The sequence below is a fragment of the Coenobita brevimanus genome, chromosome 58 (genome assembly GCF_032717465.1).
Source record: "Coenobita brevimanus isolate Jiangsu-jjx chromosome 58, ASM3271746v2, whole genome shotgun sequence".
NCBI lineage: Eukaryota > Metazoa > Arthropoda > Malacostraca > Decapoda > Coenobitidae > Coenobita > Coenobita brevimanus.
The window spans coordinates 26,797,340-26,941,518 of NC_137011.1; the positions used below are offsets into that span (position 1 = coordinate 26,797,340).

At 42.8% G+C, this 144,179-nt stretch overlaps 1 protein-coding gene across 1 annotated transcript; it reads right to left on the reverse strand.

The window, feature by feature from the left end:
• Positions 1 to 29,588: 29,588 nt before the first annotated feature.
• Positions 29,589 to 84,770, reverse strand: LOC145402565 (putative glutamate receptor). The gene is made up of 7 exons (XM_080274568.1): positions 84,616 to 84,770; positions 77,512 to 77,616; positions 68,240 to 68,368; positions 66,807 to 66,965; positions 66,425 to 66,515; positions 30,402 to 30,699; positions 29,589 to 29,824 (listed from the first exon to the last, which is right to left on the reverse strand). The coding sequence occupies exons 1-7, from the start codon at positions 84,768 to 84,770 to the stop codon at positions 29,589 to 29,591; spliced, it is 1,173 nt and encodes a 390-aa protein (XP_080130694.1).
• Between the last annotated feature and the right edge of the window lie 59,409 nt (positions 84,771 to 144,179).

The window sequence follows — 144,179 nt, forward strand, 5'->3', positions numbered from 1 at the left end:
TCTCAAACAACTGAAAATACTTTGTTAAATCAGATTCATTAAAAGGAGGGACAAGTTTAACATTTTTAGCCACATCAAAACCATCAGAGCTAGATGATCCAGTTCCACCTTGTTTCATGCGATACTCATGGTCTGCCTGAATCCTGGCAAATTCAACTTGTGCCTGTATCTGTGCCTCCTGAATCCGTGCCTGAGATTCCGCCTCCTTAGCCTGAGACTCAGCCTGCTTAGCATTTGCCTGAAATTCAGCTTCCTTCACACGAGACTCCTGCAGAGCTAGCTGTAACTTAGCTAATTCAATCTGCGTTTGCTCATTTGGAGGAGTTACATTGAACAAGCTTTCATTAATCATGGCAACAATCTGATCTTTAGACTGATGAGAGCGAACAACAAATCCCAATTGTTGAGCAACAATCTTAAGTTCATTCTTTGTTCTGTTTTCTATATCACACACTGTTTGCACATTTGACAAAAATCCCTGGCTTCATCAAGTGTAGAAATAGTAGCCATCATGAATATATCACAGTCACAAAATATCAAACAATATCCTTATGATAATATCCTGAATATCCTGATATGAGGTCGCCAAATTTATGTTACGGAATAGAGAAAGATAATGTACACTTTAAGTGAGAATACGAAGAGTCACTACTGTCCCGTAAAGTTCCAGGTTCAAAACAAAAGAGTTAGGTAAAATTACAAGTTAAAGTTTAATGCTTAAATTAACAACAAAACATTCAGGACTCATAAAGATAATGTAATGGCAAAAACAGGTTAAATATATGGTTAACTGCAATAGCCTCTATTAACACGAAATTAGCAAGAGTAAGTTTATCTAAGTTAGCCCTGATAAAATGAGATACCAGATAATACTCAGTGAATGCCAGATAAATTATTACAGATACAAACTATTATCAAAAATGACTGACATAAAGATCCATACATGAATTACAAAAACTTCACTAAGCTTACAAATTAAACTTATGCTATACAGTACAAGAAAAAATGCAACAACAGTTATACTCAAATTACACACAGCTGCTAGATGGTTGGAGATTTCTTGAGCACTCACAATAATAATATCTGTACAGGGGAGGACAGAGATGTGAACAAAATGAGGAGCAGATCTAAGTGGCCATGAAGCAGAGACTGAGCTCATTATATAGGGGCCAGGAGAGCCTGATACAACTTGTAATAAGGACGCGCAAATGAAGCCATGGGGACATAGAGTTGACATTCCCGCTCTGGACAACAGAGAGAACGACTTACTCTACTATAACGGTAGAAGGGGGGAACTGAGGCAGAACACGCTCGTGATCAAACATGCAGCATACTGTGCGTTAAAATTACACAAAGGATGATGAAATCATAGGCTATGTAACAATCGTCATATCTATCAGATGCAGAAAAACTTTCCTGTACCACCTAGTATTCTTCCTGAGGCAGTCGATCTCACCAATCATCATGTCGGACTTGTCCACCAGCCGCATGTTGATATTATAGTCCAGCACAGCATCAGGTTTCATCACAGGTTCGCCTGTCCTACGGTCGACCTTCCCACTGTCTCTCATCTCCCCCTTATGTACGGTGGTGAGCATGTGCACGACCCTCTTGTCATGCCACCGTATTGCCAGCATCTTCTCACACTTGCGTAGGTGCACGTCTCCTCGCTGCGAGGTTCCCACCTCTGGGAATTTGGGGAAGTGGGCATGATTACTTTTCACAGTGCCGCAGGAGCCAATGCCGTGCTCAGAAAGGTATTTGGCAAGTTTCGGTGCTGTATAGTAGTTGTCTGTATACAGCACATGATTCCCACCAAAATACTTTTCTAGGAGCACTTTCACTACACAGCCTGAGAAGCCAAGGGGGTGTGTTTTATCCAGATCAACAGTGCTGGCTGAATATATGACGAAGTCAAGGATGTACCCCGTCTTACAGTCGCACAGTACAAAGAACTTAATTCCAAAGCGATGGCGTTTGCTTGGAATGTATTGAACTAACTGAAGACGTCCTCTGAACAAAACCAAGGATTCGTCAATGACAACCTTCTGAAAGGGGTGGAAAAATGACATAAACTTATCCTTCATTCTGCTCAGAATCTCCCGGATCTTCCAGAGTGGGTCGGTTTGGGAAGGTACATCGTTGTCGGCAAAGTGCAGGTTTCCTATGATGTTCCGGAAGCGATCTCTGGCCATGTACTTATTGAAGGTGGGTGAGGGTAGTAAGGGGTCCATGGACCAGTATTCTTCCAACTCATGCTTCTTGGAGTGTGGCATGAGAAGCATGAGGGCAAAGAACACATACAGCTCCTGCACTCCCAGCATGGACCACTGTTGCATCTTGGCTGCACCTGTACCACTTGCAGCACGTTGTGATTCATACCTGTTGGTCTCATCACATATGTGCTGCATGACTTCGTCATCTAGGAAGGCCAAAAGGTAGTTGACACACTCAGCATTTTCGTCCATAGTGAAGGCAGGCTGAACTCCTGAGGAGCTCTCATCAAAAACTAGATTTTCTGGCACAAAATCTGACCATTCCGTCCACACAAAGGCATCCAGGATTCCCTGTCGTGGCGGTGTAGGGCGGGTGGTGGTGGTGGTGGTGGAGGTTGGCTGTGAGGGAGGTTTATCTCGGTCAAGGTCACTTGCACTGACCCTAGGTTGCCGTACAGCACTAGCAGCCCTTACCCTACTAGCTACACTACTTTTCACTCTCCTTGATTTACCTCTACCTCTACGGCCTGCCTTCACTGTTGATGCTGGTGGTGACTCCGATGACGAAGACTCCGGAGATAACTCAGCCGACGATGATGAAGAAATGAGTGAAGTGGGGCTTGGGGAACGGGGAGGTGAATGCACTCGTGACTCATGGGGGGCTGGGTCACGTGGGGGCATTATTCTGGGGCTAACACGCCGCCTTTTCACTCCCTTCCCAAATTCCTGTCCTTTCTGCACTCAAGGCTCCTTTCCCTTGGAGCTAGACACTGATTCACTTACTGTAGCACTCGTTGTTGCTGTTTCTGGCGCGATAACCTCACCCGGCTCATCACACGATTCACCCGAATCGTCATAGTCACTGTCCATCATAATCATGGACAATTCTGCCAGTTCACGTGCCACTGCAGTGTCACTAAGGCCTTTCCTGCTTGCCTCACTACTTTTCTTAGGAGTAGAGGTCACGAGGCCCTTTGCAATGGGTGCAGAAGCTGCAGGAATGGCGAGGCGCGAGTGCGACATCGTTTCTCTACAGCGGAGGACAAGGAACTAAATGCCGTGGCTTATCTGAGAAGGGAAGGGTTGACAATGTCACTTTAGGCTGACTGCTGCTAACTTACATGCTAATTCTTTATAGGTAGAAAATCTCGGCAATACATAAAGAAATAGGTAGTTCCAGGTGAATGTAAATGTCAATTAGGATTCTCCCTTCCTTTCTGATATATATTTTTATTACAGACATCGATTACAAGGCATAAATCAAAGGGGAAATTACCGTGGTAATGTAGCGAATGAATCCACGTGAGGTTTTGTCAGGTGATAATTAGCCAATTTCTGGTGTATAACTCTATCACTTACCTGTTTTTTTTTTTTTGGTATATATTATTTTGTATAAGTATAGGGCATAGGGCTTATTTGAATGGATGAAATCTGTGGAAAAATCCGGGGGAAATTTGCGTAGTGCAGTGCGGCGTGGGAGGTGAGAGGACAGGGTAATGGAGGGCAGGTAGGGAGGGGAGTCATGAAGGGGGTAAAATCGCTATATTGTCAACAATGGATGGGAGTAGAGATGAGATTTGGAGTGCTGACTAGTGTTGGACATTGGCAGTACTGATAGATGATACAAGCCACCACTTGAGAGCCCGGGATAATTCAAAATAACACAATCACAAAAGTGACGCCCCGCGGTATGATCCATTGTGGCCGAGCGTCACGAAAGTGACGCCCCGCAGTTAAGGGGTTAATGGGAAGACCACCTGGTGAAGAGCTGCCTACAGACACCACTGGCTATGTGAAGCACCTTCAGGAAAGGCTGGCTGAGGTATTATCAAGCACAAGGAGCCCTCAAGTTTTCTGGAGAGGTGATGAAGTGCAAGTATGATGCCAAGGCAAGTGAGGTGAGCTTCAAGGATGGTGACCCAGTTTGGTTATATAATCCTCAGGGTAAGAAGGGACAGTCACCGAAGCTGCAGAGCCCATGGGACGGGCCTAGCACTGTGTTGGACCACCTATCAGACTTAACGTATCGGCTTCAGGAAGGCAAGAGGTCTCGTCCGAAGGTGGTACACATGAATCATCTGTGGCAGTACCATGGGCCAGGACAGTTCAGCTGGTACAGTGTGTCTCTGAGGAATCGTGCTCTCCAGCAGCCAAGGACGTTGAGAAAGACCACAGAGCTGAAGTGCAAGAGGATGGTGACAGTTTCCCGAGGGAAGAAGTGAATCAGGAAGAGGACCAAGACCTTCCAGGAGGAGTGGACTGTGTGGAGGAGCAAGGACATTGTCAGAAGCGACAAAGAAGAAGACCTGATAAGTTGAAGGATTATTTTGTGTATAGTTAGATGTTTCACAAGGATTAAGGTTTGTGTTTGTATATATTGTGTAGTTTTGCTGGGACGACAAATGACTGGAGGGGGGGGGGCAGTGTTAAGAAGCGGGAATTGCCAGTTAGGTGCTTGAGAATCTTCTTGGCGTTTCCCATACCGTAAATTTCGGTATGAGTCAAGAGTTGCCAGCTTGCCTGCTGTTTGTGAGTGTAGCTGATTCATAAGTTATGCATTAATTTTTGTGCTCTTTTTCTTTATAATGTTTTATTTATGTGATTATTTGTTAAGTTGTGTAATTTAATTTTGGTAAATAATTTACAGTGTTATGTAATATAAGAAAACTTCTGTATGTTTTGGTTATCTCCAAGTTGGTAACTGTGTTCTCTCTCTGGAACACACCTGAACTGTGGAAAAATATAGATAATTCTAGAACAATGCAAGCTTATATAAGGATGGGGAAGAGACTAGTTCAGGGTCAGTTGGTTTTCAGTGCAGTTTGAGTGTATTGCAGTGTCAGTTTGTAGCCTATATTATTGGTACTTGTGAAAACAGTGAAGTGTTGTCAAGCATTAAGTGTAATAACAGTGAAGTGTTGTCAAGCATTAACCCCTAAATACCGAAGCACGTCACTGTACGTGTTGACCACTTTAGCCCACTCAGCTGAATCACATCAATATAGCGCACCTTGTAAAAAACTGCCTGCACATTGCTCCTTCCCGATTGTGACGTATGTCCCTTCAAGCCAATGAGAATTAACCTCTCTGGCCTTGGGTTGGGTGATCCGGCCACTCTGGAGGCAGGGGGGTCACCCCCCCTCTCGGCCTACTCATTGCCTGAATCTTTCGTCATCTGTCATGAAATAACCCTCTCTGAAGACCCTCCCACCGCTCTGTACGCCCCAGTAGGACGTTGTTAGTCGAAGTTTACCCTTCCCCCAACCAAAAGGCCCATTCCATCCCCCTCCAGCCCCCCTCTCCTTCCCCCTACCTTGTATACCCCTACCTACCCTACCCCCTCCCTCTCTTTCGGCCCCATACTATCCTCCTACCCCTAATAAACGATCGTGTGATAGCGAGCACGCAGCTTGGCTTGCTCTCCCCCCCCCACCCCTCTCCTCTCCAACTCCCCCACCCCGAACACATGTACATGTGCTTTATACTGTATGTATTGCCTTGCTGTTGTTGTTTTTCTGTGCCTTTTCGTACCTGAGCATAATAAATGCTTCTCTGTATACTATTCTATACATGTAAACACGTGCAATCACAGGCATCTGAGCCCCAGTCCCCCCACCACCATCCAGCCTCCTCCCCGTGCCACCACTCAGCCCCATCCCCGTGCCACCACTCAGCCCCATCCCCCCACCACCACTCAGCCCCATCCCCCCACCACCACCCCTCGACCTCGATACTCTATTACTCCCCATACGTGAATTATCTCCCCACACCTGCAAACACACCTGCTCGCATGGTTGACGTGCAAAATCACATAGATTTTTTTGTTTCAATTAGCCAAATTGGTTGTTACCATAAATGATCTCCCAAGGTTCAATGTACTCGTTGTGGGCCTTCTCCCCAATCGAATTTTATCTCCCCACACGAACATACACACCTGTTTTCATAGTACTTGGTCAAAACAAACTAAAGTGCTCTATTTTGATGAGACAAGATGGTTTTAGCCAACCTCCATACCTACAAACCTTTTCCCCACAGGGTACTTTATCTCCCCAAAAGCAAGTAATCTCCCCACACCCCAAAACACCTGTTCTCGGGCTTGGTGTGACATGAGATTGCAATGACCTATTTCAGTAATAAAAATAGTTATCAAAACTATGGGGGCTTTCGAAAATTTTTGGAGATAACTATTTTTTTTTTCAACTTTGACCCTCGATCGTGTGGTAACCATTAGGCCTAGGGGGGTGCCGATTGCGCTGTCAAGTGTATAAATTCTTCCTCTTTATCTGTCTATCTATTGCCAGACGCCTCAATCCCGTTTGGGGTGGCCACAAACAAATCGCCTCCAAGTCGCCCTGTCCCCTGCCATCTCACTGCCCTCCTCCCAACTCACACACCCCTCTCTTATATACCTCTCCACCCCTTCCCTCCATCTCATCCTCGGCCTCCCCCTCCCTCTTCCTCCCTCAACCTTACTCACATACACTCTCTTCGTCAGTCTTTCACCCTCCATCCTCTCCACATGGCCAAACCACCTCAGTGTGTTCCTCATAACGCTTCCTATCACATCCACATCGACACCACAACGCTTCTTTATATCCTCATTCGTCAACCTGTCTCTCCATGTGACTCCACAGGCTCCCCTTAAATAACGCATTTCCACTGCTCTCACTCTTGACTTGTGTCCTTCCAACAACGTCCAAGCTTCACTTCCGTACGTTAGAGTTGGTATCACAATACTGTCATGCAGTAACTTTTTCACTTCCATGCTCACTTCCCTGTTTCTTATCACTGCTTTCAATGAACCAGCAACCTTTCTTCCCTGCTGTACCCTTTCACGCACTTCACCCTCCAAACCTCCATCCTTACTCATCACACTATCCAAGTACTTAAACGTACTCACATTTTCCAATTCCTCACCATCCAACCTCGCTGTACATTCACTGACTTCACCTCTCTCAAAGACCATCACTTTACTCTTCCCTACATTCACCTTTAGATTCCGCCTCTTACACACTCTCCCAAACTCATCCACCAAGCCTTGCAGCTCCCCTTCATCTTCACTCAACAACACAGTATCATCTGCAAACAACAGTACAGGGAGTTTCCAAACACTATCCTCTCTCACCAGGGCCACTCGAACATCCACTACCCTACCTTGTACCTCTTTTATTACCCCATCCATGTACAGATTGAACAACCATGGAGACATGACACATCCCTGTTTCAACCCAACTTTCAAAGAGAAAAATTCACTTAGTTCACCATCCACATGCACTGCAGCCTTCGCACCATCGTACATACTCTTCACAGCATTCAACAACTTCCCATCTACTCCATATATTCTTAACAATTTCCACAATCCTTGTCTATCCACCCTGTCATATGCTTTCTCCAAATCCATGAAAGCCGCATACAACTTCTTTCTCTTCTCTAGAAACTTTTCCGCTAAAGATCTAAGAATGAATATCTGATCTACACAACCTCTTCCCTTCCTAAAGCCTCCCTGTTCTTCTCCAATCTCTTCTTTCTCTAACTCTGTCAATAAGTATCCTACCATAGACTTTTCCTATTATACTAAGAAGACAATTGCACCTATGATTACCGAACACTTCTTTTTCCCTTTTTCCTTTGTACAATGGAATAATTATACCTGACTTCCAATCCTCCGGGACTCTACCTTCCTCCCCAGCCAATTTGCACATCTTCCACATCCATTCTACTACTATCTCTCCCCAATGCTTCAGCATTTCACCACACACTCCATCAATTCCTGGGGCTTTCCCTGATTTAACTTTCTTCATTGCTTCCACAACTTCTATCCTACTGATTTCTTCCTGTCTTCTCACCTCCCTCCTTCTCCCAGCCATTCCCCAGCCACTTATACTCGCATTACTTCCATCCTCTATGTTCAACAATTCCTTAAAGTGTTCTCTCCATCTGCTCACTTTTTCTCCCTTCTCCACTAGTAATCTACCATTTTTATCTTTCACTCCCCTGCTAACTTCACTTCCACCCTGTCTTACTCTTTTCACTTCTTTCCAGAACATTTTCTTACAGTCCCTCCACTTTACACTCAAATTCCTTCCAATTTCCTCATCCACTCTCTTACTCTCTCTTACTAATCTTTTCACCTCTTTCTTTCTTTCTACATATAACTCTCTCTTCCGTCTCTCAACTTCTTCCACGCCCCTATTTCTCATCCATTCATTGTATGCTTTCTTCTTTTGTGCCACAGCCTGTCTCACCTCTTCAGTCCACCACGCTGTTCCTTCTCTTCCTTCCACACACGACATCACATGCTGCACATAATTCTTCTGTAAATACCTTACACACACCTTCCACGTCTCCCATCTGCTCTAATTCGTATTTGCCCAATCGTTCCTCCACTTCCCTCTTATACTCTGCCTTTTTCTCATCCTCTTGTAACCTTTCCACTCTCCTTGCAACTACTCCTTCCTCTCGTCTTTCCCTTCTTCTATTCCTCCATCTTACTTGAATTCTAATTCTGGCCACCACCAAGTATTGGTCAGAAAGTCCCCCAACCTCTATGAGCTCTTGCATCCATTACACATCTTCGCATCCTTTCATCCACACACACATAATCAATCATTGCCTTCCTTTCATTCAGTTCACCACCCACCTTTCTCATCACTCACCATGTATATTTGTGGATCATTTTATGCCTGAAGAGGGTATTGGCTATCACCAACCCCCTCCCAGCACAAATGTCCACTAACACACTCCCATTCTCATGTCTCAGCAGGCACACTCCACTCACCAACTATTCCATCCACCATCACATTCCCAACTTTACCATTCATATCACCAATCAAAAACACTCTCTCATTCCTTCCAAACTTTTCCATGCACACTTCTACGTTTGTCCAGAACTCTTCTCTCACTCTTCTAGCACGATCTTGTGTTGGCGCATACACACACACTCGCCCACATTTGTATTCCAACTTTCAACTTTACCCACACAATCCTTGACCCAACTGATCCATACTGTATTATGCTCTTCTTCCATCTTTTACTCACAACTATACATACTCATTCCTTTGCCCTCTCATTCTCACCTACTCCTCCACATATACCCCATCCATACTCCCATTCTCTCACACTTTCTCCTCTCCATTTTGTTCCAGTTATTCCACATACATCCACTTTCGCACCCTCAAGCACCTGGACAATCTCTCTCTCTTTCACCTCATCATTCGCTTCCCTTACGTTCCACGTTCCGATAACCATGTCCTTTGTCCGGTCCTTGGTCGTCATCGTTTGGTCAGTCCTTGTCCGAGGCTTATTGTGTGTGCTTTTAGTTAGTTGTTTTTTGGGGAGGGGCATTAACCCTTCGCCAACCCTTTTAGTCGCCTTTCACGACAAGCAGGGATACTGGGGCAGTATTCTTGAAAAAAAACCCGTACCCCCTTGCTGACAGTCGAAAAAACACCCCCAAATTGCGGCTCCAGTGGCAGATGAGCCAGATTGAACTGCAGTATTTAGGGGTTAAGTGTAATAACAGTGAAGTGTTGTCAAGCATTAAGTTTAATAACAGTGAAGTGTTGTCAAGCACTAAGTGCAATGGCAGTTAGTAAAGTTTGTATAGCTCCAGTGCTTGTGAGAACAGTGAAGTGAAGTTGGAAAGCATTAAGTGGAATTATTTGGAAAATAAAGACAGCGAACTTAAGATGCCAGTGTTTAATTACAACGCCTGAGCTGATCTTGTGCTGTACACCTAGAGACTGACCACAGGAAGAAAAACTCATTGGGCAATGTCTTTCCTATATTGGACTACTGCTGTCGGAGCCTGTGGCAATATGGGACGTGGATATATCAGTACAGTCGACCCTCCATTTCCCGGATTAAAAGTGGGGGGGAGACCAGTCCGGGAACCCCCAAAGTCCGGCCCCACAGATCATTCCCCGAACTTTTCCCATACTTTGCTTGAATTCTCTAATAATGTCCGGCAATTATTCCGATATTGTAGAGCATTCAGGAATGTAGGCTACCTATACCAACATAACTAACATACATAGTACATAAAATAATAACACTGACACTATAACGTAAATATAAATGTAGTACATACTGAAATAACATAAACATAAATACAGTATAAATGTAAAGTATAAATACATAAACGTTAAAGGTGAAACTATGTATGCCGTGATCATATAGAGGGACCTCAGAATAACTTGTTATTCAGAGTCGGAGTCACCAATGACCTCTGTGTGTGACTGGGTGACACCACTGATGCCACGTTGAGGTGACTCGGGTGCGGGATTGGGGTGAGCAACATGTGTGTGAGGCGACTGTGGTTTGCCAACTGGTGCAAAGAAGCTTGAGATCTATGAGTGCCGGACTTTTGTGAGAATCCTGGACTTGTACGGGCATACGTCAGGCATTTGATAATATTGCCTGGCCTCAGCCATGTCCGTGAAATCCGAAATCCGGGAATTCGGGGTAGGAGAGATGAAGGATCGAGTGTACTTTATATACCAAAAATCGTATTGGTGAAGCTTTCGTATCGTGGCTGCACAATAGGTAAACAGATAACTAGTTATCGTTATTATTATTAATATTAGTAGTTGTAGTAGTTGTAGTTGTAGTATATCAGTACTATTATTATCATGATTATTAATTTTACTATTACTATTACTACTACTACTACTACTACTACTATTATTATTATTATTATTATCATTATTATTATTATTATTACTGCTACTATTACTACTACTGCTACTATTACTATTTTTATTATTATTATTATTATTATTACTACTACTACTACTACTACCACTACTACTACTAAAACTACTACTACTACTACTACTAAAACTACTACTACTAAAACTACTACTACTACTACTACTACTAATACTAATACTAAAACTACTACTACTACTACTACTACTACTACTACTAAAACTACTACTACTTCTACTACTACTATTATTATTACTATTATTATTATTATTAGCATCATCATCATCATCATTATCATTATAATAATTGAAATGCAGCATAGTGCCCCCTGGAGCACCCAGCCACTCCCACCAAGAATACAACATAGTGCCCCCAGGAACTCCTGGACACCCCCACAAGGAACCCACGGAGGAGCAGCAGCCGCACGTCGGGATTCAGGGCGACAATGGCATAAGTCAGCCCGGGCCGCGCACCCCTATGACCCGGAGCCCGCCCGCCATCACCATAGCAGGAATCCTGCACTACCTTCCAGGTGAGCCTTCACCATCCAACTAATGGGTGGAGCTATCTGTCCAGCTCCTGCCAGCACCCCAAAGGAGACGGCCTGTAGCCACTCCCACCTTCCTAAGGAGACGACCTGTAGCCGCTCTGAAGGTGTCTTCCTCTTTGAGACAGCGTGTAGCAGCTCGCCCTTTGCTAAGGAATCAGCCAGTAGCCAACCTGAGGGTAATAAGGAGACGGCCTGTAGCCACTCCTGCCTTCACCAGAGGGCCTGTAGCCGCTCTGAAGGTGTTCTCCTTGAGATGGCCTGTAGCTGCTCTAACACCCTCCTGAAGGAGATGGCCAGTAGCCGCTCCCACCTTTGCCAGATGGCCTGTAGCCACTCCGAAGGCATTCCCCCAGAGATGCCCTGTAGCTGCTCACCCCTTGCTAAGGAGACGGCCTGTAGCCGCTCCGAAGGCATTCCCCCAGAGATGTCCTGTAGCTGCTCACCCCTTGCTAAGGAGACGGCCTGTAACTGCTCTGAGGGTAATGAGGAGATGGCCTGTAGCCGCTCCCATCTTCATCAAATGGCCTGTAGCCGCTCCGAAGGTGTTCCCCTTGAGACGGCCTGTAGCTGCTCTACATCCCTCCTGCAGGAGATGGCCTGTAGCCGCTCCCACCTTCATCACACGGCCTGTAGCCGCTCCAGACGTGTAGCTGGGACCGCTGGCAGACACACACCCTCCCAGGCCATGGCCAGTAGCTGGGCCTTGGTGACCAGTAGCCGTGCCCCTAAGAAGCCACGGCCAGTAGCCGGGCCCTACGGCAGGAGGTGGCCGAGAGCCACCCCATCATCCCAGTTTGATGTCTGTTCCCCGACCCCCAGCACAGAGGGCGTAGAGGAGTACTGGAGAGGCCCCATAGTCTCCCCGGGCCTCCGCTCCCTATGACTGGCTCTGGAGGAGACCCACCTGATGGACCCTGACACAGGCTGGTGCCGCAGCCCCCTCCTGCCGGCGCCACCCAGCCCTGGGGTTGATTGATTGATTGATTGCAAATAATTAAAATCTGGCGGCGCAACTGCCAGGGTCATATGCCACCAGATGACAAGGTAAAACACACAGCAAAATAAAAAGTGCATATTCAAATTAAAGTTAATATCTGTTAGTAAGAATAAAACACTGAAAATAATAAAAGAATAGTTTATAAAAAAATAAATTATTTATAAAAGTGGAAGGAGGCCCGCCTCCTGAAGAAAACTAAAAACATCACTAAAATCGCTAGAGGCTTCACCAAGCATCGAGGACAAACAGTAGGCACCATCTGCCCCCTTATGCCTATAGAGGAATCTCTGACGTAGGTCCCCCAGACTCTGACACTCGACCAGCAAGTGACGGACAGTAAGGGGAACAAGGCAGTCATCACAGTACGGTTGTGATTCACCATTCATCAGGAACCCATGTGTAAGCCACGAATGCCCAATGCGAAGCCTAGCAAGAGCCATCTCCAATCACCGAGACATAGAGGGAAGAATCCTTGGCATAGCCACTCTCTGAAAGATTTCTTTTAGTTTATTGAGAGAAACAACGTCCCACTGTCTCTGCCAACACATACGAATTGCATACTGCAAGTAAGGTGTTACATCAGAAGCAGGAAGTGGGTAGTCGGTTGGGGGCTGTTGAGAAGACGCAGCTTTAGCTAAAGTATTTGCCCTCTCATTGCCCACCACACCAACATGTGTGGTTACCCAACAGAAGTCTACACGGCGGCCAAGATGGCCAAGAAGAAAAAGCCACTCTAAAATTGATAAAACCAATGGATGGGATGCATTAACCCCTTAACTGTGGGGTATCACTTTTGTGATTCTGTGTTATTTTGAATTCGCCTGGGCTTTCAAGTGGCGGCTTGTATCATCTATCAGTACTGCCAATGTCCAACACTAGTCAGCACTCCTAATCTCATCTGTACTCCCATCCATTGTTGACAATTTAGCCATTCCTCCCCGTTCTTGACTCCCCTCCCTACCTCCCCTCCATTACCCTATCCTCTCGCCAGCCCGGCCGTGCTACACTAAGTATATCTTCCTCGGAATTTTTTACTGATTTCATCCATTGAAATAAGCCCTATGCCATATTCTTATACCAAATAATATATACAAGAAAGAAATAAGGTAAGTGACAGTGCCATACACCTAGAATTGGCTAATTATCACCTGACAACACCTCATGTGCACTCGTTCGTTAATTATCGCTGTTTATTTCCCCTTGAAATATGCTGTATAATCTATTTTCGTAATAAAAATATATATAAGAAAGGAAGGGAGAAGCCTAAGTGATATTTACATTCACCTGGAACTACCTAATTATTGCAGGCCACCACACTGTATTCTACGCTAAGTAAATCTTCCCTGGAATTTTCCACTGATTTCATCCATTGAAATAAGCCCTATGCCCTATTCTTATACCAAATAATATATACAAAAAAGAAATAAGTGACAGTGCCATACACCTGGAATTGGCTAATTATCACCTGACAACACCTCACGTGCACTCGTTCGCTAATTTTGCTGTTTATTTCCCCTTTAAATATGCCATATAATCTATTTTAGTAATAAATATACATATAAGAAGGGAAGGGAGAAGCCTAAGTGATATTTACATTCACCTGGAAGTAACTAATTTATTATGTATTGTCTAGATTTCCTGCCAATCATTTCACAGCTATATATTAGCAGGTCTCACAAGGCTAAAGTTGGTAGTATTGCACTCACCCTAGCCAGGCGGCAGGAGGCCACCACTATCAGTTCACTATCGTCTCTCAAGGTGAAGGTAGGTCTGATTTACTTCTGCTAACTTCTGCCACTTTTTAGCCCCATGCAAAGGGCCCTGCGACCTTTAGCGCCTACTAAACCTCGTACGGAAAGAGGTAAAGGGCTGACAATTGATAAAGAGTGACTATGATCTTTCTATTGAGTAAAACAGTGCAAGTGGAATTGTAAATAATGTGTAAACAGCAAGTGAAAGCAATGAATGTAAATATACGTGAACAGTGGAAATTAGTTTTATAAGTTACTTCAAGTGACAGTGCATAACACAGTGTAAATAAAATAGAAATGTAAATAAAATAGAGAACGTAAATAGAAATGTAAATGAGTAGTATTAGAAGAATACGAGTATATACACTAGGAGTAATGAAAGTGAAATTTCACTCTAGCATGTATGAATACAATGAGTTATGAGAGTGAAGGTGAAAGTGACATTCACTATCAATGCTAGTATACAGGACGAGAAAGTGAATGCTACGTATTTTACTGAAAGAAATTGAATGCCTGCAGTGACAATAAACTATTACTGAAGGAAACTTATGGATAAAGACTGTAGATATATATAAGTGTTATATAGTAATAGAAATATAAACTGTGATTGTTTTTATTAACATTGACAGAACACCAGCGGCAAACTAGCGCAAGTGGGAAGGTCATACTCCCTCGTAATTTTCATTGCTTTCACAGTCTTATTTTTTGGGGGAGTATGGATTCCAAACTATTTGAGAATCACAGAATAGTGTTTCTAGTGATAATATCAGGCTGTGGTAATCATATTACAGGTTGTCGGGAAGTGTAAAGTGGAGACTTTGTTACCCAACTTCAGAGGTCTCCACAAGTCCTACGGTACTCGACGAAGGCTCAACTAACACCCCAGGAGAAAGCGGAAGGTATGTGCCATAAGCATATATGATTTTAATATTCTAGGACTAATAACTGATTTTTGGCAAATATTTTTTAGAGAGTCTATCGGAGCGCGAATATGCCAGCGGGAGCTGCAAGAAAAAGCAAAACAAGCCCGCGGTTAAAAGGTTAAAAGACTCTAGTGCAGACAAAGCACTACGCAAGTCACTAAAAATCACAAAAAAGGATTGGAGGAGAGTAAAAATAATTTTAACAGCATTTAAAATTGCAGTTAGTTCTGCTGTATACACTGAAGTAATGCCAGGAAGGCTACCGCCCCTACTAAAGGAAGGGAAGACAACACCAAATCCTACTCCAGTATCAGTCTTAGACCCGTCAGTATAGACGGGGACAGAACCCCCATGAATGGAGGCATGTTCTAAAAAGAGGGAGAGGGACACCTGAGAGGGAAGTGAGCCCTTTTTTTTTTTCAACAACGGACCTACAGAATGTCACGCAAGGGAGCAGCGAAGAACCCACCCTTGGGATCCGATGTGGAGAAATTGTCAGTCTCAGAACAGAGACGGCTAACATAACAGGCTGGACCCTGTTACCAAATGGCTTTTGGAAATTAGGACGGGTGTCAAAAACAGAAGATCGGGAATCCTGGGAGACGATGGCACAAGAAATTGAGTCTGGAATACTATGAAGATGATACCAACACCTCATCATTAGCAGCTGGCATTGCAAATCCAAGGGGAGTACATCAGCATCCACCAATAAACTTGGGATTGGGGATGATCTGAATGCCCCGGTTGCCAGACGCACACTAGCATGATGCACAGAATTTAACAACCAGAGACGGGCATCTGTTGCAGAGGAGTAGACCTCACACCCAAATTCAAGTTTAAGAAGAATAAGAGACCTATGCAAGAGGAGGAGGGTCTGATGGTCAGCACCCCAAGAGGTATGACCTAATACCCTCAAAAGACTCAAAGCTTTAAGACAAGCCGCCTTAACAGAATGAATATGAGGAACCCAGGTTAGTCATCTGTCAAACAGAAGGCCCAGAAACTGCGTCTCTTCCACAGAGGATATTCTCCTACCATAGAGATACAAGTCAGGGTCTGAGTGAACCCCTCGAAGACGACAAAAATGCATAGCCATTGTCTTTGTTGAAGAAAAATGGAAACCGCGAGTTTCTGACCAGTCAGAAATTCGACTGAGAGCCAGCTGCAACTTCCTCTCTATCAGAGACAACCTAGATGCGATGAGGGAAACTGAGAGGTCATTTGACATATAGTGATCCTCGTACATTGTCAGGAAGTACAGTAATGACACTGTTAATGGCTACAGCAAACAGAGTAACACTAAGGATACTCCCCTGTGGTATTCCATCTTCTAGTGCTCGGGCAGTAGAATGCACTCCTCCCACTCGCACCCTTAACATTCGGTTAGATAAAAACTGTTGAATAAAAACAGGCAAGCATCCATGAAGACGAAACTCATGAAGAGAGAGTAAAATATCGTGATGTCAGGCAGTGTCATATGCCTTTTCCAAATCGAAGAAGACCATGACCTGGTGTCGGTTAGTGGAGAAAGCCTCACAGACGGAAGATTCCAAGGACAGCAGTGCATCAGAGGTAGATCGCATTTTTCGAAAACCATACTAGGCAGGGGATAGGAAGTCACCTCTGTCTAAAAACCACACAAGACTAACATTGACCATCTTTTCCAAAACTTTACATATACAAGACGTCAAAGAAATATGCCGATAATTCATCGCCTGTAGGTGGTCCTTACCTGGTTTGGGGATGGGAATAACTACAGCAACACCCCAACAAGCTGGGAACTCCCCAGATCACCCCAGATCTTATTAAACAGTGAAAGGAAAAACAACAGGGACTCATCAGACAGGTGACGTAAAAAGGCATAAGGAATATCATCATAACCAGGAGAGGAATCATGGCACTGTGACAGAGCCGCCTGGAGATCAGAAACTGAAAATGAAACATTGTAAGGCTCTCCTCCAGCAGAGGCAAAACTGAGACCATGAGACTCTAAGCACCAATGGTGGCAAGCCGAAGGCGTATCTGCATCCTTCTTTGACACACTGGCAAAATGATCAGCAAGCAACTCTGCAACAGCAAGTGGATCAGCCACAGTTCCACCTGCTGCAGATAAAACAGGAGGGGAAGGAACAGTATAATTTTCCTGAAATTTTCCTTACCCGGTTCCACACCTGGGTGATGGAAGTCCTCGAATTAATGGAGGAAACATAGCCCTTCCAGGATGAACGCCTGGCCTCCTTTAAAACCCGCCTCATTTGAGCTCATGCCCTCTGAAACGCCACCAAATACTGAGGATCCCCATGGTGACGACGAAGTCGAGAGAAGGCAACTCGTTTGGCTCTCACTGTGGAACTGCATTCAGAGTTCCACCAAGGAACCGGACATGTAGGAAGCTGACCCTTCGTTTTTGGAATAGATAACAGGGCTGCTGAGTGCAACACGGTATTGAAAAATGACACAGTTTCAGTAAGACAGCCAAACTCGTTGACAGAAAGGGAAATGGAACTTAATTTCCTGAAACTTGGCCAGTCAGCCTCATCCAGAAGCCAGTGAGGAGGACGTGGCTAAGGTCCACCAGCACTAGCAGTTAAAAGTAATGGAAAATGGTCGCTGCCATACAGGTCTGGCAACACGTCCCAGTTAAAATCTAAAACAGCATCAGCTGAGCATAAAGACAAATCAATGGCAGTAAAAGTTCCAGTCTTACAATGGAAATAAGTCATTTTATTGGCATTGAAAGTACCTAACTCCTCATTTTCCACTAAAGAGGCCAGCATTACACCCCAAGGGTTGGCCTCAATATTTCCCCATTGTGGATGGTGAGCATTCATATCTCCTAGTAACAGAAAGGGAGAAGGAAGGTCACGAATAAGGCGTTCCAGATCCGCACTTTCAACAGTAGCACTAGGAGGAAGATAAAGACTGCAAACTGTATACTGCCGACATAAAAATATCCGGACAGCGACAGCCTGCAGGGGAGTGGAGATGTCCAGATGATGGAATGGAATATCCTTGAGAAGGAAGATTGCAGCACCTCCATGATGGCCTAGGCCCGGCATGGGATCAGAATAAAAAGCATGGTAGCCAGAAGGACCGGAAGGAACAGTGTCACCTACCATGGTCTCCTGGATACACATGCACTGAGGAGTAAATTGAGAAACCAGATGACACAATTCCTCATAACTGGCACGTAAACCCCAACAATTCCACTGGATGACGGAACCCATAATGGAGGAATGATGATTAAGTGTGGGACTGTACACCTGACAAGCGAGCGGGCTTCAACTGATGCCTATGAAGGCCCTTGACAGGAGCCTGCTCAGTAACAGAAACATGCACCCTCTATAGAACATCTGTGGGTAGATGAGAGGCTGAGGAAGTAAGTTTTACAAAACTCCTTCTTGGAGTGGGCATACCAGTTTGTTTAGAAGGTAGCTTGGAGGCTGTTTTTGAAGGTGTAGGATGGCCAGTGCTCCTACCAGAAGCCCCAGAAGTGGAAGTAGAGTCCACAGGACTCGAATCATTTGAGGATGCCATCCTATCCTGCAGATCTGAAGCACCTATGAGCTGTCCAACAACATCCCCAGGTGGGGACTGGACCAGAGCTGAACCATCAGCTTCAGATGTCACCTGGTTAGATCCCTCAGCCTGTTGGGCAGAGAGAACAGGAGAGGTGTCGACAGAAGGGTCAACAACAGAGACCTTAGGTGGCCGGTCTTCATGTTCAGAGGACTCTGATGAACAACGGTGATGTTTGCCAGGTACAGATGGAGCCTCGGGCATACTGGCTATGACAGGAGAAGGAGTTTGGTCAACATGGTTGTCTGCCACCACCACAGAAGTGTGCAAGTCATCAGCCACCAAAGTTGGGGCAGAAACAGTCGTAGTAGGGGATGCGCGAGGTTCATCTTCACAAACAGTATGAACGATAGGGACAGCATCCCGCAAAGCACTAGATGATGCATTGGGCACTGGATTGGGTCGAGGCTGTCTCTGAGACATAGGACGGTGTACTGGTATCCCAGAAAGGACAGAAGCATAAGTAGCACCGGGCTGGAAGAAGCGAGTCTGGGCTCTCTTCTTAGCCTCGGGAAATGAAACCTTCTCAAGAGTTCGAACTTATAAAATCTCCTTTTCCAGGCAGTAGCAAGGACAGTTTTTTGAAGATACAGCATGATGCCCCCCACAGTGATAGCATTTAAGGGGTCCTGGACAGTCACTGGCATGACTTAGTCTGCCACAGGAGATACAGACACCAGGAAGGCCAGCCTGTGAGCGGCGGCAAAATTGGCTAGCATGTCCATACCCCTGGCAGTGAAAACAATGCTTTGGAGTTGGCACAAAGGCTTCACAGGAAGCAATAGCCATGCAAGTTTCACAGACCTAGGCAATGTTAATTTATTAAATGTCAAGAACAATGTTGGAATCAGTCAAGATCCCATCTATCTTTTTTTGAAGGTGCTCAACCTTCACCACACCAAACGACCGCAGCTCTTCCAACAGTCGCTCCTCTGAGTATCGGAGGATGTCACAAGAGAAAATGACTCCCTTACATTGGTTGAAGGTTCCATGAGGAACACAGGTAACATCAGAACCAGCAACAGAGGTCAAATTCATTAGCCAGGAGCTCTTCTCTGGGGTGGACACCTCAATGAGAATGCTACAATTCCCTTGAGATGAGATCTTAAGCTCTCTTCCACAAGCTGACACTATGGCACGGTGCAGCTCAAAGATGTCAACATCTAGAACTGACCCTCCTATGGATGATTTCTGGACCAGATACTTTGCATAAGAAGCCAGCACCAGTTCTTCTCCGTTCAACCCCAGAGCTGTACCTACCTGGCGTGACCGCCTCCCAGTCCCAGTTCAATGCTGGGGCAAAGGACGACATTCACCAGGGGCCTGGTAAGGCTCCATGGTGGCAACAAGGGAGTTGCCAGGGACAGAGCCAGATTCGTCAACAGAATTTGTTTTATTGGTGGCCATGTGCTTCAACAAAAACCTTCATTCTCCCACCCCTTCACCCACCATGGAACCCAACAAGGGGAGGTCTTATGCCAGGGACAACACCACTGGCGACCCCAGAGGTAGCAGGAGAGTGTTCGCGGATAACCACTGGGGGACCTTGGCAAGGGTGACTCCAGGATGATAGGAGCCACCAGGCCCCGAAGTTCCCACTTGACCCTAGCCAATGCATGACCAGCCGATTGACCTGGTCGGGCCCAACCAGGCCACCCGTCTAGCCAGAATAAGGGACCAAAGATGTGTATTGCTAGCTGCAGGGTGCACCGTGCATCATCGCTCAACCTCCAGGACTCCCGTCTCCCAGCATTACGGGACGCCACCCACGGCAACCACGTGGGGAGGCAACAGTCCTGCCCTAGATGGCAAATGGGCAGGGACTAGCATCACCAGCAGGCCTCCTCCACCAGTGATGTAGGGGGTGCTTGGTCCATGAGGCCAACAAATACCAAACGCTACAAAGGTAGGCAGGCCTCCCGAGTAGGTGGCATTGCCAGCCACGCTTCAAGCCCCGCCACCACGTCAAGGTGACCTCCCTCAGTGGGGCCCAGCCCTGGGGACCGCAGTCCTCGGGAACCCCAGACCCTCCCCAGAACACACGGGCAGGTACTCCCTACGCCTCGACGGAGGAAAACCTCCCCCTCTGTCAGAAGCCTGAACGACAGATTCAGGCAATTGTTTGGCCCTAGCCCTGAAGGCCGCACTCCAGTCCCGAGTCCCGAGAGTTCGGGCCCCTTCACCGCCAACAGCCCAGGACGAGGGCAGACGCCCCTGCGTGTGATCCCGTGTCCCCTGAGCACGGGGACTCCTGGTGGTGCCCAGCCCTGTCAGTAGCGGAGCTGCGTAGCCTCTCAGCCTCGCCCTTGGAGCCAGGAGAATTATAGTGACTGTACTGTGCAATAATAGTGATCCAATAGTTCCAAGGCGGAATAGTGAACTTACAGTGATAGACCAAAAGTCGGAAAATGAGATAGACGCAGTGACGGGCTATACGGTAATAAGACTAACACCAGGGCCGTGGAGTAAGTAACGATAATTGACCAAAAGTGACCCTAAGGCAGAAAATAACAAAGTGAACACTCTATCATCAAACCCTGCCTCATAGTACTATAATTACAATCTGACCCCAGTGCCTTACACCCCCCCTATTGCAAGAAATAGCCCTAGCCCCTCTGCGCGCATAAAGACAGTGGACTATACCAAATTAGAACATTCCGCCTCGAACATTGTGTTAATATATTTTCCCAATAGTATCCTGCGAGATACTCTTCACCCTACCTAGTTGTAAGAGTTTATGATCACCCAGAATATTGCGTCTGTAATATCTGCTGTTTCCCTTGTCTGACTGAGTAATACACGTGTAAGGTTATTGCCTGACTTTTTGTGTCCTGTCTCTCTCCTATTTGTCTAAGCCCCGGTCTCGAAAGAGGACCCCGGTACATGTTAGGTGCTTTAAGTGTGGGAAGCTGAACTTAAAACACCTAGCATTACATTGGTGGACAGTGGTGATTCTTGACCCGGGCATACGAGAGAGGTAGTCAGGAAATACCGGAAAAATGGCAACCAAACCGCACGTGCAATTGCCCAAGTTCGATCCTGAACAGTACGATGTTCACACATATCTGGTGATTATAAACCTCTACTAGATATTGGGTTTGAAAATGACCAACAAAAGATCGCAGTCACACTCCCACTGTTGGGCAAAGCGGCAGCCAATATAGCACCAAAAATCGTTCCGGAGCTCACCTGGCAGAATTTCACGAAACTCGTGATCCAGGCCATCACCCCATCTCTAGGGAAAGTGGTGGCACTATCTCAACTGGATAGTTTGACTTTCAACGGGAATCTAGATGATACCCAAATACAGGCAAGACCCCTGGTCACCGCTACCTACCCGGAGGCAGATGACGAAACCTGGGAACAACATACCTTTAACACTCTCCTGAGAGTGCTCCCCAGTGTTGTAAAGGAACACTTTACGATCCATGACCCGACTGGAGACACGGATCGAGATATCCAGCTTATACAGCGCCTCCTGACCTCCTGCCCTACACCCCAGCAGATCAGCGTGTTGAAAAAGTATCCCACCAAGATTCCGGTTCCCCCAGTCAAGCCACGTTCGCCCATGCCCCGTACCAGCCCCACCCCAGCCCCTAGCCCACCCAGGGCACACCCCACACACCGGCGCCCCACCCACAGGGAGAACCCCAATCTGATCCTAGTGAATCCCTGGGAATTCTCTGCATGCAGCTCAAGGTGCCTTCTGCACGATATCCAGGACCAGCTGAAGCTGCACATAGGAAAACTACCACCCCAGGCCAACGCAAAGTCTCCTCTCTGGAGGACGAAGTGACAGACAACGAACCTGCGTCTGTGGAGGAGCCTAATCCTAGGGAACAGGAGCTAGAGAAAAGAAGAAGGAGGCCCTAGACAGATGGATTTTTAGGCCCGCCCCCGCACCATGCCACGGTGGCAGGGGCCATTTCCCCCAAGTATCACCCACCAGTTTACCACAAGATGAAGCTGAACGGGGTGAAAGCCAGACTTCTGGTCGATACGGGAGTAGCCAGATCCTGCCTTTATAGCCACTATTTCTCCCACCACAGATCAACCTTTGGTCCACTCCGCCCCACAGCTACTAACCTTGTGGATGCGGAGGATGGCCTCCTGCCTATCCGTGGGGAGACACAGGCCTTAAGAGTCAACACCCATCAACTGGTGTCAACCCAGCACCAGTTCATAATTTTTGACTCCTCCTGCCGGAATTACGACAGGTACCTGGGGCTGGACCTGTTGCAGAAGTTGGGCGCCACTATAGATTGCTGCAACCAACAACTCTAGTTCTGTGCACCACCCGACCCACCCCTCCTGGCCGTTTGCACCTTCACACCACGGCCCCAGCCAAAACACTCTTTCCCTCCACCCCCCTCCCTCTTTTCCTGCCACCGTATCCGCCGCCATCACCATTCCCCCGCACAATGAAGCTTGGGTGCCCCTAAATTGGCCCTCTGACCTCTCCGTCCTATTCTCCCCACTCCTGCCACGGGGAACCCTCTCAGCCTGCCTTATGCCTCCGACTTTCCTCCATCCGCATCGTACGGCAGTCCGGATCGCCAACCTCGCCCCTTCACCCCTCACCCCCCCAAAAGGGCTCATAATAGGAGAGATGGAAGAAGCTGAGCCCTGCATCCCTTCCCCTTCCCACTTCCCCGCCCTTCTGCCCCCCATTCCTGACCATCTCTCTGCCCATCAGTCAGACACCCTACGCCGCCTTCTCCTGGATTTCCAGGATCTGTGCGCGGCAGGACCAGCAGACATCGGGCACACCACCTACCTGGCCCACGAAATTCACACAACAGGCCTGCCGATCCGACAGCCCTCCAGACGGAAGAATCCTAAGCAGCGGGAAGAGGGAGACCGCCAGGTGCAGGAGATGATAGAAGCTGGAGTCATCTCCCTCTCCACCAGCCCCAGGTCCTCCTCTGTCGTCCTCGTGAAAAAGAAAGATGGCACGATGTGTTTCTGCGTCGACTACCACCGACTGAACAATGTAACTACTAAAGATGCCACTCCACTCCCACGCATAGACGACTCTCTGGATTCCCTGTATGGAGCATCCTAGTTCTCTACCCTGGATCTCCAGTCAGAGTATTGGAAGGTTCCCATGCGACAGGAAGATCGAGGGAAAACTGCTTTCTCAACTAGTAATGGGAAGCACTACAAGTTCAATGTCCTGCCGTTCAGTCTCTGCAATGCCCCTGCTACCTTCTCCAGGCTGATGGAGTCCGTTCTCAGCAGCCTCACATGGGAAATGTGCCTTGCATACTTAGACAATGTCATTGTGTTCAGCCAGACTTGGGCCAACCGTTTCATTCCTGGGGTACGTCATCTCCCAGGCAGGAATATCTCCCGACCCTGACAAGCTCCGCGCTATTGCAGACATACCCCCGCCACAGAACGTTCTCGGCATCCGAGCTTTCCTTGGCTTAACATCCTACTACTGCTGTTTCGTGAAAGGGTTTGCCTATATCGCCAAACCGCTCCACGACCTGACCCGTTCCTCTGGATGGACAAGAGACGAGCAGCCTTCCAGCAGCTCAAAGACAAGCTCATTTCCGCCCCCATCGTGGCTTTTCCCGACTATGCCCTCCCCTTCCGCCTCTACACCGTCGTCTCTCTCCCCAAGAGGGCCATGAGCACATCATCGGCTGTGCCAGTCATACTCAGAATCAGGCAGAGAAAAATTATGCCGCCACCAAACGAGAATGCTTGGGCATCATTTGGGCGTTCCAACGCTTCCAAGCATATCTCTCCGGGACCCAAGTCACCATCATTACAGACCACCAGTCCCTCCAGTGGTTACAACAATCGGACACCCACAACACCCAACTCATCAGATGGCATGAAACTCTGGAGGAATTCAACTACGAAATCTCCTATGGGCCTGGTAAACTCCATACCAACGCCGACACCTCTCTCGCGGCTACCCACCCATGCCGCTCAACCAGAACCTGACCCCCTTCAGCAGCGGCACCGCAAGGAGCGTCCCCCATGGATTCCTCACCACCTTTTCAAAAAACTGTATCAGCAAGGCAACCATCTTCTGACCCCCTCCGGTCATATCCTCCTAGCCCCTGACACCGCCCTTGATGACCTGCGACACCTTCACACCCACAACATCATCCACCTGGGTACAAAAGAGCTGCTACAAATTTTTAACGACACCTACTGGGCACCAAACCCTTCTGCCCTCCCCAAGGAGATCATCCAAACCTGCTGCGCCTGCGCCCCTGGTAAAGACATCACACGTACCGCAGGACCCTCCGGCCGTATCGCAACCCACAAACCCTGGCAGCTGTTAGCTATTGACTTAGTAGGACCTCTGCCCCCAAAATCGGGCTACAAATACATCATCACGTTCATAGACACGTATTCCAAGTCCGTTGTGGCCTGCACAGCAAAGGAACACCAGGCTGTCGCAGTAGCCAACGCCCTCCTTAGGCACGATTCTCCCCTGCTTTGGCATTCCCCAAGCGATCCACTCAGATAACGCGCCCGAATTCAGTAAAATCTGGGACAAGCTAGCCAATATTTTTGGGTACAACATCTCCCATTCCTCCCCCTACTGGGCACAGGGAAATGCAGTGTGCGAGCGCAGCCATCGTACCCTCATGAACCAGCTCCGCACATAAATAGAAGCAACTAAGGACGATGACTGGCCCGCCCATGTAAAGATTGTACAAAGGGGCATCAACTCCTGCCCCCGGGAGGACGGGATTTTGCCATATGAAGGAATATTCGGAGAGATACCCCTCCTGCTGCCCCTTCAGCAGCATCTGCAGCCGCCCACTTCCGCTCCCATGACGGACCCCCTACGTCATCTCAAGCGCTGCCTGACCCGCCTCCAACACAACTTAGACCTCGGCCCCGACACAGCATCTAACCCCTACAAGCCCGGCGATACTGTCATGATCGTCCAGCTTTCCATCCCTTACAAACTTGCACCCTGTTTCACAGGACCCCAAACTGTCACCCACGTCCCCAACCCCTATCAAGTCACTCTTGACTACCACGGCGCCCCTTGCACCCTCCAAAACCGCCACATACGCCCATTCTGCGCCCCAACCCCCACCGCCCCACCCCCACGCCCCGTCCTGCCTCCCACCCCAGCACAATCCCCCCTTCTAACTACAAATGCTACATCTCCTCTTCCCTATCCCCCTCCCCCCCTACTACTTCTGCCTCCCCAGCTGCCACGCCGCATCACACCTCACCTGACAGCTCACCTGCACCACCAACACCTGGGTGCTCCTCCACCCCCTCCCTACCCGCCACCCCTTCTCCTGCACCAAGCACCTCACGGCCCACCCTAGCCGCCACACCTCCAACCTCTGCCCTTACCCACCGCTGCCCCCACCCCCTCTGACCCACCACACCCCTGCATCCCAACTCCTCACTCCCCACGCCCAACCTCAACAACCCCCCACCCACTTACATGTGTCCCATGTGCCTCATGCCCACGCCAACCCCACATGTCCACATCACCACCTACGCCAACCCTCAAAACAACCACCACTGGCTCTGGCCGCCTCTCCTGCCCACCCGCCCGATAGGCCCACTCCCCTTATCCCACCAGCCTCACCGTAAACCGCACTCCCACCCCTGTCCTAAACCATCTCACCTTCATGCTACATCAAGCCCAAATCCCAGCCACCTATACTCCCCAGAGGCATTACGCCGCATTACCACTGCACAAAACCCAACCCCAGCCCCCTGTCTCCATCATTCAGCATCACACCACACCACGGGCAACATCTCCCAACAAGAGGGTCCGACGAGCTGATTGGGGGCCATCACTCGGGCACAACCAATGAGTCCGAGGACCACGCCACCTCCTCCAACTCCTCCACTCCTCCACCGCCACGTCTACTCTCTTCCTCACCTGTGACGCAGAGCAAGAAGAGAACACTGCCACCACAGCCTAGCACAACTTCATCAATCATCTACACCCGATCTATGCCACCCACGATACGTAAGTCTAGCACCTCCAGTCACAGGGACGTGAATTTTTCCCAGTGGACGGTGGTGAAATGCAGCATACTGCCTCCTGGAGCACCCAGCCACCCCCACCAGGAATACAGCATAGTGCCCCCAGGAACTCCCGGACACCCCCACAAGGAACCTACGGAGGAGCAGCAGCCGCATGCCAGGATTCAGAACAACAATGGCATAAGTCAGCCCTATGACCTGGAGCTCGCCTGCTGTTGCCATAGCAGGAATCCTGCACTACCTTCCGGTCGAACCTTCACCAACCAGCCAAGGGGTGGAACTGTCTGTCCGGTTCTTGCCAGCACCCCAAAGGAGATGGTGGTCTGTAGCTGCTCTGAAGGTGTCTTCCTCTTTGCGACAGCCTGTAGCCGCTCGCCCCTCGTTAAGGAATCGGCCAGTAGCCAATCTGAGGGTAATAAGGAGATGACCTGTAGCCGCTCCCGCCTTCGCCAGACGGCCTGTAGCCACTCTAACATCCTCCTGCAGGAGATGGCCTGTAGCCGCTCCCACCTTTGCCAGACGGCCTGTAGCCAGTCCGAAGGCATTCCCCCAGAGACGGCCTGTAGCCGCTCCAAACCCCTCCTGCAGGAGACGGCCTGTAGCCGTTCCCACCTTCGCCAGACGGCCTGTAGCTGCTCCGAAGGCATTCCCCCAGAGACGGCCTGTAGCCGCTCGCCCCTCGCTAAGGAGACGGCCTGTAGCTGCTCTGAGGGTTATAAGGAGACGGCCTGTAGCCGTTCCTGCCTTCGCCAGACAGCCTGTAGCTGCTCCGAAGGTGTTCCGCTTGAGACGGCCTGTAGCCGCTCTAACACCCTCCTGAAGAAGACGGCCAGTAGCTGCTCCCACCTTCGCCAGATGGCCTGTAGCCACTCCGAAGGCATTACCCTGGAGACAGCCTGTAGCCGCTCGCCCCTCACTAAGGAGACGGCCTATAGCCGCTCTGAGGGTAATGAGGAGATGGTCTGTAGCAGCTCTGAGGGTTATAAGGAGACGGCCTGTAGCCGTTCCCGCCTTTGCCAGACAGCCTGTAGCTGCTCCGAAGGTGTTCTGCTTGAGACGGCCTGTAGCCGCTCTAACACCCTCCTGAAGAAGACAGCCAGTAGCCGCTCCCACCTTCGCCAGACGGCCTGTAGCTGCTCTGAAGGTGTTCCCCTTGAGATGGCCTGTAGCTGCTCTACACCCCTCCTGCAGGAGACGGCCTGTAGCCACTCCCACCTTCGTCAGACAGCCTGTAGCCGCTCTGAAGGTGTAGCTGGGACTGCTGGCAGACACAGACCCTCCCAGGCCACGGCCAGTAGCCGGGTCTTGGCACCCAGTAGCTGCACCACTAGGAAGCCACGGCCATAAAGCTGGGCCCTATGGCAGGAGGTGGCCAAGAGCCACCCCGTCACCCCAGTTTGACGGCTGTTCCCCGACCCCCTGCACAGAGGGTGTAGAGGAGTATTGGAGTGGTGCCATAGTCTCCCCGGGCCTCCGCTCCCTACAACTGGCTCTGGAGGAGACCCACCTGACAGACCCTGATGCAGGCTGGTGCCGCAGCCCCCTCCTGTCAGCGCCACCCAGCCCTGGGGACCGCAGTCCTCGGGAACCGCAGTCCTCGGGAACCCCAGACCCTCCCTAGAACGCTCAGGTAGGAACTCCCTACACCCTGACGGCGGAAGACCTCCCCCTCCGTCTGGAGCCTGAACAACAGATTCAGGCAATTGTTCGGCCCTAGCCCTGAGGGCTGCTCTCCGGTCCAGAGTTCCGAGAGTTCGGGCCCCTTCGCCGCCAACAGCCCCAGATGAAAGCAGATGCCCCTGCGCGTGATCCTGTGTCCCCTGAGCACAGGGACTCCTGGTGGTGCCCAGCCCCGTCAGTAGCGGAGCTGCATAGCCTGTCAGCCGCGCCCTTGGGGCCGGGAGAATTATAGTGACTGTATTGTGCAATAATAGTGATCCAATAGTGCCGAGGCGGAATAGTTAACTCACATTGATAGATCAAAAGTTGGAAAAAGAGATAGACGCAGTGACGGGCTATACAGTAATAAGACTAACACCAGGGCCGTGGAGTAAGTGACGATAATTGACCAAAAGTGACCCTAAGGCAGAAAATAACAAAGTGAACACACTATCATCAAACCCTGCCTCATAGTACTATAATTACAATCAGACCCCAGTGCCTTACACCCCCCCTTTTGTGAGAAATAGCCCTAGCCCCTCCATGTGCATAAAGACCCTGGACTATACCAAATTAGAACATTCTGCCTCTAACATTGTGTTAATATATTTTTCCAGCAGTATCCTGCGAGATACGTACTCTTCACCCTACCTAGTCGTAAGAGTTTATGATCACCCAGAATATCGTGTCTGTAACATCTGCTGTTTCCCATGTCTGACTAAATAATACACGTGTAAGGTTATTGCCTGAGTTTATGTGTCCTGCCTCTCTCCTACTTGTCTAAGACCCGGTCTCGAAAGAAGACCCCGCTACACGTTCGGTGGTTTAAGTGTGGGAAGCCGAACTTAAAACACCTAGCATTACAATCATCATTACTACTGCTACTACTACTACTACGACTGCTTCTATTAAAAACAAGTCATCTACCCTACTGGAAGAAATTTATGACTACTGACTCAAGCAGTGAAAGCAACCAAGTTAAAAGAAAATTGTATAAATAAGTGAAAATAAAAATGTCTAGAAGCCTTCAATAGTAAAATCCTCACGTGATTTATGTAACATTTTAAAAAGTCTTGTAGTATCCATTTTCACCACAAACCAAGGAAGTATAATCTACAGTTTCATGGTATTTGGCATAAAGCACAGGGAAAAGTTAGTTACTGGCACATGAACAGGACAAGATAATTACAAGTTCATGGCCGAATGATAACATCAAAGTATATCTGTTACCCTGAAGGCTTGTTCCTGAGCCGATCCCTCATACAACAGAACAGTAACAGGGTTGTCAACAAGGTCCTGCAGTGACTGTATAAGTTCTGGGATATATCTGACGGCCAACTGGGACATTAGGTTGCCGGCGTAGCTCCGTGCCAGCACCAGCGTCATCAACATCCACACTCCCAGCATCACACGCTCCCACCACCACCACCCCGATCCCCACGCCAAATCTTAGGTAGGATAAGAATGCTCTGAGTAATTCACTATCTACATTGAAACTGCTTCATCTTAATCCAACAGCACACGAACTTGGTAAGTCATGGTGCAAAGTCTGTTCCTGTTTAGCAACTGATGAGGGTGCTGGTAGACTCAGTAGAGTATGAAAAGTGTATCACGCTCCTTGCTAAAAAAAGAACACTAGCTTAATTGTATGCTCTTGAGAACAGTCTTCTTCAGATTTAAAGACTCTCCATTGAGGCATGAGGGCACCAGCATTGTATAATATAGTATATAGATAACAAAGTAAGATCCCAGTGTTACTTACCTTATTACGATAAAATACGAATAGGGTCATTGGTGCTCAAAAAGAGTGTTCTATTCAAATGTGTCATGTGAAAGGCATTGGGGTGTAAGCAACCTATGTGTAAGAACTGAATACCAAAAGAAAATGCACTATATATTTCATAGGAATACAGTTACAGGTGCTGGTGATGACATTGCTCCCTCCAAGTGTTTTTGATGTGGGAAACATGAAAACTATAGCAGTATACATCTATGGGATGGACAGAAGATCCTACCATCCCTCACCTTGCTGCAGCAGAACACGAGAACAGTTAAAGGCACTTGTGAAGAGCCTAGTCCTATTTAATGATTCTACAGGGAGGCATGAAGGGGCCAGCATCACCGTCATATACACTCCGAGTGCCACCAGAATGCCGACCCACACCACAGGTGGCAGAGGCAGTAGAAATCCCCAGTGAGTAAATTCGGGGCTGCCTCGAGCTGCCAGGATGCACATGTATGAGATCTGAACAGGATAGGTGAAGTCAACCACTTCATACCGTTGTGGTGTTATCGTGAACAGTCCGAGGGCGATGTCGGCTTCCTGTAGATGTTTGGAGAAGGATATAATGTGGTAGATGGTCATGTTACAGTACTTGTGTACCGGAATCTATGCATAGCGTCGGAGGCAAAACAAAAATAAAAGACATCTAATATTAACAACCTTCAGCTTCTTAATATTTAGACAATAATATTATATAGTAGGTGATCATGCAACAACCTCTGTAGTTCATACCCCAAGTCACATATATAAGAAATGCAAAGTACCTAAATAATAAGGTCAAGTTGTGTATGTGTGTCTGTCTGTGCATTTGTTCTTTGGTTTCAAGATGTTGATCTTTTTCCTTTTGCATTAGGTAGGGGTCAGCCCAGGGAGTGTCAGAAAGTACCAAATAAAAATTATGACAATCGCACGTGACGTGACGGCGCGAAATTTTTTGAAATCACAACACGCAAAAATTTCCATTTTTTTTTTTTTTTTCACTTTTTATGATGATTTGTCACTGGAGGCTTTATAACGGTATGGAAACAAAGATAATGGTATTTGCAAACATTGTGTGATAGAAAGGCTATTAGTTAGTCCAGCAAATTTTTGTAGGCAAGTACTAGTACTTAAAAAGCCTTGTTAATTAATAGCATTTTTTACATTTCTACCACCAGACAGTTTTACTCTTCTTAGAAGAAACATCTCGGACTACAGGGTTGAAAACGAAATATTTTACTTCTCCCTCGTGGAAAGCTCACTGTCTTTCAAAGCAAAGCGTGATTAGTTCATAATGAAACTAGGAACCAAATGCCATCTGCACAAACAACTCTACATTTCATCTAGTTTTTAACCTACATCTATAGATTACATATCTCTTCACCAAGAGAAGTCCCCCATGTGTTAAGTTTATCGACTGGTCATACCGCAAATAAAATTAAAGCTAATGAGAAGAAAAGTATTCCTGTGCATCCTCTGTTCTGAAAGTGTAAGAAGTGGCAGCATTATGTTATCCAAGAATGAAGAACTTAATCTTAAGGTATGTCATTTCCATAAAGTGTCACACAACCCCAGTTAACAACTTCCCTCATGCCCGAATGGGGTTGGTGAGTGGATAGGCAATGTGTGTGTATGGATGAATGAGTGGCTTCCCGGAGGGAAATGCAGGAAACGAGGTAACCTTACTGGGTGAGTAGGTACAGTCGTCAGCACAAATTCGCTGCAAGCCTGCTCGTGTGATGTGGGTCGTTTTGTCTGGCAACAGTGTATGGGAACTAGTTGCCACAGAGGCTTTTATACGCCTTAAAAATATGTTTGTAAGAATTAGTACTATAAATCGCCCAGAATGAAATAGTCTTTACATCTGATTAGCATAAAAATGTGCGAAAGACGACAGAATAATGTCGAATGATGAAACTTCCGCTCTCTCCCCCGTACCCCCCCACCGGATGATCCTCCCCAGCCTACCTCTCACCACACCTCACCCCCTGCTCTCCTTCTCCACTCCCCTCTCTCCTTACCCTGCCTACCTCATTATTTATTTTTTTTTTCACCGCACTAACCTACGTAATTAACCATACTCTTCTCTATTTCTCATCAATTCCTGTAACTTTTTTGTTTCCCTACAATCGTGAGATTCTTGCCATGCCACAGTCTTTTCTCTCACTCCTTACTTAAAACATGATGCATAAATTCGAAACATTATTGGTTCTGATACTGCTTCATGAATCAGTGAACAGTATGAGGTGAATGAGAACATCTTCCTAGGGAAGAGAGAGGGCGAGAAGTAGGAGGAATGGGCACAAATGTACTAATTACTCATACTGAAATAATAGCCACCGACTGCCAGGCTCACTCAAACAAACACCAGTAAGGAATATATCACAAGAACGAGGCCTCAATGCTCCTATATCTTCTGGCTGCTGATAGTGACAAAGGGTGGAGAAAAGAAAGACAACTGGAATAAAAGAAGTGGGAAGGAGACGGAGAGGGTGAGAATGGGACCCGAACAGGAAGGGATATTGATAATTAGCCTTGTATATAGCTGGCTGTACTGCGAACAACTGGCAATAGAGCAGACTGGGTTTAGCACACAGTCGAGAGAGAATTGCGATGCGCCAGTGGAGTTAGTGCCGTGGATAAACGAATGAAGGTAGAGAGGGTGAGGAGAGGAGTCAGTGGAGAGGCAAGAAAGTGAGTGGGGGTAGGAGGGAGAGGGAGAGAAGGGGCGGACATCAGGCGGAGTAATGGGGAGAGAGGGGAAGGGAGCTTAGACACAGTTATAATGAGGAATACCGGAATATTACGCTGATTCGTCATTCCATAACATTCTTCTGTCAGCTTTTGCACTTTTTATACTAATCAAAAACGGTATACAGAATATTGTACTCTGGGCAGTCACTAGTACCACTTCTTAGAACCACGTTTTAAGGTATATAAAAGTCTATGTGGCAACTAGTCCCCTTACACTGTTGCCAGACAAAAGGGCTCACACCACACGAGTAGACCTGCAGCGAATTTATGCTGACGGCTGTACATATATGGTTTGTAGGATGGGTGGGTGGGTGACTTTGGGAAGATAGAATATGGGAATGGATCGAAGGGGTAAATAAGTCTGCAGTTGGAATATGTGCGTGGGGAAAAAATGGGTCCATTAGGGGATTCATTCATGTAGAAAATGGACTCCAGTGGAAACATAAGGCCAATAGATAAAATAGGTTGTAGGATGGTTGGGTGGGTGTGTAACCATTTTTAATATGTAGTATGTAAGTATAGCATGTTAGAGTATTATAAGGGTGTTCTAAGTAGGGCGCCATGACATCAATCCTTTACTAAGGTCTGGCCTGATTCAAATTCTGCTGATACTCTCAGTTCATAGGAGCGTGCCAGTTCTCCACTCAGTAACAGCGTGGGGATGAGTGACGGTGGAGGTTAAACAGCTGTGCTTAATACATTATCAGAAAACCACTCCCGGACTTTGAATTCACCTACAACTGACGTCAAAGGGGCTTAACACATGGTGGATAGCGAGTGGGATAAACGTCATTTCACGTCTTCTGTGGGCAATCTCGGCTCTATCGACCACTTTCCCACGCAGCTGTTTCTTCCTCGACGACAGCCTATCTCTGCTCCAGCCTCCAGCCCTTTTTGCAGTCTTGGTGTGGTTCTCCCGTGGTTACGGGAACATCCTTGCAGTTTTGATGTAGTTTTGGGACTCGACCCCACGCAAACACTCCACCTACCACAACACCACCAAAGCTGCAGTAAACCTTCACCACTAACCTCACTACCTGCCTCAATTGCCAGTCCTTTGTGACCTGTTATTACATTACCATGGTGTACGGGGTCTCACAAACCCCAACCCAATCCCCACTCCAGGAAGTAACCTCCCAACTGCCGCCTAACGCCGTTGCATCATCGTTCTTCCCTACAAGCCAGCCCTGACATCACGCAGAGTGTAGCCACTCACAGACAGTTATGTCACACCCTCACACTGCTATCAGCTTCTTGCTTTGCCCAGAGCCTGACTGCCGCCCAGTTACATCACGATCTTCTCTACCCAGTCAACACCGTCGAGGGGTAGACAGTTGCTGGAGAGCTGCTCACTCAACGTACAGCTCTCGCATCAAACACATCTGACCACAAGTATATTACTTACTGTGAATATTTCTTTTTGGGTGTGCATCTTCATGCATTTCCTTATCTCATCAAGTTAATCAATTCGTTTCTACAGAGAGGGTGAGCTGTCTCTATAGATTGTGATTATTTTATTCATTTACTCCTCTTCATTCATTGCATTCTTCGTCCCTCATTTTTTGTTCACTCAGAATATCTCGTTCACTCACTCCTACATCATCCCATTTTCTCCCAATTACATTCATACTCAAATGTAATTAACGCATTCATTTCCATTCTTATTCGTTGTATATAAATCATATTTCTTCATATACTATATTTTCATTCATTCATTCCTTCAGTCGTGCATTCATTCATTTATTTATTCACTTGCTTCCTATTCTATTGATGTTCTTTTTTAAAAGGGTGGATCTCTCCCCACCTGCATCTGATAGTGAAACTGATGATCGTGTGTGTGATGATTGTGTAACGTATCTTCGTAGTGGCAGACATCACCACAAGAATACCATAAGTTCTCTAAATACTATTATAACTACTCTTACTACTCCTACCACACCTACTACCACCTATACCAACCCTACCACTGCTGTCCTTAATCCAGATATATCGATACCAGATACTCTGTCATCTTCCCCTACTGATTCTCTTGAAGTCACACAGCCTTCTCCACAGCCTCTATCCTTTGCTTCTACTACACGTACAGATACACCACCACTAACCCTGATACACACCACTACCGCTACAACAGTTCTTTCTCACGCACCGTCTCGTCTTACTACCATGCCTATTTCCTCACTTTCGCAACCTCACCCTCTTCCTACGATGCCAAATCAGGACCCCCCACCTCTCCAGTCCATATATTTGGATGATGCGAACGACCCAAATTTAAAGGGGAGGACAGTACACTCTACATCTACTTCCTCAGAAAGGTCGAAACTGACATTCGTAATCGGCAAATCACAATTGAACCCCTGAAAGTTTCTTACCTAATGAGTCAATTACACCAAGGCAGGTCACTAATAGGAGCCGCTATTCATGCGGGGCACTTCGAAAATTGTCAGACATTTGATGCATGCTGCCAACAGTTAATTCAGCTTTGTTGTCAATATTCCAATGCCGCATCTCTCATTGGTTTGACAAATCTCCTTAAAGAGATGGAAGAAGATATGAATATACCTCTCCAACATGCAAGGGTAATTGAAGCAGCTGCTACGATGAAGGCGACGAGTTCTGAGATGCGCCAATTGTTCCATGGTACTCAATGGGTAACCGAAGTTAATGGCCACCTTATGGTTACACTAAACAATTTTGGAGATTTGTGGGGTTACAGATCACCAGAGGGAAATAGCCCTACAGATTGACTTTAATCCCGGTGACAAAATTGTTCCGTGGTACTCAGTGGGTAACCAAAGTTAATGGCCAGCTTATGGTTACACTAAACAATTTTGGAGATTTGAGGGGTTACAGATCACCAGAGGGAAATAGCCCTACAGACTGACTTCAATCGCAGTGACAAAATAGTTAACATCTCAAAGGCCATAGTAGAAAGATCGGGTTCAAACGTCACTCGCCAGGCCAGTACTCACACCTCAGCCTCTCACTCTGCGGGCAGTACTGCAAGAATACTGCACACCACCACCACTTCATCGGATTCCTCATGTTCATGGCCAACTACGAAAGGGAAACCTAGTACAAGTAATTGTTCTCACTCACAGTATCGATCACCATCTAGAAGTTGTGAAAAAGCAAACAATCCTCGATTGTGTGCTGGCGCTGCGGTAACAGGTCATCGAGAGTCTAGTTGTGCACGCAAACAAAGATGATTTCTCTCACGGCAGCAGACACCTTCACGATCCTGTCATCTTACATGCAAATATCACAAGAACAGTACAACTCACTCCACTGATGAATGTCGTTACCTTAAGAGCCGTCAGTCAGGGGAAGAGGAGCGTTTGCATCAGAAAAATGTAACATAACAGCAAAAGATCCGCTGTTGCCAGAAAGTAAGGTAACAGAAGATCAACTCCCCATTCATCAGGTGGGACCCATAACTCCTTTAGGCCTAGTCATTCTAGGATGAAGCGAAATGGTAGAAAGCTCTTTCTTCATGGACATCGGATCTATGGTAAATTTGATCTCCAATACCTCTCTAAACAACATTAGGGAAACATCTAAAAGGGTCAGGCTCCTTGAACCACCTGACATTCACCTATGCGGGTGGATGGCTCAGAATTTCAGGTCAAGGGAAAAGACACTTTAGAAGGACAAGTTGATAAAGCCTTAAAATCTTTAGACGCTGATTTTCACGTCACCAGTAACCTTAAATATCCAGTGGATACTCTCATTGGCTTTCCGACAGTGGCTTAACCCGCCCCGTCCCGACCACTTTTTCACCACTGGTACCCCCCAATCCCGACCATTTTTCGATCCTTTTTTTTTTTTTTGCTAAAACTTTCGCTTTTGGTCAGAAACAATGGTCAGTGACAAAGAAATTGTTCCCTGGGGTCCATAATTACCCTAAACAGGTATGCCTTGGTCCCACCTGGCCCCGTGTTCTCCGTAGGCGGTCTGAGCCTCTAACATTTTCTATGGTATTATAAGTCTGGGAAACCAATGAAAGTAAGTAGATATGTATTTATTACAAACATAAAAACACGTGATAAAAGAGTATATTGGATTTTATACAAAAATAGAGCAGAAATAAGCATTGTACCATCGTGCGAAATGAGCAAAATCTGGCAACTTGGTCACAATGAATCGCTAACATTCGAAAATCATGATACATATCATTTTTTTTTACTTACATAATACTTCTACAATAACATTATACCATTTTACATTTTATTGAACTGTTTTTACGTATTCACAGGCCTTTTGATAACATTTAGCATAATGTTAGCGCTTATTTACATAGTGAGTGAACTCGCTGTGACTGTTGTTTCAACTCGTATTGTGTTTTTTCTACTTACATGATACTTTTCTAATAACATTATACACTTTTCAACTTTATAGAACTGTTTTGAGATAATTTCAGGCCTTACGTAAATATATAGCGTAATAATAGCGCATAATAACACACACAGTGAAGTCGCTATGACTACTATTTCAACTTACAACCTATTTTTGCACTTATATAATAATTCTCCACTAACATTGCACATGTTTACACTTGATATAATTGATATCACATAATTTCAGAACTTACGATGCAACTGAGCGTCATATTAGCGCGTACTTACACAGGGAGTGTTATCGCGATATCATTTGTTTCATCTTACACTAGTATTCAACTTATAAAATACCTTACTACTAACATTACAACAAATTCCACTTTATATAATTCCTATCACATACTTACTGACCAGAATGTGGATGTACTCGTGACATCAATTATTACAACTTACACTATTGTTCAACTTATATGTTTTATTCATGCTAACATTACACCCGTTTCCACTTTATATTCTTGCTATCACATATTTACTGACCAGAGTGTTATACTGAGCGTCATATTTTCGCAGATTTACACAGTGGGTGTAGTTTTGATATCACTTCTTTCAACTTACACTAATTCTCAACTTATACATTACTTTCCTGAAAACATAACACCCGTTTCAACTTTATATTTGACTTAGCACCTACTGACTGGCCTTACCATTATAATGAGCGTCATTTCGCCTTCCCACACAGTTTCAGTAGTGTAGGAAATTATGATACTCTTTGAAACAAGGCCGAAGGCACAAAGCAACATTGCACTCGACACACTCGTACGTTGTGTCTTTTCTCTGAGTGGATGGTTTGACTGTCGAGTGCTTACATACATGGCAGCGACGCTGGGGTTTACGACGGTTTGGGTCGGAAGGGATTGCGCTGGGATAGTGGCGTCCTGCAAGACGTAGGGGAGTCTGGGCAGCCATGGGGGTGCGGGTGCAGTGTGTGGGTCTGTCCTGGGCATGCTTGGCGATTATTTCACGTGCCAGCTCCCTCACAAACCCCTCAAAGGTCTCGGATACTCCGGTGGTCATTGCGTGCAGGTAGTGGGCATTCAGGACCGTGATGTCGAGCAAGTGGAAAAAGAGTTTCTTGTACCACTTCATCGTGGTCCTGGCACAGTCAACACTTGAAATCAACGAGTCTGACTGATCAACTTGCCTCATGTTCAGATTATAGTCCAGTACAGACTCGGGTTTCCATACGTTGCGCCTCCTCTCGCTACGGTGATCCACGGAGTCTGTGCGGTGCATCAGGGGGCTATGAACAGTTGATAGGAGGCAAACTTCCCTGTTGTGGTTCCACAGGGTGGCAAGGATGTTATTGGCCTGGAAGAAAACCACCTCGTTCTTGTCAAGTTTCCTCCCTATCTTGACCATATGGCGACGGTTTCTCTTGACTGTACCACAGACTCCGGTGTCGTGTTGGTGGAGGAACCTAGTGAGAAGAGGGCTAGTGTACCAGTTGTCCAGGTACAACACATGACCACGATGAAGGTACTCTTCTATCATTGTCTTCACCACGGCCCCAGAGAGTCCTATACTCCGATCTTCTGTTATATCTGTCTGTGCACCCATGTACAAGACTATGTCTTGCACATAACCAGTCTTACAGTCACACATAACAAAGATCTTGAACCCGAAACGGTGTCTCTTGCTGGGTATGTACTGCCTAAAGGAAATATTGCCTCTCCACAACACAAGACTCTCGTCTATGACGAGGTCTCTGTAGGGATAAATTGAGGAGCGGAACATTTCCCGTAAATGATCAAATACCAGCCTAATTCTCCTCATTTTATCTGTGTTATTTGCTTTGGCTGGATCTTCTGCATCAAAAAAGTGGAGGCGGCCGAGAATATACTGAAATCTGTTACGACTCATCACCTTTCCAAAGAAAGGTGTGAGGATGATTGGGTCAGTTGTCCAGTAGGCAGGAATTTGGTTTTTCCTTACCACACCCATCAAGAGAACCAGGGCCAAAAATAGGAACATCTCTGAAATTGTAACGGGATAGTCATATTGTTGGGAATGCCTGCTCGTGGTTCCCAAACGTTCACTTTCACGGCGCTGTGATCTTGAAAATATATTAGTCTGTTCAACTATGCGCCCCACAAACGCCTCCCCAAAGAACAAGTGGAAAAAATCCACCCTAGACGAACCTGCATGCACACCTGGAACCGTGCAACCAGACCGCCACTCCTCAGTGAAAGGGTGAATGATGGGAGTAAAATTACTCCCATCTTCCCAGTTCCACGTGACACCACCGTCTCCAGCCACGTCCCCATCGTCCCCTTCGTCAGGGTGGGGAGGTGAGGGTGGTGGGGGAGGTTGGGGAGGTGGAGAGCAGCGCCTCTCACCACTCGCACTTCTCTTCCCTCTCCCTTTTCCTTTACCCTTTCCCTTCCCTTTCTTTCCTTTCTCCACATCCTGGGGCTGTGGGGAGGAAGTTTGGGAATATTGTGGGGCGAAAGACGTGCTAGGGAGTGGCTCCACCTCCTCTCCCCTAGGCTTACGTGCACCACGTGCTCGTGCTGCCTCCCTCACACCACTTGCCCCTTCACCCCGCACTACCCCCACACCACTTTCACTTTCACCCCGCGCTGCCGCCACAACACTTTCCCTTTCACCCAGCAATCCCACCACACCACTTTCCACTTCCCCAGACAAAAGACTTTCACCATACCTTATATGTCTTCTCGCCCCACCTTCTGATCCTCGTGGTGATATTTTTTCTTTTCCCAACCACGAGGCGATATCACGTCCTAAGCCGCCGTCATCCTCATCATCCTCATCCTCGTCCTCATCAGATTCGGGATGGAGAGATAGCCGTGCATGTGGTTGGGGAGCAGGCTGGCCTTCCCTTGCCTTACGGTATGTCACATACCTCGTTTTTCGGGGTGAAGGGACCTCTTCATCGCTGCTGCTTATTTCTTCCTCTGGCTGGACGTAATCGCGATCTACCACATCATCATCGAGTGGAGAATCACTATCTCCAGTGAAGGCTTCCAGGGCGGATGCACTTTCCTCGTCTGAGAGACCTTTCCGCGCCATGTCTGACCTGGGTCACTGCTAGCAGGTGAGTGACTGAGACAAGGGCGAGCGCGGGTCACGTGGGGTCTAGGACGCTGCCCGCCTGGTGACAGGTAGGGGAGGCTTGGGTACGTGGGCTAATCGAAAATCTCGAGCGAATTTTGAAAATTGTGGAAATTATGAACCTTGCAATTGCAGGACGTTGAAGTACGTCGACGGGATTGGCAGTGACATAACGTGAGGACGTGGAAGTACGTCGACGGGACGCCGTGGGTTAACAAGCAATTACCCTATTACCGGCTTGTCATAGCATAGATATTAATGGGCTTCCTATATCTAGTATGAAATATCCACGTCCGGAACTCTCCCAGATAAACTTAGTTATTCACCCTCACATGATTCCACCATTACCCGAGAGTAAAGAGGTAGACTTGAACAGCCAAATTCACTAACATCCAGTACTACACCCCCTGAGCATTTACTGGTGGATACACCATCTGAGCATTCAGCTGTGGATCATGTCAACCCCTCTAACAGTGACACATTTGCCGACTCAGACACGTCTCATTTAACTATCTTACATAGAGTGAACGATGTTTTACAACACGCAGAGACAAAGTGTACAATAACAATTCAGTGTACAGTTTTGTTACTGCATAAATTTACCAAAGTCTCTGTTTGTGTTGTGGATGAGATAGCAGGAATGGATGTACTAACCCTACCTGAGACGTGTTACGTGAATGGCATAACTTATGAGTCGGCATTGTGTATTGTGCTGTGAGATAGCTTATGCTACTTGTAATTAGCCAACACTACTAATGCATAAGCTGCATAAGGGGACACAGACTGGCGATTTCTTGGTATACCCAGCAGCCGTATGTGTATGCCAAGACTTCCCACTCTCTGTTGCAGATGTGTGCTCAGTTACTCAGTCCACCGACATTCCATCTAATCTTGAATCTCCTGTGAAACAAAGTGATTACCCCATATATAGAAGTCAGTTGCTAAATCTCTTGGGAGACTATCATGAAGTAGTAGCCCTACCTGATGAGAACATGGGCAAACTAAGCTTAGTTCAGTACCACATTACATTACAGCCCGGAGCTCAATCAGTATATATACCTGCCTACCGTTTACCACACAACCAACGCCAACAGGCTGATTGTCTTATTCAGAACATGTTGGACAACGAGGTCATTAAACACTCTGACAGTCCGGGGAACAGTCCACTATTTCTCGTTCCAAAGAAAGGTGGTGAATTACGACCAGAGATAGATTACAGACGCGTGAATGCGCTGACTGTCCCAGACAGATTTCCAATTCCTGTACTCACTAATTTGTCAGAATCTTTAGGTGAAAACAGTTGTGTTTTCTCCTCCCGAAATCTTTTGAGAGGCTACTGACAAGTAGAAATGGAGGAATCATCTCATCCAATCACTGCCTTCAGCACCCCATCCGGCATTACCAGTTCCATAGACTCCCATTCGGCTTGAGAAATGCACCATCAGAGTTCATGTGGCTAATTCATCCAGTTTTCGCTGGTGGCTCAATCAGTAGAGAGGTGGTCTGCAGTCCTACCGGACCTAGGTTCAAATCCCCGCTTGGGCAGGGAACAGTTTAAGGATTTGAATTTCGTTAAATCAGAGTTTACTGATTTACCAGAAGACCCACCAACATGCCATAAAAATACCCCCTCTAATACCAATACACCAGTCCTGTATGAGACAGCCCTAGCATGTATTCAATATGGACGGTGGGTGTTAGTGCCGAAGCGGTGACATGTGGAGGTGTATGGTATATAGGAGGACTACTGGGCCTTGATAGCAGGCTGTGAAGCCCATGCCCAGGGTCGGAGACATAAGAAAAAAAAATCAGTCTTTGCTTATCTAGACGGTGTCATAATCGCTAGTCACTCTGTAGAGGAACACTTAGAAAAATTAGCTGAAGTGTTCACCAGACTCAAACAAGCTGGACTCAGAATCAAACTGTCAAAGTGCCATTTCATACAAAGAAACTACAATTCCTAGGACATGTCATCGAACCTCACGGAATTCATACATCAGATGACAAGGTCAGAGCTGTAGCAAACTTCCCTACTCCATCCAACACCGATGCAGTACGCAGTTTCCTCGGACTTAGTAGCTACTATCATCGTTTTATCAAAGAGTACGCCCAAACAGCTGTGCCGTTAACATAACTGTTAAAGAAGGACGCGCCTTTTGTGTGGTCTGATAAACAAGCTACTTCATTTACAACCCTGAAAAATGCCCTAGCACAAGCCCTGGTTTTGTCATTCCCTGATTATTCAAAACCATTTCTTCTCTGTACTGATTCTTCCGGAGTGGGCCAAGGTGCTGTTCTCATGCAAAATGACTCCAAAGGAAAGAAACGTGTCATTGCCTATGCCAGCCGTGTGTTAAACTCCACAGAAAATAATTACAGTGTAACTCATTGGGAAGCTCTAGCTGTGGTCTGGTCGCTAAAACATTTTTGCGACATCATCTATGGTTACCCTGTTCACATCCAAACAGACCATCTTCCACTGTGTGACCTGTTTCAGGGACGTAACTTTACCGGTCGACTTGCAAGTTGGGCAGTCACTGTAAATGACACTAATCCAACATTTGAATACGTTCCTGGGAAGTCCAATGTCGTAGCTGATGCCCTCTCTCGGCATGTAGCCACAGGCTCGACTGGTTGTGACCTAAACTTAGCATTCAATTATGACACACTCCATGAGTTCCAGCGTGTGGATCCTATATGGTTACAGGTCATATACTTTCTAGAGTCCGGTGATGATTCTTCCTTGCCCAAGTTACCAGTCCCTGTATCTGATTTCTTCCTCAACAATGAATTGCTCCATAAACACTCAGTACTCAAAGGTAACAAAGTACTCATTGTGAAGTTAAGCATCTAGTCATTCCAACAGATTTGATTCCTGCTCCTCTTCTTTTAATCCACAACACCCCTCATGCATCACACCCTGGCAAAGACAGAAGCTTATGGCAAGCATGTCTTTTGTATTATTGGCCCACTATGTGAAAGGATATAGAAGTGCACTGCGATGCATGTTTATCGTGTGCCCGTTATAAGGGAACAACCAGTCAACATGCTCCTAAATTGCAGTATCCAGTACCATCAAGGCCTTGGCAAACTGTCTTTCTTGATCTTCTGAAGCCGCCTTGTAAAGAATCTGGCTTCGTCTCTTTATTAGTGGTAGTCGATCATTTCTCTAGATTCGTTATCTTAGCTCCATTACGTGACAAATCTGCTAATGCAGTAGCACATGCCTTTATTAATTCCGTAATTTGCCCTTTCACAACACCAGAAGTCATTTTAACTGATAATGGGTCAGGGTTCAACAATTCATTGCTGGAGGAAATTTGTCTTTGACATGGAATTAAGAAATGCAACAAAGTTGCCCATCATCCAGCCTCGAATGGCCTAGTAGAGCGCCAGAATAGGAAGATATTGGAGAGTTTGCATCACATAGTGAGAGATCAGACTTCCACTTGGGGTGAGTGGATTCCACTGCTTCAATTAATTCATCCATCAATAAGTCAGTTGGTGAAACCCCATTCTTTGTCATCTATGCCTTTGACAAAAGGCTACCTTATTCATTATTGCAATCCAAACCTGACCCATTATACAATCACGATGACTATGTGTGGGTCCACTTATCCAACTTCAAGAAAATTCATAAGTATGTACAAGATAATCTGGCCCTTACAAATGCAGAAATGGTACGTAACCAACACGCCGCTGCCTCAGATGTTACCATCCAAGTAGGTGACTTAGTTTTTGCCCTAGATCACGACCGAGATTCAAAACTAGATAGTAAATTCTTGGGTCCTTTCCGTGTCATATCTCATAAGGGAAATAAATTCGAAATAAAAAATCTGTACAAAGCAAACACAACATGGGTTTATGCAGATGATCTCAAACGTGCATCGAAGTGCATAGTCTTGGAGGAGCCACAAGGAGAGGCCTCACCTTCTCATCAACAAGGAAATGCTTCTTCTTCGAGTCTTCCATCTGATGCTACTACACCACCTTTCCCTACTATTAATAACTAATGTGCAAAATTGTGCTGTGTCACTAAGTCTCTTGCATAATGCTATCATCTCACACTCTCGTCATCCTCTGCATTAACATTACCTCTAACATAAACTTATTTTATAGAAAAGATGTTGTGGGTCTATGTGCTGGAACTGCTGACTCTGGTCGGGTCTGAATCGGGTGAGGACGATGGTGTCGTACAGCCCGGGGCCTCGGTTGGCGCAGGAGGCGAGGTAATGGTGGTGAAGGATGTCTCCTTGCGCTACTACCTAGAGCCGCTGGCCACCGTGGCCATCGCCCTATCTGACTTCAGTCAGATATTAGAGAACAACATCCTAAGGATAAGTTTTGGTACCCACTCTACCTACCCAAATGCTGGAAACTGGATTACATTCACTACCAGTTCTCTCATCTCCAGGATTCCTTCCCTAACCAAACACGCATAGGCCATTCACGAGTGAAACGTGAACTCTTTGATCTTGGAGGAGAAATTCTGAGTGGATTATTTAGTGTAGCAACTACCCGTGACCTTTCTGGATTTAAAGAACACCTAGTTCAGTTAGCAAATGCCCTAGAGTGTCAAGATAAAGTAATCAGTGTTCAACATTCTATGCTACAAAAGATCACACACCATTTAAATGATGTTGCAAAAACGTTATATAACCTACCGGAAATCTAACACAGGAAATCTCAAAAGTAAATATTCTATCAGAACTTTTGTATGTAAAACCACATGTAGATAACTTACAGGTTTCTCTGGACTCTCTTGTCTCATAAGTTTCTCTTTTAATTCTTATTCTAGTCAATGCTGTCGATGGTCTTGTCACCATAGATTTAGTACCTATCTCTCACCTTCGCGCTGCATTGGAATGGGCTCACTCCACTTTCGACTTGTCTCCAGTGATTTTATTTTCTTCCTTAGAACACTACTATTCAACTCTAGAGGCCACGTTCCTTAATAAAGATATAGTTGTTCATATCCTTCTTCAATCTTCTATCACAGTCGACCTCTTTCACATAATTCCCTTTCCATTCCGGTACAATAATTCCTAATTCCTTAGTGCAAACCTCTGTCTCTTCGGAGTACGTCCTTCTCTCCCATGATCATCTCCACATTGCCTTCGCTTCCTCAAGTGATCTCGACAAATGTGCTTTTCTTACACCAAACTCTCGAGTTTGTGCTGCATACCTCCTAACAATCTTTCCTGGCAGCATTGCTCCTTGCGAATCTGCCTTAGTCCGTAATTTCTCAGTACAACCTGTCTGTACCTTTGTTCCAACCCCCAAGCTCCAAGTGCACCATGCTCGTCTGAACCACATCCGCTATTTCTTCTTTAGTGTCTCAACTCCAGTCAGTCTTATTTGTCCTGGGACTCCTGGTCGTTCGGTATCCGCAACTGGTTTGTATAAGGCCCCTGATTGTTGCACAGTAATATCAGAATCTGTAATTGTCCATGCCAAACATTATCACTTCGCACTTCGCTCCCATAAATATGACATCTTCAGACCCATTAGTACTACCTTTCATCTGCCGACAGACAATCTTTCCATCACATCAGACAACCTACGTATGTTGGACTCTCTCAGTCAGTCCGATTTCGCCATCAATCAGTTTTCTTCAGCCTTTAACTGTTCCCGGGTACATCCAGTCTTTGTATTTCCTCCTGTGGTACTTTGTCTTTTTTTTGTTGTTGTTACTATATGGATCCTATACTGTTGTGTCAAGCGAATGGACAAAAGACTGCACGAGATTCGTGTTGCAGCAAAATTTGTGCGACAACCGCAAGACCTGGAAGCTGTTAGGTCTAAGTGACACTCATTATGGTCGGTGAAGATGTGAAGATCATACTGAACGAAGAATCTGTGTGGAAAATTAAAAAGTTGTGCTAATTGAAACAAAATGTCATAATATTAATATAATTACTACACAGTGATTCAATGACATAATAACTAGTAAAATACAAATAAGATAAGGGAAATGAATATATGGTCACGCTCAAACAGTGCCTTCCTGTGTAAGGTAAACTATTGTGTATTCAGTAGTACATTCAGTTGCCATATGTTCCTCACAGAAATATCATTATGGTTACCAATGTTTACCTTATATATAATCAGCCGTTTGAGTGTCACTGCAGGACCAGCCTATCCCGACCGAAGTGGGAACGATACAGCCAATGTACCTCTGCCAAGTGGCTTAGGCTGTCTGGTAGAGATTGTTTGTAGAGTGAGAAGTGCTTGTAAGTGTAATTGTAGTGTTGGAGTGGCTTTGGATGTGTGTGTAGTCTGTGAACCAAGTGTAATCGGCCCGCACAAGCCGACTGGGTGCAAGCATACTTTATAGTGTGCGACACTGGTTCAACCACAGCACCCCTTCTGTCCGCCAATGAAGTATGTGGCCAGAAGAACACTCCCAAAGTTTATTACCTTGGCGGGGCGCGAACCCTCGGTCTTCAGTGTACGAAAACGCACACCTTACCACTGTACCACAGAGTCTCTCTCTCTCTCCCTCTGTATATATATATATATATATATATATATAATGAATTTGACCATAGCTATATACTATATATGTCTGCTATCACTACGATTCTCATATACTACATGCCTTGTTAAGTCGTAACCTATACCATGATAGTGCATTGTTTACATTCTACTTTTGCATTTATTATTACTTATCACCTTCCTTACCTTTCCAACATGGCCATGTACTGTAAATATATTTCTTTCCTTATTGCATCCAACTTCTTACATTATAATATAATATCCCCTTTATTATTATACTCCCATGTAGTCCACAGTTGACTGTATTATACAGTATATCTAATTACACTCTTACCATATTATGATTTGATACCCCTACCGCTGTCAGGAAACTTTTTTTTTTTTTTATGCAAGGGAAAATTGTAATCATTTTTAATACGTAGTATGTAAGTAGAGGATGTAGCACCAGTCGAGCAGGCAGTACTATCAAGGTGGATGGAAAGCTGAGGAGAGGGAGAGTTGGAGCTCCCGTTTCATTAGCCCTCGGGACTAGTTCCTGACCATCCCCCTTTGCTGAACTTTTTCAGTGTCTCATTAACACAGAGAGTAGGCCACCATGCTCTCCAAGTTTCTCTAACTGTCAACACCAAACTACATGCACAGTACACACTACACTTCCTTTTCAAAATTAAAAGTAAAATGGCGTCATTAGAAAATCAGTCCTCGGAGTCCCTATGGGAGGGGGGGTTTAAATTCCACCACCATCAGCCCCTCTCCCGGTGATGACTCAGAGAGATACCTGGAACCACTGTCTGACTCACTTCTTCATTTCTGCAACATTCGTGGCCTTTCCTCTAACTTTCTCTCTGTCGAACACCACCTCTCCTCCACTAAACCTCACCTTCTCTTTCATGACAGAGACTCAGCTGTCTGAGGCAACTGACAGCAAACCCTTTTCTCTTTCCTCCTACTTTCTCTATACTCATTTCAAAGCCAAAGGTGGCTGTTGTGTATATGTATGCAACGATTTATCTTGCTCTCGTGTTCCTGAACTTGATTCTTCTGAATTCTCCACTCTCTAGCTTCGGCTTTCTTGTCATTCTCTGACCAATTATATCTGCGTTGTTTACTTATCCCCTAAGTCTATTGACCATCAAAAACTCTTTGACTATCTTACTTCTACGATGGAACACATTCTATCCATTTCTCCTTTCTCTGAAATCTCCATTTTAGGAGATTTCGATGTTCACGACCACCTTTGGCTCTCTTCTCTCACTGATCCACCTGGTGAACAAGCCTAAATCTTTTCTATCCTTAATGACCTAGAGCACCTTGTACAGCATCCTACCTATATCCCCTATCCCTGACCACCTTGGAGAGAGCTCCAACATACTTGACCTCTTCCTGACAACTAATCCGTCTGCTTACACTGTTAATCTTTCCTCTCCGTTGGGCTCCTCCAATCATAACCTTATTACCTTATCCTGTCCTATCGATCCAGTACGGCCTGTGGACCCACCAAAGAAACGTCGTCTGTGGCACTTTGGAGCTGCAGATTGGGAGGCCCTCAGGCAGCACTTCTTTGATTTTCCATGGAATGATTATTGCTTGCAGGGCTGGGAGCCATCTGAGTGTGCCTTGTGCATTGCAGAGGTTATTCTCTCGGGCATGGAAGCATACATTCCTTTCTCATATCCTTTGACTAATGCAAGAAATGGTTTAATCACGCTTGTTCTAATGCTGTCTGCAACAAGGAGAGGGCCAATAAAAGGTACCAGAGCCAACCCACTCATGATTCACATCTTGTTTATGTTTCTGCTTGGAATTGTGCTAATTCTGTTCTTCACGCTGCTAAAAATAATTTCATCCGTACTAAGCGCTCTCAACTCTCCAACTCGAATTCTTCCTGCTCCTTCTGAGATCTTGCCAAAAACCTTTCTAACAACTTCACCTCATCATCCTGCCCTCCTCTTTTCTATTCTGATGGCTCTGTAGCTATTTCTTCTACTGATAAAGCAGATCTCTTTGCTCAGACTTTCTCCTCCAATTCCACCTTAGACGATCATGGTGCTGTTCCTCCATCACTTCCCCCCTCAGACTTCCTCATGCCTGACATTAAAATTTCTTCAGCTGATGTATTTTCTGCCATCACTGGCATTAATAGTATTAAGGCATATGGGCCTGATGGAGTCCCTCCTGTTGTCCTCAAGAACTGTGCTTCAGTGCTTACATCCTGGCTAGGTAAACTCTTTCGCCTTTGTCTGTCAACTTGTACCTTTCTTTCTTCCTGGAAGTTTGCTCTCATTCAGCCAGTCCCAAAGAAGGGTGACCGTTTCCAACCTTCCAACATTCATCCAATTGCTTTAACATCCTCTGTTTCAAAAGTTTTCAAGTCAATTCTTGACAGAGAAATTTTAAAGCATCTTTCCTACCACAATCTTCTTTCTGATTTTCAGTATGGGTTCCGTCAGGGACGCTCCACTGGCGATATTCTCACCTACCTTTCACACTCCTGGTCATCCTCCTTTCGGGATTTGGCGAAAGCTTTGCCATTGCACTTGACATCTCAAACGCTTTCGATCGACTCTGGCATAAATCTGTAATTTCCCAACTGCCCTCTTACGGTTTCTATCCTTCTATCTGTGCCTTCATCAATAGCTTCCCTCTGGTCGTTCTATAGCTGCTGTTGTAGAAGGCCATCGTTCTTCTAGATCTATCAACAGTGGTATTCCTCAGGGTTCTGTCCTATCACCATCTCTCTTCCTTTTTTTCATCAATGACCTTCTAAGCTGTACATCTAACCCTGTCCACTCATACGCTGATTCCACCCTTCACCTTTCCATTCGGTTTCTGCATCGTCCATCTCAGCAGTTACTTCAACAAATAAGGGATGAGACTATGGCACACCTAATGTATAACCTGGCTCGTATCTCTGACTGGGGTAAAAATAGTCTTGTTGTTTTTAATGCATCAAAGACTTAGTTTTTACACCTATTAACCCGTCACAGTCTTCCACAGGAGTACCCTCTAAGGTTTAATAATATCCAGCACAATCCTGCATCGTCCTTGAACATGCTCGGGGTTTCATTCACTCGGGACTTATCTTCGAAAAATCATATTGCATCTCTTGTAAAATCTGCTTCCAAGAGATTAGGTGTGGTAAGCCGACACCGTACCTTCTTTACCCCTGCACAGTTGTTGACTTTATACACGGGTTTTATTCGCCCCTGTTTAGAGTACAACTCTCATGTGTGGGGAGGCTCCCCACATACAGCACTTCTCAATAGGGTGGAGTCAAAGGCTTTTTGTCTCATCAACTGTCCTCCTCTTACTGGCTTCCTTTCAACCTCAGTCTCTTCGCTGCACTCTTGCATCTTTATCTCTTTTCTGTCGCTACTTCAATGGTCACTGCTCCTCTAAACTGTCTGCTTCCATCCCTCCACCTCTATGATGGACGCATGGCCCCTGTCTAGCAACAAATTCTCATCCCTTTTCTTTCCAACTCTCTAATGCAAGAGTTAACCGTTACTCCTAGTCCTTCATTTATGGAACAGGTCAACTCTGGAACTGTCTCCCTCTTTCTGTATTTCCTGCTTCCTATGATCTCCAGTCTTTTAAACGTAGTGTGTCCAGGCATCTCGAAATGAACGGATCTTGAATTTGCCTCTCTTTTGTATTGTTTTTGTTTTTTCTTGGAAGGAACGGTTTGCGGGTTCCTGGCCTTTGGTTTCTTCTTTCTTGCATAAAAAATGTATATTGTAAATGTGTTCTAAGTAGGGCAGCATGGCCTAAATCCCTTACTAAGGTCTGGCCAGATTCAAACTTTGCTGATACTCTCAGTTCATAAGCGCGCCGGCTCTCTACTCAGTAACAGCGTGGGGGCGAGTGAGGGCGGTGGTTAAACAGCTGTGCTTAATACATTGTCAGAAAACCACTCCCGGACTTTGAATTCACCTACAACTGGCATAAAGGGGGCTTAGCGGGTGGCTGGGGGAAGATGGTATTTGGGAATGGATGGAAAGGGTAACTAAGTATGCAGTTGGAATTTGTCCATGGGAGAAAATGGATCCATTAGGGGATTTGTCCATGAAGGAAATGGACTCAAGTGGAAACGTAAGTCCAATAGATAAAATAGGTTCATTCGAAAAAAAAAAAAAAAAAAGGTTCTATTAGAGAACTGGTTGTGTTCTAATGGAGATAAAATAGTCAAAGGGATATGTTAATAAGATAGAATGGGAGGTAGGTAGCTAGGTAATAAGTGGACATTGAAGAGAATCGCTGCCACTGATGCTGGTATCGTAGAGTATCGTATGTGAGACACCTCTGTCACTAGTAATGTGGGCTGCTTCCTATATAAAATTGTGGGGTGTTGGAATGCATAGAGATTTTATCGTAAGTGCAGGAGATGTATACTGACTCTGGGGTTAAGGGGTTTATTGTAACACAGTTATATTGTTCAGTTATTGCTCACTGCCTACCCCTACGATGGACAGAGTGATGTGACCTCAGTGAGAGTGACAGTCTTCTCCGGTGCTCTCAGGCTCTCTCTGACTCTCTAACTTTCACCTCTGATTTTTGGGAATATATCCTGCCAGGTGGGTGGGTGTGTACTGTCTAGTACTTTTCCATTCACGTGAGCTAACTGGCTTTACCCAGTTACCCCCACGTGTTTGCTACATAATGGAATTCTTGATGTCTGGTAAGTGCTATTTGTTTGCATTCTTGGCAGAGGATGTGTATGTTTCTACCTGAACACTAGAAATTGCATGTTGTGTGTTATACACTTTACTGTGCTATGATATATATATAAAGCTTATAATTATTACAAGCCTATAATTATTACATATAGTGTTATTACATATTAATGCCCATATATCGCTCTGTCACGCCAAACTATCCTACCCATGACCTATCGTGATACTAAAGTCTACACATTATATAGAAATACGTTACATTGCTATACATGTAGAACTGCATACGGTAATATATTGCAGGAAAATAGTAACATTGTAATAACATAATCGTACACACACACACACACACACATAAATATATATATATATATATATATATATATATATATATATATATATATATATAAAATTTGTGGTAGAGGGCGCTCACCATCCTGTCACTCGATGAAGTGCTGCTCTCGGGTGTCATCCCTTTCTTCTCCTCCAGCCTTCTTTACTTCCAGCCTCATCTGTCTTTCTTTCCTTCATTCTTTCCTCTTCCTTCTGCCTATGCGTGACTCCACACTGAGTGACAAGCCAAATCGTCCTGTGCACCAGGAAGCCATTGTCTACGCTGGGTGGTAACCATATTACCAAATTTGGCGCCTGGTGGTCAAATGGGTAAGTACTGCGTTCCAATTGGATTGAGCCTGTGTAGGTTGATATCCAAGGGATGGTTCGGGTTTACTGCTCAGGTAATGCCACTCAGGAATGAGTGAGGCTGGTCACTGTCATCTTAAATGTGAGGACCAACTTGCCTAGCCCCAGGGTCCTACGCTCCTCATAGGGAATGTAGGATTGGATGATGATCATGATGATATATATATATATATATATATATATATATATATATATATATATATATATATATATATATATATAGATAGATAGATACTGTACATATAGGTAATATATATGTTAGAGAGAATTTGGGTAACCAGTGATTTAATGAAATCCCTAGGGATTTCGTGAAATGAGCTTAAATTAAGGTTGGTTAATTAAGGTTAGGTTAATTTTGGCTGCAGTTAGGTTTTACCGAGATAATCTTGGTTATGTTTAGGTTAGGTTAAGCTTGTTTAGTTAGGTTAACCTGCCGCGTGCCAGTGCCGTTTTAAAACGGTCTGACATAATTCTGCAGCCAGTGCCAGTGCCGTTTTAAAACAGTCTAAAATAAAAAACTTCACTGTGACCGCATTTTTCAAGTTTCGCGGGTAAAAATTGGCAGGCATTTAAGGAAACTGCTCCACTACAATCCCCCAGGCTGTCAAGGCCATACACTCACTCGCTCCCCCTCCCTCACACTCGCTCTGCCATACTCTGCCTGTGTGCCTCACCCAGTGCTGTACTTAGTTAAGGCATTATGTAAATATTTTCATGTAAGTGTAAGATGTAAATATTTTCTTGTAAGTGTAAGGACTATATAGTGAAGTTAAACTGTAAATATCTTCTTGTAAGTGCCAGGACTGTACGTAATGAAGTCAGGTTGTACCTATCTTCAAGTAATGTAAGATAATGCATTCACAGTGAGAAAGACAAGCAAATTGTGATATATGCTGAAGTAATAAGTCATCAGAAAAGTGTACTGAACATTGCTATACCTTCCCAGCATAAATATCTGAGTATACCCTACATAGAAAACGGCTTTCTCTCACATACGTAGTGAGCATGAGAGAGTGGCTATACCTGTAAACGAGTATGCCGGACTGAATAAAACCCATTTCCGAGCCTCGGTGAGCATTTTCACGACAAAATTCATTGTTTCCACATCAAAATCTATCATTTTAGCAAAAAAAAAAAAAAAGGTGATAAATGGCAGGCACTGGAGTGACCCATAGGGCTAAAAATAGCCGGCATGTGGTGGGTTAAGTTAGGTTAGGTTGTCTGACGCAACTGACAGCAAACCCTTTTATGTATCCTCCTACTTTCTCTTTACTCATCTCAAAGCCAAAGGTGGCTGTTGTGTATTTGTACACAATGACCTATCTTGCACTTGTGTACCTGAACTTGATTCTTCTGAATTCTCTACTCTCTGTCTTCGGCTCTCCTGTCATTCCCTAACTAAATGTATCTGCGCTGTTTCCTTATCTCCTAATTATACTATCAAAAACTCTTCAACTGTCTTACATCTATGATGGAACACATTCTATCCATTTCTCCTTTCTCTGAAATCTCCATTCTAGTAGATTTCAATGTTCACCACCACCTTTGGCTCTCCTCTCCTTTCGCTTATCCACGTCGTGAACAAGCCTACATCTTTTCTATCCTTAATGACCTAGAGCAGCTTGTACAGCACCCTATCTGAATCCCTGACTGCCCTGGAGAAAGCTCCAACATTACTGACCTCTTTCTTACATCTAATCCTTCTGCTTACACTGTTAATCTTTTCTCTCCATTGGCCTCCTCTGATCATAGCCTTGTTACCATAACCTGTCCTATCACTCTGATATGGCCTGTGGACCCTCCAAAGAAACGTCATCTGTGGCATTTTGGAGCTGCAGATTGGGAGGCCCTCAGGCAGAACTTCTTTTTTTTCCGTGGAATGATTATTGCTTCCATGGCTGGAAGCCATCTGAGTGTGCCTTGCCCATTACGGCAGTTATTCTCTCAGGCATGGAAGCATACATTCCTTTCTCATATCCTTTGACTAATGCAAGGAAGCCTTGGTTTAATCACATTTGTTTTAATGTTGTCTGCAACAAGGAGAAGGCCTATAAAAGGTACCAGAGGCAACCCACCCCTGAATCACATTTTTTTGTATGTTTCTGCCTGGAATCGTGCCAAGTCTGTTCTTTGCTCTGCCAAAAAATAATTTCATCCGTACTAATGCTTTCAACTCTCCAACTCGAATTCCTCCCGCTCCTTCTGGCACCTTGCCAAAAACCTTTCTAACAACTACACCTCATCATCCTTCCCTCCTCTCTTCTACTCTGATGGCTCTGTAGCTGTTTGTTCTATGGATAAAGCAGATGTCTTTGCTCAGACTTTCTCCTCCAATTCCACATTTGATGATTCCGGTGCTGTTCCTCCATCACTTCCCCCCTCTGACACTCTCATGGCTGACATAAAAATTTCTTCAGCTGATGTATTTTCTGCCATCACTGGCCTCAATACCAACAAGGCATATGGGCCTGATAGAGTCCCTCCTGTTTTCCTCAAGAACTATGCTTCTGTGCATACACCCTGCATGGGTAAAGTCTTTCGCCTTTGTCTTTCAACTTGTACCTTTCTTTCTTGCTGGAAGTTTGCTCACATTCAGCCGGTCCCAAAGAAAGGTGACCATTCCAACCCTCTAACTATCATCCAATTGCTTTAACATTCTTTGTCTCAAAAGTTTTCTAGTCTGTTCTTAACAGAAAAAATTTAAAGCATATTTCCAATTACAGTCTTCTTTCTGATCATCAGTATGGGTTCCGTCAGGGATGCTCCACTGGCGATCTTCTCGCGTACTTTTCAGACTCCTGGTCATCCTCCTTTCGGGACTTTGGCGAAAGCTTTGCCATTGCACTTGACATCTCAAAGGCTTTCGATCGAGTCTGGCATAAATCTTTAATTTCCAAACTGCCCTCTTACGGTTTCTATCCCTCTACCTTTGTCTTCATCTATAGCCTCCTTCTAGTTGTTCTATAGCTGCTGATGTAGACGGCCATCGTTCTTCTCCTTGATCTATCAACAGTGGTGTTCCTCAGGGCTCTGTCTTATCACCAACTCTCTTTCTTTTATTCATCAATGGTCTTCTAAGCTGTACATCTAACCCTATCCACTAGTACACTGACGATTCCACCCTTCACCTTTCCATTCGGTTACCGCAACATCCATCTCAGCAGTTACCTCAACAAACAAGGGATGAGGCTATGACACATCTAATGTCTGACTTCGCTCGTATCTCTGACTGGGGCAAAAATAATCTTGTTAATTTTTAATGCATCAAAGACTCAGATTTCACACCTATCAACCTGTCAAAATCATCCACAAGAGTACCCATTAATGTTTAATAATATCCAGCTCAATCCAGCATCATCCCTGAACATGCTTGGGGTTTTATTCACTCGGGACTTATCTTGGAAAGATCATATTGCATATCTTGTAAAATCTTCTTCCATGAGATTACGTGTGCTTAGCTGACTCCGTGCCTTTTTTTTTTTTTTAACCCCTGCACGGTTGTTAACTATACACGGGTTTTATTCGTCCCTGTTTAGAGTACAACTCTGATGTGTGGTAAAACTCCGCACATACAGCTCTTCTCAATAGGGTGGAGTCAAAGGCTTTTTGTCTCATTAACTCTCCTCCCCTTACTGGCTTCCTTCAACTTCTGTCTCTTCACCGCACTGTTGCCTCTCTATTTCTTTTCTATCACTACTTCAAAGGTCACTGCTCCTCTGAACTGTCTGCTTGCATCCCTCCACCTCTATGACGAGTGCGTAGCACCTATCTAGCAACAATCTCCCTTTCCTTTTCTGTCCAACTCTCTAATGCAAGAGTTAACCGTTACTCCCAGTCCTTCATTTATGCAACAGGTCATCTCTGGAACTGTCTGCCTCTGTCTGTATTTCCTACTTCCTATAATCTCCGGTCTTTCAAACGCAGTGTGTCCAGGCATTTCGAAATGAACGGATCTTGAATTTGGCTCTCTTTTGTATTGTTTTTTGCTTTTTCTGGGAGGAATCTTTTTTTATGAGCTCAGCCTTTGGTTCCTTCTTCCTCACATAAAAAAAGATGAACTCTTAACAACTTAGCATTCATATAAATTAATCTAACTTAACCTAACTGACCTTACCTAGCCTAACCTAAACTTAACTTAAACTATCCTAGCATAACCGTGCTTTGGTTAGTAAGATTGTTAGGTTAGTTTAGAAGAATGCTTAGCAACTTAGCCTTCATACAAATTAACCTAACTTAACCTAACTAACGTAGCCTAACCTAACCTAAACTTAAACTAAATTATCGTAGCATAACCCCGCATTCTCTAACCACAGCCTAAATCAGCGGTTCCCAACCTTAGGTCGCGACCCAAATCACGGTCGCAGGGGGTCCTCAGTAGGGTCGCGAGGGGCTCTCAGATAATTTTAAAAATGAAATACTTATCTTAAACTCATAAGCAAGTTTTTACTAAATATTCAAACTGTATAGTAGTATAGTAAGTTTGTCCTACAAATAAATATTGAAAGAAAATTGTTTCTTTATACATGAGAATTTTTCACTGGGGCATACAGTAGAAGCACTAGTAGGAGCGGGTGGAGGCACAGTGGTAGAAACTGACAACTCGAGACAGCCTGACGCGGCAGTGTGTGGCAAATCGGGTTGTATTACGTAATATTTTAGGAGGTTAGGCTTGGTGTTACAGGTACTGGGGGTATACATTTTGGTGGAGCGTAGTGTTACATATTTTTGTTATGTCACAGGAGTGTTTTTACTAGTATTGCTTCACCAATCCTGTTATGTAAAATACTTCCTTTCTTTGCAGGGTTTCTCAGTCTTAAAAATGGCAAAATGCAGTCTTCCATACAAGCCTGAATTTCTGAATTTGGGCTTCACTAAGCTGAGAGACTGGTCTGGCTTAGCTCGTCCACAATGTTTACAATGCATGCAAATTTTTGCAAGTGAATCAATGAAAGAAAACAAACTGAAGCGGCATCTGCAGTGTTCATCCTAATTTCATTGACAAGCCTCTCAGTTTCTTGAAGGAAAAAGAAGTAAACGCAAAACGCATGAGACTTGATGCCCCAACAAATTCAGTATTTAAGTGTTTCTATGGAAAAAATAACAAAAGCATCATCTGAGGGTGCATGGTAAATAGCACGTTGCAAGAAGCCACATACAGATGGTGAAGAATTTGTTAAACCAGCTGCACCCGCCATTTTTAGGACTGTTTGTGGAGAAGAAATTGCTAAAAAAACTTGAATTGGTCCAACTTTCAGACAACACCATAAAACAAAGAATAGATAGCATGTCACGAGATATTCTTGAACAAGTTGTGAACGGTCTGAAACAGTCAGGGAAGTTTGTGATTCAAACTGCTGAACCTGTAGATATCGAAGATATCTCACAACTCATGGTGTTTGTACGGTACAAAACAGATGATGACACTGTGGAAGAGTTTTTGTTTGTTAAGCGACTTAGAACCACCACAACTGGCCAAGACATATTCGAAACGCTCATTGAGTTTTGGAAGCAGCATGATCTTGACTCGGGTGCTTGCTGCACTATTTGTTGTGACAGTGCTCCAGCCATGATGGGAAGTCGTGTAGGATTTTGTACTAGGGTAAAAACAGTTAACCCAGATGTTGTTATCATTCACAGCTTCCTTCATCGAGAGAATATGGCGACACAGGACATCCAGCCAGAGCTTCACTCCGCTTTACAGGATGCTATAAAAGTTGTGAACTTCTAGTCAAAAGCACTGAATTCTCGACTATTTCAGGTTATGTGTGAAGAAATGGGTTCCCCATAGCAGCACTTACTCTATCACTCGGAAGTCCGATGGCTGTCTCGTGGAAAAATCCTTTCACGTGTCGTCATGATGAAAATGGAAATTAAACTTTATCTAAGAGAGAAGAATCACCCTTTGGCTGACCACTTCAGAGATGAAGTTTGGTTGGCGATGCTGGTTTACATGAGTGATACATTCCAGCATCTGAATGACCTGAATTCTGAAATGCAAGAACGAAATCAGACCATGGTTGATATAGATGAGAAGATTTCTTGTTTTAAAAGAAAACTAGCTCTTTGGCGGAATTAAATGACAAGAGGAAAAATATGAGAGTTTCTTAATCTAAATGAATTTCTTGAAGACGCTAAAGAAGTATCTATCAGCGATTTAGTGGAAACTTTTCAGAAACACTTATCGAACTTAAGGACACAAATGGATCGGTATTTGCCTCAAAATACTGATGTCGAGAAGCTCAGTTTGGTTAGAAATCTTTTGATGTAGATATCAGTGAATTTGAGAGCGATATTCATTGACTTTCAGGGAAGGGAAGTGCTACGGCAGAAATTTACTCAGGTTTCATTATCACAGTTTTGGGTCCAGCTGAAAGGTAAACCTGTTCTGTCTCGAGAGGCAGAGAAGGCCCTACTTCCTTTTCCAACTACTCAGTTATGTGAGGCGGGGGTTTTCTAGTTTAGTAGCCATTATGACTACAAAAGATCTCGTTGTGACCCACAACATGACTTGCGTTGTGGCCTAGCCATCAATATTCAGCCCAGAATAAGTGATATGACCAATAAGGTACATCAAGGTAGTCATTAAAATTCGAAGGATATTGGATTTTTCAGTTACGTGTAATAATTGTTTCTTATTGCATTTACATCACTTGCTGTTTTGGTGTCTACACATATATGCATTTTGGTTAATGTGTTTGGTAATGGAGAGTACATATTAACACATCTGCATGTGAACCATCAGTGCCCGGAATGATGTAATTTATTTAATTTCATGCATGTCATATCTATTAATTATGATTATTAGAACGGAAAAAAAAAAAATAAATAAGGCTTCACAATATTGTTCATTTTTCCGTTCTTTCGTGTATTAAAGTTTCTGTTGGTTTGTGTCGTGAATTAGGATACGTCAACATTTCTGTAGTTGAAATAATGTTTTACCAGTGCTTTAATAATTTCCCAATATGCCTATAATTATACAGGAAACAGAAAACTATTTTCTTTTGTACATGTCAATGCATCAAATTTCTTTTATTAATATGGATTAGAATAATGAAACACACCAATTTACAAAGAATACTAAGCTAATGCTTATTTACCTTATTTTATTATATGCCTGAGGGTCACGAATATATATATATATATATATATATATATATATATCATCGAATCCTACATTGCCCCATGAGGAGCGTAGGAGCCCGGGTCTAGGCAGTTGGTCCTGGCATTTAAGATGAGAGTGACCAACCTCACTCATCCCTGAGTGGTATTACGTGAGCAATAAACCCCAACCACTCCTTGGATATAAACCTTCACCGGCTCAATCCGATTGGAGCACAATAATTACCCACTAAACCACCAGGCGCCAAAACTTGGTTATAGGGTTACCAATCAGCGTAGTAAATAGTTTCCTGGTGTGCAGGAAACCATTTGGCTTGTCGCTCAGTGTAGAGTAACCCACAGGCAGAAAGAAGAGGAAAGAAAGAAGGAATGAAAGACAGAAGAGGGAGTGTAAAGTCACCTGTAGGCAGAAAGACGAGGAAAGACTGAAGGAACGAAAGACAGAAGAAGATGGAAGGAAAGAAGGATGGAAGAGAGGACAGGGCAGACACCCGAGAGCAGCACTACTGATTGAGTGAATGGTGAGCGCCCCCACCTACCACAATATATATATATATATATATATATATATATATATATATATATATAGCAGTAGGCGGATGCGCTCATCATCCACTCAGTGTATTGCTGCTCTCGAGTGGCTGCCCTTTCCTCTCCTCCATCCTTCTTTCCTTACATCCTCTTCTGTCTTTCCTTCATTCTGTCCTCGTCCTTCTGCCTACGGGTGACTTTACATTCCCTCTTCTGTCTTTCTTTCATTTATTCTTTCCTCTTCCTTCTTCCTAGGGTGACTGTACACTGAGTGACCAGCCAAATGGTTTCCTGTTCATCAGGAAACCATTTACTACACTCGGTGGTAACCATATAACCAAATTTTGTCGCCTGGTGGTTTATGGATAATTTCGGCACTCCAATTGGTTTGTGCTGATGAAGATTTATATCCAATGGGTGGTTGGGGTTTATTGTTCACGTAATGCCACTCAGGGATTAGTGAGGCTGGTCAATCTCATCTTAAATGTCAGCCCCAACTTGCCTAGCCCCGGGCTTCAACGCTCCTCATGGGGGAATGTAGGCTTTGATAATGAACGAATATATACATATATATATATATATATATATATATATATATATATATATATATATATATATATATGTATGAGCCTGTATGGTACAGTGGTAGAATGTGCGTTTCGCACGCTTGTGGACGAGGGTTCGTCTCCTGCCAGAGTTGTAAAAACTATGGGGATCTTTCACTGAGCCACTTGCTACTTTGGCGGACGTAAGGGGTGCTGTGGTTGAACAAGTGTCACATACTAGTATGCTTGCACCCAATCGGCTTAAGGCGAACCGAACTTGGTTCAGAGACTACACACACATCCAAAGCCACTACAGCACTACAATTACACTTACAGGCACTTCTCACCCTACAGTACATACTGGCTTTACCAGACAGCCTAAGCCACTGGATAGAGATACATTGGCTGTATCGTCCCTGCTTCGGTAGGGATAGGCCGGTCCTGCAGTGGACCTCAACGGCTGCTGCTGATGATGATATATATATATATATATATATATATATATATATATATATATATATATATATATATATATATATATATGTAAGTCGTATGTATACGTGTACGTGTGAAAGACTCGTGAAAACCTGTTGTCTTTTCCTACGTACCCGACATTTATAGACACAATTTTTTTTTTTTAAATAATGTTCTAGGTGTGGACGTGTTTTGAAGTACCGTTATTATAAAAGCATTGTGAATCCCGCTCAGACAGCTTTTGGCGCCAATGTTTCAGTATTCATGATCGTTGTGTTGAACTATTAGCACATTGGGAATGTTTTGTGCACTTAAATCGCGAAAGGGCGTCCTCAGTCGCTACTTCTGCATCTGTACTGTTGTCATATAAACGTCATTGTTACCATGCGAAAGTCAGTTGAGGGCTGAAATTTACGTGAGCAGGGTCTGTCGAGGGAATACCTTAATATTTGTTTTCGTTCCCGTTATGTAAGCTCCACCATTGAACCGCATCTACACCTGCACACCCGTATACCCATAACTCAGATAAGTCTTAGTTCATATATCATAGTTAGGAATTATTGTTATTGTTGTTGTTATTATTATTATTATTATTGTTATTATCTGTTTTTTTATGGGTTTGAGACCCCACGTGTCCTGCCCAACATTTTATCTATTGTTTACTTATTTTTAGGATTTCAGGGTATTATCGTGCATAAAATATTCAATTTGTTTTGATAATATCTCTTTCTGTGACATTTCTAGTAATTATTTTTCTATATTAGTTGTTCATTATTGTTCATTCATTATCCATTTGTAAAATTTAATTTTTTATATTATTTTCTTTTCTTTTTTTAATCCCCCTAGTTCCCCGTGATTTTATTATTGATCGTGGGATGAGAACCTGAGTTATTGCTCTGAAGTGGGCCTTTCTTTGCTTAAAATTTCTTTTTCATTCAGTATAATTTTTATTCCTTTATAACGCAGTCAGATCACCATAAACACTTTAATATCCTTTGCTCCACTTGAGAGTAGTGTGTGTGTATATATATATATATATATATATATATATATATATATATTAAATGTATATAAACAATGGCAAATCTACAATGGTGAGTTGTATTGTTGTATCAAGAATCGGCCAGATGTGTTGTTCTTGCTACATATTTTTATGATACATATTTACATGCTAAAAATGGATATATGTATATTTATGGTGCACAGTTTATATTCAGATTAATACTGCACTATATTGTAACCCCACATTTTGTTATTTGCTATAATATTATATACAGTATTAACCCGCGGTGTCCCTTCGACGTTCTTTAATGTCCACACGTTTTATCACTGCCAATCCCGTTGACATACATAAACACGAATCAAATGCAAGGTCCCTAGTTTACACAATTTTCAATTTTCGCGAGTGATTTTTGGTACGTATACACGTGACACCTTCCTCTACAAGATGCCAGGCAGGGACAATGCCTTACTCAGCATGACCTCCTCCCCCCCTTGCACGCCATTGTCTCAGCAGTTCACCTGTTATCAGTGACCTTGCCAGGCAAGTAAAGCCATGTCATGCCACAGTACGAAATTCAGGGCCAAAGTAATTCCCCAATTAATGACAATGTGGAGGACAAACTTTACATAGCATTAGAGGAAGAAACAGTCAGAAATGATGATCAGGTAATGTGGCAAAAAAAGGTCAGGTATGGTGATGAGTTAGTGAGTGAAACAATGCTTATAATGCCTATATTACTGCTTGAAAACCAATATACTCTCATACTACATATAAATTCGTACCAAATAAATAAATAAATACCGTTTATGAGTGGTGTGAAATAGTTATCCTCCCATAGAACTCGTTTTCTTTGGTGCCAGCCTGTTAGAAAACCCAGTAAGGTAAGGAGGTACTCCCACCTGTATCGAGTATTTTAAACCTCAGGTGAGCGATTTCTCTATGATTTTTCGATGTTTCTCACCAAAAGCGGAGGTTTGAGCCCCCCCAAAAAAAAATTCAAAAAATGGTCGGGATTGGGGCGAGTCAGTGGTGGAAAAGTGGTCGAGATGGGGGGGGTTAACAATATTTCCAATATTTACTCAGTTGGTCTTACTTGTAAAGCATAGGCTTTGAAAACTGATTTAAGTTCGCAATCCTAGCTTGCATTCTTTCCATGCCAATAGTAATATAGCTAATATGATGGAGAAAAATATAATGATGAGTGGAGCTGGATTATAAACATAATGTGGATTGAACTTAATCCTACTATATTTCTCCCAAGGTTGCTTTGTTTGATTGAGTTGCATGGTTTCAGACTTGGATGAAGTCAATTTAATATATGTGCTCATAATTAAGTTCATCTTAGGTAATGGCTGGAAATACTTATGTTTGTGGTTTAGAATAGCATAGTGGTTTTTAGTAGGTAAAGTGGACAATGTAGGTGTTAGTACAGAACAGTAATCCGGTGATATATATCAACCAGATGCTGACATATGAGTTGGAGGTGTATCTGGGTAAGTTACAAAAAACGATGTATTTTAAGTGAAGTAGAAAAACTGTGAATGCCCAATGCGTTGATAATAGATGATTTATCTGGAGCAAATGTGAAGTTGCAGTGATGATGGATGTTATAATTCTTTTTGATAGCCATTTCACAAGGGACTATCTCTGCTGGCTGAAACGTGAAGATGTACACAGGACAAAGGTGATATGCATGCAGTGGAGTGTGGCATTAATATTCAATTACTGTTTCACAAGCGAAGGTGATTGTCCTGTTTCTTGGAGACCACGATTAGGCCTGCTTCTGATTTGGCGTTGATGGTGACTAATAAGTCATCTTTTTCAGAAGGATAGACCGTGAAAATGAATGGTACATGAATATTGACTTTGGTGTAAGTGTTGCTTCTAAGTATGGGCAATATAACATCAGATTCCTTTCCTCAAACAAAGGCTTCAAACCATGCTAATTTCGCCTCGACTACTTATTTGACCTACATTGTGAATGGGAAGATAATTAATGGTGATCCTTCCGTCACCAGCATTAGTAATTCCTTTCATGAGAAATTGATAATGAGCTATAGTGTTGTCTAGCTGAAGTGCTGTTATGTCATTGTTCTGTGACCACTGAGAGGTACTGGAAAAGTGTATTATTTCCTCCCAGTGCACTTACTTTCTGCACAATATCTTGGGATGATATCTGTCTTTCATAGGTTCTTTACAGTAGTCAACATTACACTGTTCTGGGGATCAGTTAGCTTGTGATCATATGAAAAATATTGTAATTTTGTTAAATTTGTTATTTATTTCTTCAGCATGATTTCCTGTAGCCAAACCAAAAATATTACCTAGAATTGCTCCTCCTAGATCGAACAAACCACGTTTGCTACGTGTATTTGTGGTCATGTTGTTTCCCTGATTGTGTGAGACCCATGTATTGGGATGTCCTGGATCATGGTTAGCATAATTCTCTCAGCCTGTTCTAGCTTCCAGTCTCCTAACTGAATGTTTTCAGCCACTTCCTGTGTTGGATGAACATATCAGGAGAAGCCTTCTAAGTGGCAATGCTATATTCTGCAACATGACTGGTAGGTTGTACAGTACGTCCAAACGAATTTCATTACTCACTATTTCTTGTGCAATAGCTGCAGGGGAGTAGTGAAAGGAGGGGGGGGAGGAGGCGGCTGCCCCCGTTGAGGGTCTTGAAATCGTTTGGGGCTAAAATAATAATAATAATAATCTTTAAAAATAAATAAATGAATAAATAAAACACTTTCTATATATACATACATGCATACATACTACATATAACGAGAGAGAGAGAGAGAGAGAGAGAGAGAGAGAGAGAGAGAGAGAGACTCATGCTGAGTCAACGTCGTACAGACATATTTTTGGATCGGTTCTCAGAGAGAAAAGCAAGAAGACTGAATCTCTTCTTATGAATATACAATACTATCATGGCATGCAAATTTGCTGATAGCATTTTTATGTAACTAGAAGTGGCGTATGGTAGGTGGGGACACCCATCATCCACCCACTTAATGTAGTGGTACTCTGTTTTAGGGTAACACTACTGTACATTGAAAGACAAACCAAATGATTTCCTGTAAATCAGGGAAGCATTTACAGTTCTGGGTGGTAACCATATAACCAACCAACACGTGTTCCCTACGTGGGTTGGCGAAGTGTTAGTGCCCCTCCCCAAAAAACAACTAACTAAAAATACGAACAAGAAGCCTCGGACCAGGATTGTCCAAAAAAATGACGACTAAGGACCGAACAAAGAACATGATACGGATGGCGACGTGGAATGTAAGGGATGCAAATGATGAGGTGAAAGAGAGAGAGATTGTGCAGATGCTTGAGGGTGCGAAAGTGGATGTACGTGGATTAACTGAAACTAAATGGGATTGAGAGAGTGTGAGAGAATGGAAGTATGGATGGGATATAAGTGCGGGAGTAGGCGAGAATGAGAGGGCAAAAGAAGGTGTGTGTATTGTGAGTAACAGATGGAAGGAGAATATAAGAGAGTATGGATCAGTTGGCTCAGGGATTGTGTGGGTAAGATTGAAAGTTGGACTTCAAATGTGGGCAATTGTGTGCATGTATGCATCAACGCATGATCATGCAAGCAGAGTGAGAGAAGACTTCTGGACAAATGTGGAAGTGTGCATGGAAAAGTCTGAAAGGAATGAGAGAGTGTTCTTGACTGGTGATATGAATGGTACAGTAAAGTAGGGAATCTGAAAGTGGATGGAGTAGTTGATAAGTGTGGTGCATCTGCTGAGATAGATGAGTGGCAATGCTTTAGTGGACATTTGTGCCGGGAGAAGGTTGGTGATAGCCAATACTCTCTTCAGGCACAAAATGGTCCACAGGTATACATGGCGAGTGATGATATGGGTGAGTAGTGAACTGAATGAAAGGAAGGTAATGATTATGTATGTGTGGATGAAAGGATGCGTAGGTGTACAATGGATTCAAGAGCATATAGAGGGGGAGTGGATTTTCTAACCACCAATTGGTAGTGGTCAGAATCAAGGTCCAAGTAAAATGAAGAAATAGAAGAAGGAAAAGATGGGAGGAAGGAGTAGATGCAAGGAGAATGGACATTTTACAAGAGGATGGGAAAAAGGCAGAATATTAGAGAGAAGTGGAGGAACGATTGGGTAAATATGGATTCGAGCAGATGGGAGATTTGGAATGTATGTGCAAAACATTTGCAGAAGAAATATGTGCAGCATGAGGTGGTGTGGGGGATGAAGAGAAGACGAAAGAGGGTGCAAGGAACAGCATGGTGGAATGAAGAGGTGAAATAGGCTGTGGCATAAAAGAAGATAGTATACTGTATAATGAATGGATGAGAAATAGGGGCGTTGAAGTTGAGAGGCGGAAGAGAGAGTTATATGTAGAAAAGAAGAGAGAAATTAAAAGAATATTAGAGTAAGAAGAGAGTGGATGAGGAATTTGGAAGGAATTTGAGTGTAAAGTGAATAATCAATTCCGTGCTATATATGAACCAAGCAGTTAAAAGTTAATTTGTCTCACCTGTCGGTACACCATCCCTATCATGCCCGTCCATTCCCCATCACTGTTCATCATCCCCCACTGCCCGTCACCTGGCTCCACATATTTAATTCTGGAATGCATAATGAAATTGTTGCTGTGAAGATTCATGTTATAGTACATAAGTTTGACGCAATTTTCAGTCAAAAAACAAAAACAAAGAAAATCGTGCTACACAGATCGAGTTAATAGCAAATTGTATTACATGAAAATCGTCATCAGTATTATCATTTGCTAATAAATGGCATGAGTAGGATACAGAAACAGTAGTAGGAATCTTGAGAACAACGCTGCAGAAACGTACAACACATCCAGTCATTCATCAGTCTTTCTTTCGAAAAAATTTTGCTCCAAACATATTTACGAGAAGTTCATATTGACAGCAATGCTCTCCATCATGTTGTTTCTGGAGTCGAGGCTGATGACTTTCTTCTCCCCGGGGTAATCTGGGTCGTCGATGGTCACAGTGGTTCTAGTTGGTTCCACCATCCTTGACACCACCACGCGAGGGCGGTGGATTAACCTTGGTAAAAAAGAAAAAAATAATATGTTTTTCCCTGCAAATGACTTTAACCACCACAGTAACCCTACCCTTCTTCAATCAGATGCCATGGTAGTCTTCAACTCATTTATGTTAGTTTCAAATTATAACCGCTCATTAATTTAAACAAGGTGTTCATCCTTAGTCTATCCCATTCATAAATGTGTCTTAAGTTGCAAAAAGTTTCGAACTAGCAAGATTAAAACACAAAATACGTCATAGGAGTGATTAGGTAAAGAGGAATTCTAATATTCAAACAATGAAAAGGTATGCACTTTAATAACACTCTTGAGGCCCAACACGCAAAAGCAAAACATGTCACTGAGGGACCCATACACATCGTTGCGTGGGATCACAAATTCCAAGTTACGCTGTGGTAGGTCATCTTAAAATTTTTATTAGCACATGTGCACCCAGTTGCCGAATAAGTCAATTATCAGAAACGTTATAATATCCTTGGGAACCCTTGAATACAGGACTGCCAGCTTTCTGCTTATGCAGGCAGTCTGTTTTCTATTCCAGGAAAGAAACGTGTCATCCGCCGTTTTTAGCCACTTTGAAAAATAATCTGTCTCTGGTTGTAATTATTATCTGTGTATGGATTGATACTCTACGATTCCGCATTAAAATCCAACACTTCAATATTCTGTAGGTTAAAACCCACTATGAAAAGTGTGTGTGTACACATTTTGCCCACAACTGAGATTTTCTTAAAATTCGTTCAACTCCGAGATTACTGGTTTTATTCAATTTCTGACCATTGCATAAGATTTCTGGAAACATCATTCCATTCACATCATTTGCTTTAATACATCAGTTATCGAAGTGACCTGCCATTCAATTTTCACTTTTAGTCATCAAAATGTTGTTTTTATTTATAGCCATATTCAAAGTTGGAGGAGTTCTTGAAGAAACTCAGCATTTTATACGTTTGAAAACCTAGGTTTCTTAACGATACTACTTCATGTACACGCCGAAAAACGCTCGGAAAAAGTTAGGCTACTAGGCGTGATTTCTGCCTCAGCACACGTGCGACCCAGCTAGTTTATGAAGTATCTTAATTTAGATAAAAATATGGGTGGAGACTTTAAGGGTAAAGGCATACATTCTTCACCTTAAGTCATAATAAACCACTCATTGTGTTGCCCTCACAAATTTCATTCATTTTTTTTTTAATAGATAAGCAAAAATCTATGTAGTGTGAAACTAATGTGCTCTTTGTTATTAAGTAGTAATATCTGATAAAAATATATTACCTTGAAAATTTTTCAAAATAAAATGAGGTCGAGGATTTCGTGGCAAATCCTTTGCCAGGTAACCAGGTGGCTATTGTCAGTGGTTGAGTTCCTGGCTGACTATAGGGCAGCTCAATGTAAATTTTAACCCTGAAATGAAAAAGTAAATTTTGAGATTATTGTTCCCAACAGCCTAGATATTACTCAGGAATAAGGCAAACATAATGCAAAAATATTGTGAAAAATTGAACAGTTAAGCATTTTTTATATAATGAATGGAGGGAGGAAAAACAAAGGAAAAAAAATAAGTCCACGTGCCAAAAGGCATCCTCCATTCATAAAATTTATAACAACTGGATTAAAACTGAAGTGGATTAAATGTTTGTGGGAAGCAACTCCCAGGAGTGAATTCCAGAGAGTAGTAGTTCTGGGGATAAATGAATTTTGATAAGCAGAGGTTCTGCATTGTGGGGGAGACATGGGCGCTCCCAGCTGCCCAGGCATTTCGGGAGAAAATGTGAAGGGAAGGCACATTTGAAGCCAGTTCGTCAGAGCACTTACGGTAAAAATATCGATAACATAATGCTAAAGAAGCAACACATCAACGTACTGATAATGGAGGAAGGTCCTACTGAATGGCAGGATTATTGATTAATATAAAGACTTTATTCTGAATTTTGTCCAACTGCCTCAGTGCAACCGCTCCACATCCACTCCACAATATTCGATCTGAGAAAGCACATGACTTTTGTATATTGTGGTCAACTGCTCGTCAGTGAAGAATTCACGAACTCTGTATATAGGTCTCAATTTTTTAGAAACATTTTTAGCATGGGATTTAACATAAGCTGTCCAGCTAAGGTTGGGGTTTAGAGTAACATGTATGATATCAATTGTAGTGGATATGGGAACAATGACATTTAAAATTATGTGAGAGTCTGAGGGATTCTTTTTGTTGGAGAAATAAATGTATTTAGTTTTCTGAGCATTAAATGAGACCAGATATATTTGTCCCCATTGATTAATTTTAGGAGGGTCCTGGTTCAGAGAAATTGCTGTGTTTATTTGGGATTTTACAATATAAAATTGTGTAAAGGAGGTACTAAATGTGAAAGAACTATGAAGGGTCGAGTCATCAGCGTAAGAGTGTATTGGGTTGTGAGTGACAGATAGGAGGTCATTTATATGAATGAGAAAGAGAGTTGGCGCCCAAACTGATCCTTGAGGTACGCCCGTATTTATGGAATGAAACCGAGAATAAATTCCATCTACCATGACCCGTATTTTTCTGTTATGAAGGTAAGAAGAAATTAGAGGAACCAGTGATGCAAGGCCATAGTGTGACATCTTAGACATATTCTGTCAAAAGCTTTTGAAACATCAAGTGCTATTGTGTGTGCTTCACAGTGTTGGTCTGTTTTTCTGTTAATCTTATGGGTAAGAAGGCAAAGAATGTCTACAGTTGACCGTTCTTGTCTGAATCCATACTGCCAATCATTGAATAATTTATTGATTTCTAGATGCTTGACTATGTTTTTGTTGATTAGTGTCTCAAAAACTTTACCGAGAACGGAAGATATTTCGATTGGTCTATAGTTTGATGGATCAGAAGTTGCCCCATTTTTAGGAACAGGATGGATATTGGCTTCTTTCCAAGAGGCTGGAAGACTTGAAGTACGGATACATAAGCGGCAAAATTTTGCCAATACAGGAGCCAACACTGAGGAGATTTGTCTGCTGAGAGATTCTGAAATGCAGCTCGTACGTTTCTGGTGTTAATCAGGAAAGGAGGTATTTGAGGGGAATCAAAATCAAGTACAGGAATATTGCGATTTTCTGTATTAGGGTTGAGTGTCTTGAAAATATGTCAACAAGAAGGTTGGCTTTTCCACGTGGGTCACTAGATGTCAATTGGGGGACTGTAACGGTGGAATGGAGAAGGTGGTAGTGAAGTTAATTTTGAATGAATTAAGGGTTGACCAGAATATTTTGTTATCATTTGGGTTGTTTAGTAGTTTGTTAGCTTGTCTAAGTAGAAAGTCTGATTTAGAAAGACTGATAATAGTTTTGGCATGGTTTCTGTTATTTCTATAATAGTTAAAGGCTTCTTTGGTTCTGGTCCATGTATAAGTGTTATAGGCTACTGTTTTATGTTCAGTTACTCTAGCATATTTGTGTTCAAACCATTTAGGAGAATTACATCTTTTTTTTGTAACTATGATGGGGAATGTTTCCATGCCGACTTTAATGAAATCCTGTATGTGGCCCAATGTGGAATTTGCATCTTGGGTGAAAAAGGAGGTCCAAGGAACATCCACGAAAAAAGTTTGGAGTCCCTCCCAGTCTGCCCTGTCGTAGTGCCATTTAGTCACCATGACGGGTTCAGAGCAGGAGGGTGTGGTAGGTGTTAAACTGCTGGCTTAAATCAGACAATGATCCGAGGATCCGAGGGGGAACTTCACTTCGACATAATTACCTGAATTGTTTGTTAGAAACGTCCAATAGATGGGGATTTTGATCGGGGGTTGTCTGGTAACGGGTGGGTTGACTGACTAACACTATGTATCACAGATGCCCAGACACTCAGACACAGTCAAATATACTCAGATCGTAAGTTCATATGCATTTTTGTCTGTAATTAAATGCATTGTTTATAAGTAACATCTAAACACATCCAAACTAACTCTTCATGGGGAACTGTACCAACCATGGTAATATTTGTTCACCATTTCATTCATATTTTGCATTACTTCATCCAGGATGCTTACTGTAAAAGGGAGATTCTACTTGTTACCAACCCTTAAAGTCTTTAAAAAAAAAGAAAAAAAGAGAAAAAGATTAAAACAGTAACCACAAGATTCGTTATCTACACATATTTAATCCAGGTTATTTATTTGCTGTCATGAATTCGTGAGACTGTGTATTCTACAAATTCGTGACATTGTACTTGGGTGAGAAAACCACGAACTCTAGTGGAATTCCCACTGTGTATTACTCAGTTTAACGTCCTCGTTTGCACTTCGATTGGGATAGTTTTTCAGAATATTCGTCACTGCTCCGAAAGTGACTGTTCTTATTTTTTATTTTTTTTTTTTGGTCAGACTCTGGGCATAGGCTTCACAGCATGCTATCAAGGCCCAGTAGTCCTCCTACATACCATACACCTCTACATGTCAACACTTCGGCACTAACACCCACCGTCCATACTGAATACATGCTAGGGCTGTCTCATATAGGAATAGTGTATTGGTATTAGCAGAGGTCTTTTTAACCCCTTAACCGCGGGTGTCATTCCAGAATGACGGCGACAAAACTGGACCAAACCGCGGGTGGCATTCTGGAATGATCGTGAATATTTTGAACACCGCGCGTTTTCCCGGCGCGCAAATATTCTCACGCAAGAGTAGCTGTCGAGTTCTTTCACGCCAGCCATCCCACACCTCCCTCCTCCAACCCCGAGGGGACCCCCCCCACCCCTGCCCTGACCCGCGTCAGTCAGTATCTGTCCAGCTCTGCGTGATAATGGCGCTCCGTCCCGACTCATCGTCGCTCGCTTCCTCCTCTACAATGTTTAGTGCTAGTGTTCCCTCTACCTCTACACCGGTAAAGGAACTGCCGACGGCGAGGCAGAAGGGGTTGAGCACTCCTGAAATTAGAACTGAGCTGGACAAAACAGTAAGTACTACTCTTGATTGTGGCAGTGAAAGTGACACACTCACAGCAAGCAGTGATGATTTGGCAGTGATTGGTGGTGAACCATTTTCCATTGATAGTGACAGTGATGAAAGTGATCGTGTTGATTCCCCCCACCACCCCCAACTTACTCTGGGAAAGGAAAGGCTCCTATGGGCAAATCTGGTATTGCACGTGGGAAGGGAGTGAAGCGCAGGCTCACGTCTCCCACACCAGGCCCTAGTACGCATTTCCCATCAATTTCCCGTTCCCCTAGCCCAATTGCCCTCACATCATCATCATCATCATCTGTCGTGCCCTCTCCTCAGTCTACATCATCTGAGGAGTACGAATTACCAAAGCCTGCAAAGCGAGGGAAGGCAGGCCGTGCAGGCCGTGCAGGCAGGCCTAGAACAAAGGGGATGCGTGGCAGTTGGAGGGCAAAGCTGGGCGATAAGCGAGGCGATAAGCGAGGTGATAAGCGGGGTAGAAAGGGTCAAGTTTCACCACGCACCAGGTCAGAAACCCCCCGCCTGCCCCCGCTCAGTTCCCTCACCCGCGCCACCCCCACTCACCGCCCCGCACTCACCCCCTCCCCGTTGCCTCCTGCCGCACCCACCTCCCGCTTGCCTCCTGCCTCACCTCCTGCCTCACCCCATTGCCTCTACATCAGCTCCTTCTCACGGGGAAACGAGTGAAATGCAACATGCCCCTGCCACTGAACCACGCACAGGGCAAGTTGATGCATTTGTTTGGACTGACGGTGGAGATTTCCAGCCACACAATCCACCGTTTGATATGACAAATGCTGGAATACAGCCTGCCTTCCCATGCAACGCAGGTGATGAGTTTGTTGATTACTTCCTGGCCTTCCTTGATGATGAAATTGTGCAGCATGTCAGCGATGAGACCAATAGGTATGCAACTCAGTGTGCAGCACAAGGGCTGGGACCTATTGGCTCGCCAAAGCAAGTGTCGTGGTTGCCTGTCGGGATCAGAGAGCTGTATGTTTTGCACTCATGTTTTTGATGGCCCATATAAAGAGACATGAGTTGGAGGAGTACTGGCTCGTGGATGACATAACTACTATCCCCATATTCGGGAAGTATATGTCACGGGATCGGTTCCGACAGCTGCTTGGATACCTGCACTTCGCTGATAATGACAACCCGTCCCAAACTGACCCTTTGTGGAAAGTGAGGGATTTCCTCAACAAGATTAGGGATCGATTTATGCGATTTTTCAGGCCTATGCAGAAAGTCGTCATAGACGAGTCCCTGGTATTGTTCAGAGGACGTCTCAAATTCAGGCAGTACATCCCCAGCAAACGCCACCGCTTTGGGATAAAGTTCTTTGTGCTGTGTGACTGTGAGACGGGGTATATAATGGATTTTGTCATTTACTCGGCTAGCACAATGGATGTGAACAGGAAAGACCCCCTTGGCTTCTCTGGCTCCGTTGTAAAAGTGCTGATGGAGAGGTATTTTGGTGGTAATCATGTGCTGTACACAGACAATTATTACACAGCACCGAAACTCTCCAAATACCTTGCTGAACACGGCATTGGCACTGTTGGCACTGTACGGAGCTATAGGAAAGAGTGGCCTAGTTTCCCCGAAGCATCATCATCATCCAGGGGAGATGTTCACCTGAAGAAGTCAGAAAAGCTTCTTGCGATCAGGTGGCATGACAAGAAGGTTGTCAATATGATCAGCACCATCCACAAGGGGGAAATGAAGAGAACTGGGAAGGTCAGCTACAGGACGGGAGAGCCAATCATGAAGCCTGATGCCGTCATTGATTATAATGTAAATATGAGACTCGTTGATAAGTCTGATATGATGATTGGCGAAATAGACTGTCTCAGGAGAAACACCCGATGGTACAGGAAGGCTTGCCTGCACATGCTCGATATGTGCATGCTCAATGCCTTCATTCTTTACAAGACACAAGTCGGGGGCATAAGGCAACCATCACTGAGACAGTTTTCCAAGACTGTCGTTCAGCAGCTACTTGAACGATTTGGTCAGGTGACGGCATTGATCCCGAGGCGACACTCTGACACACAACCTGACCGTCTTGAGTGCCGCAATTACATGAGCCGGCACCAGCTTGTGAAATTGCCTCCTAAAGCAGGCGGCAGGTTGTCACAGGGCCGCTGCAGAGTATGTTCAACCACCACACGAAGGCCTACGACGAGAAAAATGAGCACACACCAGTGCCTTGAATGCCAAGTCGCTCTATGTGTAACTCCGTGCTTTGCCGAGTACCACTCTCTGAGTAAATACTGAAAGTGACAGTGATATATAGTGATGCGACAGTGACGTGCTTTGCCAATAATTGTATAATGGATAATGTAGTAATAAGGGATATTTTGCCTAGAAAATAAAGGAAATATTGGCCAGTATAATAAGTGATATTGTAATAAGAGAATCTGCGGCACTTGTGGAATTCTGCGGCACTTATGTAATTCTGTGATGCGCCAGTGACGCAATATAGTAATAAGTGCATTGTAAATATAATGTACATTGCCCATATTATATGTAAAATAATATTAGAAGTTAGAAATAATGAAAAGATCGCAGGAAACGTCAGTGAGCGGGTGCCGCCGCAGTGAAGTGAGGCGCGGCCGCAGTGAAGAGCGGGCTCAGCCGCAGGGAAGTGCCTTTTACCTACCTCAGTGAACACAGAGTGGGTGTTTATCGTATGTACAGTGTTCATATATGTTTATATTACTATTATGAGAGAGTGGTTGGCATTTGGTACTGGTGTGTGGGGCGTAAAATAGTTATTTCACACCCCTCACTTCTAACGGCTCTCCCCGTCCTGTGAAAGTCAACGAAGTCATGAAACCTACATCAATGGAAAGCTGAAGGTTTGTACTTTCTAATGGTACCTTATTTTTTTCTCTAGCTTTATTCTGTGCAGAGTTATTAAGGTTTAAAGGTTTGTTTACATTTGGCTGAAACCCCCGCGGGAGAGGACAGTCAGACCAAAACAATACCCGCGGTTAAGGGGTTAAGACATGTCGGCGGGTCTTCTGGTAGATCAGTAAAGTCTGATTTAACGAAATTCAAATCTTTAAACTGCTCCCTACCCCAGCGGGGATTTGAGCCTGGGTCCGGTAGGACTGCAGGCCACCTCTCTACCGATTGAGCCACCTCCTTTCCCTTGATGCACGACACTGGTGCTTCACTGAGTGATTTTATTGTGTATGTACTGTATATCGTTCGCCCCCTCTCCATTGACCATTGAAGTTAGGCCACGCCTACTTCCGGTGAACATGGTCATTTCACTCCCATACCCGCCTGGGTTTAACAGTGTTGCCACTTCTACAGATTAATCTGTAATCTACAGATTTTGCTCTTTATTTCAGATTGCCAGATTTTTTGTGAAAAATGGGCTAAATCTACAGATTTCTATACCCAAAATCAATTTCAAATAAAATTGTGAATTTGGAATATAAGAATATTAATTAAACTTCATAATATTTTGAGTTATTCATTGAAATTCGCTTATAATTACATTCTTTGTTGTTGGCCATCTACTGGCCGCTTTCGGAATTAGCAAAATAAACAAGTTTGCCCCATCGCACGTGAATCTTGAGGCTAAGATCGAGAAAGGTTTGTTGCCTATTAACATATATTTTGGTAATTGTCTCATGGTGTTAGTTAGTACTGAACTATGTATACTGCTGTGCACTAAGAAACCATAATATATTCGGACCTGGACCCAAAACAAATAAATACCGGAATGGCTTTGATGGATGGAATATGCTTGGATGCTTTGGTTTTGGGACCCAAAATAATGACATACCAGATGGAATATGCTTGCATGCTTTGGCTTTGGGACCCAAAACAAATAAATACCAGAGTGGCTTTGGTGGATGGAAAATGCTTGGATGCTTTGGCTTTGGGACACATAATAAATGAATACCAGAATGGCTTTGGTTGTAGGACTATGCTTGGATGCTTTAGCTTTGCATGTGCTTGGTATTATTTTGTTGTATTCTATATTTATAGGTGTCAGCATGGATGAAGACAATGAGGAATACAATTCTCAAGATGAGAAGAAAACTGGTGCTGTAAAGAAAAGGAGATATGTAGGGAAATACAGCACAGAATTTGAGCGTGATCCACAGTTGAGAGGCTGGGTAAAAACTAGTGCAAAAGGAGAAGATTATGCATACTGCATTTTTTGTGATGTTCACCTGAAACTTACTGCGGGAAAAAGTGATATCAAAAGGCACAGTGAAAACAAAAAACACCTAGCTAATTCAAAGGCAGCTCAAGGTCAGAGTTCATTAACAGCATTATTGGCTACCAAGGATGATTCTGAGGTCAAGGAAGGTGAATTACGCTCGGCATCATTCATAGCAGAGCATGATCTGCCACTGTCTGTTGCTGACCATCTCCCCAAACTAATTCAGTCAGTTTGCAAAGATTCAAAAACTGCAAGTAAAATTAAATGTGGGCGAACAAAAACAAGTGTATTAATCAATAATGTAATTGGTCATGAGTATCATGAACAGCTTGTGCATCTTTTGAGAGATAATAAATTTTCTTTAATTGTAGATGAATCCACAGATAAGGGTTGCATTAAACATTTGTGCATGGTTGCAAGAACCGACAACAGTGAGTCTGTGACTGATTTTTTTCTAGGTCTTATTCCCTTAAAAGATGCAACAGCAGAGACACTTTATAATAATGTTGTTAACGTCTTCAATGATAATGGAATTCCTTACAAAGACAACCTAATAGGATTTGCTGCAGATGGTGCCAATGCTATGTTAGGAGAACGCCATTCTCTCTCATCCCTACTATAGGCAGATATTCCTGATTTATTTATCATGAAATGTGTATGTCACTCATTTGCTCTGTGTGCATCTTATGCATGTCTAAAGCTTCCTAGGTCAACTGAAGTTTTAGTCAGAGAGATATATAGTTACTTTAATTGTAGCCCCAAGAGAGTAGGAGAGCTAGAAGAATTTCAACATTTCACTAATGTAAAACCTCATAAATTACTGCATCCTTCACAAACTAGATGGCTTTCCCTGCACATGGTTGTATCTAGAGTATTAGAGCAGTACAATGCTCTAAGACTCTATTTCACTAATGCTGTCTTGGTTGATAAACTTATTGTCAGTGATAATATTCTACAAAAGCTGTGTAACCCCTTGACAAAAATGTACCTCCTGTTTTTGGATTTCATCTTGCCATTATTTAACAATGTTAACAAGCAGATGCAGTCTGAGAGTACCCAGATTCATGTATTGTATAGTTCAGTTACATGTACTCTAAGAACAATTTTAGACTGCTATATGAAAGATAGTTATCTCAGAAGGACACCACTGAAACAGATCAAATACAGGGACCCAAGTAATTTCAAACCCATAGAAGAGATGTATCTGGGTATCAAAGTAGGAATGGAGATAAGTTCTATCCAGTGTGATAAGGAGGAGTTAGACAGGTTTAGGCTAAATTGTCTCGAGTTTTTCATTGAAGCAGTTTCCCAGATATACAAGAGGTTATCTTTTGAGAAATTAGATATTGAGTGTTTAAAGGCTTTAAGCCCCAAAGTTATTTTTGATAAGGAAATTCCATCACTGGTTCATATATTACAGGTGTATGGTCATATTGCCACAGACATTCAAGCCATAGACACAGAATGGAGGCTGCTGAGCAATTCTGTAGGATCTCTTGTTGAAGTCACTGCTATGATGAAGCCTGAGGAGTTTTGGAGTAAGATTAGTAACATTAAACAAATGGATGATACCCACATGTTCCCAAACCTATCTAAATTCATGAAAACCCTATTATGTTTACCTCATTCTAGTGCCACTGTTGAAAGAGTTTTCTCATCAATAAATAGAATGAAGACTAAATCAAGAAACAGACTGTCAACAGAATCACTCATTGGCTTGCTCCAAACAAAACATTTCCTCAGGGGTTCATCTAGTAGTGACTTTAAGGTAAATAAATCCCTATTTCAAAGGGTTAAGCAGTGGAAAGAGCTCTAACATGTCAATACTAATTTGTTGCTGACAAGTAAATGCTTTAGTTGTATGTAGTTTTAAAGGTGTCACCTCTGAGGCTCTGCATCTGTATATGCTGTAGTACTAGTAGTGTAGTCATATGTTGTCTTAAGTTGGGATGCATTCACGGTAGAAGACAATCAATAATTTAGTAACTATTATCATATTTGCATATCCTTTTTACTGCAATGCACCGTAACCTATATTCATGCTGATGACTAATCCAACCCTCTTGATTCTTTGGGCCATGGTTCAGTAAGCTTTTTCTCAATCAGTATTATGTAAATGTGTGTATTTTCTATTATGTGAATGTGTATTATATTGTAACTTTGTGTGTTTATTGCTATTATGTAAGTGAAACAATTGCTACTATTTGTGTTTATGGGTATTATGTGTATATATTGTTACTATATTAGTGTGTATGGTGCAATTCTGTCTTCATTTGCAATTATGTAAGTGTATATTGCTGTTTTGTGTTTAATGCTATTATGTAAGTGTATATATTGCTACTACTAGTATACAGTATAAGTGTATATTGCTATTATATAAATGTGAAAATTTTTTGCTACATGTTAGTTAGCTTGCTTCTTTCAAGGCACAGTAAGTACTCTTTTTCTCATTCAGTATAATGCAAGTGGATATAATGCTATTATGTGAGTCTGTATATTGCTATTTTGTGTGTGTTTATTGTTATTATGCAAGTGTATATATTGCTACTATATTTTCATATTGATATTAAACAAGTATGGAAATACATTGCTACAGGTACAGTTATATGCTTCTTTTAAGACCTACTTCATATATTCTTTATCTACATATTTTGAGAGTCTACAGATTTCTACAGATTTTTTGAGCCTCCTGTGTCAGATTTTCCAAAATTTTTAGTGGCAACACTAGTTACATCAGTCAGTTTTGGACTGCCACGGGAGTAGGAACTCGTTGTGCCCTGCATAGAGAGCAGCGTCTCCATTGTACAGCGATTTCCCGCATCTCCCCACTGATGGTGATCAGCGTAGTGGGCTAGCACCGAGCAGCGCCTGCCATAAAAACAGATAGATGCCCAGTCTTGTGTAGCTTCAGCTCCGTTCCCTCCACTGACCAGTATTTCCATTCGTCTTCCTAGGTTTAACCCTATTCGGTGTAACCCTTGTCGATTTCCCACACTTACGACCCTAGAACCGTGAAAAGAATCTTGAGTAATGTTATTGGTTTGACGGAGTGAAAGGAACGCATTCGGACACGTGGGCGCCGTTGCAAGGCAAGCGCCGCCAAACATATCATACCGCACCCGCGCGCGCGCGCACACACACACACACACACACACACACACACACACACACACACACACACACACACACTTACCTATTATCAAATTTAAAATTTATGTAAATATCAAATGACCAAATATTTTACCATTCACCAACACTTATCATGTTTGCCATATATCATAGCTGTAGGCCATATTTTCTGTCTGAGGGCTGCAGTATCAATGAACCGTTTACTGTTGTCACACACACACACCATAACATGGAATTGATAGCTTACACATATTCCTCATCATCACCACCCTTCCTCCCGCACACTCACCACCTCCCATCTTCCTCCCTCACCACCACCTTCCCTCCCTCCATCACTCTCACACTCACCACTATATTCCCTTCTACCCTACTCTCCCTGTCTCACCACCACCGCTTTTTTCTCACCACTCTCTCTCTCACTCACTCTCCACCACTAATACTCTCTCTTTCTCCCTCACCATCATAACTCCTAAACCCACTTTCAGTGGATTTACTTTTTCCACTACTAGGTAGACTAGTTGATGGAGAGAGAGAGGTATTAGTCAGGGAAATCTAATAATGTAAGCATGTAAATAATTACTGGTTATCTATCTATGTATTCTATATACCTAGGCTGCTTCCCCCAAGGAAAGGGAGGTAGCCGAGACAAGACGACACTCTCCCCATTTACTCATCCATTCAAGCACATTCATTCGCATCTTAGCCCCAAAGGGGAGAACGGACAGATCCTCACCGCACCACACCGCACAAGGGTCAACTGCGCAATGCAATCAGTGACATCCGCAGCAGGGCCCGACAGCAGAACTGGTTTACCCCTGCCACATCATAACAGACCCATCCTCTTACCCGCACCTGACCTGACTAGCTGATCAGACCAAATGCGGGAGAATATCCCCTCAAGGCTGCATCATCACTTATTTATTCACAATTTCTCTCCATTTATTTCTGTCTGGTTATACATACAAATATTTTTTTATGCAAGAAAGAAGGAACCAAAGGGCAGGGGCCTGCAAATTGCTACCTCCAAGAAGAAAACAAGACAGCAGAGCCAAATTCAAGATCCATTCATTTCGAGATGCTTGGACACACTGCGTATGAAAGACTGGAGACCGTAGGCTTTAAGAAAAACAGAGATGGAGACAATTCCAGGGTTGACCTGTTGCATACATGAATGACTGGAGCAACGGTTAACTCTTGCATTAGAGAGTTGGACAGAAAAGAAATGAGTTTGTTGGCTAGACGGGTGCTATGTGCCCGCCGTGGTGGTGGAGGAATGCAAGCAGTTCAGAGGAGCAATGACTATTGAAGTAGCGATAGAAAAGAGACAATGATGCAACAGTGCTGCGAAGAGACAGAGGCTGAAGGGAGCCAGTAAGACGAGAGTTAATGAGACGAAAAGCCATCGACTCCACCCTGTTGAGAAGAACTGTGTGTGGGGAGCCTCCCCAACACATGAGAGTTGTACTCTATACAGGGGGGAATAAAACCGAGTATAAAGTCAACAACCGTGCAGGGCCGTGGGTTAGGGCTTCCTGACTAAAACTTCCCTAAGTAAAGAGTCCAGTCCTGCTGTGGACTAATAACGGAAAGTACATAATGATGATGATGATGATTATAATACTACTATATACTTCTTTCTAATGACTGAATATAATATTTAGCTAAGCGAGTTTCAGCCGGACTAAAAAAAAAGTGTTACCAGGATACGGGACGAGGATCCAACTCGCTATGTATCCCACCAACCACTTTCCCCAACCTCCTCCCTTCAGAAAGTGGTTACATTAATTTTTCAGATGTCATTACCATTATATAATAATGCATTACAGAAGTAAAAGATTATCCTTATTAATTAATTATACACGTGTGTGGTGTGTGAAGACTGTGTTGGAGTGCGAGGACTGTGTTGGTGTGTGACGATAGTGTTGGTGTGTGAGGACTGTGTTGGTGTGTGACGATAGTGTTGGTGTGTGAGGACTGTGTTGGTGTGTGAGGACTGTGCTGGTTTGTGAGGACTGTGTTGGTGTGTGAGGACTGTGCTGGTGTGTGAGGACTGTGTTGGTGTGTGAGGACTGTGCTGGTGTGTGAGGACTGTATTGGTGTGTGAGGACTGTGTTGTGTGAGGACTGCGGTGGTGTGTGAGGACTGTGTTGGTGTGTGAGGTCTGTGGTGGTCTGTGAGGATTATGTTGGAGTGTGAAATATAATCTATTCGTGAGAACAAAACAGGCTCGACCTTCTCATGGACCCACTTCACGTGTAACTAAGGAGTGAGAAACAGGCAGATCTTTATCATACAAATGAATGACGAGTAAGAAAGGGCCGGGAGAACAGGAGGTAGATAAGGCACAGGGCGGTATATGTACAGGAGAAAAATGCTTGAAAAGACATAATAATTGCAAAATTCCACATCAACAGCCTTGTGCCTTACCTACCTCCTGTTCTGCCCGCCCCTGAGTTGTATTATAAAGGTCTACCTGCTTCTCACTCCTTACTTACATCTGAAGGGGGTCCTTGAGAAGGCTGAATCTGTCACAAATATATAGGAATTTCTAAATTCGAATGCTGCAAATTAAAATTGAAAGGCACATAAAAATATTCAGTTATAACCAATTATTTAAAGGGCACGGTAGCTCTATCTGCTCATGCAACGCCCCAAGGAGTATTCTGAACAATGCAATAACAAGCATTCAATTATGTATAGTTATATCCAAAATATCATCAAAATATATATAAATTGTTACACAGTGAGGCAGTCAATCCCTAAATACCTACAACTCAGTCAGTAGACTGTCCTTCTGACGTCAGTTTAATAGTAATTTCTCACTGGTCAATCACTAGCCTATCACTGAGACCTTTGTCGGTCAGCCAGTCAGTCTCTCCAGAAGTCAGTCCCTTGATCCTTTGTTAGTAGTCACCACGAGGAAATGCAGCTGCCAGCCAAAGCTCCGTACATGCGAGGTCACCATTAAATTCTTACGAGTAGACTGTTAGCCAGGAAACGTGCCAGTCCTTGGATTACTAAATTGCTTAGAGCAGCCTGTAGCTTTCTGGTTAAACCCTATATCTCTATTAACCGGAGAATAAGCTGTTCCCTGGTTAATGCACAAGCACAGTGTGGATATGAGGGGTGAGGTCCAGAGCTTTGCCTGGCTCTTTCAAGGGAGACAGCAGTCAATCAGGCCCCAGCTCCTTCTCGCCACTGTGAGACCATGTTTCATTTCAGCTGATCCACCCCCTGCAGCATCGACCCCTGGTACGTTAAAAAGATCCCGACGGGCGCCAATTAACTAACAGGGCCCTCACTGACCCACAGCCCGTCACAGGTCGAAAGTAATAGTAGTAACCGTTAACTCGGGGCTATCCATGCCTATGCTCCTAGTCTCTGTATTGTTCGGCGGTATTTGATCCTACACACCCGAACATCCTTATTACTCTATACTTACACCTAATATAAGTAAGCTAGAGGATTCTTATGATGCAAAACCCTCACCTTCCGTATCTCTATTTACATCTATCATATAAGGAAATTTTTTGAACATAAAAACATAATCCGTAAGAATGTAAACTCAGTCATAATCTATACATATTCGCAGAAGTGCATATTCATTCTTAATTTCCAAAACAAGACTTTCACTGATTGGGCATGTTACCATAGCATTTCGTACATACTTTATTTAAATGCTGATCACAGGTGTGCTTGTGACATACTTGACATTGTTTCGTGGACAATTTTACTTTAGGGCGATTCTGAGTGTATCCTGGACCATAAATAGACTCCAGGCATGAATGACATTTGCGCCGCTTCCCTGACCTATTCTCATCTGTTACTTCTGGGACGGCCTCCTCTACATCTCCCTGTCCAAGCATCAGATTCATCATAGCTATTGTATTCCTGATCAAACTTCAAGCCTGAACTTTTTTTCTTTCAATTTGTGGATTACACAATGCCTTCACTAACTGCCAGCCATAGGAAATTGAAGCAATTTTTCTTGGGTCTTGACTGTTATGTAATGAATAAATTGTCTGTGAAATTACTCTGGCAGTGTCGAGAATTTAGCCAAGGGCATTCACTGTCCATCTTCTAGATTTAGTGTGTACTGTATGAAAACTTATTCTCTGATCCACAATGTCAGTGCCTCCTTTAGTGAAATCATACAATTTAAATATAGCTGTTTTTTTCAAATCATCATCCTTGGTAATGCCTAATATAGGGGAGACTGTGCTCAGAAGTAACACATTTTTCTTACCTTTGCTTCTGGTAGGTTTTACATAGAGTTCAGTGTCATTTCCTCCCCGTGTTTTTTCCAGTAAACTTGGTATGACCTATCTTCCCTTTCTGTGACTGCCTTTATCTCTGGTGGTATGCCTTTCCTGGTAGAATCTATAGTACCTAAGGCTGAGATACCTTGTGTTTGAAGCCACTCCAATAACTCTATACTGGTGTACAATCTATCCAGACTAATAATCCTACCTCTAAGGTCGACTGAGACTTGTAACTGACTTACCACAGCTTTCACTGCTGGGACTGTACCACGTATGTAGTGTGGTCCTGGCTCTCCAGAAGGTTTACATGAATATAGCTGTCCTAAAAGTAAATGGATATCTAACAGCATTAATAGATTTATATAGGAGGCCGTAGCGTACAGGTTTGCTCTTATTGTACTGTCTGAACCCTATTTGTGTTCTACACCCATACAACGTTTCATCAATGGTCAAGAAGTCACCTGGCTCTAGCACTGAGCAACAACAATTATTGAACTGTTCAAAAAGCTCCCTAATTGCTGCAAACCGATCGTGTACCCATCTCTGGTGTCTGGTATCAATGTTATCAAAAGTTATGTTGGCATGTAAGAAACCAAATCGTTTTACAGACATGATGGCTCCAAATACTGGGTGACCAAACCCTTCCATGAAGAGACGTTTATAGTAATATTTATTTTGTCCCAACAAGCCTCTTGCATAGAGCAGGCCAAAAAAAGCTTTTCAATTCTATGGCGTCAGTCACCTTGATGTGTGTTGGTATTTCAGCACTGTGAGTATTAGAAATTTCGGTAATCATGCCTTGAATCGTATTGTTAGTATGGGTTACAATACCATCAATCATATTAGATGTTATAAATAACTCCCATGCCATAATTTTTTGGATTAGCTGACCTTGCCTCTCCTAACAAACATCCTTCACTGGGCAATATCTTCTCAACAGGCCTACCTTCTGTATGATTGGTCCATGTTATTGACTTACCAATATCTGATTTTCTCTGGGGTTTCTCTAAAATGCAGGTATATTCCCTGAACTCGACAAATTCGTCATAATTTTGTTTGTTCAAGCATTGGTCCAAAGAACTGATTAATCTATTTTTCATCAGTGGGTTTCTGTTTCTGACTGGTACTCACTCGTCTTCATCCATTATGTCATCATTCTGATCCTCATCTTCATCGTTGCCCTCAGCTACTCTGTCCAAGGCAAGGTCATCATCATCATCATCGCCAACTACCTCTGCCAAGTAATCTTCGTCTGGGTCGTCAACATAGTCGAAAGTAAAAGCCATGACTGCGTCCGTCAGCACGTCCACCCCGTCCCCTAATTAATACCTAACTAACCATCCGGTACGCCTACACGAGCCGCGAGGTTTGTGTGTGTGTGTGTGTGTGTGTGTGTGTGTGTGTGTGTGTGTGTGTGTGCACATTACAATCCACGTGTGTGTATCTGTGTGCACAATTCAATGCACATGTGTGTATCTGTGTATATGTGTACGAACAACCATTTCATTGGGTATGAGGAGTCATAGAGAAAAAACAATGACTAATACATAGATAATAAAATTAGTGCATGGAATAACCATTTCACTACGTATGAGGAGTCAAAGTATGAACAATGAATGATACTTAGAAAATAAAGTAGTTTTAATGAAAATAGGAAACGTATCGTACGTCTGGAAGCTGTGTTGATGACCGTGTTTGCATAGGATAAGGTCCCAGATATTCCACTCATCATCGAGCGTTTTCTTTTTGTTTAGCGCTCTCCACGGGGAAAAATCGTTAATTTTAGAGAAAACGCTCGTTTCAACCCAGTTTTTTCGCTCAGAATCACTATTTGTTGTGTTTCCAGAGATTTAATAAGAAAACAATCGTAAGACTATGCATTGCTTACAAACTAGAGTTTATTGGTAAAAATTAGTTAGGGCATATCAAAAATGAGACAGGTTGCACTGAATAGGGTTAAGTCTGATTAGCTCGTTGAATGAGTGAATGAGTGTATTTCCTTTAATATTGAATTCACTAGTGCCCCTGCGACAGTGAATTCCCCTCTTGAATTCATTTTTGAGATTCATGTAACAAGTTTATTTCATTGTAATTAATAAATTTACAGTTCTTTTGCTTGAGCTCAGATCAATGTAGCAATCTTGTTTGATTTCTCCACATTGAGCTTACTTTAGTTTGCTACTCCCAGTTCGCACAACCTTCTTATATTAATCACGACTGGTATTTAAGCCAGTTCTTTCACATTAATTCTTAAATCCGTTGTGCCAGCCAGGAGTTAAGCACCATCAAGAACCTATGTCTTTATTATTATTATTATTAATGATTGTCAGGGGGTAAGGACACTTTCTCAGAGGCCAAAACAATACTAACAATACAGCATTCGTGAGTGATTAGTTTTTGCTGTGTACTGCTAAGAATATTTATAAAATTCTCATCCTTAGAGAATCGGCGAAGTATGCCACATAAAGTAAAACTTGCTACTTGATTTCACAAGTCAATTCCTTGTGTTTACTTTGGAGTAATAGCATTTATTTCTTAAATTCACATCCCCCCGTGACATCTGGCGAACTTGCAAGGATATTATCTCCTGGCTCTAAAGTTATTAACGAAATAATACTCACTCATTCTTACCTAGGTATTTCTTATCATTAAAGTCTATAGGCACTATCTTACTATTTACATAAGAGTTTTCCAGCCCAGTTGCATTTGTTTTCTTTGTTTATCGGTATAACTAGATAAAACGAGTCACGATTCACTGGTCCCCCTGCGACAGTGAATCCTACCAGTTTAACGAGATAAAATGAGTCACGATTCACTAGTGCCCCTGCGACAGTGAATCCTACCAGTCTAACAAGATAAAACGTGTCACGATTCACTAGTCCTTCTGCAACAGTGAATCCTCCCCCACAGGATATAAAATGAGTAACAGTTCACTAGTCCCCCTGTGACAGTGAATCCTCCTCCATAGGAGATAATACTGGTCACAATTCATTAGTCCCCCTGCAACAGTGAATCCTCCTCAACAGGAGATAAGACTGGTCACCACCAGCCTGTGACTAAATTCTTTACTTTCGATTATTGGCATTTCTCTGCCAAACAGCAGTCAGTACTCAGTCTTTAGTCCAGTTAGCCTTAGTTGAGTTACCGTCATGGCTACTACTATGTATGTACAGGAAGCCAAAGATATGGGGCTTACCGATCCCAAGCAAATTAAAGACTATGTGCTCTCACAGTACACTTTTGAACAGCAGAGTGAGAGTGATGCCCGTGAAGAGCATAAAATTCAACATGAACACAAACGCGAACAGCACGAGGAATGTGAGAGAGAGCATGGACACAAGCAAGAACAGCGCGAGGAATGCGAGAGAGAACGTGAACACGAGTGTGCCGAGCGCGAGGCATGTGAGAAACATGAACTTGAGATGTTGAAGCTCAAGCAAGACTCCTTAGCTTCAGGCACATCTGGTGCAGCCAACCCGAGCTCCATGAGTGCTCTCGCAGCACATGTTCTGGCAACCTCGTGCCTCAAGCTTCCTTCATATAAGGAAGGTGAGCGAATCAAGCCATTCATTACTCATTTCGAAGGCATGGCACAGCTGTACCAGCTGCATGAGGCAGCTAAGCAGCTTCAGTTTCTTAGCTTGTTTGAGGGCCCTACCCTCGATATTCTCCACAGAATTCGTGGAGACAATCTAATGTGTGAGATGATGAAGGCTATACTCATCAAAGCGTATGGTCTCACAGTTGACGACGCCAGGAGTCAGTTCATGAGGGCGCGTCTACAAGAAAAGGAGACTGCTGTTCAGTTCCTTGACCGTCTTATTGCTTACTTAGATGAGTGGATGGAGAAAGATGAAACCCCTCGCATGCGAGAGGGGATAATTGACCTTATGCTGCGCACACAGCTAGAAAAGTCAGGGCCTGCTGAGCTTATGGCTCAGCTTAAGATCTGCCAGGTAAGGGATGCCAGCCTGATGCATTCTTCACTGCGTATGGGTACCAAACTCGTAAGCAACACACCTGGAACAAGAAAGATACTGTCAAGTCTGGGAAGCCATCTCAGACTGAACCCCAGCATCAAGGCCGTTCTCAGGATAATGGCCATGGTCCAAACAAACCGCAGGAGAAGGACCAGGGGCAAAATACGCAGAAACCCGATTGGAAAGGGTACATCAAGTACCCTAACCAGCAGCAGTATCACCCACGTGATCAACAGTCGAGACAATCCCTTTCAGCACCAGCCCCAGTGTATCGGATGCAGGAGACAAATGCAGCCTTCATTCCCCGACAAGTGCACGGTGGTGTCGTTCCTAGCAGCACAGGTACTTCCCCACAGTTCGCTAGTCCCCCTGTGACAGTGAACCCTCCTCCACAGGTGATTAACGCTCCATCTCCCCAAACGGCAAGTACAACCCCTCAGGTATCTAGTTCTCAGGGCACCATGTTTGCCGCATCGTTCATTCAGCAGCCTTATAAATAGCTGGCCGCTTCCTCCACAGGCCCTCCCACATGTAACAGTGCCTTCCTTGTTCAGCCAGGGTTTGTGGGATGTGTTCCTGTAAAGGTCCGGAGAGACAATGGTTCCTCAGGTTGCTCTGTCAGGCAGAGTCTAGTTCAGCCTGAGGAATATACAGGTCGACAGATTCAAGCTCAGCTTATTGATGGATCAGTGAGATTGTTCCCTGAGGCATGTATCCAGGTGGCATCTCCCTTTTACACTGGTACAACATTTGCAGTTGTCATGCCAGAACCTTTGTTGGACCTTATTATAGGCAACATACTAGATACCAAGTATAATTGCACCGTAGTTAACGCTACTCAGACTTCGGCTGCAGTAACATGAGCCATGGCCGAGGCTCCAAACTGTGTCACCCTGGTGACCATTGCATCGCCGCAAGATCTGATTTGTAGTCAAGCTGTTGTCCATGAACAACAATCTGACCCGACACTTGCTGCCGTGTGGAAGAAGCAAAAGGGTAAAGTGATTAAATTTTCATGGGAAGGTCAAGCCAGGTTCCTTTGTAAACAAGGAAGGCTCTGCCATGAGTCACGAACACCCCAAGGGGAGGTTCGACAGCAGTTTGTCGTTCCTGCTAAGTATCGCCAAGCAATGGTAGAATGAGGTCTTTGTTCAGCGTCAGGAGGTCTATCTATCTATCTATCTATTGCCAGACGCCTCAATCCCGTTTGGGGTGGCCACAAACAAATCGCCTCCAAGTCGCCCTGTCCCCCGCCATTTCACTGCCCTGCTCCCAACTCACACCTCCCTCTCTCATATACCTCTCCACCCCATCCCTCCATCTCATCCTCGGTCTCCCCCTCCCTCTTCCACCCTCCACCTCACTCACATACACTCTCTTCGTCAGTCTTTCACCCTCCATCCTCTCCACATGGCCAAACCACCTCAGTGTGTTCCTCACAACGCTTCCTATCACATCCACATCCACACCACAACGCTCCTTTATATCCTCATTCGTCAGCCTGTCTCTCCACGTGACTCCACAGGCTCCTCTTAAATAACTCATTTCCACTGCTCTCACTCTTGACTTGTGTCCTTCCAACAATGTCCAAGCTTCACTTCCGTACGTTAGAGTTGGTATCACAATACTGTCATGTAGTAACTTTTTTACTTCCATGCTCACTTCCCTGTTTCTTATCACTGCTTTCAAGGAACCAGCAACCTTTCTTCCCTGCTGTACCCTTTCAAGCACTTCACCCTCCAAACCTCCATCCTTACTCATCACACTACCCAAATACTTAAACGTACTCACATTTTCCAATTCCTCACCATCCAACCTCGCTGTACATTCACTGACTTCACCGCTCTCAAAGACCATCACTTTACTCTTCCCTACTTTCACCTTTAGATTCCGTTTCTTACACACTCTCTCAAACTCATCTACCAAGCCTTGCAGCTCCCCTTCGTCTTCACTCAACAACACAGTATCATCTGCAAACAACAGTACAGGGAGTTTCCAAACACTATCCTCTCTCACCAGGGTCACTCCAACATCCACTACCCTACCTTGTACCTCTTTTATTACCCCATCCATGTACAGATTGAACAACCATGGAGACATGACACATCCCTGTTTCAAACCAACTTTCAAAGAGAAAAATTCACTTAGTTCACCATCTACACGCACTGCAGCCTTCACACCATCGTACATACTCTTCACAGCATTCAACAACTTCCCATCTACTCCATATATTCAGGAGGTCACATGAGCAAAAAGAAAACCGAGGGCCGTATCCATGCTGACTTTTTCTGGCCAGGAATGGGACAGGAAATAGATAGGTTTGTGCATTCCTGCAATGTGTTTCAATGTACCACCAGTCTGGGATGTGTCCTTCCTGTGCCGTTTGAATCCATGCCCGTAATCTCTGAGTCAGTTGAGAGAGAGGGCAGTGGTAATGTGGGTGCAGACCTGATGTCACACCCATTGGCCTCACAGGACACATTATGTCCAGGGCTTGTACCATAGGTTAAAGGGGAAGTTCAAGACCCACGCAGAGGCAATCTGAGGCTGTGTCTGAATTACCCTGTGGTGTGTCTCGAGCTGTGGGCCTCTCTGAGGATTCCCAGGGAATGCACATTATCCACATGACTGTTCACACCCATGTTGGGTGTTAAAATGTGACCTGACCGAGATTGCGTTGGGATTCATAGCTTGCCGATATTAATCGTAAGTGTAGAGTTAATTTTAACCAGTAAACTAATGGGTCGTTTGAGATTCTGTCCTGGACCTACGTTTCCTGGTTAATGATGTATCCAATAAGAAAATAATGGCGTACCTTTAGTAGCACATGTACTGACTACTAGGCAGAGAGAGAATTTGTAATTTAATAAAAGTTGTTTGTCACACTGACACTATTAATGCTACACCTTGATTGATTTCACAGGTACAGATGGTGGGTGTAGCAGTTTTCTCGTGCAGATCAGCTGATTGTCTCTATTGCATGCTGCCACCTCTTCTCTTCTGCCTTATCGTCTCCATTTATATCACTTTACACATAGGTACAGTTACACTACAACTGTCACATCTACACTGTGTATTACATACACCACACTACATAACAATTAGTTGTTAATGTAAATGTAGTGAATCTTTCGCTCAGTTTGACCTGAGTACAGGATTTTTCACTGTCGTCACGGAAATTTTTCCCTCAAGCTTGCTTCTATTAATGTAAGTTTGAGGCTTTACACTCATTGGTGACAGTGATTTTCTCATGTAGCTGGATAGTACACACACCACAGTGTGAATCTTGTGTGACTGAGTTAGGATGGATATGTATATATCGTAAACTTTTTCAAAGAAATATTTGATTTTGATGGGGTGTAATGTCATGAATATGTGAGATTGTGTATTCTACAGATTCGTGATATTGTACTTCAGTGGGAAAACCATGAACTCTAGGGGAATGCCCAATATGTATCACTCAGCTTAACCATCCTTGTATGCACTTCAATTGCGATAGTTTTTCAGAATATTCATTACTACTCCAAAAGTGCCTGTTCTTATGCACGACATTGGTGCATCACTGAGTGATTTTATTGCATGTGTATATCGTTCAGCGTCTCTCCATTGACCGTTGAAGTTAGGTCACGCCTACTTCTGGTGAACATGGTCATCTCACTCCCATACCCGGCTGGGTTACATCAGTCAGTTTTGGACCACCATGGGAGTAGGAACTCGTTGTGCTCTGCGTAGAGAGCAGTGTCTCCATTGTACAACGATTCCCTGCATCTCCCCACTGATGGTGATTGGCGTAGTGGGCTAGCACCGAGCAGTACCTGCCATAGAAATAGACAGATGCCCAGTCTTGTGTAGCTTCAGCTCCGTTCCCTCCACTGACCAGTATTTCCCTTCGTCTTCCTAGGTTTAAGTCTGATTAGCTCTTTGAATAAGTGAATGAGTGTATTTCCTTTGATATTGAATTCACTAGTCCCCCTGCGACAGTGAATTCCCCTCTTGAATTCATTTTTGAGATTCATGTAACAATTTTATTTCATTGTAATTAATAAATTTACAGTTCTTTTGCTTGAGCTTAGATCAATGTAGCAATCTTGGCTGATTTCTCCACATTGAGCTTACTTTAGTTTGCTACTCCCAATTCGCACAAACTTCTTATATTAATCACGACTGGTATTTAAGCCAGTTCTTTCATATTAATTCTTAAATCTGTTATGCCAGCCAGGAGTTAGGCACCAGCAAGAAACTTCTTTATTATTATTAATAATGATTGTCAGGGGGTAAGGACATATTCTCAGAGGCCAAAACAATACTAACAATACAGCATTCGTGAGTGATTAGTCTCTGCTGTGTACTGTTGAGAAAGATTATAAAATTCTTGTACTTGGACAATCGGCAAAGTAAGCCAGCATAAAGTAAAACTTACTACTCGATTTCACAAGTCAATTCCTTGTGTTTACTTTCGAGTGATATCAGCATATATTTCTTAAATTCACATCCCCTCGTGACATTTGCTTCTTGCAGGATTACAATCCTAAGAGTACCATAGCATATTTTGCTCTAACCTGAGTGTTGGCTTATAAGTAAACTGAAGCAGCATGGAGTTGGTCATGGCAAATGTGTTCTGACTGTGCTGGAGGCAATGAAGTGGGAGTCGGGTGAAGACAAGGAGCCTCGTCGACCACACCAGGAGGCGGACCTCGGGGCACAACTTGGCAAAGGCAGCGAGGAGCACTGGATCATCGCTCACTACCACCACCGTCACGGACCATGACACCTGCCGTAGCTGGGGACATCACCAAGTACTATTTAGAGATCACTGATCTGCCCAACTCAGTGGTAATGTAAGTGACCTCCATCAGGAATAATATAACTGTGACCCTTCTCTCTTAGCATAATGTGAATGACCTATCCGTCTCAGAAGTAATGGGAGAGACATACCTTGCGAGCTTGGCCAACAACCCGGGACAGCTGTGCCTGTGTTGCGTTGGCATCCTGGTTGTTCCCTGTGATTTTGAACACACCTACACCCCACGGTGCTGCAACCTCATTCACGTGATCAAGCTGCGAACATATTTTTAGAGCATTCATCATAATGCAGATGGCAAATGACAAGTGATATATAAGTGATGGCAAACGGTGTGAAATTAGTGATGTGTGGTTGGAAACTGCATACTACACATTTATCGTGTCTAGGGAAAACTAAACTGCTAGCTAACAATGAAAGAGTTGTCTAAAGAATGGCTAGCAGCTTCTTCGGTGTGCATGAGTGGTAATGATTGATTATAAATGTAGATACCATTACACTGAATGCAGGCCCGTAATTTTCAACATATTTTGGTGGGGCCTAGACAAAATGTATATACCTCCATACTAGAAAGTTAAAAATTAATCGAAATGCTTAAAAGTGCAGATCACCCGATATTTTTCAGTTTGATTCTACCTTAAAGTTGATGTTTAATGAGGCATGTATGTTTAGCTTTGGAGCTGGGTGTGTAAATAAAAAGCTTCATTTTGTGCAAGTCTGAAATTTCAGCTCAAACTGTGACTTGTTTAATAATGTGGCCATTCTACATTTTTGGTGTAGTATGCAGCACCCTTATCAAGACTGTTTCTACACGCCTGCGGTAGGATTCAGGTTGAAATATACTGCCCTGCCTATATGCTTTTGGAAACGACAAGATAATAAAAAAACTGAGCACTGTTATGATATTGTTTATGATCATTTTGGATCAAGTTTGGAAATATTCAAACAGTCACGTGCAGAATTGTTTGAATTTTCAACAAAACCACTCCAAGTTTTTCTTCATTTTCATTTTCATGTTGAGCTTTATAAGCCCAGCACTGTTTTATTTCATATTAAATGTCACTAATCTTTCATAACATAACATGTATTTGCCACACACACACACACACACACACACACACACACACACACACACACACACACACACACATACACTTACATACACACACATGCACATACACACATACACACATACTGTGAAAAAATTTTAATAGTTCTGGTAAACAAATCGGGGCCCTCTTTTGGGGCACCAAAATGTGAAAAATATTTAATGTATACAAGTCGGTATCCCTGCCGGGGCACCGCTATGCAAGAATTTTCTGGTAAACAACTCGTAGGTCGTTACTCTTCCCTAAAGTTGTCTATGTAAATCAAACAAGTCTCATAGAGTTAGGTGAAACGTAACTTAACCTTAACTCACCTACAATAACTATTTCTCTTCGATCTCATAGCTAATCCCCCCTTGAATTGGCCAATTCGTAAAGGTTACTTAGCTAGTGAAGAGGGAGTGATCGAAAACCGATGACGATGAGGCTGCTTAGTGTAATTGCTTGAGCAATCAAGCGTCCTTTAGGTGCTTATGTACAACAGTGCTAGCTTAAGTAAGACTAGGAACAGAGTGTTAACTCCACAAGGTCTGGGAGCAGAGTGCCGTGAATGGCAGGATCTACCTCTCTCATAGAATGGTAGGTTGCCAACTCTTAATTAATTTCAGTACTAAATACAGTTAGATTACATCATGATATGTAGAGGGTGATTCTAACAAATTAATCTTAGTTTTACTTAAACTAAAGTTAAACCAAGTATTCCCTTAAGCTGAGTAAATATCTTAATTCCACGTCTGCTTAACACGAGAAACTTTCCCTACTCGCCATGTCATCTAACGCGCAGACGCAGTTTAGGTCAGTAGAAAATTCCATATAATTACATGTATTTACAATGTATAGCTGTCCACGAGGGTTAAACGTAGTACCATTTAATTTATCAGTAACAAGAATGATTAAAGAGAACGTAATTTCTGGGTTTTGAAAACCGCTTGAACAATTAACAACTGTCTCAAGTTTTCCTCTGCCTTTAACCAGGGATAACTATGATAAAAGTAGAGAGCACAACTGCTCTGGGGGAAAATATTTCCCACACATACACACATACATACATACATTCACACACATACAGTACACACATACACACACATACACATACACCCCTAAACATACATCATGGCCACATACTTTAGTAAAGCAAATTTGGAAAAGAAAAGGGATAAAGGTAGAAAGCAAGATGATGATTACTACCAAGAACTGGTTGAAATGGAGACTCACAATAAACTAGTAGAGCATGTACACAGACTGGAGTTGGCTTTCCAGAATGAAATTGATGAAATAAAGAAGCAGATGCATTTGCAAAAGGAAGAAATAGAAAAACTAGGAAAGGAGGTCAACAAGAAAGACACAACCATATGTGAACTAACAGTGGAATTGAGTACACTTATGAGGAAAATGAGTGAAATGGCAAGTTCAGTAGTCAACCACGAGAGTATTATGGAAGAGTTCAAAAATGATACAGAGACAATTAGGCAATTAAGCAGTCTGATAGACCAGAGCAGTTGAGGAGAAGATAACACAGGTGAATGAAGCTGTGCAAAGTGACAAAAATGATGTGGAAACCACGTATGCTGAAATGGTGAAAGTAAAGAAAGACTTAGAAACAAGGGTGGAAGAAAAAAGCATTAAAAAGGAAGTGAAAAGAATAATCCAAAACAATCCAAAGTTAGTCAGAGATTCAGTAGACATCAACAAATCTATAGTAATCACTGGTATTGAAGAGGAAGAAGTAAAAAACAAGATCTCAAGAGACAAAAAGGAGAAGGCAAATGTAATGAGTCCATTGAAAGAAGTATCAGAGGAAATCTGTAGTAAAGACATAGAGGAACATAAAAGGTTAGGGAAATACGAGAAAAGCAAGTCTAGACCTCTAAAGGTAACATTCCAGAGTGTAAACACCATGGAGAGATACTAAAAAATGCAAAGAATCTTATGGAAAAAGAGGAGTTCAAAAATGTATGGATAAAAAGATGCCTGAGACAAGAGGAACTGGAATTACTGAAAGAGAAGAGGGAGGAAGCAAAAACAAAATAAGAGGGAAGATCAGAGGAGAAGAACACATTTTTTTACAAAGTAATAGGATTGCAGGTACGAAAGTGGTACATAACCAGGAAGGAATAAAAAGGAGGAAGGTAGTAGAACCAAGTCATGGCAAGTATATAAACAAGATGATTAAGTTGATGTACTCAAATGTGGATGGAATGCTATCTAAATTATTAGAGATGAATGATTATGTCAGAGAAAATGAACCACATATGCCTAACTGAAACAAAATTAACACCAAGGATATCAAATGACATACTAAACTTAGAGGAATATAATATATGGAGAAGATATAGAAACTTAAAAAAAGGAGGAGGAATTATAATATTAACTAAGAAAAATCTAAAAGTCTATCTATCTCCATCTATATACCTAGGCTGCTTCCCCCAAGGAAAGGGAGGTAGCCGAGACAGGACGACACACTCCCCATTTACTCATCCATTCAAACAGGTTTTACTGATCTACAAGATGACCTGCCGACATGTCGTAAAAATACCACCGCTAATACCAATACACCAGTCCTGTATGAGATAGCCCTAGCATGTATTCAATATGGACGGTGGGTGTTAGCGCCGAAGTGGTGACATGTAGAGGTGTATGGTATGTAGGAGGACTGCTGGGCCTTGATAGCAGGCTGTGAAGCCTATGCCCAGAGTCGGACACATAAAAAAAAAAAAAAAAAACATTCATTCGTATCTTAGCCCCAAAGGGGAGAACGGACAGATCCTCACCGCACCACACCGCACAAGGGTCAACTGCGCAATGCAATCGGTGACATCTGCAGCAGGGCCCGACAGCAGAGCTGGTTTACCCCTGCCACATCATAACAGACTCATCCCCTTACCTGCACCTGACCTGAAATAGCTGATCAGACCAAATGCGGGAGAATATCCCCTCAGGGCTGCGTCATCAATTATTCATTCACAATTTCTTTCCATTTATTTCTGTCACGCACAGCCACTCTTCCTTGCTCAACAGACATCCCTCTCGCATCCAGCGCTCTCTTCATACTGTCCATCCATCCTATTCGTGGTCTTCCTCTCAGCCTTACACCTCTCATGTCAGATCTAGTTATCTTTTTCACCAATCGCTCATTTTCCATTCTCTCCATATGCCCAAACCATCGCAACACCCTCTGCTCAACTCTGCCAGCCATCTCCCGAACAACTCCAGTTCTCCTTCACACTTCATCATTTCACACTCGATCCATACCCGTCACTCCACACATACTCCTCAGACACCTCATCTCCATTACATTCAATCTTTTCCTCTCTGCTACACCCATATTCCATGTTTCAGCCCCATATAATGCAGTCGGTACCACAACACTCTCATACAGCCTTCTCTTTACATCCATTCTAAGCGAACGACATCTAAACACTTTTTTCATTCCTCCCAGCACCTTTCCTACTTCATTTATTCTAAACTTCACTTCTGCATCTATTCTTCCATCCACAGCAACATGTGACCCTAGTTATTTAAAACACTCTACCTCCTCAAGCAACTCGCCTTTCAAAACTATATTCATCCCCCTACCATCTACCAACCTTGTACACTTCATCACTTTACTCTTATTCTCATTTACTTTCAATTTCCTCCTTTCACGCACCCTTCCAAACTCCTCTACCAACTGTCTCAATCTCTCCTCTGAATCAGCCACCAGTGAAGTATCATCTGCAAACAGCAGCTACTTCAGATTCCACTCTCCACCATCAACATTCACCAGACTCAGACCTCCACCTAAAACTCTTGCATTCACCTCCCATACAACAACATCCATATAAATATTAAACAACCAAGGCGACATCACACATCCCTGTTGCAGCCCCACTCTCACAGGAAACCAATCACTCACAACATTTCCGACTCTTACACACGCTCTGCTATTTACATAAAAACTTTTCACCCCTTTTAGTAACCTACCATCAAGTCCATACAATCTTAAAACAGTCCACAAAGCCTCCCTATCAATTCTATCATACGCTTTCTCTAAATCTATAAATGCCCAAAACACATCCTTGCCTTTCGCTAAATACTTTTCACACACTTGTCTCACCGCAAGCACCTGATCCACGCATCCCCTCCCTCTCCTAAAGCCACACTGCTCATCACCAATCACTCCCTCTGTACCCTCTCTAACTCTCATAATTAACACTCTATCATACACCTTACCTACAACACTCAACAGACTTATACACCTAAAGCTAGTACATTCATACTTATCACCCTTGCCTTTATACAACGGGACCACACAAGCACTTGCCCAGTCAACTGGCATCATACCTTTCACAAAGCACACATTCAACAATCTAACTAACCAGTCAACAATAGTCACTCCACCACCCTTCAGGTATTCCACAGCACACCCATCCATACCTGCAGCTTTCCCTGTTTTCATCTCCTTTACTGCCTTCTCCACTTCCTCCTTCGTGATCAAAGAATCATTTAACTCTCCCAACACATTTATTCCTTGCACCCTTCCATCCGCCACAATCTCAGCCACCCTTTCCTCCTCTACATTTAACAATCTTTCAAAATACTCTGCCCATCTCTTCCTTACTGCATCCATCTCAATTAACATCCTTCCATCCTCCGCTTTTACTCGTTCTTCCTTCTCAGACTCTCCCTTTCGCACCCTTTTCACCTCCTTCCAAAACATTTTTTTATTCTGTTGAAAAAACTCTGTCAGCCGCCTACCCCACCTCTCATCTGCTGCCACTTTAGCATCAAACACAGCCCTTCTCGCCCTATTCCTCTTTTCCTTATACCTCTCATATGACATCTCATCTTTCCAATGGAGCCACACTTCATATGCACGTCTCTTCTCAGCCACAGCCATACTTACTTCCTCGCACCACCATTCACTTCCTTTTCGTACACCACCACCCACACGTCTCACACCACACACCTCTTCTGCATGCCCCACCACAGCACTCTTAAACAACTGCCATTCCTCCTCCACACTGCCATTTTCCCGATCTTTCACTGCGTTCCACTCATCTTTCAATTTCTCATGATACTCTATCTTTTTCTCTCTTTTATCCAACTCACTCACTTTCAAAACCTCCCTGCCACACCTAACCCTCCTAGCTCTCACCCATCTCTTACCTACTCTTAACTTTCCCTCCACCAGGTAGTGGTCAGACATACCGCCACCCTCCCCTCTCATAACCCTCACATCCAACAATCTTCCTATTACATTCCTAGACACAACCACATAGTCCATCAAAGCTCTATCAACAACCCTTCCACCCTCCTGTCTCACCCATGTATACTTATAAATATCTTTCTTCTCAAACAACGTATTTCCAAACACCATCTCTCGCTCAACACACATCACTATCATTTGCTCCCCATTTTCATTTCTTCCAGGCACACCATGCATACCAACTACACCTTCAACTGCTACATTTCCCACTCTAGCATTCAGATCTCCCATCATTACCACATTCACATTCGCTCCAAAACTCTGCAGACACTCATCAACATCATTCCAGAAAGACTCCCTCTCTTCTTCATCCCTTTCACTAAAAGTCAATGAAATAAAACTAGATTACCCTCACAAGTAGAACTGATTGCAGTAGAGATCAACACATCTGAAGGGAAAGTAATTGTAGCCAATTTGTACATGCCACCCAGATCAAACACATGGGAAAGAGACGAATATGAGGACCTGGCAGAGAGTACAATTCAGAGTTTAAGAGCGTTACTACATAAGATGGAAGAGAAATCGGAAAGTATTGTACTAACTGGAGATTTTAATACAAATATAAATTGGAATACTCTAGATATAATAAGCCAAGAAAGCTGTTGGGACCAAAATCTCCTGGATTTCGTGCAAGAGTTTTTCCTAACGCAACATGTGAGGGAAACCACCAGAAAAAGAGGACTCGATTTACCTTCAATACTAGATCTCATATATACTAGGCAAGAAAATGATATTGACAGTTTAATATATCACCCTCCACTCGGCAAAAGCGACCATGCAGTACTAAATTGTAACTTCAGGATAGTATATGACATAGTTAACAGCAATGAAAGTTACAAAAAGAGCCTAAACTATAAAAAGGGAAATTATCATGACCTAAAGAAGTATTTCTTAGAAGTTGATTGGGAAAATGAGCTTAGAGGACAAGATTTAAATGCTGTATATAAAAAATTCTGTGAATTTATTGAAATAGGAGTCCAGAAGTACATCCCACAGCACAAAGAAGCAGATAAGAAAATAATGAACTGGTTCAATACAGAGTGTAAAAAATCAAAAGAAAAAAGAGATTTGTGGTGGAATAGATACAGAAGACACAATAGTGAAAAAGCATATAATAATTACAAACAGGCAAGAAACGATTATACAAGAATAAGGAGGGAAGCCCAAAAACAGTTTGAGGAGGATATCATAAATGAAAGTAGTGATCAACCGAAGCTATTTTACAGCTACATCTGAAGCAAAACCAAAGTAAAAGATAGAATACAATCCATTACGGACGAGAGAATCACCTATACACAAGAGAAAGATATTTGTGAAGCACTAAATAAGAATTTCCAATCAGTTTTTACGGAAGAAAAAAAATTTTGAGAGGGACTATGTGGAAGATGCATGTCCACGCATACTACCAGATATACAAATATCAGAAAAAGTAATACAGGAGGAGTTAAGTAAATTAGACAGAGGAAAAGCAAATGATCCTGATGAAATTTCATGTTGGGTGCTACGAGAATGTGCAAAGGAATTAAGTAAACCATTATTTTTAATTTTCAAGAAATCCTTGAGTCAAGGTAAACTACCTGATATTTGGAAGAAAGCATATATTGTCCCCCTATTCAAGAAAGGGAACAGACAAAATCCACTCAACTACCGACCAGTAACACTAACCAGTGTTGTAAGCAAGGTATTATAAAAGCTTATAAGAAAAGCTTGGGTAAATCATCTAGAAGAACACAATATGATAACAGAAAGACAGTTTGGTTTCAGAAAAGGACAATCATGTGTTACTAACCTGTTGAGCTACTATGACAGAGTAACAAACACAATACAGGAAAGAGAAGGATGGGTGGACAGTATCTATTTAGACTTCAAGAAAGCATTTGACACAGTACCACACCAAAGACTTTTATGGAAACTGTACCATGAAGGAGGAATTCGAGGGAAACTGCTTTGTTGGATGCAAGATTTTCTAAAAAAAAAAAAAAAAAAAAGAGAAATGAGAGAAGTACTAAGGGGAAACTACTCATCATGGAAAGAAGTGACTAGTGGAGTACCACAGGGCTCAGTGCTGGCACCAATCATGTTTTTAGTGTATATAAATGATATAGACAGTAACACTGGAAATGAAAGCTATCTAAATATGTTTGCAGATGATGCAAAAATACAAAGGAGAATTACTAACACAGACTCTTGTAAAGAGCTACAAGAAGAATTAAATAAACTTCATGAATGGAGTAATACATGGCAAATGGAATTCAATGTGGACAAGTGTCATGTAATCAAGTTTGGTAAAAGTGGAAAAAGACCTGATTGGGATTATACGTTAGGAAATAAAACCCTACACACATCAGAAAGAGAGAAGGACCTAGGTGTGATTATCAATAACAGACTATCTCCGGCCGACCACATCAGTGAGAAGGTACAGAACATGTATACACTGCTTGCAAACATGAGAATAGCATTCACATACATAAATGAAGACATGCTAAGAAGGATAATAACATCATTCATCAGACCAACCCTGGAGTATGCATCAGTAGTCTGGAGTCCTCATCTCAAAAAACACATAAACAAGATTGAAAAAATTCAAAGGGCCGCTACAAGATGGATACCAAGCTTAAGGGATCTAAGCTACGACGAAAGACTAAATAAACTGAATCTACCAACACTACAGGAGAGAAGGAAAAGAGGTGACTTGATAATGCTATATAAATGCATATCATGAAAGGAGAAAATAGACATAAATGATTACTTAACATATGGGGAAGCATCAGCAAGAGGACACTGCAAAAAACTGCATAAGAAGAGAGGTGATAAAGACGTGAGGAAATTCAGTTTCCCAAACAGAGCAATTGATCAGTGGAATGCACTACCGAATGAAATAGTGTGTGCCAAAACAATTCAGAAATTTAAGAATATGTACGATAAATATGGTTTAAGACACGGGACAGTACGAACTTGACTCATTCCTGTAAAGATACAATTAGGTAAGAACAATTAGGTAAGAACATATAGACACACATACACACATACACACACACATACACATACACACACACACATACGCACATATATACACAAATATACACATGCACACATACACATACACACACATGTGCATTCCATCATAAAAACCTTGATTTTAAAATATACAGATTCCAACATACGACATGGACAAAATATATACATTTATTCAACATGTCAGACACTAGCAAACATGGATTTTCTTCTCCCCGTCGTGTCAACAGTTTCGTTCAGAACTGCCATCAGATCAAGACTGTCAAGTCTCGTAGAATGAACACTCACCATGTGGTTTGGCCGGTTGTGGGTCGTTGTGCTTCTCAAGCAAGTCTCTCAATCTCTAGACAGAGTTACAATAACAGAACACAGAAACATAATTATAAGCATATTATAGAGAAAATAAACTCACAGGCCAGAAGGCACAGAGAGCAATTGACAACGCATGGCGAATGACAGGAACATCATTGTCACACATCGTAAACATTGAAAAACATATAACACTACCACGGTGCATCTCAAACAGTTGTGCCAACAAGATTTTATAATATTCGACATACAGTATCATATTTTACTTACATACTTGATCAGTTTCATGAGTTCTTATTGAACCCTCAATCTTAGTTGAAGTTTTGACAAAATCTACAGAAAACACTGGGGGCCTACAGCCCCCTAGCCCCCCCAGAAATTACGGCCCTGGAATGGCGTTGTTAAAGGGTGGTTCGGGATGGCTTGTGCTAGTTAGAGGAAAGATTTGAAATAATGAAAAACGTTCATTTCAATACCAATAAAGAAGTGATGGAAGTGTGAAGAGAAATTTGAATTAGAGTTTAAGAAAACTAGTTTCGTCTGACATAGGTATGAAAATTGTAAGGATTGCATGGAAGTGTGTTCTGGTCCACATTACTCTATTGGGTACATGACACTATATGGCATTAGTATCAGATGTCAACTGAGAACAGTGGATATAAATTTTGCTAGGGCTACATATAGTTTGTATAAAATATAATAAGAAATAATGGAGATTGTGAAAAGTGTTGATTAAGGGGGTCTCTGATGAAAAGTTAGAAGCACTGTGAAACTGGTGTTTGCCGTGAGAACAAATCTAATATCCGTAGCTGTACTTCTATGATTTGACCTTACATTTTTTCCTTTTTTATCTAGGAGTAGCAAATGGACGGTGCTCCATTATCAGGCACGACAAATTTTGCACTCCTTGGGATACCGTACTGTTGAGAGTTCAATCTCAATTTGTCACTTTTGATGTACATCTTTCTATTCATAATTTGCCAGTCAGACTTCGTAATGAAATTCCCTTCTTTCTCATGGCGGACTAAATGTTTTGGTGGTTTCTATACATGTGTTTCAGTGTTGTAGGTGTCACAGCGAGCCTGTAATACTCGAATATTCAGTGTGTGTGTGTGTGTGTGTGTGTGTGTGTGTGTGTGTGTGTGTGTGTGACCACATGTATCATCCCACTCTTATTTACGTTTTGTGGTTAGCGACGTTAAATATGTAAGAACTCTACTGAAAATCTTTACTCATAAACTCAATCAGGGTCCCAAACGTCATCTCTGAAATGAATGGCCTACCCATGTAGGAGACATGGGCAAGTGTCATGAGAAAATTCAATTATTGTGTTTTTATCCCTATCTTCATATACATTTTGAGGGGACCAGTTCCTTTATTTAGTAATGAACAAAAATAAATAATTGGCTAGCTTCATGCTGTCCTTATATTTGCTAACATTTTCTTTCATTCATGTAGCCTTGTAGTCTTGTGTTCTTGTATAATTGTTGCAGGCACTTCCACCTTTCTGAATTAACTGATTCTGACCAAACCTGGACACAATGACCAGTCTATGACCTAGTTGTGTCCGTATGGTCTTGGTTGTTAGGCAATTAGTCGTTGCCTAGGTATGGCCGGAAAACTTTTTTGTTGTTGTAATTCTCACGTTTTGAGCTGTAGAAGCATGATTAATGGGCATGGAAGTTTCTGACTTGTTTAGGCATAATCTTGAGGCAATTCCCTTTCTGAAGTGTGCCATCTATTTTTCCCTTTCTCCATAGTTTTCAAGTGGCAACCCGTTGAAGATTGGTCCTAGCGTCCCTAGCTGTCTTGTTTAATTGTCACAGATACTTCTGCCCTTCAGAATTTACCGATTCCAACCAAACCTGGACACAATGATCAGCTTATGACCTACTTGTGTCCGCAAGGTATTGCTTGTTATGTTACTACTTATTGCCTAACAACGGCCCGTTTAACCCCTCCTTGGCCGTGGATCCGGAAATTGTGGGGACCCAGTGGCCAGTCCCAGCACCCCCCCCCCTGGGGGCAGGGAGGATTCAAGAATACTCCCCCAGTATCCCTGCATGTCGTATAAGGCGACTAAAAGGGTTGGTGGTGGGTTAGTGTCCCACCCCATAAAAAGAACTAATCAAACAAGCAAAGCGCCTCAGACCAGGATGGACCATACGTTGACAACCAGAGAACAGTCAAAGGACATTCTAAGAATGGGAATGTGGAATGTGAGAGGAGTGAACGATTAAGTGAAAGAGAGAGAGATTGTTCAGGTGCTTGAGGATGCAAGAGTGGATGTATGTGGATTGACTGAAACTGAAACTGATTGGAAAAGGGAAAGGGTGAGACAACAGGAGTTTGGTATAGGAATATGTGCGGGTGTTAATGAGAATGAGAAGGCGAGAGAGGGAGTATGTCTGATGATAAGCAAGAAGTGGAAGGAGAATATAAGAGTATGGACCAGTGGGTGCAAGGATTGTATGGGTGAGGATGAAAGGAGGTATACAAGCTTGGCGACTGTATGTGCGTATGCGCCGACAGAGGACCAAGTGCTAAGAGTGAAAAATGAGTTTTGGGCGAGTGTAGCAGCATGTATGGACAAGTATGAGAGGAGCAAGAGAGTGTTTTTGATTGGAGACATGAATGGCAAAGTTGGGAATGTACAAGTGGATGGAGTAGTTGGGGTGTGTCAGCTGAAGTAGATGGGAATGGTAGTGCTTTGATGGACATGTGTGCTAGTAAGGGGTTGGCAATAGCCAAAAGTTTTTTCCGGCATAAGTTTATCCACAGGTATACATGGAGAGTCATGAGTAGAATGGACAGTGAACTTTTTGAACGAAAGGCAATGACAGATTATGTGTGTCAATGTGTGGATGAGCGAATGAGAAGACAAGTGTTGGATGCAAGAGTGTGGAGAGGGTGGGGGAATAGAATCTTGGACCAGTACATAGTGATGGCCAAGGTAAGACTGCAAAGAAAATTGGTGAAGAGATGAAGGGGAAGACAGGAGAAAACAGCTCCTGTCATAGAAGAGGAGAAGTTGCAAGAAAGTGAGAAAATGGCAGAGTATAAGAGCATAGTGGAAGAAAGATTGAGAAGGTATGAGTTAGAGCAGATGGAAGGGGCAGAAGAAGTATGCAGGATATTCACTGAAGAGATAGGCACAGTGTGTGAGGTGGAGTGAGGAAAGGATGCACGGGTGTGCAAGGGACAGCATGATGGAATGATGAGGTGAAACGAGCTGTGGAACAAAAGAAGGCATATAGTGACTTGCTAGCGAGTATAGTTAAGGGAGAAGATGACAGAGTGGTATATATGAACAGCAGAAGGGAGGTGAAGAGACTGGTGAAGGAGAGTAAGAAGAGAATGAATGAAGATTTTGGGAGGAATCTGAGTGTGAAATGGAGGGAGAGTAAGAAATTGTTTTGGAAGGAGGTAAAGAAAGTAACAGTGTGAAAGGGGAAACAGTAGGGGAGTGAAAGATAGGAATAACAGACTGTTGGTGGAGAAGTGGGAGAAAATGAGGAGATGGAAGGAGCTTTTTGAGGATTTGTTGAATGTAGAGAGTGAGAGCAGTGCGAGTATAAGTGGTTGGGAAATGGCCGGGAGAAGAAGAGATGAGAGGAGGGAGGAAGAGATCAGTAGGGTGGAAGTAGTTGAAGCAATGAAGATCAAGATGGGAAAGGCCCTGGGAATTGATGGAGTGTGTGGTGAAATACTGAAGTATGGGGGGGAGGGGAAGATTGTTGGGGAGTGGACATGGAAGTTGTGTAGATTGTCTTGGGAAGAGGGAATGGTTCCAGAGGACTGGAAATCAGGTATAATTGTTCCTTTATACGAAGGAAAAAGGGGGAGAGAAGTATGTGGTAACCACAGAGGTATTTACCTTCTTAGTGTGATTGGAAAAATATATGGTAGAAGACTCATTGATAGGGTTAGGCATATAACAGAGGAGCTATGGTCCTTTCGCAGCAAGAAGTCCGTTCAGGGTGTGGCAGAAGTTGGAATTCCCCCGAGTGCAACGTTGCCAATTTGACCACCAATTATCGGATTTGTCTCCCTACCTACCCCCATCCCACCTGATTCTCTCTCTCTCTCTCTCTATATATATATATATATATATATATATATATATATATATATATATATATTTATTATTTATTTTCAACTTTTTTTCCACACCACCTATGAGGTAAATGTCTAGGCGCGGTATATTTTTAAGAGGTTTCCCCTGTAGGCCTAATCCTCTCTCTGACCCTGGGTCCCTCGCCGACCTCGACATGGCAACATGGGAAAAAAGCCCTGCCACGTGTCGTAGAATTCATTCAAATCGTTATAATTCTAAAAAGTGATACTCAATGTACTATATAGCTTCCTTTATTATATACAGAATATAAAAAACAATTTCAAATAGCACATAGATGGGATATAAGAGAGAGAGAGGCATGTACTACGGTTGATTTGGCAGCATTGCTAGAGGTGATTCACCAGGTGGGCCCCACCCTGAACGGACTTCTTGCGGTGAAAGGACCATAGTTGGAGAAGAACAAGGGGGATTTAGGAAGGAAAAAGGGTGTGTAGATCAGATATTTGTTACAAGATGTTTAGTGGACAAGTATTTAGAGAACGGAAAGACAGTGTATGCTGCCTTCACGAACCTGGAAAAAGCCTATGACGGAGTAGATGGGCAAGGTATGTGGAAGGTATTAAGAATATATGGAGTGGATGGGAAATTTTTGAGTGCTGTGAAGAGTAAGTACAAGGGAGCTAGGGCTATGGTGAGAGTGGATAGTGAGCTGAGTGAGTTCTTTGATCTAAATGTGGGACTGAAACAGGGATGTGTGATGTCTCTATCACTGTTTAACCCCTCCGTGACCATAGGTCAGGAATTTTACGTGTGGCCCTGGTCGATGCAGAGGCCATTTTCTGAAGTTTCAAAAACTGACTTTTTTCCCCTTGTCATACTGAAGAGGAAGTTCAGACGCACCTAACAGTGCAAATCCCAGCTTCCTAGACCCATTCTGTGGCTTGGAATGCATAAGTTGCAGAAATATCGGCAACGGATGTACGCCTCAGTGACATGTTGCCATACTGCAACATCACACGTGTTGTTATCATTTTTTTTACCCCCAAAACAATGTGAATGGTGCTGAAATGTTGCACATATATTAGATATGTTGCAGTACGTAATATGTTAGGATTGGCTCGAAAGAAAATTATCATGAATATTTTTTCACATATTTTTATATAAAATATGTTTATGGTAGCTTTGAGTTATTTTGCACATTAGTGGTGCGAGTAAGGTTGGAAGAGGGAGTGAAAGGGTTGAATATTCAGTCCTAAATAAGGAAATTGCCGGTCCCCCTAGGATAGGCTCTCCCACGGGGGATGAAAATGGATAGTCGGGTGGATTAGCACCTGGTCAGCTCTGATTAGAGGTAGGCGAGTGGAGGCGCTTTTAGCCTCTCCCACACCACTTGCATGGCTAAAATAGAATCGTAATGGAGGTTCAAAACTAGGAATCAGTCAAATTAATAGGAATAGAGAGACAAAGCAGAAATAAATACCTATACAGACGGGAACAAGCTTATTTTTCCCGTAATAACAGGTTTACGTTTCTCTGTCATTATACTTTGTTATTTTCGCAATAGCCTATATAGAATCGTAATGCAGGTTCAAAACTAGGAATAAGTCAGATTATTAGGAATAGAGAGACAAAGCAGAAATAAATACGTATACAGACGGGAAAAAACATATTTTACCCGTAATAGCACGTTTACGTTTCTCTATCATTTTAGTTTGTTATTTTTGCAAAATGTTGAATCGTAATGAAGGTTAAAAACTATGAATAGTCAAATTATTAGGAACAGAGAGACAAAGCAGAAATAAATACGTATACAGACGGGAAAAACATACTTTTTCCGTAATAACACGTTTATATTTCTCTATCATTTTACTTTACTATTTTACCAGTGCATAGAATCGTAATGCGGGCTCAAAACTATTAGGAAAAGAGAGACAGTTCAGAAATAAATATGTGTACAGACGGGAATAATGTATTTTTACCGTATTAACTCGTTTACGTTTCTCTATCATTTTACTTTGTTATTTTTGCAATATATGTGCTGTCTGTGTGTCGTGAGTGTGGGAAAGTATGATATTTTCTGCCTGGGTAAGGGAAAATGGTAAAGCTGTATGTTTGCCTACACTTCACAAGGTCAAATATAAGGAAATACATGGGGACTCACATCTGAGAAATAAATACAGAGCAGGATAATTATTCACCTCAAGTGCGTGATGCGATGACAGGAGTCAGTGCAGGCGAACTTTTACCTATCTCTGTCCTCCCCTAGCAGGTCAAAAGGTAATAGCAGGTCAAAAGTCAGCACAGGTAAGTCATTGTCTGGGAAACAGTCTTTGTACAAAAGTCACTTACAATACATAATCTACTTCACACACTACCACTACTGTACAGTATACTACACTTCTCTATCTTACTTCGTAACACCACAGTAAGTAATATACACTAAATACACTGCACTGCCCGTGAAGTGGTAGGAAGTGGTGATGGTGGCGCGTGAGGTGATAGGAAGTGGTGAGGTGGGTGACAGAGCGACTTGGAGGCATTTTGTCTGTGGCCACCCTTTGCGGGAGTAGGGCATTGGGCTATAGATAGATAGATAGATAGATAGAGATTTTTCTCTGACCAAATTAAAGAGAAACATCTGCAACATCTGGCAATGCAATTTTGAGCTTCCTAAACCTGTGCTTCGCAATGAAGCGCAAAAAATACGAAAAATGACCTGGCATATGCAGGTGAAAACTAAGCAGAGGAGCAAAAAAAAAAAAATTAATAAAAATCGCACTAAGAATTAACCATATCTTCACCCAAGAAAAATTTAAATAGTGCTGAAATGGTTTGAAATGATTAGATATGTGCATCGCAAATAAAATCAGCACACAATATGGGAGGTTTAAGATTTTTTTTTTCCTTTATTTAAGTTTATTGAATTTATGCAAAATCGAGTTATTTCTATTGTCGAGATGGTTAAGTTTGTGTCCAAGGGGAGGTGAGAGATGGTATTTATAGACTCTAACCAGATTAAGTCCCAGTTCTGGGTGTACAGGCTGAACCACAAAGGCTCGCTTAGAGCTTCCTATCATCACCTACCTGCTTATTCTTCAATAATTCTTACTTCTGTATATTTATTGCATCGTTCTTCTCTAGGTTAGTGTGTTAACTGACACTTTACTTTGACTGGTTGGATGGAATATGTTTGACTTACACTTCCTGCACCAGCAAACATCTCGGATCACAACTCCACCCACAGACACATGCAATCATTGGAAATGATGATGTTGGTCATCTGGGCTAATATAAAAACTCCTTTATCAATAGACATTTATGCATGTGTATGACATACATTGTCTTCTGCAGCCCTGTATCAACACAATGGGATGGCGTGAGGATGATACTTGCAACTCTACAAATCTATGCCTATGTGGGTTTGTTGGCCAGGCCTAGTGTCATGTGTCCTGGTACTGCAGAAGGCACCAAAAGACTCATTCTTCATCAGCTGCTTATTTTTACATTATTTTATCTATTGCTGCATTCATTTTTAAACTCTCCTTTGACCTATTGTGTGAAGATATTCAACCATACATTATCAAGGTGTTATAACTCACTACAGAAATGAAATATTTTTATTGTGTCAATTTGTGCTGTTATCTTAGTAACCAGTGCTGTGTGATCAAGTTTATTTATCGATTTGGCTAAAGACCTTTATTACACATGACTGAATTTATTTGAAAAGAAAAGTTCGTTTTCACTGCTGATTACTTTTGCATCATATTGCTGTGCTGTATTAGTGTTTGGTGCTTACAGCACCTTACCCGTTAAGGACATTTTAGGTTCGGAACAATCTTTTCAGTAGACAAAATGTAGCACCTTGTTAACGTAACCTTACCAGCGAGCATTTGTCAGTGATGAGAATAACAAAGTCCCCGTGTTGTGAAGCAGCTTCAAGGATGGCGTTCAGTAAATCCACAGTCACTGCTGGCCTGCCATCCTCATCTGTACTGAGAGGTTAAGCTCGTGTTTGCGTTTTTTTTTTTTTTTTTTTTTTTTTAAGCGTAATTATGGTCTCCCTTGAAAATTCTGCTCGGCATATCGGGGAGTTTTCGAACTGGAGGCGTTACATTTAGACTAAATCTCCTCTTTCAATACTTAAGTGGAATAACACCATTGAATTCATTATCAGGAGATAAAATGAATAATATCGATAGGAATGTCATATTCGTTTGCAGTTCAACTGATAACTAATGAAACAGTTGCTGAAACTCACTAACAATCAGATAGTCATTTCACCGTATTTATAATTTCAGTATAATAGTGTATGTTTTTAAAGCTTATATTTGCTATAGATATTCTTTACCTAAAGGATTATTTTCAGTTTCAAAATAGAGGGTTTATATGTAGCCATGAATGTTTCCTTAACTTCCATGGATTTATCTTAACTAAATAAGAATGGACAATAGCATGAATAAAACGCGAAAATATGTCGTCATAGTTGTATAGTTAAGATATATGTACTCACCAACAGTAGAAATATTGGCAGCAACACCAAGGCAGAAGTTGACGGCGAGCAGGGGGAGGACCAGTGTGGTGGCTGCATTCGTCATTTCTGCAGGGGGACATTTCTTATAGATTATAGTCGTATTCTCGTTGCAATAAGAGACTTCATGGTGCCAACTCCTTGGAGATTTATTTTTCACCTTACACCCCATTATCTTGTTCTTAATGTTTCAAGATGATTTTTTCCAGCTTAAGTATAAACATCAGGTTGTGAAGGGATGGATTAAAACCTTTTCTAGTCACATTACCCTGGGCAGCAAAAGAAGAAGAAAGGAAAGAGGGGAAAAGAAAGAAAATATTAGATAAAGACAGAAAGATTGGAGAAGTCAGAAAAAAGTCACCGAATTCGATAATTAAGATATTGTACGGTATTTCACCACTGCATCATTTCACATATTAATGACTCGATAATAAAAACCTTGGACAAAATGATGAAGAAAAAATCTCTTTGGCAAAATTATGACTCTATTCTTATAATTTCTTAGTAGGTAAAAACCTCCAAGTCTCCAGTCGCGTCACATACTGTGTTTCAAGCTAAATAAATAAAAACGAGAAATTGCAAGCATACCAGTAACCTTCCTAAAGCTGGTTATTTTACTTATTAATCGCAACTTAAATAATTTAACGTCCACTCAAACTCCCACCCATTTAAATATTCTGTTGCTATCGAAATCACATTAAGATTTTTACCAAAACTATCAAACATTCATCATGGTTTCTTAAAAACTATGAAATGAAAACAATAGCACTGGCTCTTTCACGACCGTCTTCATATAGGTTTTTCTTGTTATATCTGTGGTCACTTTGGTTTTCTTTGGTGAATTTCTAGTTTTTTTTTTTTTTTTTTTTTTTTGAGTAAGCTATGTTTATATAAATTCATCATTGAATGAGGTTTTCTTTGTTTAATGTTACATTAATGTCGATTAGGCCGATATTCCTCTCACAGCAATAAAGGATTTCTGTTGTTCCAATATTTTGATTGTCCTGCATGAAGTAGGAATTTGGTGAATTTATCGCCTTTCTCCTTTTTATCGGAAAATGACCAGAGGAAGAAAAACAAATTAAATACGAAAAAGAAAAATAAACACCGGCCTACAGGTGTCCTCAAAGGCATTTAATGAAATGGAACATTTGGACTTGAACTGTTCTGGATTGAAGTTTTGTGCGAAACTAATCTATGGACATGAATTCCAAAGGGAAGCCGATCTTGAATAACGGAATTTTGATAGGCAGAATTCCTGTAATATAGCGGTGTGGCGGTCAGGTCACTAAAATCTCAGACGCCTATGTAACACGAGGGATGGCGTGGAGAGGTAGCACAATGGTTTCAAATTCATTTGAGCATTTACCATAAATGTGTCTGTAAAACGGTGGAAGGATGGCCACATTAATTCCTCCTTATAGGGGAGGTAGTTCGTTTGTAATTGCTGGGTTATTATTTATTCTTTTAGCTTTGCTTTGATTTTTTTTTTTTTTTATTATTTTAGTCCATCCTTCCGACTCCTACTCCACGAGGGTGAGCAATATTCCAGCTGAGAGCGCACATGACTCTTTTAAAATAACTTGACTGCTCGTCAGTGAAGAAGTTACGGACTCTTTATGATAATCCTGGTTTCTTATGTTCAGTTTTAACAAGTGATCTAACGTGAGAGGTCAAACTGAGGGTACTGTTAAGCGAAACAACAAGAATTTCAGTACTGTTAGAGTTAAGAATATTGGTTGCAAAGAAAGAAGTATAAGAATAGGCAATATTTGACATTAAGTAATCTTTGCATTGATTGAGACAGTATTGTTTGTTCCCAATCTGGGATCTTGGACAGTTCTTGAGGTATGGAGATTGTTGTCTTGAGAGTTAAAGTATACCTGACTCTGAAAAGGTGGTTAATGTGTAAAGGAACTCTGAAGTGTTGGATCATCTGCATGTGTGTGAATGGGATCGTCGGTGACACACAAGAGATCAGGAACAGGGTTTAAGTAAAAATTGTGTGTGTGTGTGTGTGTGTGTGTGTGTGTGTGTGTGTGTGTGTGTCATTAACTGAATGGAAATTGGAAAATACACTCTTTATGTCTTTACTCTTATCTTTTTTTATTACGGAGATATGAGGAGAACAGTTGAACAAAAGATAAAAGGCTGTAGCAAGGCAGCCTGGATACAGAGGAACGGTGCCACACACTACCGGAAGTTTTAAAAATATCCAGGGCAACAGCATGGGTTTCACCATGTTGGTCAGTTGACTGATGGACTGTATGAGTAATACGACTATGTTAACAGTGGATCTTTCGTGGCGAAAATCATAATGTTGTCTGTCACTGATTAAGTTCAAGGTTAACAATATGCTTATTTAGGACAATCTTAAATAATTTACCAAGAGAAGATGTGATAGCTACCAGTCTGTAGTCAGAGCGATCAGAGGAACTTCCTTTTTTGCTTTTACTTTTGCCATTGAGTGGATGTTGGCTTCCTTCTAAGAGTTAGGGAATGAAATCGTACTTGTAGTATACATAGTATGAATAATTTAGCTTCAAGAGGAACAGATTCTAGGGAACACTTTTTCAAAGCTATATGAGGAATTTTGGGGTAGATGGAGATTTGTTGGTTGGTAAATGGTCAGGGATTAACATAACATGTCTTGCCTGTATCTTTAGTGAAGAAATTTCAGGGGAGTCAATTTCTACTACAGGAACTTTGTAAATGTTTTCCTGTAAGGTAGAATTTCTGCCAAACGTACAGGCAAAGAAACTAAGCTTGCCATAAAGATCATTTACTTACAGTGTTTCCGTCCGAAGAAATTAGTGGAGAAATGGGTGATGACCTGCTAAGTTTATTATTGAAAGAACTGAGACCTAACCAAAATATTCTATTGTTATTTGGATTTATTTATTGTTTTGATGTTTAGTACTGAAGAAATTTGATTTGGTGAGATTTACGAATCCGTTTGCACGGTTTCTAGCAATTTTAAAGTGGCTGAGGGATTCAGTAGTTAATATTATAAGTAAGAATTATATGCTAAAGACTTCTAAGTGGTTGTTATTGCAAAATTATTGTTGTCGAATCCTCTAGAAGAGTTCGATTATTTAGTAAAATGTTGTTAGGATATGAACAGTTCCATGCCACGAAGTAATAAGGCATTAAGATATTAGTGAAGATTTGGTAAACTGATGGCAAATGAGAAGAAAGACTGAAATGGATTTTCTGGTAGGTAATTTCTAAATCCATCCCATTCTGCCATACCAAAATACAGTCTGGACACACTGGTTCAGAAAGAGAAGGTTCTGAACAACAGATGAATGGACATTTGATGAAACTGTGGGTATAGGTGTCACGAGTCGGCTAGTGACATTGGCTTTTGTGGGAAACCTCGAACTCTAGTGGAATCCCAGTTTATCGTTCAGTTAACTGCTCATTCGGTCGGGAGTCTTTTCAAATAAATTTTTCACCGTCATAAGTGATCGTCTTTGTATGAGACATTAGCGCTTCCGCTGAGCGATTTGTTTTGGGCGTGTTTCGCTCATTCTAGCCGTTACAAATGCGGCCATAGCGGTCCCTTCTTTCCCACGAGTTAGTCAGTCAAGATTTGAGCGCCACGGAAGTAGGTTGTGTGTGGCAGTGTCCTTCCTCAACGACACCTAGTTCCCACCGTCGCCGTATTTCCACATAGCTGTAATTGGCGAGAGACAGCGAGTGCAGTGTTCTTCCTCAGTAACGACACCCAGTCACCCTTAGTCCACTCTTTGACCAGTATTTTCTTTTCGTTTTCCTAGATTTAAGAGTTTAGTTAAGGTGCTGCTCCCTCACATGCCGGCCGGCTGCGCCATATGTTGTTTTCCTAGGTTTAAGAATTTAGCTTTTGAGTGAATGAGTGAGTGCAATCTCTTTATTTGAATTCACTTTGAAATGTAACGTTAAATTTGTTCCTTTGTAATCAATAAATTTAACAGTTCTTTTTCTTTGAGCTTAATGTAATGTAAACTCGTGTTTCATTTCTCCGTAATTAAGCTTATTCTAGTTATAGCTTCTAGCTTGCATAAACGCATTGCTATTCATAACTGGTACTTGGGCCAGTCTTGTTGTATTAAGCTTAAAATCCGTTGTGCCTTCTAGGAGTTAACGCATCAGCAAGAACCTGATATCATTAATAGTATTAGTTATTTATTGTCAGGGGTGAAGTCACTTTCTCCAAAGGCTAACAGTACCAATAAACAGCAATTGCGAGGAATTAGTCTCTGCTGTGTACTGTTGAGAAAGTTTATAAATTCTCGTTCTTAGAGAATCGAGCGAAGCAAGCCAGCATAAAGTAATCATTGCTTGATTTTAGGAAGACAATTCATTGTCCCTGCTCTTCAGTATAATTGGAAATCATCCTTCAATACTGTATAATCTTAAAAACCCCGTGACAATTGGCGACCTTGCCAGGATATTAATTCCTAGCTCTAAAGCTATTCACGAGATAATACTCACTCGTTCATTTTTAGGTATTTATCATTAAAGTCTATAGTCAATACCTTACTGGTGATTATTGATTCATTTTTATTAATTTACATAATACTTTTGACAGTCAGTTGTTTGTTTAATTTTCTTTCTTTACCAGTTTAATTAGATAGAACTGGTCACCACTAACCTGTGCCTATATTCTTTATTTTTGATTATTGGCATCTCTCTTTGCAAAAAAAAAAAAATCGCAGTCAGTACTGAGTCGCTAGTTACTTAGATTGAGTTAGCATCATGTCGACCAGCGTCTATGTACAGGAAGCCAAAGATATGGGTCTTACGGACCCAACCGAAATTAAGGAGTTCGTCCTCTCACGGTTTAATTACGAGCAAGAACGTGAAAAAGATGCTCGTGAAGAGCATAGAATCTAACGCGAACACGAGCGAGAACAACGCGAACACGAGTGTGAACAACGAGACAGAGAACGAGAACACGAACATGCCGAGCGAGAAGCACGTGAAAAACATGAATTTGAAATGTTGAAGCTCAAGCGAGATTCCTTGGCTTCAGACACGTCTGGTGCAGTTGGTCCAAGCTCCACGAGTGTTCTCCCTGCACATGTTATGGCTACCCCACACATCAAGCTTTCCCCATACAAAGAAGGCGAGCGAATCAAGCCATACATAGCTCGTTTTGAAGACATGGCTCAACTTTACCAACTGGATGATGTGGCTAAGCGGCTTCAGTTTCTTAGCCTGTTTGAGGGCCCTGCCGTCTATATTCTCCACAGAATTCGTGGAGACAATCTCATGTATGAGATGATGAAGGCCGCACTTGTCAAAGCGTTCGGTCTCACAGTTGACGACGCCAAGAGTCACTTCATGAGGGCGCGTTTACAGGATAAAGAGACTGCAGTTCAGTTTCTTGACCGGCTTACTGCTTACTTAGATGAGTGGATGGAGAAAGATGAAACTCCTTCCACGCGTGAAGGGATAATTGACCTTATGCTGCGCATGCAGCTGGAAAAGTTGTGGCCTACTGAACTTGTGGCTCAGCTTAAGACCTGCCAGGTGGAAGATGCCAGCCAAATGGTGAAGAAGACTAACGCATTCTTTACTGCATACGGGTATCAAACTCACAAGCAGCATACCTTGAACAGGAAACCTGATAAATCTGGGAAACCGTCTCATACTGAACCCCAGCAACAAGGCCATTCTCAGAATAATGGCCAAGGTCCAAAACCGCAGAAGAAGGACCAGGGGCAAAACACTCAGAAACCTGAGTGGAAGCGGTACGATAAACAGAACCCTACCCAGCAGCAGTACCGGTATTTCAAGCAGCAGCAGGGAAAGGACAAACCACGTAACCCTCAGTCAGGGTAATCAACTTTAGTGTATCGGAGGCAGGATGCAAATGCAGCCCTTATGCCACAACAAGCGTACAGTGGTGCCAACCCCACCAGTACAGGTACTTTGCAGTTCACTATTTCCCCAACGACAGTGAACCCTCCTCCACAGGTGGTCAATGCTCCAGCTCCTCAGATGGTGAGCACGACCTCTCAGGTACCAAGTTCTCAGGGCACCACATTTGCTGCATCATTTGTTCCACAGTCTCACCAATGACTGGCTGCTACCTCCTCAGACCCTTCCACCAGCAACACTGCCTTTCTTGTTCAGCCATGGTTTGTGGGAGGTGTTTCTGTAAATGTCCTGAGAGATAATGTTTCGTCAGGTTGCTCTGTCAAGCAAAGTTTAGTTCGGCCCAACGAGTACACGGGTAAGCATATCCAAGTTAGACTTATTGATGGGTCACTGAGATTGTTCCCTGAGACACGTATCCAGGTGGCATCTCCTTTCTACACTGGCTTGACAGCTGCTGTTGTCATGCCAAAACCCTTGTTTGACCTCATTATCAGCAACATACCGGGCGTCAAAAACAGTTGCGCCATAGACGTTGCTACTCAGACTTCGGCTGTTGCAGTAACACGAGCCATGGCCAAGGCTCCGAATCGTGTCACCCCGTTGACTGTCGCAATGCCGCAAGACTTGATTCGTAGTCAAGACTTTGTCCAAGAACAACAGTCTGACCCGACATTTGCCTCAGTGCGTAAGAAGCTGGAGGGTAAAGTGATTAAGTATTCATGGGGAGGTCAAGCCAGGTTCCTTCGCAAGCGAGGACGGCTGTACCATGAGTCACGAACACCCCAGGGCGAGGTTTGACTGCAGTTCGTCGTTCCCGCAAAGTATCAACGGGCAGTGTTCGAATTGGGCCATTGTTCAGTCATGGGAGGTCACATGGGCCAAAACAAAACCTCTGACCGCATCCATGCTGACTTTTTTCTGGCCAGGAATGGGACAGGAAATAAAAAGGCTTGTGTGTTCCTGTGATGTGTGTCAGCGTACCACTGACCGGGGACGTGTCCGTCCTGTGCCATTGAAACCAATGCCTGTAATCTCTGAACCGTTCAAGAGAGTAGCAGTTGACATTGTTGGGCCAATCTCTCCTAGGGCAAGTGATGGATCAAAGCATATCCTCACTATTGTTGATTTCAGCACACGGTGGCCTGAAGCCATGGCTCTTAGGAATATAAAGGCCGTCACTGTTGCTGAGGCATTGATCGAAGTGTTTTGTCCCGTAGGTATCCCCAAAGAGATCTTAAGCGACCGGGGTTCACAGTTCACCTCTGCAATGATGAACGAAGCATTCAGGTTGTTGTCCATCCGAGGTCTGCGAACTACGCCTTATCATCCCATGTGTAACGGGCTATGTGAGAGGTTCAATGGGACTCTCAAGAAGATGTTAAAGCGCATGGCCGCCGAACAGCCTAAGGAATGGCCACGGTTCATTGCTCCTCTTCTGTTTGCTTATCGAGAAACCCCACAGCACTCCTTGAAGTTCTCACCCTTTGAACTGATGTATGGAAGGTTGGTCCGTGGACCACTTCAAGTCCTTCGCGAGTTGTGGGACGATGAAGAACCTGACCCTGAAGTCAAGACCACCTACACCCACGTCCTTGATCTAGCTGACCGCCTCCAGTCGACATGCGAGTTAGCTAAGGAAGAAATTATCAAGGCGCTCGACGTTCAGAAAGCCTATTATGATAAAGAAGGCAAAACTTCAGAAGTTTAGTCCAGGCAATAAGTGCCTGGTGTTACTCCCCACTGCCCAGAACAAGTTGTTGGCCCAGAGGAAGGGTCCATTTGATGTAGTAGAGCGCATTTCAGACCTCAACTACATAATTCAGATGGGGAATCTTCGCAAAAAGTTCCACATTATCATGTTGAAGGCTTATCATGAGTCAGACCCCGAGGAGACTGGCCTACGAGTAGCTGATGATAGTGACCAGCCACTGGAAGAAACCAGGGCAGCCATGGTGATCCCAGCCGATGACCATGATGACGAGCCCTTAACCACTCAGTCCCGTCAGGAAGAGACTGTCAGAGATGCTTTACTTAACGCTGACTTAGCATTAGGTGATCAGAATGCCATAAGGTCACTGCTCTGTCAGTATGCTGATGTCTTCTCTGACCAACCTAGACTTGCAAAGGTTGATTGTCACAAGATTGAGTTGACCAGTGATACTCCCGTAAAGGTTAAGCCATATCCGATTCCCATGCGACTACTGGGGCAGTAGACAACGAAATTGCCGACATGGAGATTGCAGGTATTATTGAAAAGTCCTCATCTCCCTACTGCAGTCCAATGATAGTAGTTTGCAAGAAAGATGGTGAAGTCAAGATTTGTGGCGACTATAGAAGGCTCAATACAATCACCAAAGTGGATGCTGAGCCGATGAGTGACCACATTGCCATCTTCTCCAAGCTGGCAGGGTCACGATATTTTACAAAGCTCGATTTGGCGAAGGGATTCTTCCAGATTCCCCTTCACCCCGAGAGCCATCAGTTCACTGCCTTTGCTACTCCTAGGGGGTTGTACCAGTATAAAGTCCTCCTATTTGGACTTACCAATTCCCCAGCAGTATTCAATCATGCCATGAGACAAGTGCTCCATGGTATTGTAGGAGTAGAGATGTTCGTTGATGATGTCCTCGTTCATTCCGCCACGTTGGAGGAGCACCTCAGACTCTTGGAAATTGTCTTCAGTAGACTCCAGAGTTTCAACATGAATGTGAAGCCTAGCAAATGCAAGATTGCTCACAGTGAGGTGGAGTTCCTCGGACATATTGTTGGCAACAATCACTGCAGGTGTCAGGGTGACAAGATTAGGAAGGTTAGAGAAGCCACGAGACCCATGACCAAGAAACAGGTTAGGGCATTCCTTGGCCTAGTGGGATATTATAGGAGTTTTATCCCCAACTTTGCTCTCATTGCCCAACCGTTGTACGAGGTGCCATGGAAATATGCTCCAAACACCACTGAATGGGGAGAAGCGCAAGAGAGATCTTTTATCGCTCTTAAGAACATGTTGTGCAAGGAGCCTATTTTGCAGTTGCCTGATTCCAACAAACCTTTCATACTGCGCACTGATGCTTCACAAGATGGAGTAGGTGCCGTATTGATGCAGGAATCGGAAGGTGGAATCTTCCCAGTGGCATACCACAGCTGTAGGCTAAAACCCGCCGAGAGGAATTACAGTACTGTTGAGAAGGAACTCTTGGCTGTGATTGATGGTGTTAAAAAATATTAGTATTATTTATTTGGGGCACCATTCACTCTGGAAACTGAACATATGCCACTCACTAGTCTTAGCACGACCAAGACGGCTAATGCAAGATTGACACGCTGGACACTGTATTTACAGCAGTTTAACCTCGTTGTGAGATACATCAAGGGAAGTGATAACGTAAGTGCAGACCTGATGTCTCGCCTGGTAACTGCTGACTAACACGGGCAACTGTTGTATGCTGGGTTCCGTAAGATAGGCGTCCTCAGAGATTTGAGTAATCCAAGGACCAGCCTGGTTCCCAGTTAAAAGTGTACCAGCAATTGCGAACGTCTCGCCCGCTGGCCCCACAGGACACAGTATATCCAGGGCCTGTACATACATGTATACCATAAGTTAAGGGGGAAGTTGAGAACCCTGCAGAGGCAGGCCGAGGCTGTGTATGAATTACCTTGTGGAACGTCTCGAGCCCGAGATTGCGTAGCGATTCTCAGCTTCCTGTCATTAATCGTAAACGTAGAGTTAGTTAACCAGTAAACTGGGTGATGGGATGTTGTTAAGGTGCTGTTCCCTCACATGCCGGCCGGGTGCGCTGCATGCTGAGCGAGGTGCTTGCCAGGTTAGAGCTCCCCCACTAAGAACCCTCATGCCTACGTTTCCTGGTTAATAATGTAAATAGTGTACTTTTTGTAACAAGTACTGATTGCTAGGCAGAGAGAGAATTGACACATTTGATGCTCCACCTTAATTCCTTTCGCAGGTGCAGCTGGTGGGTGCAGCATTGCCGTGCAGATTAGCTGGTCATCCCTGCCACATGCTGCCGCTCCTTCTCTTCTGCCTTGTCGTCATTATTTACTATAAATTTGTACTACATGATTTTACACATAGGTACAGTTACACCACAACTGTCACACCTACACCGTGAATTACATACATTACGCTACATAACAAGTAGTTGTTAACGTAAATGTAGCGAACTTTTCGCTCAGTTTGACCTGAGTACAGGATTTTTCACTGTCGTCACGGAGTTTTTCCCTCAAGCTTGCTTCTATTAATGTAAATACGAGCTTTTTTCGCTCACTGGTGACTGCGACTTTCTCCTGTAGCAGGATAGCACACATACACCACAGTGTGAATCTTGTGTGACTGAGTTAGGAATTATATGTATGTATATTGAAATCTTTTTTTCTGAAGAAAAAAAGATTTGATTTTCATGGGGCGTAATGTCACGAGTGGGCTAGTGACATTAGCTTTTGTGGGAAACCGCGAACTCTAGTGGAATCCCAGTTTATCGTTCAGTTAACCGCTAATTTGGTCGGGAGTCTTTTCAAATCAATTTTTCACTGTCATAAGTGATCATCTTTGTGTGGGACATTAGCGCTTCCACTGAGCGATTTGTTTTGGGCGTGTTTCGCTCACTCTAGCCGTTAGAAATGCGGCCATAGCACTCCCTTCTTTCCCACGAGTTAGTCAGTCAAGATCTGAGCGCCACGGAGGTAGGTTGTGTGTGGCAGTGTCCTTCCTCGATGACACATAGTTCCCACCGTCGCCATATTTTCACATAGCTGTAATTGGCGAGAGACAGCGACTGCAGTGTTCTTCCTCAGTAACGACACCCAGTCACCTCTTAGTCCACTCTTTGACCAGTATTTTCTTTTCGTTTTCCTAGACTTAAGAGTTTAGTTAAGGTGCTGTTCCCTCACATGCCGGCCGGCTGCGCCGCATGTTTTTTCCTAGGTTTAAGAATTTAGCTTTTGAGTGAGTGAGTGCGATGTCTTTATTTGAATTCACTTTGAAATGTAACGTTAAATTTGTTCCTTTGTAATCAATAAATTTAACAGTTCTTTTTCTCTGAGCTTTATGTAATGTAAACTCGTGTTTCATTTCTCCATAATTAAGCTTACTCTACTTATAGCTCCTAGCTTGCATAAACGCATTGCTATTCATAAGTGGTACTTGGGCCAGTCTTGTTGTATTAAACTTAAAATCCATTGTGCCTTCTAGGAGTTAACGCATCAGCAAGAACCTAATATCATTAATAGTCTTAGTTATTTATTGTCAGGGGTGAAGTCACTTTCTCCAGAGGCTAACAGTACCAATAAACAGCAATTGGGAGGAATTAGTCTCTGCTGTGTACTGTTGAGAAAGTTTATAAATTCTCGTTCTTAGAGAATCGAGCGAAACAAGCCAGCATAAAGTAATCAATGCTTGATTTTAGCAAGACAATTCATTGTCCCTGCTCTTCAGTATAATTGGAAATCATCCTTCAATACTGTATAATCTTAAAAACCCCGTGACAATAGGATCATGGTGGTGAGAGTATTTCAGTCTCCTGTTGATATGTGTTATCAGGAATAGGTCCATGAGAGAGGCACTATGGTCAAGATTGTTTGGTAATACAGTATAGTCGATATTTACCAGTTGTTTAAGAGTAACGAATTATACAAACAGATCACATTCAAGACCAGCATCGTCAGTCCTGGCTGAATGCAATAACCATTCTATATCCTGAACATTTGAATCACCCAACACAGGAATCTCAGTGGTAAGGATGAGGCTAGGTTTTACCGAGTAGGTACTGAGTCAAATATGCTGGGTTGTGGTAAGGGATTGGGAAAGCAATAAACTATAGAGATACATTTGGTGAAGTTGTGATACTTTAGTCTGTACAATGAGTGATGAAATTTAATGAGGTTGACAATAGTGCAAATAGCCTCAGTATTCGAGTGCCAAGTGAGGGACAGGCTGACAGTAGGCCTCGGAGTTGTCTTTCGCCTTTGCTAGCGATATCCCCTTCAAAGTGTACAGTCAGGGAAGAAGGGAGCTGGGCACAATTGGTGGCATCTGGCAACAACCTCTATAGTAAACACATAGGTGGTAGCAGAAATGCATGAATGGAGGGGTAACGTTTGTATCGAAGTGTGTGATTGGTCGGTGCACCGCCGTCTGTCATTGCCATGTAGTCAAATATTGGAGACGGTTTTGAGTATGAATACACTACATGGTATATATAATAGATATTCACCCTGTGTCATAGGATATATAATATCTTAATTTGACAGTTGATTATCTGTATTAATTAATATTACTCATATTTAGGGCACTGTGCAGCTGAAACTATTTGTGGAGTCATGAGCATCCGTCTTCAGAGTAGGTTCAGTATGAGACCGAAGCCTCAGATCCTTGAATAAATTATAACTATTATCAAGCGCAATACACAATATATTAGTGTGTTCGTTTGTATGCATTGTTAATGAATATGTCATTGAAATACAATGTTGATGCTGATAATCTTTATGACTTTGCTACTTTCTGAGTCAGTAGAAACGTATCTCCCATGAACGTGGACAGAGCTTCATTGAGCACCATCCCTTACCGTGCTGGGGGTGGGAGGATCCGTGTACATACGTATGATTTATTAGTTTCTTCATTCAACTGCCAGTGAAAAAATACTATGCAATTGACAGATGTTTGCTCCATCCATGATAACAAGAGACTGCTCCCTGATAAGATAGATATCTCTGATACTCGAAACATTGCTTTTAGGTGATGTCCGTCACACGTTTTCCCTCTCGAGTTGGGTTGGTGAGTTTGTAGGGTGAAGTATAGCATTTTCAATGGCACTTCTGTCGCGATTGTTTCGCCCTACAACCTCTCTACCGAACTTGCCTCACATGAGCATCCCCTCCAAACTAGCCTCACACGAGGACTTTCCTCCCACATTCTCTTTCCTCACCTAGCCCAACCATTTACGTTACCAACATGTCAAGATGATTCCTGACATTCAGTTCAGTCACAGAATTTGCACGTTAAGTAATGATCTGTTGCCCCACAGTTCATATCAAGGAGATTCTAATGAACTCTTTTTGGAGCGAGTGCATTTTCAAGTTAGTGCAAATGTCCACGCTCATGGGTTACATGTTATCAGGTGATACGAATTATGCACACTGTAGTAATACATTCAGAAAATCTGATGGGTATGTAAGCGTTTTTTACTAGCTAACACTATATGATTCTAGTTCATTGCATATTTATGGTCATCTCTTTCGCTTCGACTTTACTTCCTGTGGTGTGTGTGGTGTCAGAGTAAATTACTAAAGTCACGTGCAGTAAAGCCCTAAGCACTAAATGAAAGGTGACGTAAGTTTGAGAATGTTACTGAAATTACAATAATATTATTTAGCATACACAATGTCTTAACAAATAAGAAGTAAATTTTTGATGCATTAAGTTGAGTGAAAGTGCCACACAGATTACAATATATTCCTTTTCACCTTGGACGATTTCACTCGTATAGCATACAAAAAACCTTTGCATTCGAAGCATCTTCTCCATAATGTATTTCTAAGCATATAATTGAAATATCAGTTGGTTGAATATACTACTATGCTTAACGGTAGACGATCTTGCTGATAGCTTGGAACAATCTGCCTTCAATAAGGACTATCCAAAGAATAAAGGTGATAAGGATAAGGTTCCCGGCAGACGAGTATTTCAATGATAAAGTAATGTGCTACAATATTACATATGACATATAATTTAGGAATGGCTTTTTTTTTCAAAGCTTTATTAATAGCAACGTGCTCGAAACATTTATGTCCCTTAATGCTGCGAGAAACATAATCTTAGAAACCTAGGTATCGTTTGACCATCACCTGGTGGTATGCTGACATTTGATCCACGCACCTCGGTGGCACCAGCTGTCAAAATGAACTCGACTAAGATTGCTCAACGCGGACACATTGTGGGTATGACAGTCTCTGGCCTTCAGAAATGTCATGGGATCTAGGGATATCTGCACAACAGTGTATAAGTGGTAAAGAAGTTGGGATGAGGAAGAACGTCTTGATGATCGACAAAAGTCAGGACACCTCAAGAAACTACACTAGCTGAGGATGAAGCTATACGTGATGCAGCAGCAGCAGACCCCTTGCACGGGGTAGGTGAGCTAGTTGACATCTAGGGTCGTCTAACAGCAGACAAATACATAGAAATACTTGAAGAAGTAATGCTCCCTTCAGTGCAGACCTACGCACTACCCTACCTGGAGGGGATCATCTTTACGCAGGGCAACTGTCCCATACACACTCCTCGACTGGCCAAGCAAAAGCATGCAATCTCAGTCCAACTGAAAACATAAATGTTGTTAATGCGTGGAAGCCAGCACAGGAATGAACATCACATGAACTTGTGCTGCACTCCCATAGAGAATGGGAACTCCTGAGGAGGAAGCCTAAACCGGTGTTCAAGCACGTGGCTTCTGTTCCCAAATGGCAGCGGGATGTAATTAAGAGGGGTGGAGGCTAGACTGCCCACTGAGTACAGGAAGGAAATGTGAGCTTGAGAGCATGGCATGGTTTGTGTGCATGTTTGAGTGTTTGTAAGTATGTGTGGTTAGTTATGACTGAAATATAAGAAACCATGTTATGATATTTTTAATTGGAAGCTTTCTGTCATATTCGGAACAGCACAGATTTACCGGTACGGTACTATTGATGAATCCTTATGAAGGCCAACAAGTGAACTGTAGCTACATGTTGGATTAAAGTAGGTCATAAGAATATAATCAGAGATATATCGCACCATAACAAATAGGAAACCAATGTTGTAATAATTAAGATAGAGCAGATTCCAAAGTTCGTGCAGAGGGCTGATGGCTCGGCACCATAACTGTATGGAGTATTTAAAAATCTGTTGTTTCATGTTATCCGCATAATTCCTTGCAAACTACTGCTCGACGTTAGAACATTATCAATCAAACTGGTGTAGGAAGGCAATAATTCCTAATAATTACTCGTGCATATCCTTTTTATGCTTCTACTGCGCCTGTTCTATCATCGGATACAAGGTGAACACACACCCCTCCAGTCTATTCAATAAGTGGAGCAGACTTGCTAGCTTCAAATTTCCTCAACCTATTATGGTATGAAAAGAATGTGACCTATCATGAGTGAAGCACAATCTAGTGTAGGACCAATACATGTCATTTTCATGAATATTAGTAACAGAATCACACATGAGGCAATGTGATGATGTTGATTATTACTTCGATTAACCCTGGATAGGTAACCATTATTTTGTTACTATATTAGGTAACATGGGGTATGACGTACTCCACAGAAAAAAAAAAAAAAAAATACTTCCGTTTGAGATCTTTCAAAATGTTTCAATACACGAATAATTCAACCCATTATCTATCAATAGGGCCAGAAAAAATAAACTTTAATTGAAAAAATATATATTTTTAAAAGTTTATACAAAAATTATTAAATTTTAGGTGGCCACCCCGTTCGGGGTGGCCACAAACAAATCGCCTTCACGTCGCCCTGTCCCCCGCCATTTCACTGCCCTGTTCCCAACTCACACCCCCCTCTCTCATATACCTCTCCACCCCATCCCTCCATCTCATCCTCGGCCTCCCCCTACCTCTCCCCCCCTCCACCTCACTCACATACACTCTCTTTGTCAGTCTTTCTTCCTCCATCCTCTCCACATGGCCAAACTACCTCAGTGTATTCCTCCTAACGCTTCCTATCACATCCACATCCACACCACAACGCTCCTTTATATCCTCATTCGTCAGCCTGTCTCTCCATGTGACTCCACAGGCTCATCTTAAATAACTCATTTCCACTGCTCTCACTCTTGACTTGTGTTCTTCCAAAAACATCCAAGCTTCACTTCCATAAGTTAGAGTTGGTATCACCATACTGTCATGTAGTAACTTTTTCACTTCCATGCTCACTTCCCTGTTTCTTATCACTGCTTTCAAGGAACCAGCAACCTTCTTCTCTGCTATACTCTTTCAAGCACTTCACCCTCCAAACTTCCATCCTTACTCATCACACTACCCAAGTACTTAAACGTACTCACATTTTCCAATTCCTCACCATCCAACCTTGCTGTACATTCACCAACTTCACCTCTCTTAAAGACCATCACTTTACTCTTCCCTACATTCACCTTTAGATTCCGTTTCTTACACACTTTCCCAAACTCATCCATCAAGCCTTACAGCTCTCCTTCGTCTTCACTCAACAACACAGTATCATCTGCAAACAACAGTACAGGGAGTTTCCAAGCACTACCCTCTCTCACCAGGGCCACTCCAACATCCACTGCCCTACCTTGTACCTCTTTTATTACCCCATCCATGTACAGACTGAACAACCATGGAGACATGACACATCCCTGTTTCAACCCAACCTTCAAAGAGAAAAATTCACTTAGTTCACCATCCACATGCACTGCAGCTTTAGCACCATCATACATACTCTTCACAGCATTCAACAACTTCCCATCTGCTCCATATATTGTTAATACTTTCCACAATCCTTGTCTATCCACCCTGTCATATGCTTTCTCCAAATCCATGAAAGCCGCATACAACTTCTTTCCCTTCTCTAGAAGCTTTTCCACTAAAGATCTAAGAATGAATATCTGATCTAAACAACCTCTTTTAGGTATACAAATTTTAGAATTAAATCTTGCAAAACTGAAAAGTAATATCATTATTCCTTGGGTGGCCTGCAGTAGACCGATGATGGGACCTTCTGTATACAAAAGGAGAAAGACAGCAAATTAAAATAAAATAAAAATCACACGAGGGCTCAACTTAGGTTACATTATAGGTAACCTGGGGTATGACATACCCCAATGGCTCTATAGAGCAAAATCAGAGCCAGGTACAGCTATGACCCCATCATCCCCATGAAGTGCATCACCAGGCAGGAAGGTAATGAGACAGACAGTTTTGTAGACCTTATGCTCATATTTTTAAAAATTAAATTTCGAGGACTGAGGTTTCTGATACGCCACGTTACATATCTAGGGTTAAAATAAATAGTCACAAGAAAATAAGCTAAACACAGAAGTCATGTGAAATACTGTAGCTCATTGCTGCATCACTGGAAATACTCGTTTGTTGGTAGCCTTATCCTTATCACCTTTATTCTTTGGACAGTCCTTACTGAAGGCGGATTGTTCCAAGGTATCAACAAAATCGTCAACCATTAAGCATACTAGTATATTAAACATTTTACTATTTCAGTTATAAAATTATGAATATATTATGGAGAAGATGCTTCGAATGTAAAGGTTTTTGTATGCTATTTTATACGAGTGAAAAAGAATATACTGTAATCCGTGTGTGGCACTTGTACTCAACGTAATGCATCACAACTTTACTTTTTATCTGGAAAGACGTTGTGTGTGCTTAATGGAATTACTGTAATTTCAGTAACATGCTCAAGTTTACGTCACCTTTCACTTAGTGCTTAGGGCTATACTGCACGTGACCAGTAATTACCAGAGAGATAGAGAACCTGGTATTGATTTCAGTTTGTCTGTCTGTCTGTCCGTCTGTGTATCTGTCAGCACGATAACTTCGCAACCACTCAAAATACCATCACAAAATTATACAGGTGCGTAATTGGGATGACATTCTACGAGTTCGAAATAGGTGAAAGTACTGTAGGTCAAGGTCTGTGGGTCTGTTAGCACAATAACTTCGCAACCCCTCAAGATATCATTAAAAAAAAAATTACAGGTGTGTAGTAGGGATGAAAATCTCCTACGAGTTCGAAATTGGTGGTAGTAGGTCAAGGTCAAGGTCATATTCCATGCCGGGCTAGATATGTATCGGCTCGCGGGTGATGTGATTTCCCCATAACGGGGGCCTCTTGTTTACTCTAGCACCGGACACATCACAGGAAGAAAACTAGCAATGAAAGATTAAACCATAAATATGCAAGGATTCCCTGTAAATGAACTAGAATCATGTAGTGTTAGCTAATATAAAAAACTTACATATTCATCAGGTCTTTTGAGTGAATGTGTATAACTGGTATCATCTGATAACATGAAACCTATGAGTGTGGCCATCTGCACTAACTTGAAAATGCACTCACCATAAAATGAGTTCATTAGAATTTCCTTGATTTGAACTGTGGGATAATAGATCATTACTTAACGTGCAAATTCTGTGACTGAACAGGATGTTAGGAATCATCTTGACATGTTGGTAATGTGAAAGGTTGGGCTAGGTGAGAGAAGAGAATGCGGGAAGAAAGTGCTCATGTGAGGCCAGCTTGGAGGGGATGCTCCTGTGAGGCTAGTTTGGTAGAGAGGTTGTAGGGTGAAACAGTTACAACAGAAGTTTTTTTTTTTTTTTTATGCGAGGAAGAAGGAACCAAAGGCCATGAGCCCGCAATAACAGTTCCCTCCAGGAGAAAAACAAAATACAAGAGCGAGCCAAATTCAAGATCCATTCATTTCGAGATGCCTGGACACACTGTGTTTGAAAGACTGGAGATCATAGGCAACAGGAAATACAGATAGAGGGAGACAGTTCCAGAGTTGACCTGTTGCATAAATGAAGGACTGGGAGTAACGGTTAACTCTTGCATTAGAAAGTTGGACAGAAAAGGGATGAGAGTTTGCTGCTAGACGGGTGCTACACGCCCGTTGTAGAGGTGGAGGAATGCATGCAGACAGTTCAGAGGAGCAGTGACCATTAAAGTAGCGAGAGAAAAGAGATAAAGATGCAACCTTGCGACGAAGAGACAGAGATTGAAGGAAGTCAGTAAGAGGAGGAGAGTTAATGAGACGAAAAGCCTTTGACTCCACCCTATTGAGAAGAGCTGTATGTGGGGAGTCTCCCCACACATGAGAGTTGTACTCCACACAGGGTCAGATAAAACCCCTGTATCAAGTCAACAATTGTGCAGGGGTAAAGAAAGAATGGAGTTGGCTTAGCACACCCAATCTCTTGGAAACAGATTTTACAAGAGATGTAATATGATCTTTCTAAGATAAGTCCCAAGTCAATGAAACCCCAAGCATGTTCATGGATTATGCAGGATTAAGCTGAATATCATTAAACATTAGTGGGTATACCTGTGGAAGATTTTGACGGGTTGCTAGGTGTATGAACTGAATCTTAGATGCATTAAAAACAACAAAATTATTAGTCAGAGATACGAGCCAAGTCAGACGTTAGGTGTGCCATAGCCTCATCCCTTGTTTGTTGAAGTAACTGCTGAGATGGGCGTTGCAGGAACTGAATTGAAAGGTGAAGGATGGAGTCATCAGCGTATGAGTGGATAGAGTTAGGTGTACAGCTTAGAAGGTCATTGATGAATAAAAGGAAGAGAGCTGGCGATAGGACAGAGCCCTGAGGAACACCACCACTGATAGATCTAGGAGAAGAACGAGGGCCGTCTACAACAGCAGCTATAGAACGACCAGAAAGGAAGCTAGCAATGAAGGCACAGATAGAAGGATAGAAACCGTAGGAGGGCAGTTTGGAAATTAAAGATTTATGCCAGACTCGATCGAAAGCCTTTGAGATGTCAAGTGCAATGGCAAAGCTTTCGCCAAAGTCCCGAAAGGAGGATGACCAGGAGTCTGAAAGGTAGGTGAGAAGATCGCCAGTGGAGCATCCCTGACGGAACCCGTACTGACGATCAGAAAGAAGGTTGTGATAGGAAAGATGCCTTAAAATTTTTCTATTGACAATTGACTAGAAAACTTTTGAAATACAGGACGTTAAAGCAATTGGACGATAGTTGGAGGGTTGGGAGTGGTCACCCTTCTTTGGGACTGGCTGAATGAGAGCAATCTTCCAGCAAGAAGGAAAGGTACAAGTTGATAGACAAAGGCGAAAGAGTTTGCCTAGGCAGGGTGTAAGCACAGAAGCACAGTTCTTGAGATCAACAGGAGGGACTCCATCAGGCCCATATGCCGTTGAAAAGGCTATACTTCACCCTACCAACTTACGAACTCAACTCGAGAAGGAAAACGTGTGACAGACATCACCTAAGAGGAATGTTTTGAGTCTCAGAGGTATCTGTCTTATCAGGGAGTAGTCTCTTGTTATTGCGGATGAAGTAAACATCTGTTTAGCAATTGCAAAGTATATTTTTCATTAGCTGTTGAATGAAGGAACTAATAAATTATCCGTGTGTACACGTACCTCCCACCCCCAGCATGGTAAGGGTTGGTGCTCAATGAAGCTCTGTCCACGTTCGTATGAGGACCGTTTCTACTGACTCAGAACGTAACAAAGTTATAAAGATTATCAGCACCAACGCCATATTTCAATGACATATTCGTTAGTGAAGCATTCAAAAGAACACACTAATAATTTATGTATTTCAGTTGATAATAATTATGATTATTCAACGATCTGAGGCTTCAGTCTCGTATTAATCTACACTCAACAGATGATCTTAACTCCACAAATACTTTCAGCTGCGCAGTGCCCTAAATATGACTAACATAAATTAATACAGCTAATCAATTGCTAATTGTGTATAATACTTAAGATAGTATATGTCCTATGACACAGGGTGAATATCTATTATATCTACCACATAGTGTATTCACACTCAAAACCCTCTCCAATATTTGACTACATGGCAATGACAGATGGAGGTGCACTGACCAATCACACACCTCAATACAAACGTTACCCCTCCATTCATGCATATCCATTACCACCTACGTGTTTACTATAGGAGTTTGTCAGAGGCCGCCAATTGTGTCCAGCTTCTTTCTTCCCCGATTGTACAAATAAAACTTAGGTAGTGCCGGCAGAATAATATATATATATATATATATATATATATATATATATATATATATATATATATATATATATATGTATATATATATATATATATATATATATATATATATATATATATATATATATACATCGGACAATTTATATATATATGTGTGTGTGTGTGTGTGTGTGTGTGTGTGTGTGTGTGTGTGTGTTCGTACCTAATTGTATCTTAACAAGAATGAGTCAAGCTCATACTGTCCTGTGTATTACACCACTTTATCATACATATCTTTAAGTTTATGAATTGTTTTGGCACACACTATTTCATTCGGTAATGCATTCTGCTGACCAATTGTCCTATTTGGGAAACTGAATTTCCTTACATTTTTATCACCTCTCTTTTTATGCAGTTTTTTGCAGTGTCTCCTTGCTGATGTTTCCCTGAGACACATTGATATAGCATCTCTCCTGTAGTGTTGGTGGATCCAATTTTTTCCAGTCTTTTTTTGTAGCTTAGATCTCTTAACCCACCACATCCCGTTGACGTACATATGCACCTGAACGTTTTGTCACTGACTCCCATTGATGTTTATAAGTGCACTGCAATTGCAAGGTCCGTCATTTGCACATTTTTCAAATTTCGTGGGTGATTTTTGGTAGGCATGTGTGGGAAACCTTCATTTACCCACCGCCAGGCAGCAACACTGACTGACCCCCCCCCCCACATGTCATTGTCTTGCCAACTCACCTGTTACCAGTGACCTGGCCAGTAAAGACATGTTGCGCCATGGTACGAAATTCAAGGATAGAGTGATTCTCCAATCAATGACAATGTGGAGGACAAAGTTTACTTGGCGTTAGATCAATGTTTCTCAACTGGTGGTCCATGGTGACTTTTTGGGTGGTCCACAGGACGTTCACTATATTTGGTATTAAACTGGAGATTGGTGCATATATTTTTTAATTTATTGAAAATGAAGTACGAAAAATTTTATCAAAATAAGTAATTGGCCATTCATTTTAGTGTATTATTCCTATTTAAGAATTATATTTCAAACCAAAATATTTGTTATCTATGCTTTATTTACCATTCCTCAAAAATGAAATGGTCCACGATATCTTTTTAATTGGTCTGGTGGTCCGTGGCCAGAAACGAGTTCAGAACCACTGCGTTAGAGGAAGAAACATGCAGTGATGACCAGGTAATGTCACCAAGGAAGGTGCTATAGATTGATGTGTGTGGTGAGTGAAACAACACTTATATCGCCCATATTACTGTTTGAAAACCAATATACTCTTGAATTACATATAAATTTGTACCAAATAAATAAATATCTACCTATTCCGAGTGGTTTGGAATAGTTATCCCTCTCATAGAAAACGTCTTCTCTTGAGCTGGGCTTAACAGAAGACGGTAACAGGTGAGAGTGGGGTCACCTGTACTAGGCATTTCCAAGCTCAGGTGAGCACTTTCTCTCTGAATTTTCTATGTTTCTAATAAAAAGCAGAGGTTTTAGAAAAAAAAAAAAAAATGAAAATCTGCCGGGATTGGGGGAGGTCATTGGTGAAAAATCTGCTGGGATGCAGTGGGTTAATCTTGATAGCCATCTTGTAGTGGCCCTTTGAACTTTTTCAGTCTTATCTATGTATTTTTTGATCTTTGGATTCCAGACTACCGATGCATACTCCATGGTTGATTTATTGAATGATGTTATTATTTTTCTCAGTATGTCTTCATTTATGCATATGATTGCTATTCTCATATTAGCAAGCAGTGTATACATGTTCCGTACATTGTCATTGATGTGGTCAGTTGGAGATAGTCTGTTACTGATAATCACTCCTAGGTCCTTCTCTTTTTCTGATATGTGTAGGGTTTTACTTCCTAACTTATAATCCTAATCTGCTCTTTCTCCAATTTTACCAAACTTAATTTCATAATACTTGCCCACACTGAATTTCATTTGCCATTTATCTCTCCGTTCATGATGTTTATTGTATTCTTCACGTAGCTCTCTGCAAGAATCTGCGTTAGTAATTTTCCTTTGTATTTTTGCATCGTCAGCAAACATTTAATTGGTGCCAGCACTGAGCCCTGTGGAACTCTGCTAGTCACTTCCCTCCATGACGAGTAATTTCCCCTAGTACTGATCTCATTTTCGTTTTTCTGAGAAAATCTTACATCAAACAGTACATTTTGCCTTGGATTCATCCTTGAGGGTACAGTTTCCATAAAAGTCTTTGGTGCAATACTTTGTCAAATGCTTTCTTAAAATCTTGATAGATACTGTCCGCCTATCCTTCTCTTTTCTGTAATGTTTCTGCAACTCTATCATAGTAACTTAATAGATCAGTAACATATGATTTTCCCTTTCTAAAGCCAAACTGCCTTTCTGTTATCATATTGTGTTCTTCTAGATGGTTTACTCAAACTTTTCGTATCAGCTTTTCTAGTATCTTGCAACATTGGTTAGTGATAGTGGTCAGTAGTTGAGTGGATTTTGTCTGTTCCCGTTCTTGAATAGGGGAACAATGTTTGCTTTCTTCCAAATATCAGGTAGTTTACCTTGACCTAAGGATTCCTTGAATATTAAAAATATTGGTCTGCTTAACTCTTTTGCACATTCATGTAGCACCCAACATAAAATTTCGTCAGTACCATTTGCTTTTCCTATTTCTAATTTACTAAACTCTTCCTGTACTTTTTTTTTAATGATATTTGTATATCAGGTATTATTTGTGGGCATGCATGTTCAATATCATTTCTCTCAAAATTATTTTCTTCTGTAAAAACTGATTGGAAAATTTTATTTAGTCCTTCACAAATATCTTTCTCTTCTTTACAGAATGATCCCCTCGTTCATAATGGACTGTACTTTAACTTTGGTTTGCTTTGGATGTACAGTAACTGTAAAATAGTTTAGGTTAATCACTACTTTTATTTATAATGTCTTCCTCAAACTGTCATTAAGTTTCTCTCCTTAACCTTGTATAATCGTTTCTTGCATGTTTATAGTTGTTTTATGCCCACTTACTAATGTGTCTTCTGTATCTATTCCACAGCGTCTCTTATTTTCTTTGGATTTTTTACATTCTGTATTGAACTAATTATTTTCATTTCTACTTCTTTGTGCTGTGGAATGTAATGTTTAGATCCTATTTCATAAAGTTCACAGAATTTTCTATATATAACATTTATATCTTGTCCTCTAAGCTCCTTTTCCCAATCTGTTTCTAAGAAGTACTTCTTTAGGTCATGGTAGGTGCCTCTTTCGTAGTTTAGACTCTTTTTGTAACCCCTATTACTGTTAACCCGCCACCTCCCGGCTAATTTTTCACCAGTGACCCCTCCACAATCCTAGTAGATTTTCGAGTGTTTTTTTTTTTTTTTTTTTTTTGGCTCAAACCTCCACTTTTTATAAGAAGCATTGGAAAATACCAGAAAAAAAAAAAATGGTCACCTGCGTTTATAAGTGAGTTATACAGGTGTCCTTTTGAACACCTGGTACCGTCTTCTCTGGAGCCACGCTGCTGCTGTCACGTTTTCTATGGAAGTGGTAACTATTGCAAACCACTCAGAATAGGTAGATAATTGTTATTTAGTTCGAATTTATATGTAGTACAAGAATATATTGATTTTCAGACAATAATATAGGCGATATAAGCATTGTTTCACTCACCGAACACATCAACATACTGCACCTTTTTTGGCGACGTTACCTCCTCATCACTTCTGCTCATTTCTTCTGGCGCTACATAATCTTTGTCCTCCACATCGCCATCGATTGGGGAATCACTCTCGCCTTGATTTTCATCATTGGAGAGACTGTGGCACGACATGTCTTTACTAGCTAGGTCACTGCTAACAGGTGAGTTGCCGAGACAATGGCGTGCAGGGGGGGGGGCTCACGCAGGGTCAGGCAAAGTCACCACCTGGCGGTGGGTAGAGGAAGGTTTCCCACATATGCCTACCAAAAATCACCTGCAAAACTTGAAAAATGTGCAAATGAAGGACCTCACAATTACAGAATGTACAGTTACGTCGACGGGTGTCAGCATGTTAAAAAGTTCGGACATGCCCACACACTGACGGGACGCAGTGGGCTATGTCATAGCAATCCTGAAGTTGTAATTTAATATAAATGGACGCTTTTGCCGAATGGAGGGTGATACATTATATTGTCAATATTATTTTCTTTCCTTGTAAATATAAGATCTAGTACTGATGAATCATCAAGTACTCTTTATCTGGTGTTTTCCTTTACTTGTTGTATTAGGAAAAACTCCTGCACAAGATCCAGGAGCTTTTGGTTCCAACACCTGTCACGGCTTCTTGCATCTAGGGTATTCCAATTTATATTTGTATTGAAATCCCTAGTTAATATAATTCTTTCAGATTTCTCTTCCACTCTATGTAGTAATGCTCTTAAACTCTTAACTGTACACTCTGCCAGGTCATCATATTCGTCTCTTTTCCAAAAGTTTATTCTGGGTGGCATGTATAAATTTATCACAATTAATTTCCCATGAGATGTATTAATCTCTGCTGCAATCTCTTCAACTTGTGACGCTATTTCTAGTTCTACTTCTTTGACTCGTAGATTTTTCTTTCTTAATATTATAATTCCTCCTTCTTTTATTAACTCCCTGTCTCTTCTCCATATAGTTTACTCCTCTAAGTTTAGGGTATCGTTGGAGATCCTTAGGGTTAATTCTGTTTCAGATAGGCAAAAAATATGTGGTTCCTTTTCTTTGGTATAATCTTTCATCTATAATAATTTAGATACCATTCCATCTACATTTGAGTACATCAGCTTAATCATCCTTTTTACATGCTTCCCATAGCTTGAGTCTATTACCCATTTTTTTATTTATTTGCTGTTGGTTATGTACCACTTTCGTACCACCAGTCCAAAAACATTTTTTTTTTTTTATTACCCTTCTCTTCCTCTGATCTTTCCTCGTTCTTTGTTTATGCTTCCTTTCTCCATTCTTTTAGTGTTCCCAATTCCTCTTGAGTTAGGCATCTTTTTATCCATATATATATATATATATATATATATATATATATATATATATATATATATATATATATATATATATATATTTTAAATTCCTCATTCTCCATGAGTTTGTTGGCATTTTTTAAGTATTTCCTCTACAGGGTTTGCACTCTGGAATGTTACTTTCAGAGGGCTTGACTTTCTTCTCTCATATTTCCCTAGCTTTTTATGTTATTCTGTATGTGTGTGTGTGTGTATATATATATATATATATATATATATATATATATATATATATATATATATATATATATATATATATATATATATATATATAATATATTGTCACCATGGGGTGATTCCTGAACTTCCCCCTCAATTAGCGAACTTTGTTCAAAAAATCCTGGGGAAGTTCATTATATCCGAAATTCGCAATACCGGGGTTCGTTATATTGAGGGTTTACTGTATATATATATATATATATATATATATATATATATATATATATATATATATATTTCTCGTTTATTATAAACTTGAAGATACACATCCAGGGCATCATCTGGTAAAAAAAAAAAAGTAAAATCTCTATCTCTCAACAGTATCTATATATCTAGGCTGCTTCCCCCAAGGAAAGGGGGGTAGCCGAAACAGGACGACACACCTCCAATTTGCGCATCCACTCAAACACATTCACTCTCATCTTAGCCCCAAAGGAGGGAAGGGACAGATCCTCACTGCACCACACCACACGAGGGTCAACTGCCCAGCACAATAAGTGACATCCGCAGCAAGGCTCGACAGCAGAGCTGGTTTACCCCTGCCACATCGTAATGGACCCACCTCCTTACCTGCACCTGACCTGATCAGCTGATCAGGCAAAATGAAGGAGAATATCCCCTCAGGGCTGTGTCATCATTTATTCATTCACAGTTTCTCTCCATTCATTTCTATCAAGCACAGCCACTCTTCCTTGCTCAACAGACATCCCTCTCGCATCCACTGATCTATTCACACTGTCCATCCACCCTATTCATGGTCTTCTTCTCAGCCTTACGTCAGATCTAGTTATCTTTTTCACCAATTGCTCATTATCCATTCTCTCCATATGCCCAAACCATCGCAACACCCTCTGCTCAACTCGATCAGCCATCATCCGAACACCTCCAGTTCTCCTTCGCACTTCATCATTTCTCACTCGATCCTTACATATCACTCCACCCACTCCTTAGACACCTCGTCTCCATAAAAAAAAAAAAAAAAAAATGAAAAAAAATTGTTTATTATGAACTTGAAGATAAACATCTAGGTCATCAGCTGGTGAAAAGAAAAAAAAAATCTCTTTCTCTCTCTCTGCATAGCACCATGCGTAAGTTTGTGGAGGGGTGGAGCAGTTAGCAGTGATGCACGGCCAGCACAGCCTGAGCTATGGCTTGCAATGTGACGCTACCCAGGCTGAGCTGTGGCTCACAATGTGACGCCACCCAGCCTGAGCTGTGTCTCGCAATCCACGGGTTAACAAGTCGATGGGTAAACGTAACTCCTGGCCCAGTATCAGTTTTGCAGGGGTGTAGCTGGTAGACTCATAGGATACAGACTGATATGCCATCAGTAACTTAATTAATTTCTGGTCCCATTCCATCTGTCCCTCTATGCAGTACTTGGCCAGTTCATGTCCCAGGGTCAAGTTGAATTTCTCCACCATCCCATCTGACTGTGGCCTTAGTGGGGTCATCTGTCTCTTTTTGATCACCAGTAAGTTGCTGCACTCATGGAAATGCAGCAGACTCAGAGTTTCTACCCTGCTCTGAATGTAGCTCTGGTGGCATCCCAAAACAACAAAAAAACTGGTCAACTAAACTGAGCAACAGTCGCAGCCTCTTGATTGGGGATGGGATAGGCTTCTGGTCAGTTTGTGAAATTCTCCATGGTGACAAATATGTCCCGGTTTCATCTTAGTGAATGATAGTGAATCAGTGCACCTACTTGGTACAGCTGTAAGGTTTGCAACCCCATTTCTGGGTCTCTTCTTGGCACAATATATATCACTGGCCCAACACCACTCTTCAACATCCTGCCGCATGCCAGTCCAGTAGAAACTCTGTCACAGCTGGCTTGGAGTGTTCTTCACTCCCAGGTTCCCACTAATGATCTGTTTATGAAACCCATCCTTGATACCAGATCTCATTTTCTTTGGAACAATCAGTTGCCGGTACTTGCTGAGGCCACTGATGCTCCAATAGTCCATTGTTCAAAGGAAGAAGATCCATTGACCCCAGTAGCTCTTAGTCACAGGGCTGAATCCAGAAACGTCTTCCCAAGATGGTTGCACTGTACTCCACTGCAGCCACTCTAGAACTGGTTGTAAAACTGTTTCATCCATCTGCATCCTCTTCACGTCTCCTTCAGCTGACACTGGCCCTGTCACCGCAGTAAGGCTGCATTTTTTGCTACGATACTCTTTTATAGTACATTGCCAGCACTCTGGAACACAAGGCTGACGACTCAGGCTGTCAACATTGCCATGTACTCACCCAGGATGGTGCTTCACCTCATAGTTGTGGTTTGTCCAGCTTCAAGAGCCAGCGTGCCAGTTGTCCTTCCAGATCCTTTAACATCTTCAGCCACTTGAGTCTGGATGGTCCGTCCTAATGATGAAGAAGGACCCGCACATGAAGGGATGGAAGAAATCAAGATTCTTCACCACCATGAAGAGTATCTTTAGGGGTTACACAGTAGTTCTGCTTCAGTGGACTGAGCTTCTTGCTGTAATACACCACCACATACTCTTTTTCATCCTTATTCTGTGACAGGACTCCACCAATACGGTGATCACTAGCATCACAGTCCAGGATGAATGGCTGACTCTGATCTGGGTACTGCAATTCTGGAGAGCTTGCCAATGCATCCTTGAGTTCATCGCAGGCCTTCTGAGTCACTGCAATCCACGTAAACTTCTATCTCTTTCCCAACAACTTGTGTAGAGGTGCAACTATCACCGCAAAGTCCTTGACAAAACACTGGTAGCAGGTACAAGAACGTAGGAAACTCTGTAGCTCTTTCACATAAGTTGCAACCAGGTAGTTTTTCACACTTGCCACCTTCTTTGAATCAGTACAGATGCCAACCTCACCTTCAATGTGTCCCAGGTACTTTACTTCATACTGAAACACGTAGCACTTCTTGGGGTTCAGCTTTAGGTGCACCACTCGGATCCTATTGAACACCTCCGACAACCTCTCCAGTTCCTAGTATAAAGTCCATCCAAACACAACTACATCGTCAAGATAGATGAGAGCTGTCTGCCAGTGCAGGCCTTCAGGTACACGATCCATGAAACTCTCAAAAGTATCCGGGCACTGAATAAGCCAAATGCAGTCACTTTAAACTGCCATAAACCCTGCACCAACGAAAACGCTGTTTTCTCCTTGTCCTTCTCTACAACCTTGACCTGATGATATCCTACCTTCAGAAGAGAACCACTTGGCACCTGACAGGGCAACCAGCATTTCATCAAGCTTTGGCAAGTGATATACATAATTCACTCTCACTTCATTCTAGGCTCGATAATCCACACAACACCTTACTGAGCCATATATTTTCCTTACCAGAACCACTGCTGATGCCCAAGGAGTGCTGGACCTTTCTATCACTCTTTGACTTTGCAGATTCTCCATCACCTTCTCTATTTCTTGACCCTGGGCTGGCGCCATTCTCTGCACTGGGTGTTTAATCGGGCAGCAATCCCTGGTGTCTATACATTGCACCATGCGATCAGTGCACCCCAGGTCTAGATCTCTGGTGGAGAAGACCCCAGCAAACTTTGTTAGCAGCTGCCTCAGCTTCAGCACTTGTGAGTCACCCAGGCATTGGCAACTCCTTGAAAATAGGTCATGAAAGTGGTCTGGCAGATACCCATCTTTTTTTTACTACACCCCTTTTACAGGCCTTCCTCTGATGCCAATCAGGGTCCACTGCCTGGAACAGTCCCATTATTTCTCTCTCATTGGTCTTCTGTCCCACAGGTGAAATTGGCCACCTCAAATAGTACTTCACCTGCATCTGTTTCCATGAAAGTCCTCCCCGCCATCACTCCAGCCTGCACCATACATCCGGCTCCACCATCCCTAGACAGCTATCAAAAGAGCCACTCACCTTACACAGTAGTTCTGATCTTGGGGGTCTCAATGTTGTGCGCAGCACCCTTACCTCAGCGCTAGAAGCGATATGGCTCACTGCCATGATGGGATTCGACTTTCCTTGGACCTTGGGTCTCCTGGAGCAGAAGTCCAGCTCACATCCCATGGACTTCAGATAGTCCATAGAAGGCAAGATCCTCCAGGATGGCCATGTAGACTGTATGCATGGCCTCTTGCCCTGCCTCTTCAATCCAGACATCTAGCGTTCCCATCAGGTCTGTGCAGTGCCCAGTTACGCCACACAGTTGTTCTGATGACTCAGGCAGATACCGATGATGTAACACATCAGGCCTTACGAAAGTCTGCTCTGAAGCTGAATCAATCACCAGGGAACACCTCTTGCTGCTTATTCTTCCATTTGCTTGCACACTGTCAGTCGTAGTTCTCGAACATTTTCTTGGTGGTAGGGCTACTTTGGAAACGTCAGCTGGTGGTTCCCTCTTAACACCGGCCTTTACTAGTTTTCTGCTTCTCTCCTGTCTTCTGCAACCCACTTCTTGTCCTCGTTTTTTATTTTTTGGACACTCAGAGCTGATGTGTCCCAACTCACTACATGTCCAACACTCTTTTGTTACAATTGTTGATTTTTTTTTTTTTTACATGTCCGACTCTGGGCAAAGACTTCAGGGCCTATTCCCAAGTCCCAGTAGTCCTCCTTGGGGCCCAGTAGTCCTCCTGCATCTCCACATGTCACCACTTCGGTGCTAACACCCACCATCCATATTGAATACATGCTAGGGATGTTTCATACAGGACTGGTGTACTGGTATTAGTGAGGGTACTTTTATGACATGTCAGCGTGTCATCTGGTAGATCAGAAAAATATGCTTTTTATGAAATTCAGATCCTTAAACTGTTCCCTGCCCCAGCCGGGATTCGAACCTGGGTCCATTAGGACTGGAGACCATCACTCAACCGATTCAGCCACCGCCTTCCCCCTGCATTGCTCTGTTCTTGCTCCTTCTTCCATTTGTAATAATCCTCCTTCTTGTGTCCCAGCTTCCCACAGAATCAGCAACCTCCTCTGGTCATTTCCTGTTCCCTCTTCCACTTGTAGCAGTCCTCTTTCCTATATCCTGGCTTTTCACAATACCAACAGATTCTTTAAAATTTTTCACTTCACATACCTGCCCACTTTCTTGCCTTGAATCCCACACTACGACCTGCCTGAAAAGTGGGCATAATGGACCTGTTGGAGGACTCAAATTCTAGAGCCCTGGCTAGTGCTTCGTGCTTGCTTCCTGGTTGTGCCCTCTTCACTTCCACTTTCAACTCTGTACTTTTTAAGAGCATCCTTGAACTTGTCCCTCAGAAGAATAGCCAACAGGTTAGGTGCTGCTCCATGGTATGCTTTGTCTGCCATACTTTCCAGGTCAGGAACAAGCTGCAATAGGGATTCGCCTCGAGCCTTTACACGGCTCTGGAATCTTGCATTGTAAACTTCAGTCTGGTAATGTACATGGTCCCGTATCTGCGCTCCAGTATACAGTGTATACTAAGGACTGATAACTGTTCCTTTCCTCTACAGACATCTGGCCCAGAATTTTCACTGCTGCACCCTTGAGGCTAGGAGCCTGCTGCACTGCCCTCTGCTTTTTATCCCAACCATTCTGATCTGCAAGTAACTCAAACTGCACTCATAAGCTTCCCACGATACTTTGCCATCAAATTCCTGAGGTTTCTTTGTAATTGCACACCTATTATAGCCAAGACTTCACTGGATTGAGGCTAAAAGCTAGGGCATCACAATAAAGGCCAGGACCCAAAACTCCTACATTCTGATTAATTATTCAACCCTATAATGCTACCCTTAGATGTTTCTAATTCATCAAGACTCATCATACACTATCCATGTTTTTCATATGCTCCCTGTACATTAATCTCAGGCTCAGCAGTACAAGATTTCTCTACAGCCTCAGTTCTCTCACTAATTATCCTCACATGGCAGCGTGCATGCTTAAACTGGTCTATGCTTCATCTACTCATCTACATGCTGTCTGCACTCCATCACTATTCCCTCACTAATCTTCAGCTGGTTGTACACATTCTGTCTGCACTCGAGCACAATACTGCTTACCTCATATTTCTGCTGCTCTAGCTTGGCATCTACTTCCTTCTTAAACTGCTGCTGTTCTTCCTTCATTTTCCCCATGAAAGCATCTAGCTGTCCTAGCATCTTGAGTTGTAAGTCCCTCCATTGCTCTTGTAATGCGTATTGAAGCCGTTCATATCGTTCTTTCTGTTTTTCACGTTGTGCCTCTAGTTGTTCACTCTGTGCTTGCCATTGTTGTTTTATAGCTTTCTGTCCTTAACCTCTTTGCGCCCCGTGTCCTCAAAATGGGACGGAACTGGGCATTTTCAAAATTCAATAAAGAAGGGATCCCCCAAATAAGGGAACTTGCAGGTAGGGACCTATGAGCTTCGTGACTATGAGCTGACAGCCAGAAGGAGGTGCGCCTAGCAACCTTCCAGCAATATCCCTCACACAGCATTTCTGGGAACTAAGGGTTTAAACACCGACAAATGTATCAGTTTCTTTAGCCGCTTTGCACCCCGTCTCCTCAATATGGGATAGAACTGGGCGTTTTCAAAATTCAATAAACAAGGGAACCCTTGCGCAGGGACCTATGAGCTTCGCCCAACAGGGACAGGGTGTTGCCCCTAGCACCCTTCCAGCAAAATCCCTCACACAGCAACTCTTGTAGCTGAAAGGTTAAACACCGACAAATCTATCAGTTTCTTTAAACACCGACAAATCTATCAGTTTCTTTAAACACCGACAAATCTATCAGTTTCTTTAATCTCTTTGTGCCCCATGTCCTCAATATGGGACAGAATTGGGCATTTTCAGAATTTATTAAAGAAAGGAACCCCCAGGTAGGGACCTATGAGTTTCGCGACCATGACCTGACAGGCAGTGGGTGGTGTGCCTAGCACCCTTCCAGTAGAATCCTTCACACAGCAACTTTGGGAACTATGGGGTTAATTTTGTGTCTGTAATTGCTCTTTGAGTTCTTTCTGGCCTTCGTTCTGTGCCTGTAATTGCTCTTTGACTTCTTTCTGTCCTTCATTCTTGCTTGTAATTGTTCCTTGAGTTCTTTCTGTCCTTCATTCTGTGCTTGTAATGGCTTCATGATTCCTGCCAGACGTGCCTCCTCCTGCCTAGCATGGCCTCTTGTCTGTAAATCTTCTGCCTCCATGTCGAAGGTTTGACTCACTGCAGCACTTGCCTAATGATCCCACTCCTGACACCAATGTTTCATCCCCATCCCACACTGCCACAAGCGCCAACAGCAGTAATTCAGTATAGGAAGGACATTGCCCAGCATTGTTCTTCTTATGGTCAGCCTTTCGGTGTGGAACAACGAGATTACCTCAGGCGTTGGAAATAAACATTGGCTTCTTGGGTTATTTATTTTCCAAATAATTACACTTAATGCCTGCTGACTTCACTTCACTGTTTTCAAGTACTGGAGCTATACAGTCTGCACTGACATTGAACTGACACTGAACTAAACTCAAACTGAACTGAAACTCTTCTACTCCCTTCCCCATCCTTATATAAGCTCTCTATATATTAAAATGAGTTTTCTTGCACTACATAACACTCTGTATTATACAGCATAGATAGAATTACATGATTTAACAATCACAGAAATAAAACATTATAGAAAAAAAAGCTAAAATTTAGTGCATAACTTAACACACTACCTCCACTCACAAATATCAGGCTAACTGGCAACTCTGACATGTAATCGAACTATGAGAATTACTGAGAACCT

Coding starts and splice junctions, on each gene's coding strand:
- LOC145402565 (XM_080274568.1), bottom strand. CDS start 84,770: ATGGCTTTTACTTTCGACTATGTTGACGACCCAGACGAAGATTACTTG. Junction 66,966..68,239: donor TATTTTGAAAAATTTTCAAG/GTAATATATTTT, acceptor TTTTTTACCAAG/GTTAATCCACCGCCCTCGCG. Junction 30,700..66,424: donor TAGGGATGGTGTACCGACAG/GTGAGACAAATT, acceptor AAACATCTACAG/GAAGCCGACATCGCCCTCGG.